The 113620-nt window shown below is 47.6% G+C and overlaps 2 protein-coding genes and 4 long non-coding RNA genes across 8 annotated transcripts; 2 read left to right on the top strand and 4 right to left on the bottom strand.

Moving 5' to 3' along the window:
* Positions 1-18760: 18760 nt before the first annotated feature.
* On the bottom strand, positions 18761-19461 carry LOC310661165. Its single transcript, XR_014503801.1, has 2 exons — positions 19012-19461; positions 18761-18862 (listed from the first exon to the last, which is right to left on the bottom strand). It is a non-coding gene; the product is annotated as an uncharacterized lncRNA (long non-coding RNA).
* Positions 19462-19467: 6 nt separating this feature from the next.
* On the bottom strand, positions 19468-62306 carry LOC310660992 (tumor necrosis factor receptor superfamily member 16-like). Its single transcript, XM_083406666.1, has 6 exons — positions 61414-62306; positions 39829-39961; positions 37952-38335; positions 29057-29279; positions 21760-21905; positions 19468-19853 (listed from the first exon to the last, which is right to left on the bottom strand). The coding sequence occupies exons 1-6, from the start codon at positions 61510-61512 to the stop codon at positions 19549-19551; spliced, it is 1290 nt and encodes a 429-aa protein (XP_083262792.1). The 5' UTR covers positions 61513-62306; the 3' UTR covers positions 19468-19548.
* On the top strand, positions 57866-81758 carry LOC310661129. Its single transcript, XR_014503753.1, has 2 exons — positions 57866-58078; positions 81627-81758. It is a non-coding gene; the product is annotated as an uncharacterized lncRNA (long non-coding RNA).
* LOC310661007 (D-serine dehydratase-like) lies at positions 81209-113326 on the bottom strand. Of its 3 annotated transcripts, none has more exons than XM_083406722.1 (8): positions 113238-113326; positions 110982-111130; positions 108310-108590; positions 105392-105569; positions 89148-89269; positions 87058-87247; positions 85501-85606; positions 81209-82591 (listed from the first exon to the last, which is right to left on the bottom strand). In XM_083406722.1, the coding sequence occupies exons 2-8, from the start codon at positions 111128-111130 to the stop codon at positions 82502-82504; spliced, it is 1116 nt and encodes a 371-aa protein (XP_083262848.1). In that variant the 5' UTR covers positions 113238-113326; the 3' UTR covers positions 81209-82501. The 3 variants fall into 3 exon arrangements, with proteins under 3 accessions (XP_083262848.1, XP_083262849.1, XP_083262850.1); XM_083406723.1 differs by having other exon boundaries at positions 110982-111160; positions 113239-113326; XM_083406724.1 differs by lacking the exon at positions 110982-111130.
* Positions 94638-95074, bottom strand: LOC310661109. Its single transcript, XR_014503723.1, has 2 exons — positions 94934-95074; positions 94638-94780 (listed from the first exon to the last, which is right to left on the bottom strand). It is a non-coding gene; the product is annotated as an uncharacterized lncRNA (long non-coding RNA).
* Positions 95487-97428, top strand: LOC310661091. The gene is made up of 2 exons (XR_014503694.1): positions 95487-95605; positions 96350-97428. It is a non-coding gene; the product is annotated as an uncharacterized lncRNA (long non-coding RNA).
* Positions 113327-113620: the final 294 nt, after the last annotated feature.

Genomic DNA, 113620 nt, shown 5'->3' with positions numbered 1-113620 from the left:
GGGTAAATCTTGTGTCTTCCAATACTTTGCGATAAGTATTCTTGCTGCTGTTGTGGGATACTAAAAGAAGTACAATTTCTTGGGCTGCCTCTGCACTCCTTCCTACCACCCCCCCCCCAAAAAAAATAAAACACACTCTGGAAACTTTCAGCTGCTTAAAATTGCTAGCCTCTTGCCCTGTGCTATTAAGTCGAATGAAAGGGAGAAGAGGCGGGGACACTTTCTAATAACTAACACTTGTAGCCAGAGCGACGCTTGAGAGCAAATGTTTTGGCCTCGGGCGAGCAGGAAAGGGGGGGGGGATTAATCCGTGTCTCCAGCCTTTATGAGTCAGAAAGCCATCTCCCCGAAATGCCTCGTTGGGCCAACGGATTACGAGGCCTTCTTTTGCCACGGTCCGAGACAGGATTTCGAGCCGCTCTGATCCTCCCCTCTTACGAAAGAGCTTGTGCCGGGGTATTAAAGGCGAGACTGAGAGCTTGAAGGAGTTTCGCACCAAATCTGGATCAGGGTTTTTCATCTCCTTGTCGCTTCTGCTACAGTGCTCCTTGAAAATAAGCGCAGCAACGTCTCCAAGCTGAGAATAAAAGATGTCATTCATCCAAGCCTTTCATAGAATCATAGAGTTGGAAGAGACAACAAGGGCCATCGAGTCCAACCCCCTGCCAAGCAGGAAACCCCATCAGAGCACTCCTGACATATGGTTGTCAAGCCTCTGCTTAAAGACCTCCAAAGAAGGAGACTCCACCACACTCCTTGGCAGCAAATTCCACTGTCAAACAGCTCTTACTGTCAGGAAGTTCTTCCTAATGTTGAGGTGGAATCTTCTTTCTTGTCGTTTGGATCCATTGCTCCGTGTCCGCTTCTCTGGAGCAGCAGAAAACAACCTTTCTCCCTCCTCTAGGTGACATCCTTTTATATATTTGAACATGGCTATCATATCACCCCTTCACCTCCTCTTCTCCAGGCTAAACATGCCCAGCTCCCTTAGCCGTTCCTCATAAGGCATCGTTTCCAGGCCTTTGACCCTTTATTGGTATCTTCTTTGGCGATCCCTCATAGCCGAGTAAGTTTGTCTTCCATAAACACTTTTTTAACAATGAATCCGTAAGTGACTGTGGAGGCCAATTCTGGATCCACACGTCCTTCCACAGTGGGGACACTGGTTTCCGGGCAGGAGTTGATCACGGTGAGGATTTGCCAAGCGTGCCTTCCTCTTAGCACGTTTCTCCCTTGCGTCCTGAGTTTGAGCATCTTCAGAGCCCATGACACCTTTGGTAAAGGCTGTTCTCGAACTGGAGCGCTCGTAGGCCAGTGTTTCCCAGCTGTCGGTGTTTATACTACATTTTTTTAGATTAGCCTTGAGACAGTCTTTAAACCTCTTTTGTTGACCACCAGCATTACGCTTTCCATTTTTAAGTTTGGAATAGAGTAGTTGCTTTGGAAGACAATCATCAGGCATCCAAAGAACATGACCAGTCCAACAAAGTTGATGTTGAAGAATCATCGCTTCAACACTGGTGATCTTTGCTTCTGCCAGTACACTGATATTAGTTCGCCTGTCTTCCCAAGTGATGTGTACAATTTTCCGAAGACACCGCCGATGGAATCTTTCGAGGAGTTGGAGATGGCGTTTATAAGTGGTCCACGTTTCACAAGCATACAATAAGGTTGATAGTACAATAGCTTTGTAAACAAGCCTTTTGGTTTCCCTGCAAATGTCCCGGTCCTCAAACATTGCACTTCAATCAGGAGAAAGCCGCACTCGCAGAGCTCAGGCGATGCTGGATTTCGGCATCAATGTCGGCCCTTGTGGAAAGACAACTGCCCAGGTAGGAGAAGCGATGAACATTTTCCAATGTTAGGGATGAGGGATTGAGGATTGGAGCTGTAAGGTAACTTTTGGCTGGGGAAGCCCAGCCAGATAGGCGGGGTATAAATAAATTATTATTATTATTATTATTATTATTATTATTATTATTATTATTATTATTAAATGTGTTTTTAAATAATCATCAGAATGAAAATAAGAGCTCCCTCTCACCCCAACTCCTGGATGTCCAGTCAGTGGCGTAGCGTGGGGGGTGCAGGGGGGGCCGGCCGCACCGGGCGCAACATCTGGGGGTTAGGGTTAGGGGGCACAAATCCACGGGTTAGGGGGCGCAAATTACTTGCCTTGCCCCGGGTGCTGACAACCCACGCTACGCCACTGTGTCCAGTGGTGCTGAATGTTGGGAAATTTGGGAAAGAGAAAAGAAAACCCTTTGTGCTGGGTTCGAATCCTGTGTGCATCTGGCTGGACAAGATGCTGGACTAGGGCAATGGCCTCATCCATCAGACTCTTCTTATGTAGCTGCATGGTTGGAGTCGGGTTGCGCCAGTGCATCTACCCCTCTGGCAAGCTCGAATCGTTCCCCTTCTGTTCTCGCAGGGGCCAAGCAGATACACATCATGGGGAATTCCCAAGCATGATCTGAGCACCGAAGCAACTTTCCTGCGGTTTCCAGCAACTGGAATTTGGGAGCGATGCTATATTTGCATTTTCGTTTGCACGCTTTTATCAACCTCTGTCCCATTCTCTGCTGCTGCTTGCCTGTAATGCTTGTGATGGGCAGCAGGTGGCACTGCAAGAATGAAATTCTTATTCCAAGGAAGGAGGAAGAAGAGTTCCCTCTCCTGATTTCTTCCCCTGCCCATTGCATTTCGGAGTGTGCGTGCGTGGCTCCTGCAGCCATGTGTCCATGCACATAGCATGCGCCTCTCCAGCCTGACGTGTTTGAAGCAGCATGCACCGATGAGCGAATCTGCGGCTGCTCTGTCCCGTTCAGGCCTGTCGTGGCAGCCATGCAACTGCATTAATAATAATAATAATAATAATAATAATAATAATTTTATTTATACCCCGCCCTTCCTGGCCAGAGCCGGGCTCAGGGGAGCTAACACCAGTAAGATTACAGTAAAAACATAATAGGAAAAGAAACCAATTTAAAATACAGGTTAAAATGCAGTTTAAAATGCAGCCTCATTTTAATACTAGCCCATAGATCAAAACCGTAAGGGGAGGGAACCATAAGGGTCAGACTGAGTCCAAGCCAAAGGCCAGGCGGAACAGCTCTGTCTTGCAGGCCCTGCGGAAAGATGTCAAGTCCCGCAGGGCCCTGGTCTCTTGTGACAGAGCGTTCCACCAAGTCGGGGCCAGTACTGAAAAGGCCCTGGCCCTAGTTGAGACCAAGCTAACCTCTTTGCGGCTTGGAACCTCCACGTGTTGTCATTTGTGGACCTTAAGGTCCTCTGCGGGGCATACCAGGAGAGGCGGTCCCATAGGTATATGGGTCCTAGGCCTTATAGGGCTTTAAAGATCAAAACCAGCACCTTAAACCTGACCCTGTACTCCACCGGGAGCCAGTGCAGTTGGTAAAGCACCGGGTGAATGTGATCCCGCGGAAAGGACCTCTTGAGGAGCCTCGCTGCAGCATTCTGAACCCGCTGGAGTTTCTGGGTCAGCTTCAAGGGCAGCCCCACATAGAGCGAGTTACAGTAATCAAGCCTGGAGGTGACGGTCACATGGATCACTGTGGCCAGATCAGGGCGAGAAAGGTAAGGGACCAACTGCTTAATACGGCGGAGATGGAAAAATGCAACCTTATACGCAAGAGAAGAGGCTGTTGAACTGGAGCACAGGCTCATTGAATGCCTCTCTGATGCGCAGACTATCAAGACTACATATTGTTGCCACCCTTGTGCCTTGAGAGACAACGGAGTGCGCCTCCAGGGGTGAAGTCTTGCTCCCGGTGGAGTACAGGATCAGGTTTAAGGTGCTGGTTTTGACCTTTAAAGCCCTATACGGCCTAGGACCCGCGTACCTACAGGACCGCCTCTCCTGGTATGTCCCACAGAGAAACCTACAGTCTGCAAATAAAAACATCCTGAAGGTCCCAGGCCACAGAGAAGTTAGGCTGGCCTCAACTAGAGCCAGGGCCTTTTTGGCCGTGGCCCCGATCTGGTGGAACGCTCTGCCACAAGAGAGTAGGGCCCTGCGGGACTTGACATCTTTCCACAGAGCCTGCAAGACAGAACTGTTCCACCAGGCCTTTGGCCAGGGCACAGCCTGACTCCCTCCCTCGGCAATCTTCGCGGAGCTCTGGCCCAATGGTTGCCAGTGGCTTGAATTAATTAATTTTATAATGAATGATTTTAGAGTGTTGTTTGTGCTGTACTTTTGTACTGTTTTATTGTTGTTAGCCGCCCTGAGCCCAGCTTCGGCTGGGGAGGGCGGGATATAAATAAATTTTATTATTATTATTATTAGTCTAACTGCTTTGTTATCAGCACCGACGTGAACTCCCCAGGGTGCAAGCCTGGGCAGTGTGTCTCGAGATCCTGGGCCCCTGGACGACAAGACCCCCCTCTCAGCCTCACTGATGGGGTCCAAAGGAAAGAAGAGCAAGACTTTTGGCACTAGTTTGGCTGCAGAAGTTGCCAGAAGGAGGTGTACAAGGCACCATCCAACCATCTTAGGCATGAGTAGGCAAACAATGGCCCGTGGGCCGGATCCGGCCCAAACGCCTTCTAAATCCGGCCTGCGGACGGTCCGGGAATCAGCGTGTTTTTACATGAGTAGAATGTGTCCTTTGATTTTAAATGCATGTCTGGGTTATTTGTGGGGCATAGGAATTCGTTCATGTTTTTCCCCCTTTCAAAATATAGTCCGGCCCCCCACAAGGTCTGAGGGGTGGGGATGGGGGAGAACCACAAGGGCCATCGAGTCCAACCCCCTGCCAAGCAGGAAACACCATCAGAGCACTCCTGACATATGGTTGTCAAGCCTCTGCTTAAAGACCTCCAAAGAAGGAGACTCCACCACACTCCTTGGCAGCAAATTCCACTGTCGTACAGCTCTTACTGTCAGGAAGTTCTTCCTAATGTTTAGGTGGAATCTTCTTTCTTGTAGTTTGGATCCATTGCTCCGTGTCCGCTTCTCTGGAGCAGCAGAAAACAACCTTTCTCCCTCCTCTAGGTGACATCCTTTTATATATTTGAACATGGCTATCATATCACCCCTTCACCTCCTCTTCTCCAGGCTAAACATGCCCAGCTCCCTTAGCCGTTCCTCATAAGGCATCATTTCCAGGCCTTTGACCATTTTGGTTGCCCTCCTCTGGACCCATTCCAGTTTGTCAGTGTCCTTCTTGAACTGTGGTGCCCAGAACTGGACACAGTACTCCAGGTGAGGTCTGACCAGAGCAGAATACAGTGGCACTATTACTTCCCTTGATCTAGATTTTACTTTAATGTGAAAACTGTTCATAAAACGTTTGCCTTGGACATTGGCAATTATTGTTCAGGAGAAAGGAAGGAAGGAAGGAAGGAAGGAAGGAAGGAAGGAAGGAAGGAAGGAAGGTAGGTATCATAGAATCACAGATTCACAGAATGTTAGAGTTGGAAGGGAACCTGTGGGTCATCTAGTCCAACCCCCAGCAAAGCAGAAAATTTTCACCCAACTTTGGACTTGAACCCAGGACCGTGAGGCTGAGAGTCTCGTGATCTACTGACGGAACTGTCCTGTGGGCGAGGGTTCTGTGTTCGTCGCGAGGAAAGAAGGGAAGCAAATTTGGGCAGGTGCTCAGAACAGAAAAAGAAAAACCTAAGAGCTCAGATTTCAGAATCGGGATGGAGGGAGATGAGGCTTAATAAATAAATTAATAATAATAATAATAATAATAATAATAATAATAATAATAATAATTTATACCCCACACTCCCCCAGTGGCGTAGCGTGGGTTGTCAGCACCCGGGGCAAGGCAAGTAATTTGCGCCCCCTAACCCGCATGCCTGGCACCCCCCCTCCACAGTGGGCGGCGACCCGGCGGCTCGGATCGGATTCGCACAGCCAGCACTGCAGTGAGAGAGAGTGAGTGAGCCAGGTAGGGGCAGAGAGCTGCGAGTGCGAGCGCGCCCCCCCCAGATGTTGCGCCCGGTGCGGCCGGCCCCCCCTGCCCCCCCCCACGCTATGCCACTGCACTCCCCAGCCAAGACTGGGCTCGGGGCAGCTAACACCAAATATAAAAACAATTGATTAGAATACAGCTTAAAAAACAAAATTAAAATACAACATTAAAATGTAGCCTCATTTCAGTGGAACTCAATCGAAAACTTTTGGGGGGATAAAAACGTCAAGTCTTCACCAAGGCCAACGATCCAGAGTGGCGGCTGCATTTGGCAAGTCTGGACCTTTTGCTCAGTAGAGTAGACCACCGGCTCCCTCCCAGCCCTCTGAGGGCTTCAGGAGGACTTTCATAATCCAGACATCACCCACAGGGGAGCAGGACAGCCCAAAACAGGTGTCAGGAGCCACAGGCAGAGGCAGGAGGCCGCCAGATTGACAGGGATGGGATCAGGTTGTCAGCGACTGTTGTTTCAAGCAAAGTAAGCCGTCAAAATCGTGACAGGCTAGGTGGGGGCGGGAAGAGGAGGCCTGCCTGGAGGAGCAGCAGCTGAAGCCTTAAGAAGGATGAGGGCATCCGTTCCCCTGCTTTTGTCCTGCAGGCAGAGCCTCCGAAAACGGGTGTCCCCGTCGCACATGGAACCGGAAATATAAGAGGAAAAAGCTTATCTCAGCACTTCAGTTACCCATCCAGAGCTTGCAACCAAGTTAACTTTGCTTTTCCCAGCGCAGTGATGGAAACTGACAGTGAGGTCCAGCTCCGAGGGCCTTCTGGCGGTTCCCTCCCTGCGAGAAGTGAGGTTACAGGGAACCGTGCAGAGGGCCTTCTTGGTGGTGGCACCTGCCCTGTGGAACACCCTCCCGTCAGATGTCAAGAAATGGGCACTTCTCTGCACATCCTGGAAGGAATAGCAAGGACATTTGGCCCGGGACTTTTAATAGCTTAAAGGTCCCAGGCCCTAAGGAAGTCAGATTATCCTCCACCAGGGCCAGGGCCTTTTCAGTGATGGCTCCGACCTGGTGGAATGCTCTGTCCCAGGAGACTAGGGCCCTGCAGGATTTAACCTCCTTCTGCAGGGCCTGTAAGACAGAGCTATTCCACCTGCCCTTTAATTTGAATTAGCCCAATCCTCTATTCCCTTTTCCCTTTCCTCTTCTATGAAGAAACCCTTTCTGGGACCCACATTTAAATTCTTCCATGGTCTTCTTGCTGGCCTTAGTAGGACCAGCTTGGCCAGTTAGCCCTGGTGATCATTTGAGGTCTACTGACCCCACCCCTCCAAAATGACCCCCGAATTTTTATTGACATTGATGCTGCATTTATGTTGTATCTTATGCTGTTTTTAAGTCACATTTTAATAAATGTTTTATATTTGCTGTTAGTCGGCCTGAGCCCGGTTTTTAAACTGGGAAGGGCGGGGTATAAATAATAAAAAAGTATTATTATACATGTTTGAAGGGTCGACTGGCGGACACGCCGACAGCCAGCCTGTTCCACAAAGAATTTTGGTGCGCTGTGCGTCGAGATGTGTGTCTGTGCGCAGAGACCCCCGCTTTGTCTCTCTCTACCCCCTCTCCTCCGGCTGGCATTGGTCTCCGCGCCACGGCCACCCGCTATCCGGTTTCCATGCCTGGCTCCCATTAGCAGCAGATGCTTCCTCTTCCAGCTGCTCCCCCTTCTCTGCCTTTGATCCTCAAGGCCCGGGCCCTGGAGATTTCAAAGCCAAGAGCAGGCCAAGAGCACATGTGTGCGCTTTGCAAGAGGAGCAGCCGCGAGGGGCCCTGTGGCGCCCGGTATGCGCACCCTTCCAATGCACATCCAGTTCCAGCATGTGGGGAAAAAACTGCCCTACATAGTGGAAACTGGAACTAGGTGCAATGAGACTGAGGGTGCTGTTGTTGTTTAGTCGTGTCCATCTCTTCGTGACCCCATGGACCAGAGCACGCCAGGCACTCCTGTCTTCCACTGCCTCCCGCAGTTTGGTCAAACTCATGCTGGTAGCTTCGAGAACACTGTCCAACCATCTCGTCCCCTACTGTCCCCTTCTCCTTGTGCCCCCCCATCTTTCCCAACATCAGGGTCTTTTCCAGGGAGTCTTCTCTTCTCATGAGGTGGCCAAAGTATCGGAGTCTCAGCTTCAGGATCTGTCCTCCCAGTGAGCACTCAGGGCTGATTTCCTTCAGAATGGAGAGGTTTGATCTTCTTGCAGTCCATGGGACTCTCCAGAGTCTCCTCCAGCACCATAATTCAAAAGCATCCATTCTTCGGCGATCAGCCTTCTTTATGGTCCAGCTCTCACTTCCATGCATCACTACTGGGAGACTGAGGGTCTCCCAGTATATGGTAGACCTGTAAAAGGGATTCCATCAATAAAAAAATATGGGTGCATGCATGTCTGCTGCTCACGATTCTATGCGATTCTGCAGAGTGCAGAGAGTTTGAGGACCGGGACATTCACAGGGAAACCAAAATGCTTGTTGACAAGCTATCGTACTACCAACTTTATTGTATGCTTGTGAAACGTGGACCACTTATAAAAGCCACCTCCAACTCCTCGAAAGATTCCACCAACGGCGTCTCCGAGAAAATTTACACATCACTTGGGAAGACAGGCGAACTAATACCAGTGTACTGGAAGAAGCAAATATCACCAGTGTTGAAGCAATGATTCTTCAACATCAGCTTCACTGGACTGGTCATGTTGTGCGGATGCCTGATGATTGTCTTCCAAAGCAACTACTCTATTCCGAACTTAAAAATGGAAAGTGTAATGCTGGTGGTCAACAAAAGAGGTTCAAAGACTGTCTCAAGGCAAATCTTAAAAAATGTAGTGTAAACACAGACAACTGGGAAACACTGGCCTGCGAGCGCTCCAGTTCGAGAACAGCCTTTACCAAAGGTGTCATGGGCTTTGAAGATGCTCAAACTCAGGACGCAAGGGAGAAAGGTGCTAAGAGGAAGGCACGCTTGGCAAATCCACACTGTGATCAACTCCCGCCCGGAAACCAATGTCCCCACTGTGGAAGGACGTGTGGATCCAGAATTGGCCTCCACAGTCACTTACGGACTTACTGTTAAGACCGTGTTCATGGAAAACAATCTTACTTGGCCACGAGGGATCGCCGAAGAAGAAAGACAGGGGAACCTCGGTTGTCAAACGCTTTGGATGTCGAAAGTTTCAGCTTTTAAACACCGACAGCCCGGAAGTGAATGCTTCCATTTTTGAACACGCCTTGGAAGTCGAATGGCTTCCGGGGTGTGTTTTTCACTTTTCTCCATTGAAATTTCTGACCAGCAATTGCGTCTCAGTTGTCAAACATTTCAGGTTTTCTGGAACAGATTATGTTCAACAAGCGAGGTTCCACTGTATTGGGAAATAATTCATAATGAATCGAAAAAAATGTTGAAAAGTACTTTTCCAAAAAAAGAGAAAACCCCAGAGTCCTTTTGGTTGGGGATAATTCAGACGGAAATTCCCAGGTGTCAAAAAAGGTTATTTATCTATGCCACTACTGCGGCCCGTGTTTTGTTAGCCCAAAAATGGAAAACGAGCAAGGTCCCAACCAAAGAAGAATGGCAACTTAAACTGATGGAACATGTGCAGATTGCGGACCTAACAGAATAAGAGAACACGAAGAACATACATTTAAAGAAGATTGGAAAATGTTTATTGAATATATGTGGGAAATCGTGTACACTTGAAAACGCTGGCAGCATAAAGATAAATTCAACAGTGCAAATAAGTTTTCATAGATGTAATAATGGAATATGGAATGGTTTAGTTTATGTAAAACATGCAGGGATTTATGTTGTGCAAAATGAACCATGGAAAGAGAAGGGAAATTGGTATTTTAAGGTTGTTTAAATGAATATTATAAAATGTAAAACAGAAAATTTAATAAACATTATAGGAAAAAAAGGAAAAAGAAACAGGAACGAGGGATCCCAAGATTATTTGATCTGCTGTGATGGGTAGATTTGATTTCACCCATGCTTCTTTTAAAAGGGGTGGCGCTGAGCTAAACAGGTAGCGCTACAACGATCTGCAGGATACCTGTACGCAGGGTTGTCACACGTCTGGGATTTCACTGGCAAAAATAGCGCCCGGGGTTTTGAGGTCGATTGCCTGGAAAAAGAAAGCTCAACAGTTGTTGTGTCCCAAATTTTACTTCTAGAAATATGGCAACTGTACCTGTTTTACATCGGGGCCAGTGGTTTGGGGGAGAAGAACGCAAATGACTAAGTTACCCTTTGCCAACCTGGTGCCCACCAGATATTTAGGATCCTAGCTCCCATCCCTCCAGCCAGCTCAGCCATGCTGGGCTGATAGGAATCTAGCCCCACAAATCTAGAAGGCACCCACTTGGTGAGGACTGGGTGGCACAGGGGAGTGGCACCCATGCTCTCAAACCCCCTGTGTTTGTCCTTCGCTTGATCTCTGTGGCAGCAGCCATAGGTGCCAGCTCCCTGGGTGCCCGAGCATCCACAAAATTTCCCATGAAAGGGTTGGACACCTAAAAATTTCGGTGCCAGGCACGCTGCATGCCATCCAGGGTGTGATGGCCTGGGATTTGGACTCGGAGGCTGAACCTGAGGAATCCCAGCCTGCACAGGAGTCGCCGCCTCCAGAACCAGCTGAGCCGGGGCTGGGGCTTGAGCCTGAAGGGTCCTCACCTGTGCTGGATCCTCAGGTGCAGGCACCAGCTGAGTCTGCTCTGGCTCCAGAGGTGATGGAGGACCCATTGCCTGCAGGTGCTCCACTCTCAGCCCTGTCAGGGGAAGCTGAGGTTGCCTCTGGGTCCGGTAACCCTCCAGCCTCTCCGGAGCTGCAGAGGCTCAGGGCAGAGAGGCGGAGGGAACTAAGTTCCTGCAGGAGGAGTGCTCACCTCCAGGCCAGGAGAGGCGAGTCACCTGAGGATCGGGGCTGCCCTATGCCTCGGGGCAGATAAAAGCCAGCCAGCCCAGGCCCAGGTTGCGGGAGCAACATTGTTGGTTGCTAGTTCCTGCCTGCACCCTGCCCTGCTGGAGCTCCTGACCTCGCCTGACTCCCTGCCTTGGACCCAGCTTCAGCTTTGACGGACGGCCTCAATACTGCACCCTCGACCTCGGACTGAACTTGGACCTCGCCTCACGGATAACCCATGGGACCAGCACACAGGCCCAGGGCACCCATGGTCGCAGGGCCAAGTTGGCACTCTGTCGGGCATTTCCACTGACGGCCAGGGTTTTTCCTCATTCGCTGGTGTGTTCAATATATGCATCAAAAGTCTCTCTGGATTTTCAAGAGATAGATCTCTGGCATAATAAATGCAGACTTTCTGCAAATGATTAAAGTGAACAAGCTCCAGAGCAATGGTGCTTGGATGTGAACTTTCTCTCTCTCTCTTTCTTCCCGTCTCAAATAAGTAAATTAAAAAATGCAACATCTGTTGGACATCTGGGAAATGTAAGGGTTGATGTGACCAGCCAGAGCCAGGGGCCCTGGTGGAACGTTGTCCGGCTCAGGCATTCTGTGCACTGCAATAAACCATCCTGGGCTTGCAGAAATTTGTTTTTCCCAGGCCTGTATTCCCCCCGCAATTTTGCACGGAGATGTCAGTGGCATAAAAGCACCCCCTCTGTGGAGTTGCGTGCATTCAATCCCAGCTTTCTTTTCTTTTCAAAGGGAGTTTCTAGTCCATATGATTTTGCGATGGTTTTAAATTAACCAAATGAAGTTTCTAGTTCTTACTGTGCAGAATGCGGTGTCATACCTCGGGTTACAGACGCTTCAGGTTGCGTTTTTTCAGGTTACAGACACTCCGAAACCTGGAAGTACCGGAACGGGTTACTTCCGGGTTTTGGAGGTTGCGCATGTGCAAAAGCGTGAAATCACTTTGCGCATGCACAAAATCACAACCTGTGCATGCGCAGACGCGCTGCTGTGGGTTGTGAATGTGCATCCCTCACGGATCACATTCGCAACCCGAGCGTTCACGGCATACAATTCAGCTTTCTGTGAATATCAAATTTCTTTCTTTTTAAAAGGGAAAAAACACACTGATGTTCCCAGACCTCGTGGCTGTGAAGATGTGCTTGAAAACTGTGCAAAAGCTTTTTTATTCTATCATATGTGGTGGGAGTGTAAGAAAGTAAAAAGCTTTTGGGAACTGATATATAATGAATTGAAAAAAAATCTTTAAATACACTTTTGTTAAGAAACCAGAAGTGCTCTTACTCGGTATTACAGGGAACGAGATAAATAAGAAAGACAGGAAGTTATTTTTATATGCAGTGACAGCAGCGAGAATATTGATGGCTCAGAAATGGAAGCAAGAAGAGTTACCTACATTGGAAGAATGGAGAATGAAGATGACGGACTTTGCAGAACTTGATAGACTGACGGGAAGGATTCGAAATCGACGAGATCAGAGATTTACAGAAGATTGGGAAAAGTTTACAGAGTATATGCATAATTTAAGTGAAAAACAAATAACGCTTGTAAGCTTTAATGAAGCTCTGTAAAAAGAAATGTTAGAATATGAGTAAAACAAGATTTAATTTACAAAAATAATAGATGGAGGGTTTTAGAAATGTGTAAGAAATTAAGAAGGGAAGGCGTATCAGTCAAGTTGAGGGAAGTCAAAAAAAGAGAACGGATGTAAAAAAGATGTATGAATTGTATTAACTTTTTATTGGAAAACTGAATAAAAATTATATATGAAAACTGTGCAAAAGAAGAAGCCAGAGAGGTGGCCGCGAAAATCCCAACCTGCCATCCCCACAAAAGCAAAGAATGCCTTTTAACCAAAATCGTGTTTAATGCATTTGTTTGGTATGGAGGAAAGTGACACTCTTCTTTCTGTGCAATAAAACATGGCAGAATTTGACAGCAACAGAGATCAACCAACCCCAGAAGTGAAAAAAATAAATGGTGAAATTAGTTACACACACAAATGTCGTGGGTGGAGAAAGACCCAAGCGAAAAACACATTCCTTACAAAACGTATATTACACATTTACAGGAGGAAAATGAGGTTGCAGCGCATTAACAGCGTCTATAAACATGAGCAGCAATGGAACTTCATTGAGCTGGTCAACCTGGGTTTGGGCTCGTACCACTCTCAACTACGGGGGGGAGCTTATGTGACTGAACGCTCTTCCATACCAAAATAAAATCCACACACAGAGAAAGTTAAGTCTAGAAACATATCTGGTTTCATTAGAGGAGGGTTGTTTTTCCACTGATTTGACAATAAATCACTCCCACCGATAGTCTAATAACGGACAGATTTCAGGAACAAGTTGTCCACCTCACTGAAGACTAGGATCATGGCAAGTCTTGATGGAGTCTGATTTTCCTGCGATGTCCGAGTCGGCCTGTTTAGGAAAGCGAAAGCTCAAAACTGAAGCCAGCCGAGTCTCTGCTGAACGCTTGCTGTGTGAACCAAGGCACATTAGAAATGAACAAATTTCTGCCCTTTGCATCAGAGCCAGCGACATGTTGTTTCACAACTCCTCTTCAACCGAGTTTGTGGTTCTGTATCTGTAAGAGGTTCAAGAAGTTACAAGCTCCCAGTCCCCAAAAAACGTCTGTTCCTTCTCCAACATCTATACTAGTTTTCCTTAACGTTGTGCCCTCCGGACTACAACTCCCATCAGTCCCTATAAGGTTTGCATCTAAATAATCTGGCGAGCGTCAGGTCTGAGAAACCCAATCTTTAGTCCTGCAAACAGGTCAGCAACGTAGAAATGGCCTGACAATCTTGGGGGTGTCAGTGCGAGACCAAAAATAGAATATTTTCCTAATTGTTGGATGGGACGCGGGTGGCGCTGCGGGTTAAACCACAGAGCCTAGGGCTTGCCGATCAGAAGGTTGGCGGTTCGAATCCCTGCGACAGGTTGAGCTCCCATTGCTCGGTCCCTGCTCCTGCCAACCTAGCAGTTCAAAAGCACGTCAAAGTGCAAGTAGATCAATAGGTACCGCTCTGGCGGGAAGGTAAACGGTGTTTCTGTGTGCTGCTCTGGTTCATCAGAAGCGGCTTAGTCATGCTGGCCACATGACCCGGAAGCTGTACGCCGGCTCCCTCGGCCAGTAAAGCGAGATGAGCGCCGCAACCCCAGAGTCGGCCACGACTGGACCTAATGGTCAGGGGTCCCTTTACCTTTAAGTGTTGGATATCTGGAAGCTGGTGGTGAGTTTTTTTATCCAGAGAGAGCAGGGCAGGAAATGCAACCTTAGATTTGTTCTGTAAAAGAAGCCCAAACCCCGAGGCGACACAAAGGAATCGTCCGATTTCTCTCGGCGCTGGGAAGGCTGGCGAAGAAGGCACATGTTCTCTGGACCCCATGAGGCAGACAAGGTTAAGCGCATGGCCAGAGGTGTTCTCAAGGCCCACCGGTGGAAAATGCTGCCAGGCCATCTCCCCAAGTTGGGCTGCTGCGGGCTTAGAGCAGTGCCACCCTCGCTCACACACATACTCCAAATCCGCAGAGAAGAACAGAAGCAGATGTTCTCAATATCCTCCGGCAGTGAGAATTGCAATAAGGCAAGAAGTTTTAAAAAAATGTGGAAAAAGAATTCTTACGCCCTTCGAAGAATTAGCAATAATAATAATTTATTATTTATACCCCGCCCAGCTGGCTGAGTCTCCCCAGCCACTCTGGGCGGCTCCCAATCGAGTGTTAAAAACAGTACAGCGTTAAATATTAAAAACTTCCCTGAACAGGGCTGCCTTCAGATGTCTTTTAAAGATAGGATAGCTGCGTATTTCCTTGACACCTGGTGGGAGGGTGTTCCACAGGGTGGGCACCACTACCGAGAAGGCCCTCTGCCTGGTTCCCTGCAGCCTCACTTCTCGGAATGTGGGAACTGCCAAAAGGCCCTCGGCGCTGGATCTCAGTGTCCGGGCTGAACGATGGGGGTGGAGACGCTCCTTCGGGTATACAGGACCGAGGCCGTTTGGGGCTTTCAAGGTCAGCACCAACACTTTGCACTGTGCTCGGAAACGTACTGGGAGACAACTCTCAGGACCGGAGTTATGTGGTCCCGGCGGCCACTCCCAGTCACCAGTCTAGCTGCCGCATTCTGGATTAATTGCAGTTTCCGGGACACCTTCAAAGGTAGTCCCTTCAAAAGGTAGTGAAAGGATATAGGACAGATTGGGCCGAAATAGCTTCAAAATTGTATAAGGTGTTATTAGACAAAGAGAAATCAGCAAAGGAAAGTTTGAAAGAATATTGGAATCTAGATATTCAGGAACAGATTTTAGATGGAAGATTGGGAAAGAATCTTTTGGCAACCACCCTTTGTTGCGACCTCTAGGATAATCCAGGAACGAGGGTTGTTGTTGTTGGTACAAAAATGGTATTATACACCTGTAAGGTTATATCATATTCCAAAATCTGGAAGTAAGAATTGTTGGAGGAAATTTGGAGTGATGGGAACATACAGTCATATGTGGTGGGACTGTCCATTAGTTAATGAATTCTGGAAACAGATAGGCATAGAAATATCGGGAATTGTGGGCAGGAAGGTGGAAATATCTAAATTAATGGTTCTTATTAGCCTGAGTAGCACAGAGTTAGAAACAAAAGAGTAAATGGGTAAAACTGATGGTAATTGCAGCCAGACAGGTTATAGCGAGTAATTGGAAAAATGAAGAGTTGGGGTGAACCAATGGAGCGGAAAACTGAATAATATTATAATCTTAGAATATCTAACTGGGAAGATACATAAAATGAAATGGTTTAAGGTCAGTGAGAAGGAGGAGGATTGGTTTGAGAATATACTGAATTATTTGGGCAGGTTTGAACAATTTGGGGCAATTAAAATGTTAAAAGTTAAATAAACCGAGGGGAGGGAGGAATGTTAAGATACCTCGGGTTACATACGCTTCAGGTTACAGACTCCGCTAACCCAGAAATAGTGCTTCAGGTTAAGAACTTTGCTTCAGGATGAGAACAGAAATTGTGTTCCGGCGGCGCGGCAGCAGCAGGAGGCCCCATTAGCTAAAGTGGTGCTTCAGGTTAAGAACAGTTTCAGCTTAAGAATGGACCTCTGGAACAAATTAAATACAGTGGTGCCTCGCAAGATGAAATTAATTCGTTCCGCGAGTCTCTTCGTCTAGCGGTTTTTTTCGTCTTGCGAAGCAACCCTATTAGCGGATTAGCGCTATTAGCGGTTTAGCGGCTATTAAAGGCTTAGCGGCTTAGCTGCTAAAAGTCTATTAGCGGTTTAGCGGCTTAGAAAAAGGGGGTGGGGAGCGAAAAAAAATCTCAAGACTTGCAAGACATTTTCGTCTTGCAAAGCAAGCCCATAGGGAAATTCGTCCTGCGAAGCGCATCAAAAAACGGAAAACCCTTTCGTCTAGCGGGTTTTCCGTCTTGCGAGGCATTCGTTTTGCGGGGCACCACTGTACTTAACATGAGGTACCACTGTATAGAATTGTACATATGGTTGATTTGAATATGTTATTATTGATTATGTATACCCAATGTATCAGCTGCCGGGGGGGGGGGTTCACTGTTTTGTTTTCACTCTTTGTGTTTTGGTGGTTGGTAAAAAAATAAAAATTTTAAAAAAGAGGGAAAAGAAGGCATCTCCACCTGTGGATAAAAATGGACTCTGGACACAGAAGGACCATGTGGACATAGAATCCTAGAGTTGGAAGAGACCACAAGGGCCATCGAGTCCAACCCCCTGCCAAGCAGGAAACATCATCAGAGCACTCCTGACATATGGTTGTCAAGCCTCTGCTTAAAGACCTCCAAAGAAGGAGACTCCACCACACTCCTTGGCAGCAAATTCCACTGTCGAACAGCTCTTACTGTCAGGAAGTTCTTCCTAATGTTTAGGTGGAATCTTCTTTCTTGTAGTTTGCATCCATTGCTCCGTGTCCGCTTCTCTGGAGCAGCAGAAAACAACCTTTCTCCCTCCTCTATGGGACATCCTTTTATATCTTTGAACATGGCTATCATATCACCCCTTAACCTCCTCTTCTCCAGGCTAAACATGCCCAGCTCCCTTAGCCGTTCCTCATAAGGCATCGTTTCCAGGCCTTTGACCATTTTGGTTGCCCTCCTCTGGACACGTTCCAGTTTGTCAGTGGGGGGGTCTTAACTGGGGTGGGGGCTGAAGTTGCAAGATGTCCCCTTGAAAGTGGGGGTTATTCCAGGTTGAAGTCTTAACTGCGCACTCCTGCAATGCTGTCCACTTTAGAGACACAACGATGGGTTCACACTGGGCATTTTTCACCCATCTAAGGACAGCCCCATAGGAGCCTTTTGAGAGCTGGTCGCCTCACGCCTTAGATACCATGGAAAGGACATTTTTCAAGGAGAAGCAGCCCCCCCCCCCCCCAATTATACCTCAATCCAAGCTGCTATTATGAGCAGTCACAAAATTAAAAGACGCCTGCTTCTTGGGAGAAAAGCAATGACAAACCTAGACAGCATCTTAAAAAGCAGAGACATCACCTTGCCAACAAAGGTCCGTACAGTTCAAGCTATGGTTTTCCCAGTAGTGATGTGTGGAAGTGAGAGCTGGACCATAAAGAAGGCTGAAATGATGCTTTTGAATTCTGGTGCTGGAGGAGACTCTTGAAAGTCCCATGGACTGCTAGAAGATCAAACCTGAAGGAAATCAGCCCTGAGTGCTCACTGGAAGGACAGATCCTGAAGCTGAGGCTCCAATCCTTTGGCCACCTCATGAGAAGAGAAGACTCCCTGGAAAAGACCCTGATGTTGGGAAAGATGGAGGGCACAAGGAGAAGGGGACGACGGAGGATGAGATGGTGGGACAGTGTTCTCGAAGCTACCAGCATGAGTTTGACCAAACTGCGGGAGGCAGTGGAAGACAGGAGGGCCTGGCGTGCTCTGGTCCAGGGGGTCACGAAGAGTCGGACACGACTAAACAACAACGAGAGCAAACGGCAAGCATTGTGACTCAGTGGCCTGCTTTGCATTCAGATCGCCACCATTTCCTAGTAAGACCGGGCGAGTCTCCTGCCTTGAACCCTGGCGAGCTGCTGTTGGTCAGAGTACACAACATTGACCTAGAAGGACCCATGATCTGGTCCTTGCATGTGTGGTATGTTCCTTCCTGCGTTATGCACCGTTCAATTCTGCAACCCGCTCTCATTGAGCCCCTTCGGAATCTGCTCAGCTGCCTGCTCAGTGCCAACCACCTTGTCTATGTCCCTCCAGCTGATTTGGGCTACCACTCTCGCCAGGTTAAAAGTGGATACGTTGAGGATCTATAATGAATTTAAAAAGATGCTTAAATATACATTCCCAAAAAAGCCTGAAGAGCTATTGCTAGGTTTGATAGGAGAGGATATTAAGAAGATGGGCAAATATTTGTATGCTACGACAGCTGCCAGAGTTTTGATAGCCCCAAAATGGAAAACACATGAGATACCAACTTTGAAGGATTGGCAGACAAAGTTGGTTGAGTACATGGAATTAGCAAAACTGACCCATAGGATTCGTAGTCAGGAGGAAACAAAGTACCAAAAAGAATAGAGTAAATTTATGGTCTATATAAGTGAGAACTGTAGAAATTTGAAGACGTTTAGCAGGACTGAAATAAATCTTATGTCATGGTTTAGTTATTATTAAGGAACTGTGGATTAGGGATTGGAATAAGAAGACCTGCGGAAGGGAAGTCAACCGCTCTACGGAGCGTAAAGTAAGACAGATGTAAAAGGATTTGAAATATTTGTGTATTTTGATGGTGGTGGTGTATTTGAAATGAAAACTTAATAAAAAGCATTTTAAAAAAGTGGGTACGGTGAGACTGCCCTCCTCCCGGAACTCTTCCCCATCCATCACGATTTAAAACATTTCATTGTTTATTATTAAGCACAATAAACCAAAACAACTGAAATAGTAAAAGTTTGGGGATTGTCATTATTATTTTAAAAAGGAGACGATTTCTGAGGACCGTCCCTCAGTGGCGTAGTGTGGGTTGTCAGCACCCGGGGAAAGGCAAGTAATTTGCGCCCCCTAACCCGTGGATTTGCGCCCCCTAACCCCCAGATGTTGCGCCCGGTGCGGCCGGCCCCCCCTGCACCCCCCACGCTACGCCACTGCCGTCCCTGCACTGTAAAAAAGCAACACCTGCAAGGTGGTCCTGGAGACGGGGTCCAGCTCACCTGAAACAGAAATACGTAGCAGGTGCAGAGAGTACGAAAACCCCTTTTGAGTCCAATATTTTGCTGAAAGGGAAAACCACACATGCCTGCCTCTCCCCCGGCACAAACACACCGTGTAGACATTGGAGGACCCCAAACAAGGAACCCATTCTATGAACAAAGTCATTTCCCCTCTTCCTTGTACCTGCAGGTCATCTGGGGCAACCCAGTCAGATGTGTGGGGTACCAATCGTAAAATTATTATCATTATCCATCGCTGTTCAGGCACCCCAAGGATGTCCACTGCCGTTTGCTCAAGTTCCCATGTGTTTTAAGAAATCCCTTTACAGTAACACCAACATCCAGAACCCTGACTTGCCCCTTCTTCTTCCCATCCCCTCCCACCCCCCCAATTTTAGTAAAAACCCAAACCCACAAACGTAACCCTAAGTCAGTCCACCTGCCGGGCCAGCAGGTCCGCTCCCCCATCACACCACGGAGCTGACCTCGGCGGGGGCACTCAAGTTCTCTGCCACGTCCGCCCTCTCGATGGCCGCCAGGGCCGTGTAAAGGGACTCCAGCGTGGCCCCTTCCTTGGCCGACCAATCGGAGAGCAGGGTGTGGGCGGGGGCTTCCCCCCGGCCGAAGGCGTCGATGGTCTCTTCCTCGTAGCCCAGGTAGCTGGCCAGGCAGCGCCAGTCTTTGCCGTGGGCGGGGGCTTCCAGAAGCTGCTCCACCTCTTCCTGCTTGTGGGGCGGCAGGTTTGCGTACAGCCGGGGTTCAATCCTGTGCCCTGTTTTGCGTGGAGAGAGAGGGGGGAAGGTCAGAGAGGATATCACGAATATACGCCCCCTTGCCCGCTTTGATCTGTGGAATGGGCACCATTACAGGCGCCACGTAATACCTGTTCCAAGATTGTGGCGGCACCTGAACTCTGGAACTCCCTGCCTATTGACATTCACTGTACCCTTTTGGGCACCTGCTAAAAACATGTTGGGACGCGGGTGGCGCTGTACGTCAAACCACAGAGCCTAGGACTTGCCGGTCAGAAGGTCGGCGGTTCGAATCCCCGCGACGGGGTGAGCTCCCGCTGCTCGGTCCCTGCTCCTGCCAACCTAGCCGTTCAAAAGCACGTCAAAGTGCAAGTAGATCAATAGGTACCACTCTGGCAGGAAGGTAAACGGTGTTTCCGTGCGCTGCTCTGGTTCGCCAGAAGAGGCTTAGTCATGCTGGCCACATGACCCGGCAGCTGTACACCGGCTCCCTCGGCCAGTAAAGCGAGATGAGCGCTGCAACCCCAGAGTCGGCCACGACTGGACCTAATGGTCAGGGGTCCCTTTATCTTTACCTTTGAAAACATGTTTATTTAAGCAAGCCAACCCAGGTGCTTGGAAACACTAATTTGCATTTTGATCTGCTTTCGGTTTATTGCCGGTTTTATGTTTTGAATGCTTTAAATAGCCGCTTTTAACTGTTTTCACCCCCCAAAAAATTATTGTTTCATTCTGAGGTCTGTTACAATCAAGAAGTATAAAAATTTCATGAAAGAAACAAAACTTATTGGACTTATTTGTGTCTTTAAAAAAAACAATCAGGATGCAAATGCAAAGTGACTTACAATTCAAACATTAAAATAAAAATAAAACAAAACAAACAATAAAAATATTAATCTAAAAACAACCAGTCTCAGCTTAGCTGTGCATCTCTTTGATGACAAATGCTGCTGTATGAAGAGGTTCATTTTGTACGTAGGTTTTATTTTATTTGTTTTTCATCTTATATTTTGGAAACGTACATCCAGTTTTTTCTCCTTTAATTTTTTTTGGGGCCCCCAAGAGAGTGGGGCCCGAAACTATAGCTTGTTTAGCTTCAACGTAAATCTGGCACTGGCCTGAGGGGTGACGTTCAGCGTGCCGCCTGCAACTCTGAAGCCTACCCCGAGCCATCGATGTGTGACAAAAAAAAATAATTCTGCACCGGGTACCACCTCACCTCGCTACGCCACTGCCTGCACCAGTTTGGGCAGGGTGCACCAGCCACAATTCACGCTGCCCCGTTTGTGCTTGGGAAAACCCTGGGGGCACAAGTCTTGCCTCGCCAGAGCGGTGCATGCTCTAGTTATCTCCCGCTTGGACTACTGCAATGCGCTCTACTTGGGTCTACCTTTGAAGGTGACCCGGAAACTACAACTAATCCAGAATGTGGCAGCTAGACGGGTGACTGGGAGCGGCCGCCGAGACCACATAACACCGGTCTTGAAAGACCTACATTGGCTCCCAGTACTTTTCCGAGCACAATTCAAAGTGTTGGTGCTGACCTTGAAAGCACTAAACGGCCTCGGTCCAGTATACCTGAAGGAGCATCTCCACCTCCATCGTTATGCCCGGACACTGAGGTCCAGCTCTGAGGGCCTTCTGGGGGTTCCCTCCCTGCGAGAAGCAAAGCTACAGGGAACCAGGCAGAGGGTCTTCTTGGTAGTGGCGCCCGCCCTGTGGAACGCCCTCCCATCAGATGTCAAAGAGATAAAACAACTAGCTGACATTCAGAAGACATCTTAAGGCAGCCCTGTTCAGGGAAGTTTTTAATGTGTGACATCTTAGTGTATTTTCTGTCCTTGTGGAAGCCGCCCAGAGTGGCTGGGGAAACCCAGCCAGATGGGCGGGGTACAAATAATAAATTATTATTATTATTATTGTTACCCTTCTTAGGAAGGTGCTGATCCTGCAGGCTGTGGGTGTCAAGGAAGACTCCGCTGTCGCTGTGAAGCTTCTCGCCCTCTGGGGATGTCACCAGTTCGCCTGCTCGGGCCTTGGCCAGCTGCTTCTTCTGCTTGCATGTGGTCCAGCTGCAATCGTGCCGAAAAGGATGGAGAGGGACACACGGATGTCAGCGAGGGGCGCAGAGCAGGGAGAGGTGAACCCCAGATCTCCCCCCAAACCCGCCCCCCCCTCACGAAAGCTGCCAATTGCTTCTGCCTCGCCCCGAAAACCCCAACCAGGAAAGCACTGTGGCTCAGTGGGGAGAGTCTGACTTGCGTGAAGACCAGGGTGGGTAAAAATAAAGACTGGAGTAAATTTAGGGACAAGGGACAAGGGTGGCGCTGTGGGTAAAAGCCTCAGCGCCTAGGGCTTGCCGATCGAAAGGTCGGCGGTTCGAATCCCCGTGGCGGGTGCGCTCCCGTTGCTCGGTCCCAGCGCCTGCCAACCTAGCAGTTCGAAAGCACTCCCAGGTGCAAGTAGATAAATAGGGACCGCTTACTGGCGGGAAGGTAAACGGCGTTTCCGTGTGCAGCTCTGGCTCGCCAGAGCAGCGATGTCACGCTGGCCACGTGACCCGGAAGTGTCTTCGGACAGCGCTGGCCCCCGGCCTCTTGAGTGAGATGGGCGCACAACCCTAGAGTCTGTCAAGACTGGCCCGTACAGGCAGGGGTACCTTTACCTTTACTTTAAATTTAGGGACTATTTGAAAAGCAATTGTGACGAACAAATGACGCTCGTTAGGTTTGCAAGAGGCGTATTGCAAAAAAAGATAAGGAGGAGAATTATTGGTTAAGGATAACGAAAGGTAATATGAAATTAAGAAATGGCACAAGAAGTGGTAAAGAACGGGAAATCGTCAGAGGTGTTGACGGAAATCCAAAAATATTGTATAAGATGAGAAGTTACGCTGTATGAATGTTGGAATTAATATGTTAAAAAACTAATTAAAATGTGTGTTTTTTAAAAAAATATCAATTATTTAAAAAATAAATAAATAAAATGAATTGATTGGTTTCATTTTATTTCAATCGGTTTTTTAAAATAAAATGCTTTTGGAGGAAAATTCTTTCTAAAGATAGTTTTTCTATTTAAGTTACATTCTAGTCCAAAGGCTATTCACCAGGAAATGAGGATTTAAGTTTTTCATGTGTGATCAAACTCAGCCTGTTGTTTTTTAAAAAAAACGTTTAAGAACATCAATTGACAAATATGGATACATATGCTATATTGTTACTGTTTTAGTGAAATAAATGGTTTAAATTGTTATTAAGGAAATGATTGTTTTTCTCCTTCCAATGAAGGACAGCAGAAAAGTTGCCCAAATATAAACAGTTAACTTATTAAACCTCTCAAGTCTTATTATTGGGGGGGGGGGCAGAATCCCCTTATTATGTGCATGGCCATAAATGGACATAGAGGATACTCCCCGCCTTCTATGAACCGTTGCAAAAGCACCCCAAATTACCTTGAGCTGAACTTCCCCTTTATGAGGAAGGGCTAAGGGAGCTGGGCATGTTTAGCCTGGAGAAGAGGAGGTTAAGGGGTGATATGATGGCCATGTCCAAATATATAAAAGGATGTCACCTAGAGGAGGGAGAAAGGTTGTTTTCTGCTGCTCCAGAGAAGCGGACACGGAGCAATGGATCCAAACTACAAGAAAGAAGATTCCACCTAAACATTAGGAAGAACTTCCTGACAGTAAGAGCTGTTCAACAGTGGAATTTGCTGCCCAGGAGTGTGGTGGAGTCTCCTTCTTTGGAGGTCTTTAAGCAGAGGCTTGACAACCATATGTCAGGAGTGCTCTGATGGTGTTTCCTGCTTGGCAGGGGGTTGGACTCAATGGCCCTTGTGGTCTCTTCCAGCTCTATGAGTCTATGATCTCCCTTTCCATCCTTCTGCACACCCAACAGCCGGTTTCCTCTCCCTCTCTCCTCCTTTGCTGCCAGTTCCCCCATCCCCTTCTCCTCCTCCTCCTCCCTGACCCAGCTGTTTTCCACTCTGCCGCCACAGAATTCCTCCTCGCAGCCCCTTCTCTTTCCGCCAGCATTTTCTGGGCCATCTGTCTTCAGATGCTAGCAGGGGAGAGAATTGATGCAGGCTTATTATCCCAGACTTGGAGGGCCTGTGGAGAGGAGGGCAAGCGTTTCTCGCGCCCCCCTCCCTGGCCACTGACACCAGCTCCGCTGGCAGATGAGCTTGCAGCCCCCACCCCGCCAGTTTAGACCATCCTCTGTCGTCGTCGTCTTCTTTGACGATCCCCACTTTCTATACAAATAGTCATCTGGGGTAAGAACCCCTTGCGTTATTCTCTCAATGCCAGAATCTGGGTTAGGGCAGCCTTTTCCCAGTACAGTGGTACCTCGAGTTCCATACGCTTCAGGTTACAGACTCCGCTAACCCAGAAATAGTACCTCGGGTTAAGAACTGTGCTTCAGGATAAGAACAGAAATCGTGCTCCGGCGGTGCGGCAGCAGCAGGAGGCCCCATTAGCTAAAGTGGTGCTTCAGGTTAAGAACAGTTTCAGGTTAAGAACAGAACTCCAGAACGAATTAAGTACTTAACCCAAGGTACCACTGTAGTGATGTATGGAAGTGAGAGCTGGACCATAAAGAAGGCTGATCGCCGAAGAATGGATGCTTTTGAATTCTGGTGCTGGAGGAGACTCTTGAGAGTCCCATGGACTGCAAGAAGATCAAACCTCTTCATTCTGAAGGAAATCAGCCCTGAGTGCTCACTGGAAGGACAGATCCTGAAGCTGAGGCTCCAAGACTTCGGCCATCTCAGGAGAAGAGAAGACTCCCTGGAAAAGACCCTGATGTTGGGAAAGATGGAGGGCACAAGGAGAAGGGGACAACAGAGGACGAGATGGTTGGATAGTGTTCTTGAAGCTACCAGCATGAGTTTGACCAAACTGCGGGAGGCAGTGGAAGACAGAAGTGCCTGGTGTGCTCTGGTCCAGGGGGTCACGAAGAGTCAGACACGACTAAACAACTAAACAACAACAACATCTGATCACTTGCCTGCATGGTGCTATTCCGTATGGATTTAATTAAAAAGCAAACTCTCTCTCTCTCTCTCTCCACACACACACACACACATATTGGGGAGGGAAGCCCACTAAGGTTGGAAAACATTCATGTTCTCGCTCTCAGTTTTACTTTTTCATTTAATCCTTTGTTTCTTCCTCTTTGTTCTTTCCTAGCATCTCTGTACAGTGGTACCTCAGGTTAAGTACTTAATTCGTTCCAGAGGTCTGTACTTAACCTGAAACTGTTCTTAACCTGAAGCACCACTTTAGCTAATGGGGCCTCCTGCCGCCGCCGCACCGCCGGAGCACAATTTCTGTTCTCATCCTGAAGCAAAGTTCTTAACCTGAAGCACTATTTCTGGGTTAGCGGAGTCTGTAACCGGAAGCATATGTAACCTGAAGTGTATGTAACCTGAGGTACCACTGTAATATTTTTGGGAATCTTACTTAAAACGGGGGGAAAGGGATGAGCAGGAAGGAATGGAGAACACAATCTTGGAAGAACGGAACAGAAGCTTAAAAATAATTCTTTTCTAAACTAGTCCCAAAAGAATGGGGCACCCGTAAGCAGGATTTGAGCGTAAGAGCCCTCTCTCCTTCTGCGGTTTCCGACCATGCTTCTGACTGCGGAGGCTGAGGTTAACCATCGTTAGCCCTCCATCAATTTGTCCAATCCTCTTTTCAAGTCAGATAGGTTGGTGGCCTGTGGCAGGGAGTTCCACAGGCTAACTCTACGCTGCGTGACGAAGGGTTTTCTTTTCTCTGCCCTACACCTTCCAACGTTCAGCTTCGTCCCACGAGTTCCACTGCCATACGAAAGTTTAGGAAAGCTTTTCTCTTATCAACTATCACCCAGGACACGCATAATCTCACGTCCCTCCTCTTCCTTCCCCTTTCTCTCAACGGTCCTTTCCCTCGCAACGGGATTCAATCCAGCCCCTTCATCTTTTCCCAACCTCTTCCAACTCCGCTTTGAGACGAGGCAACCAGAACTTGGGACGCGCAGTGTTCCAAACGCACCCCAGATTTTTAAAACTGATAACAGACCACTGAGCAAATTTATTGTCCTTTGGCCTTGGTGCTAGTACAGTCTAAAGTCATTGCTGGCTCTGGCCAGCACCTGGAAACCTCTACAGCTTTGCATGTAGGTAATACTTTTCTCCCTCTTTGCTTCCCATGGCCTTGGCCAGTGAGTTTTGCCAAATAATTGAACCCACCCTCCCCCCAAAAATCAAAATCTTCTTGGGTAATTTCCCTATGAAATTCCTCTAAGGGGAACTATTACTCATTTCTGATTTGTGTCACTTGCTTGATCATGTCAAACAGCGTTGCAGTGGATTTGACTTATTTTTTATACTACAGTGGTACCCCGCAAGACGAATGCCTCGGAAGACGAAAAACCCGCTAGACGAAAGGGTTTTTCATTTTCTGAGGTGCTTCACAAGACGGATTTTCCAAAGGGCTTGCTTCGCTAGACGAAACAGCCCTGCCTCTCCTGTCATGGCGATGGCCGCACGCTCGCTTCCCCGCTCCTCCGGCTCCCTCCCACCTTCCGGCCGATCTTCCGACCTTCCGGCTGCCTCACGCCGCTGCCCACCGCCCTCGCGCACTTCCCTCAGGAGCCGCTGCCACCAGCAGCCAGCGTTGCAGCCGGAGTCGCGCTCCTGAGCCCCGCCGCCCTCCAGCAGCCGCGTCGCGCGGTGTCCACAAGGCGCGGGTGAGTCCAAGGACCGGCTGCGGCAGCTGTCCTGCTTCTCCCCACCCCTCCCCGCCGTGGTGCTTCGCAAGACGAAAAAACTCGCTCTACGAAAAAACTCAAGGAACGAATTAATTTCGTCTTGCGAGGCACCACTGTATTTTCTTTTTTCAAAAAAATCCTAGGGCTGCTTCCTTCAGTTGCTGTCCGAAATACGCAAGAATGCTGGTGTGGTAGGTGGAGTTGCAGCTGGGATCTGTGCACTGGAGGTAGGTTGACTGATGGGATTTGTGCTGCTACTTCTACCATTCCACTATTGTGACCTGGTGGCCACGAATGATGATGCTCTCTGTACTTTAGCTTTTGTCCCCAATGATGAGATGTAACAGGGAGATGTTCTTGCTGGTTGTGGTTCCTAGTCATGTACCTGGCTTGAGAGCAGTACATGTGAAAAGGATCTAGGAGTCTTGGTTGACCACAAACTTGACATGAGCCAACAGTGTGACGCGGCAGCTAAAAAAGCCAATGCAGTTCTAGGCTGCATCAAGAGGAGTATAGCATCTAGATCAAGGGAAGTAATAGTGCCACTGTATTCTGCTCTGGTCAGACCTCACCCGGAGTACTGTGACCAGTTCTGGGCACCACAGTTCAAGAAGGACACTGACAAAGTGGAACGTGTCCAGAGGAGGGCAACCAAAATGGTCAAAGGCCTGGAAACGATGCCTTATGAGGAACGGCTAAGGGAGCTGGGCATGTTTAGCCTGGAGAAGAGGAGGTTAAGGGGTGATATGATAGCCATGTTCAAATATATAAAAGGATGTCACATAGAGGAGGGAGATAGGTTGTTTTCTGCTGCTCCAGAGAAGCGGACACGGAGCAATGGATCCAAATGACAAGAAAGACGATTCCACCTAAACATTAGGAAGAACTTCCTGACAGTAAGAGCTGTTTGACAGTGGAATTTGCTGCCAAGGAGTGTGGTGGAGTCTCCTTCTTTGGAGGTCTTTAAGCAGAGGCTTGACAACCAGATGTCAGGAGTGCTCTGATGGTGTTTCCTGCTTGGCAGGGGGTTGGACTCGATGGCCCTTGTGGTCTCTTCCAACTCTATTCTATGATTCTACCTGGTGACCACTTGATGATGAAAAGGTTACCACCATTATAATCCTGGCACCTTTTCTTGCTTGCATGCCACAGGATATTTGAAGCGTAGGCCTAAAGAGCCACCCATGGCTGTTCATTCTAGAACATGAAATGGCAAAGAGCCCTGAACAGAATGTTATTTCTTCACAGTTAGATATATAGTGATGTGAATAGTCCTGTAAGTTGCGAGAGGAGAAAGGAATAAGCAGTGCTAGGGTAGGGAGGAACATGTGTGCTGTTGGATTCTTAAAGACTTGAATTGTGTGTGTGTGTGTGTGTGTGCTTTTTGGGGGGGGTGGTCCAACAGGGCGATGCCAGGAAGCAGGGTGCAGAGGTGGCCGGAGGAAACGGCTCAGAAAATGACCGCTGCGTGGGAAAAGATTGGCTCCTCTCCTCCCCAAAGAGAGGGGGGCCGACGGCTCACACTAAATTTACGAGGGAAAATCAGAAGCGGGAGGCGGATTTGGGGAGCCAGGGGAGAGCAGTTGTGGGGCCGTCGGCCGCAGCCAAATCTATAGAGCCCCGAGCAGCAGGAGGGGCCTGGGCTTGGGGGTCCGACGGTGTGAGAGGAATGTATAAAGAGCGGGAGCCCCGCGAGGGGGTGAGGCAGAATAAATCCGCCCCAAAAGCCGGCACAAAGGAGGAGTTTTGCCCGTTCCCAAAAGAACAGCAAGTGGCTGGGCTTCTTTTCAGCCAAACCCCATTAATCTCAGCCTCCCCGGCTGGCGAGAGAAGAGACTGGCCTAATCTGGGCCAGAGCATCCCAGCACTGGGCTTAATCCTATTCAGGCGACAGGCCCCAGCGGCGAGACCCGGCCCAGCGGGGAGGACGGCTCTCCCCACATTTTCGGATAATGCTGTGTGTTTGTGTCTTTTTGCAACCCTACTGTGGCAAGTCGCTGCCTTGCCAGGACTCAACAGAGCACCTGGGCACAACTGAAAATGTTTAGGGAAGCTTTTAATGTTTGATGCTTTTAATATTTTGTTGGAAGCCGCCCGGAGTGGGTGGGGAAGCCCAGCCAGATGGGCGGCGTATAAATAATAAATTGCTGTTGTTGTTATTACAGTGGTACCTCGGGTTAAGTACTTAATTCATTCCAGAGGTCGCGCTGCCGGAGCACGATTTCTGTTCTCATCCTGAAGCACTATTTCTGGGTTAGTGGAGTCTGTAACCTGAAGCGTATGTAACCTGTGGTACCACTGTAGTAATAATAATATTAATAATAATAATAATTATAAAAAACTGTGCAAACACTCTTGCTTGCTCTGCACTCCAAGCGTGCTCCAACCACTAGCCTGCGCAGCCGCAAAGGCACATCGCTTGCCAAAATCCCCTACACACGCCCGCCCCACCCTGAGCGTCCCAGACGTACGATTTGAAAGCCACGTAGGCAAGGAGTCCCACCACCACGGCCGCCAGGATGGAGCAGTAGACGGGGATGATGTTCTTGCTGTTGTCCTGGGCCAAGGGCGGCACAAACTCTGAAGAGGACGCATTGGGGGCGAGGCTGCTTTCTGAATCCAGAAGCGGCGTCTTTTTCGGGAACTCCTTCCGGGCCTCGCCTTCTCTGCGTTTCAGGATCTGAAGCTCTTTATCTGGAAAAAGAAGGGCCAAAGTTATTAAGTTATTAAGAACTTTTTTTGCGTACGCCACAACAGCAGCAAGAATACTCATCGCAAAGTACTGGAAGACGCAAGAATTACCCACCCAGGAAGAATGGCAGATGAAGCTGATGGACTATATGGAAATGGCAGAAATGACTGGCAGAATCCGAAACCAGGGAGAAGAGTCGATGGAAGAAGATTGGAAAAAATTTAACGACGACACTGCCAGTCTGGTGCCATGTGCGCGCCAACCATGAACGGGATCCGTTCCAGAGCCCCGTTCGCATCCTGAAGCGAACGCAATCCGCGTCTGCGCATGTGTGGGTCATGATTCGCCACGTCTGCGAATGACGTCATTTTGATAGTCTGCGCATGCGCGAGCGGCGAAACCCGGCAGCAACGCATTCCGTTACTTCCGCAACCCAAAAACTCTCAACCTGAAGCAACTTCAACCCGAAGTATGGCTGTAGATAGATAGATGGCACGTGCCATAGACTGAGGGAAGCGATGGACAGATAGAGGCCATAATCTTGCGAAGGGAGCCTGTCTAGGAGAAGGAAATATCTGACCCTCAACCTCCGCTAACTTGCAGGATATCATCGGGAGAAGGAGAGGCTAAGAAGCGAAGCCTACACAAACCTAGACTGGGGTCCCTAAGGCAGTTGGATGGCGCCTTGTACGCCTCCTTCCGGCAGCCAACAGGCGCCCAATGTCTTGCTCTGTTTTTCTCAGTGAAGCTGAGAGGGGGGTCTTGTCGTCTGGGCAGGCCAGGACGTCCTCACTCACTGCCCAGACTTGCACCCCTTGGAGGTCGCTTGGCTGCCGCTATCACAGCCGTTTGACTCAACCCCTGGAAGCGCACTAATGTCTCTATGTTTTCTCCAATAGGGATTTCTTGTGCGATCCTGATCTAAACCTGTCGAAAAATAGCTTTGCAGGGAGCCTAGCGGTAGGGCCAGCTCTGCCATTATCCCAAAATCAGGACGATGATGGAAGTTGTAGTCCAGAGACGCCCGGGACAAGGGGCACAGGTTCCTCAGCCCTGCTTTGAGTGTGGCCGTTATTCTGTATATCCATAGCTGTCAACTTACAGATTTGAAAATAAGGGACCAGCAGCCTCGAAAATAAGGGATCAGCAGCCAAAATAAGGGATTTTCAGGGCACAGGTATGTTCAACTTCTGAGCCCCTCCCAGCCAAAGGCAGAAAGCCCAGCCAGCAGCCTAACGAAGCCTCAAGCGGTGGTTCCCACAGCGCAGCAACCCGGCAAAGGGGATGCAGCAAGGAAAACCACCGTCACCTCTCCGCTGGGAAGCGCTGAGCAAAGGCGAGTCCCCAGGCAACGTGGCCGATTTGATTGGCCCAAGGCATGCAAGCTCCACCCCCCAGTCATTCTTTGACTCCTTATTGGGTGAGCAACGCAGCCAAGCAACACAGTTGGAGCCTCCCTCCTCCCTGGCCGGCAGGGAGGGAGGGAGAGGAGCTGCTTCCTTTGAAACCTGGAAAATTTATGGGACATCATCAATAAGGGACAGCAGCGGGACACAGCGCTGGGATAAGGGAGTTTCCCGCCAAATAAGGGACGCTTGACAGCTATGCGTATATTCCAAAATCCACAGTATGAAAGGCAATAGTCCGGCATTCATGAAGGCCATGTCCAGACCTCTACCCAAAGCCATTTGGCCTCGTTTCTTCTGCCTCTGTGCCCTAGCGCACTTTGCTTGCGACGTTCACAGCCAAAGGAGACGATCTGACGGTTGTCTCTGCCAAAGCGAAGAAAGGGAATCTGTTCTCTCTTGCAGAGAAACGAAGAAAATGAAAGCATTTTGGGGGACCGGGGGGGGGGGGGATTGCTGTAAAGCTCAGGCTATTTTCTCAAAATAAAAGAAACTCTCTTTATAGTAGCTTTCAGAAATTTTCTTCTCATTCTGAGCGAGAGCTTGATGTCAGCTTGCCAAAACGTAGCAGGCGAGTTTATTTTTTTTCTTTGCAAGAATAAGCAAGATTTGTCGTCTAAAGCAAGCGACGGCGAGGTTACACCAATGTGGTTAGGGAGCTGGGAGACCTGGGTTCAAATCTCCGCTCAAGCTCACCGCGTGACCTTGAGCCGATCGATCTTCTCTACCTCGCAGGGTTGTTAATAATAAATTTTTATTTATATCCCGCCCTCCCCAGCCAAAGCCGGGCTCAGGGCGGCTAACAACAATAAAGTAATACAACATTCTAAAATCATTTCATTATAAAATTAATTCAAATCAAATTAATGGCAACCATTGGGCTAGAGTTCTGTGAAGATTGCCAAAGGAAGGAGACAGGCTGTGCCCTGTCCAAAGGACTGGTGGAACAGCTCTGTCTTGCAGGCCCCGCAGAAAGATATCAAGTCCCGCAGGGCCCTAGTCTCTTGGGACAGAGCGTTCCACCAGATCGGGGCCACAGCTGAAAAGGCCCTGGCTCTGGTTGAGTCCAGCCTAACCTCCCTGTGGCCTGGGACCTCCAAGATGTTTTTGTTTGAAGACCGTAAGTTCCTCTGTGGGACATACCAGGAGAGGCGGTCCCGTTTTAAGAATAAAATGCAGAAGGGGAGAAAGTATACCGGGAAAGTGCAAAGACGCCCTGAGAAATGTTTGGAAGGCAGAGGGCATTGCCAGCCTTGCCTGCAGAGGCCAGGGATTGAATTTGGGGTGTTCTGCAGGCAAGGATGTGCTGCTCTGCAACTGACCTAAGGCCCTCACCCCCCAAAAAATGATTCACTGGCCCTGCCAGCTGACGTTCTTCTACCTAAGAGATGCAAAGTTTTGAAACCTGGACATTCTACATGCAAGGCAGCTGCCCTTCCACTGAGCAACTGGTATCAGAGCCCATCGCTAGTTTGTATATCCTCATAGCGAGAGGAAGATATTTCGCTCTTCCAGAATCAGAGCGTCTCTGCAAATGTAGTAAACAGGAACCTGACACTTTGGAGCATATTTTCTTTTCTTGTGGTTTTGGCATTTACGCAAGGAGAAAATTATTAGAGGCCTTACAACTTAATAGGCAGAGTTCTATGCTACCAACGGTTCAAGACCTGCTTTCAGACAAGAATGATCAAATGACTTTAATAGTGGCTGGAGTTTTGAGTGCTGTCCATGTAGAAAGACTGAGCCATTATAAAGGGAATTAGTGGTTCTTAATTGACTGGGGATTCGGTAGTGCTGTATTGTATTATTTATGCAAATTGATTTTCTCTGGAGTTGAAGATATGACTGGGACAAACCTTGTTATGTTGAGTTCGTATTTTGCACAATTTGTATACGGTGTCTGTTTGATAATGTGTGGCTTGCTATGCCTAATAAAGGATCTAACCCAAAAAATATCCTCACAGCAGCCCCAAGCAAGACAGCTTAAAAGTAACTTAAACCCTTAGTCTATCCAAACCCAGTTTGGCCTGCAGTAACTGGGAGTGCCAAAGGCCCAGGCTTTCAGACTGCGAAGCTTTCCCAGCTGTTAGGGAGACATCCTAGACAGCATCTTAAAAAGCAGAGACATCACCTTGCCAACAAAGGTCCGTATAGTTCAAGCCATGGTTTTCCCAGTAGTGATGTATGGAAGTGAGAGCTGGACCATAAAGAAGGCTGATCGCCGAAGAATTGATGCTTTTGAATTCTGGTGCTGGAGGAGACTCTTGAGAGTCCCATGGACTGCAAGAAGATCAAACCTCTCCATTCTGAAGGAAATCAGCCCTGAGTGCTCACTGGAAGGACAGATCCTGAAGCTGAGGCTCCAAGACTTTGGCCACCTCATGAGAAGAGAAGACTCCCTGGAAAAGGCCCTGATGTTGGGAAAGATGGAGGGCACAAGGAGAAGGGGATGACAGAGGACGAGATGGTTGGACAGTGTTCTCGAAGCTACGAACATGAGTTTGACCAAACTGCGGGAGGCAGTGGAAGACAGGAGTGCCTGGCGTGCTCTGGTCCAGGGGGTCACGAAGAGTCGGACACGACTAAACGACTAAACAACAACAACAACAGGGAGACACCCGGGGCTTAGCCTGGGGCCTTCTGCATTCAACGCAGCTGCTCTGGGAATTTGGGTTGTGTCCCTGAAACACTGGATTCCAGCTTGGTTGCAAAGCCTCTTTCAATGCCGTTAATAAATTTCAAGTTTAGGGGAGTGAGAAAACCAGGGCTGAGTTGGAGAGGGCAGAAAATCCGGGGAGGGGGTTTGCAGAGACGCTGTTGAAAAACTGAATATATATCGGGGTGGGGGAACGACAGGGATAATTCCTACAATATTGTCGATAGGAGACTCGTTCCCCCTGCTGTTCTTTTCTGTCCTCCCCGCAAATCCCCACAAGGGTCCTGTCTCATTCTGGGACTCGTTCACAGCCCCATTTCTTCCCCCCTCCTCCCCACCAAACCACACACACAACCGCCCCCAGCCCCACGGCTAGGAGTGAGAGATGCCGTTCCAAAAGGCGGCGAACGTTAAGGAGCGAAAGATTGAACGAACACGCAGAGGGAGGGGGGGTCGGCCGTGGAAACCTCTGCGGTCTCGCCACGGAGGCCCCCACCCCACCAAAACTCTCCCATCCGCACACTGCGAGGGATCGCAGCCTTCTCAGGACAGCAGGGTGCTCAGGGAGGTTGAACTGAGCAAGGAAGATGTGAGAGAGAGACAGCCAGAGTAGGATTAGGGGCAAAAGCCGCGGACAAAAGGTGGATTAGCCGCAACCCAGGGAGACTCTGTTCTCGCAGACAAAAAACCGCAACTGTAGCTCCGAAACAAAGCTTGAAAGGCCTTGCGGGAGAGCGAGAGCAGCGAAGTTCACGGCGGCAGCAGCGGACAGAAGCGCTCCTCCCTCGGGGGAAAGTTTTCCTACAGTAGCAGCAAGATGGATGCCCAAATCAGCAAAGTCACCATCACCATCATCGATTATTTCTTCACCACACATCTGGCTGTTTTCCCCAGACACTCTGGGCAGCTCCCAACACAATATTAAAAACACAATAAAACATCAAACATTAAAAACTTCCCTAAAGAAGGCTGCCTTCAAATGTCTTCTAAAAGTCAGACAGTTGTTTACAGTGGTACCTCGGGTTACAGACGCTTCAGGTTACAGGCGTTTCAGGTTACAGACTCTGCTAGCACAGTGAAAGCAGCAATCCCTCTTGCTGTTCTGGCTTCTGGGATAGCTGAGCAGCCTGCATTCGCTCCATAAGACGCACACACGTTTCCCCTTATTTTTAGGAGGGAAAAAGTGAGTCTTATAGAGCAAAAAATATTTAAAACTTAACCCGAGGTACCACTGTATTTTCTTGACATCTGACAGAAGGGCGTTCCACAGGGCAGGTGCCACCACCGAGAAGGCCCTCTGCCTGGTTCCCTGTAACCTCGCTTCTCGCAGGGAGGGAACAGCCAGAAGGCCCTCAGAGCTGGACCTGTGTCCGGGCTGAATGATGGGGGTGGAGACGCTCCTTCAGGGATACAGGACCGATGTCGTTTAGGGCTTTGAAGATCAGCACCAACAGAAACTCAGAAACGTACTTGGAGCCAATGTAGGTCTTTCAGGACCTGTGTTATGTGGTCTCCGTGGCTGCTCCCAGTCACCAGTCTAGCTGCCGTATTCTGGATTAGTTGCAGTTTCCGGGTCACCTTCAAAGGTAGCCCCACATAGAGCACATTGCAGTAGTCCAAGCGGGAGATAACTAGAGCATGCACCACTCTGGCAAGACAGTCTGTGGGCAGGGAGGGTCTCATCCTGAGTACCAGATGGACCTGGTAGATAGCTGCCCTGGACACAGAACTGACCTGTACCTCCATGGACAGCTGTGAGTCCAAAATGACTCCCAGGCTGCGCACCTGGTCCTTCAGGGGCACCGTTACCCCATTCAGGACCAGGGAGTCCTCCACACCCGCCCGCCCCCTGTCCCCCCAAAACAGTACAAGTCGTCTTCGGGGAGCTTTCCCCAATTCAGCGCCCTCCAGCTGTTTGGGACGATGGCCGGCTGATGGCAGTTGTAGCCCCAAACAAGGATTTAAATAAGAAATTCGTGGAAGAGAGGGCTATCGAAAGCTACTGGCCAGGATGGCAATTTTCTGCCTCCAAGGTCGGAAGAAGCAATGCTTCTGGGTGCGAGTTGCTGGAAACCACAGAACGCGAAAGGGGTTCTGTGTTCGAATCCTGTTTTTCAGAATCCTGCTTGGCCCCTGTCAGAACAGGATGGGACACCGGCCTGATCCACGAGGGGAGAAGGGAAGTCCACGGGAAATCATGGAATTCTTTTTGTTTCGGGTTGCTTGATGATTGTTTGTAAATTTGAAAATTAAATAAATTTATATAAATATAAAAGAAAAAGGCGCTTTTTGTGTTCTTGTTCCGGCTGAATGATAATGTTCCTGGCAAACCTTCAACATCATTAACTGAGCGTACAGGATCATTTAAAAAATATTTAGGAATGAAGGAATATGTAAAAACGGAATGTTAACAGGCGAAAATTCAAAGGTATAATATATTAAGATCAAGATAAGGATAAAATAAAGAGGGAAAGGATTTGCTGAATAAACAAATAGAATTGGAATACAAAGAGGGGAGGTGTGGGGAGGTCCGGGAAACAAGCAAATGCAAGATATGTTATGAAAAATTGAATTGTTTTTAATTGTTTTTCTTTATTAATTTTGTATTTTTCTTTTTTCTTTTTGTGAAGATATGGAAAATCTTAATAAAATATTAATAAAAATAAAAAAAGAAAAAATATTTAGGCATTCCGAACATTTTACAATGTTTTCAAAGTTTCAATTTGCCTTTAAAAAAAAACCCCAAACCTGTATGGTTTTGCTGTCTGCAGCCCTAGGCTCCTTTGGAGAGGGAGTAGGAAAGACCTTTAATAAACAGGTATACAGAAATGACAATACTCGGAATAAGAACCTCATTTTGGGGGAGCAAGTTTGGCTTATAAAAGTGCAATCTTCTCTATAAAATAATCTTTAATGTACCGTATTTTTCGCTCCATTGGACGCAGTTTTTCCCCTCCAAAAATTGAGGGGCAGGGAGAGGCTGCACGGGGCTATGGCTTCTTTAGCCCCGTGCAGCTTCTCCCGGCAGTAGGGGTTGCGCGGGACTAAAGAGGAAGCCAAAGCAGGGAGCGGGATCCATCCCGCTCGCCGCCTTGGCTTGTGCCATAGCCGCGCACAACTCCTCCAGCAGGGAGAGGTTGTGCGCAGCTTGTATGCTGCTCTTTGGGGCTGGGGGGGGGGAGATTTTTTAAATTGATTTCCCCGTCTAAAAACTAGGTGCGCCCTATGGTGCGAAAAATACGGTATGTGCATTCGGGGGCAGGGGGTGTGTGCGTGTGTGTGGAGATTGTTCTACTAGCTGGAATAACAGTAATACCCAGATCCTCAGCTTTTGTTTCTTAAAAGTTATAAGCATCTGTAGAACCTGAGATGTGAGCCAAAATGTGCAGGCGCCATTCTAAGTTTCTGCGTGTGAGAGAAGCTGCCTTGCTCCCCAGTTTTCGTGCAAAGGAGGCTTTTGCACGGCCACTGTGCAAAAGATGGGATGGGGGTGAGCAGTGGTAGAAATCCCCCAGGAACCAGGTGCATTTTGTGGCTGGCGAGGGTCCAATTGCGACCCACGTGGAGATCTCTGGGTGCCAGATTGCCGACTGACATCTCCATCCACCTGGCTGGTCCCTCCAGCTTTCTTAAGCAGGTCCATTCAGCACTGATGCCTCTCTGTTAGTTAAAAGGACCCCTGACCATTAGGTCCAGTCGTGGCCGACTCTGGGGTTGCAGCACTCATCTTGCTTTACTGGCCAAAGGAGATGGCGTATAGCTTCCAGGTCATGTGACCAGCATGACTAAGTCGCTTCTAGCGAACCAGAGCAGCGCACGGAAACACCGTTTATCTTCCCGCCGGAGTGGTAACTATTTATCTACTTGCACTGGTGTGCTTTTGAACTGCTAGGTTGGCAGGAGCAGGGACTGAGCAACGGGAGCTCACCCCGTCGCGGGGATTCGAACAGCTGACCTTCTGATCGGCAAGCCCTAGACTCTGTGGTTTAACCCACAGCGCCACCCACGTCCGGGAGGGCAGGGAGCACCCTAAATAAAATAAAACCAGCTTGACCTTTCTTCCGTCGTGCCCATAGCTGTCAACTTACAGATTTGAAAATAAGGGACCAGCAGCCTCGAAAATAAGGGATCAGCAGCCAAAATAAGGGATTTTCAGAGCACAGGTATGTTCGACTTCTGAGCCCCTCCGAGCCAAAGGCAGAAAGCCCAGCCAGCAGCCAAACAAAGCCTCAAGCGGTGGTTCCCACAGCGCAGCAACCCGGCAAAGGGGATGCAGCAAGGAAAACCACCGTCACCTCTCCGCTGGGAAGCGCTGAGCAAAGGCGAGTCCCCAGGCAACGCGGCCAATTTGATCGGCACAAGGCATGCAAGCTTCACCCCCCAGTCGTTCTTAGACTCCTTATTGGGTGAGCAACGCAGCCAAGCAACGCAGTAGGAGCCTCCCTCCTCCCTGGCCGGCAGGGAGGGAGGGAGAGGAGCTGCTTCCTTTGAAAACCGGGAAATTTAAGGGACATCATCAATAAGGGACAGCAGCGGGACACGGCGCTGGGATAAGGGGGTTTCCCACCAAATAAGGGACGGTTGATAGCTATGGCCGCGCCTATGTACCTACCCATGCACAGCGTGTCGGAGAGAGGGGTGCATGCCTGGATCATGACCTCGTTTTTGCCGCACGCTTGCCGGCAGGGCTGGCAGGCTTCCAGCGAGCTCTTCGACTCCGAGTAATAGCCGTCCGGGCACCTCTGGCACACGGCGTCGCTGCTGGGGCCGCAGGGCTTTGTGGCTCCATAGCCTTCGGGGCAAACTTGACAAGGGAGGCACTGCCCAATGCCCTGGGTCCCGTTTCCAGCAGGGAGGTAATGCCCCCGGGGGCAGCTGGCGGCGCAGACCGTGTCGTGGGCAGGGTTGCAGGCATCCAGCAAGAGCGCTTGGCTCGGACACACCGAGCAAGGCTGGCAAGGCTCCGTGGCGCTGGCGACGGAGGAGAACGTCACACCTGTGGCGGAGAGAGGAAGGCTAACGTTAAATAAGTAGGAGTTCTTGTTATTACCGTATTTTTTGCTCTATAAGACTCACTTTTTCCCTCCTAAAAAGTAAGGGGAAATGTGTGTGTGTCTTATGAAGAAGAAGAAGAGTTTGGATTTGATATCCCGCCTTTCACTTCCTTTAAGGAGTCTCAAAGCGGCTAACATTCTCCTTTCCCTTCCTCCCCCACAACAAACACTCTGTGGGGTGAGTGGGGCTCAGAGACTTCAGAGAAGTGTGACTGGCCCAAGGTCACCCAGCAGCTGCATGTGGAGGAGCAGGGAAGCGAACCCGGTTCACCAGATTACGAGTCTACCGCTCTTAACCACTATACCACGCTGGCTCTTATGGAGCGAATGCAGGCTGCGCAGCTATCCCAGAAGCCAGAACAGCAAGAGGGATTGCTGCTTTCACTGCGCAGCGATCCCTCTTGCTGTTCTGGCTTCTGAGATTCAGAATATTTTTTTTTCTTGTTTTCCTCCTCCAAAAACTAGGTGCGTCTTGTGGTCTGGTGCGTCTTATAGAGCGAAAAATATGGTGAATGTACCAAGAAGAAAGCACACCAAGTAATCAGGCCAATGTAAGTTTCAGTAGTGGGAGTGGTCCCTACTCACAAATCAATAGTCAATCGTAACAAAAACTAACCCATTCAAAAGTATGTATTCTGACAAGGATTACAAACTCAAATAAAGATTACAGATCCTAACAGAGATTACAAACCTGGCTTCTAATCCATAACTGACTCCTGCTCTAGGATTGAAACTGAGTCTCCATTTGCAGGCTGATAAGTTATAAGGATCAACACTATTGTCGAGTGAAAAAGAGAAAATATTTGTAGTAAATTATTGTGTTATACATATCTTTATGAGTTTGTAATCTCTGCTTGTAAAATATTAAGATTATACCAGCAAGAAAGAGTCTTTCTGCAAAAAATAAATAAAAATGATTTAAATCGAGTCTTACTGTCTAGTGATTTAAATTGTGCTTTAAATCAATTTGATTTAAATCAAATCCACCCTGTTTACAACACATTAAAACATCAGATAAAACAGAATCAAGCGTCAGGTCCTTCTCTAAGGGACATTTTGCTTTCCCCATATTGATTTGCCTACGTAATTTGTCTAGTTGGCCCATAGCACAAGGCTTTGCTCTCTCAGACACTGAGGTCCAGCTCCAAGGGTCTTCTGGCGATTCCCTCCTTGCGAGAAGTGAGGTTACAGGGAACCAAGCACAGGGCGTTCTTGCTGGTGGCACCCTCCCATCAGATGTCAAGGAAATAAACAACTCTCTGACTTTTAGAAGACATCTGAAGGCAGCCCTGTTTAGGGAAGCTTTTAATATTTGATGAATATTTTAATATTTTGCTGGAAGCCGCCCAGAGTGGCTGGGGAAATAAATAATAATAATAATAATAATAATAATAATAATAATAATAATAATAATAAAAATTCCTCTGCCACTTACTTTCTTGACATGGCTCGCACTTGGTGTTGGCGCTCCCGCAAGGAGCAGCCACCCCAAAACCTGGGGGGCAAAGGTCGCAGCAATCTCCGGCGGAGGTGAAGCGCCCGTTTTCGCAGCGCTGGCGGGCCCAAACCTGGAGAGGGTAGAAAGCGAGATGTGCGGACGTGATGAGTCGGGCCAACGGAACGGGATAGAGTCCCACGCCTGCGGCCAGTATCTCCATGGCACAAAGCCATAGCCCCCGCAATCATCCCAGGAAAACTGGGACACCCCATTTTTTTCTCACGAGAGAACGGTGGCCATTTTTGGGCGCCACAATTTTGCACTGCGATTTTCCACCGGAAATACCGTATTTTTCGCTCCATAAGACGCACCTAGTTTTTAGAGGAAAAAAATATTCTGAACGAAACAATGGATGTATGATTTTTGTGGTTCATGCTGTGGCCACAGACATGTGATCTGCTGGTGAATTTGGGGTGACCCGATGCAAAAATCCTGAGGATCCATGTGGATCCGTGCTTTGTAACCACGTTTTTGCGCCATTGCGGCCCCATGAAACAGTGGGTGCGTGATTTTTTTGGTGCAGGCTGTAGCCATGGACATGCTATGTGATCTGATGGTGAATTTGGGGTGACCCAATGTAAAAATAATGAGGATCCATTGGCTTTTACCTCCCCCTCCCAGGCAGCCTCCTTTATCTCTAGCATCCCTTATCTCTCTCCTGATACCACCGATCAGCTGCTTCCTTTCAATACTCCCTTCCCTCACCCCGTCACGGGGATTCGAACCACCGACTTTCCGATCGGCAAGTCCTAGGCTCCGTGGTTTAACCCACAGCGCCACCCGCGTCCCTATTGTGTTAGCTGACTCCTAAAAGGTAGAATTGTAGAACTAGAAGCGATCACATCGGTCAAACCCACTGCAACCCAGAAATCTCTTTGCCCAATTTGAGGCTTGAACCCACAATTTCGAGATTAAGAGTCTCATGGTCATCTAGTTTATTATTCTCCATGTGTTTCTATGGCCCTTTTTAAAAAAACCTTTCCAGTTGTGACCACAGTACAGCGGTACCTCGGGTTACAGACGCTTCAGGTTACAGACTCCGCTAACCCAGAAATAGTACCTCGGGTTAAGAACTTTGCTTCGGGATGAGAACAGAAATTGCACGCGGACTATGCAGAACTAGATAAACTAACAGGAAGGATTCAGAACCGGCGGGACCAGAAATTCACGGAAGACTGGAGTAAATATACGGACTATTTGAAAAGTATTTGTGAAGATCCGACAACATTTGTAGGTTTGCAAGAAGTTTTGTGAGGAGTATTACTGGAATTATTGCAAAAATGGAAAAGGAGAAGGATGATTTGTTAAGAGATTTAAAGGCAATACAAAGTTAAGAAATGCATAAGAAGTGGTTAAAACGTTGGATCGTCAGAGGTGCTGATGGAAGTCTAAAAAGATTGTATAAGTGATAGGTTTTGTGGTACATTTTATAATTTATATGTTAAAATCAATAAAAAATTATATATATATAAAAAGAGAACAGAAATTGCACGGCGGCAGCAGGAGGCCCTATTAGCTAAAGTGGTGCTTCAGGTTAAGAACAGTTTCAGGTTAAGAACAGACCTCCGGAATGAATTAAGTTCTTAACCCGAGGCACCACTGCACACCTCTTGCAGATAACACAGTTTAACTATATCCGGTGTGCAAAAAAAGTTGCAGGGAAATAACCTCCAAACCCAACTTTTTTTTTTTTAGCAAGACCTTGGTTTCCTGGGATCCAGGAATTTGCTGATTCCTCGATCTGCTGGGAGGATTAACCGATCTCGCCGCGTACCCTTTGGCCTGCTGGGAGAGCCCGGCTCCAACCCCTGAACTTTGGAGACTGTGGGGCAATTCTTCTTCCCAGCTCTCCCCCCCACCCCCCGGAGGGTCTCTATTAATAAACTTTGGAATGCAGGCATGTTACAAACCGACACACCTCTCTCAGACCAAAACTGGGCGGTTGCAAATGCGAAGGCTCACAGCTGGCAGACGCCAAACTTTTTTCCATCCCAAAGAGAGAGAGAGAGAGAGTGGAACAAAAACGTCCGTGTTCTTTGCTCTGCGGAAGCATCCTACCCCCATACTGACACTCCCCGCCTGCTTTGGAATCCAAAAAAATAAAAATATAAAATATAAGCCTGTTCCAATTAAGCCTAAACCTGCCCTGTCACTCCCCTCTGTTTTCGGAGTTAGACGAATCACGTTACAAGGAATCATCGGATCCATACTTTTTTTGCACAGCGCAGATTTGGGGGGGGGGAGGAGTGTGTGGGTGGAGAGACCCCCCCCCAGTCTCCTCTCTCTCGAACAGCAAGAGAATATCTCCTAGAATATCTCCTCCCCTCTGCCCCCGAGCCAAGAACAAAGAAAATTAATTGGCTGGCCTTGCATCTGGAGATACTTAATTATTGCAAGGCCCTCTCTTAAAGGCAGAGCAGAAAATTGCAAGGAGGCAGGGGGGGCGAGAATCCTGTTCTCCAGCATGTTTTGTGTGTGTGTGATTGTGAGGTGGTTTGGGGGGGGGGTCTGCTCCCTCTCCTAACAGCTTGCATGTTTCGGAGGAGTCTGCAAAACAGAAGGCGGCCCTGTTCCAAGCAGATTAGCTCCAGACAGGTCTCTGCAAATTCCCACCTCTCTGCAACCAGGTGTTCAGACTTTGGCGGTTAACCTTTGGCTTGCTGGCTCCCGGTTCTTTCTTTTTTCCTTCTGGCAGGCTGGTAAAGTTTGAGGAAGCACAAGACGGTGACCTTGAGCTAACCCAGGATAAAGCAACTGGGCTAGGGAGCCTTAAAGAGATATGAGCCTTAAGACCACCCTCCAGGTCTTTGTAAACGCCAAGCACACCACGTTGCAATCAGGGTTAGAAATTCGCCGGTTAATTGCATTAATCTCCCACCTTTTTCTCCAAGGGGTGAATGGTTCATGTTAATCCCTATAATGATCCTATGAAGTGAGAAACCCAGATATACAGTGGTACTTTGGTTTAAGAACGGCTTAGTTTATGAACAACTTGGATTAAGAACGCTGCAAAGCCGAAGTAGGTGTTTTGGTTCGTGAACTTTGCCTTGGAAGCGGAACGTGTTGAGTGTGTTCTATTTGTAAATTGAGTCCCCCGCTGCTATGGGAAAGCACGCCTTGGTTTAAGAAAATCTTTGGTTTAAGAACGGACTTCCGGAATGGATTAAGTTCATAAACCAAGGTACCACTGTATAAGCTAGGCGCCAAACGACTCCTTTGATGGCAGAAAGTGAGGAGGAATTAAAGAACCTTTTAATGAGGGTGAAAGAGGAGAGTGCAAAATATGGTCTGAAGCTTAACATCAAAAAAGCAAAGATCATGGCCACTGGGCCCATCACCTCCTGGCAAATAGAAGGGGAAGAAATGGAGCCAGTGAGAGATTTTACTTTCTTGGGCTCCATAATCACTGCAGATGGTGACAGCAGCGACGAAATTAAAAGACGCCTGCTTCTTGGGAGAAAAGCAATGACAAACCTAGACAGCATCTTCAAAAGCAGAGACATCACCTTGCCAACAAAGGTCCGTATAGTTAAAGCTCTGGTTTTCCCAGTAGTGATGCATGGAAGTGAGAGCTGGACCACAAAGAAGGCTGATCGCCGAAGAATGGGTGCTTTTGAATTATGGTGCTGGAGGAGACTCTTGAGAGGCCCATGGACTGCAAGAAGATCAAACCTCTCCATTCTGAAGGATATCAGCCCTGAGTGCTCACTGGAAGGACAGATCCTGAAGCTGAGGCTCCAAGACTTTGGCCACCTCATGAGAAGAGAAGACTCCCTGGAAAAGACCCTGATGTTGGGAAAGATGGAGGGCACAAGGAGAAGGGGACGACAGAGGACGAGATGGTGGGACAGTGTTCTCGAAGCTACCAGCATGAGTTTGACCAAACTGCGGGAGGCAGTGGAAGACAGGAGTGCCTGGCGTGCTCTGGTCCAGGGGGTCACAAAGAGTCGGACACAACTACACGACTAAACAACAACAACAAACAGCTCCTTTAAACCAAGGTTACAGTCGCCAAAACGGAATGTATGGTGCCATTTTGGGGCAAGACTAAAGCCTACTTTTTCAAAGGATGAGTGACTGTGATTGATTGTTAAACATCAGGCTAGTTCAGATGACAGGTAAAAGGTAAAGGTAGCCTGGAGAAGAGGAGGTTAAGGGGTGATATGATAGCCATGTTCAAATATATAAAAGGATGGAGGGAGGGAGGGTTGTTTTCTGCTTCTTCTGCATAGAGGAGGGAGAAAGGTTGTTTTCTGCTGCTCCAGAGAAGCGGACACGGAGCAATGGATCCAAACGACAAGAAAGAAGATTCCACCCAAACATTAGGAAGAACTTCCTGACAGTAAGAGCTGTTTGACAGTGGAATTTGCTGCCAAGGAGTGTGGTGGAGTCTCCTTCTTTGGAGGTCTTTAAGCAGAGGCTTGACAGCCATATGTCAGGAGTGCTCTGATGGTGTTTCCTGCTTGGCAGGGGGTTGGACTCGATGGCCCTTGTGGTCTCTTCCAACTCTGTGATTCTATGATTCTAAAGGACCCCTGGATGGTTAAGTCCAGTGAAGGGCGACTATGGGGTTGCGGCGCTCATCTCGCTTTCAGGACAAGGGAGCCAGCATTTGTCCACAGACAGCTTTCTGGGTCCTGTGGCCAGCAGGACTAAACCGCTTCTGCCGTAATGGGACACTGCGATGGAAACCAGAGTGCACAGAAACGCCGTTTACCTTCCCACCACAGTGGTACCTATTTATCTACTTGCACTGGCGTGCTTTCGAACTGCTAGGTTGGCAGGAGCTGGGACAGAGCAACGGGAGCTCACCCCATTGCGGGGATTCGAACCGCCAACCTTCCTATCAGCAAGCCCAAGAGGACCAGTGGCTTAGACCATGGCGCCACCCGCGTCCTTTTAGATGACAACCTTGAGCTAGGTTGAGAACTTTGAGAACTTGAGAAGAAAATTCGCCTGACCCAGGGACAGTCTGCAAATATATTGACCTGTTCCGACCTCTTTTTCTTAATGGTGACACAGACCATTCATAACGTAAGACAATTCTTCACAACTGTGAGCAGGGCAGTAGGGTGCAAAGACAAGTGACAACAATTAGCTATAACATCGCTCCCTGTTTAGGCCGCACAGAAAAAGCGTTTTGGTTCCGGAAATTCATTCCGATTGTGCATATAAAATAGAACTGACAGAATTCTACAGGCTGTAGTATTAGTGTGTGAAAACAGTACAGATCCACAGATCCTCAGATTGTAGAAATGTCTGGTGCAATCCTGGCATCTTCACTTGATCACAAGTATTGCAAGATTGTCACGTGAGCTCTTAGACTAAAATTGCCAAGCGAAAGCTTTACTTTTCTGGTTTATCACCACCACAGTTCCTAACACTGGGCTTCAGGAAAGCAAATAGTTTAATTAAGCAGCACCTATATGATATCAAGCAGGAGGAGAGAGGGAAGGAGAGATATTTTTCCCCTTCCTCCAGCTGTTCCTCAAAGACAACAACTGGCTGGATCCAGCTGCTTCTCAGAGGCTCTGAAAACCACCTGTGACTGTCTCTTCTTTTGGAAGTTTTGCTGCGAGAAGCCAAGTTACAGGGAACCAGGCAGAGGGCCTTCTCGGTGGTGGCGCCCCCCGTGGATAAGGCGAATAGTGTTTAATAGGTTATTGTATTTTAGTATTTTGTTGGAAGCCGCCCAGCGTGGCTGGTATAAATAATAAATTATTATTATTATTATTATTATTTTGGTAGGAAGTGGGGGGAGGAGAGAGAGGTGGGAAAATATTGTTAAAAGGGTGCCGTCATAGGTATATCAGTGCATTTAAATCTGAATTGTCAAATTGTGTTATTATTGTTACTATGGTTTTTGTTGTAGTGTCTTTTGCGGTTGTTTGTATCGAAAAAATGATTGAATTTTATTTTATTTTTAAGTCTGGTTTGGGGGGAAAGAAGGGAGAGGAGCCACAATCGAAATGAGTACCTTCAAAGTTTTTCCAAAGTACGACTTTCCCAGCTCCCAACTTTACGAAGCAATCTCAGGCAGCGGAGATGCTAAGCTTAGTCATTCATCCTTGCAAAACACTAGGGAGACGGTCACATTTTTATTTTTATTTTAAGACTCCATTTTTGTTAACAACTTGAGGTGGGGCTTTACAACTCAGGAGGGGATCTCGCCCATTTTGCAGCCCGCGAAAACGGTTTGCAAAGAGGCTGCACCCTCCTCTTCTGCGTGGGACAGCAGTGCTTCCAGCTGACTCACCCTTATAAACCCGGGTGCAAGAGATGCTGTGGGGTGGCCATTGCTCCCTGAGGAGAAAGAAGAGGCTGGAATAAGATTGCTCTTGTCTCCATTTGCCCGGGTTCCGTCAGTCTATTCAACAATTTGCAGCCTCGCCTAAGCAGAAAGGGGCAAGTCTCTGCCCCGAGGGGGCTCCAGTCTAAATTGAGAAAGGTGAAGGAAAGGGTAACTCCATGGGCGGGCAAACTAAGGCCCGGGGGCCGGATCCAGCCCAATCGCCTTCTCAATCCAGCCCGTGGACGGTCCAGAAATCAGCGTGTTTTTACATGAGTAGAATGTGTCCTTTTATTTAAAATGCATCTCTGGGTTATTTGTGGGGCCTGCCTGGTGTTTTCACATGAGTAGAATGTGTGCTTTCATTAAAAATGCATCTCTGGATTATTTGTGGGGCACAAATAAAAATGTACACATCACCTGGGAAGACAGGCGAACTAGTGTCAGTGTACTGGTAGAAGCAAAGATCCCCAGTGTGGAAGCAATGATTCTTCATCATCAACTTCGTTGGACTGGTCATGCTGATTATTGTCTTCCAAAAAAACTAGTCATACCTCTTGTTAGGTTTGGTTCAGGTTACGTTCTTTCAGGATACGTCCCGCGGCAACCCAGAAGTAACGGAACGGGTTACTTCTGGGCTTCGCCGCTCGCGCATGCGCTCAAAATGACGTCACATGCATGTGCAGAAGTTCTGCTCATGTTGCGAACAGGGCTCCGGAACTCTATTCCAAACTTTAAAATGGAATGCGTAATGCTGGTGGTCAAAAAACAAGGTTTAAAGACTGTCTCAAGGCCATGTTTAAAAAATGTAATATGCAGTGGTACCTTGGCTTAAGAACTTAATTCATTCTGGAGGTCCGTTCTTAACTTGAAACTGTTCTTAACCTGAAGCACTACTTAATGCTAATGGGGCCTCCCGCTACTAGTACCGGAGCACAATTTCTGTTCTCATCCTGAAGCAAAGTTCTTAACCCGAGGTACTATTTCTGGGTTAGCAGAGTCTGTAACCTGAAGCGTCTGTAACCCGAGGTACCACTGTACTCTCATTTATTTTATAGTACAGTACAGTGATTATTCTCACCCTATAGAGCAAGATGAGCGCTGCAACCCCTGAGTCGTCCGCGACTGGACCTAATGGTCAGGGGTACCTTTACCTTTACAGTGATTATTGCTTTCATTTTATGGATCAATGGTCTTGTTAGAGAGTAAAATCCATGTGAAATTGCTGTTTCAGAGCTTGTTTTTAAAAGTCTGGAACGAATTAATTCATTTTGCATTACTTTCTACGGGAAAGCGCACCTTGGCTTTGGAACGCTTTGGTTTTGGAACGGACTTCTGGAACGGATGAAGTTTGAGAACCAAGGTACCACTGTAGTTGGTCATGGGAGCTGAGGACCCAAAAAGGTTGAAAACCTCTGGTCCAGTGGTGTCCAGTGAGCCAGATTCTGCTCCAGATGTTTCATCTGGCTGACGGGATTTGGGAGCCCAAAACCTCTGCAAGGAAGGCAATTTAAGGAACAGTTGTTGCAAAACGGAGTCTCGACAAGCAAACAAAGGGTTGCATTTTCAACCCAGAGGTTTCTCCCTTGTTCTCCTCCTCCTCCTCCCTCCTGGGTTCCTGATTTCCAGAGAGCTCAAATCACTCTTTGCTATCCCCTGGGGGTAAGGCAGGGCGCCTGGGAGATGAATGAACTCTCAGAGGTTGGATGAATGGCAGGGAAGCCCCGGCCCCTAGCAGCCTGGAGGGATGGAGTGGGAGCAACAAGGCTCACCTGGAATGCAGCAAAAAAAAAGGGGGGGGAATATTTCTGCAAAACACCTTCAGCTCTGTGTGGACATGCCCAGAGAAAGGGGAAGAGAGAAAAGAGGTGGGAGCGATTCAGATGGGCAGCAAGGAAGATTGGCACTAGTCAATAGCGCTAGCCATGTATTTGTACAATCTTCTTTTAAAGGCAGCTAGGTTGGTGGATGGACGCGGGTGGCGCTGTGGGTTAAACCACAGAGCCTAAGGCTTGCCGATCAGAAGGTCGGCGGTTCGAATCCCCGTGACGGGGTGAGCTCCCGTTGCTCGGTCCCTGCTCCTGCCAACCTAGCAGTTCGAAAGCACGTCAAAGTGCAAGTAGATAAATAGGTACCACTCCAGCGGGAAGGTAAACGGCGTTTCCGTGCGCTGCTCTGGTTCGCCAGAAGTGGCTTAGTCATGCTGGCCACATGACCCAGAAGCTGTACGCCGGCTCCCTCGGGCCAGTAAAGCGAGATGAGCGCCGCAACTCCAGAGTCGTCCGCAACTGGACCTAATGGTCAGGGGTAACTTTGGTCCATGGGGTCACAAAGAGTCGGACATGACTAAACAACTAAACAACAACAACCTTTACCTTTACATTTACCTAGGTTGGTGGACAGCAGTCACAAAATTAAAAGACACCTGCTTCTTGGGAGAAAAGCAATGACAAACCTAGACAGCATCTTAAAAAGCAGAGACATCACCTTGCCAACAAAGGTCCGTATAGTTGAAGCTATGGTTTTCCCAGTAGTGATGTATGGAAGTGAGAACTGGACCATAAAGAAGGCTGATCGCCAAAGAATGAATGCTTTTGAATTATGGTGCTGGAGGAGACTCTGGAGAGTCCCATGGACTGCAAGATCAAACCTCTCCATTCTGAAGGAAATCAGCCCTGAGTGCTCACTGGAAGGACAGATCCTGAAGCTGAGAAGATCCTGAAGCTGAGACTCCAGTACTTTGGCCACCTCAGGAGAAGAGAAGACTCCCTAGAAAAGACCCTGATGCTGGGAAAGATGGAGGGCACAAGAAGAAGGGGACGACAGAGGACGAGATGGTGGGACAGTGTTCTCGAAGCTACCAGCATGAGTTTGACCAAACTGCGGGAGGCAGTGGAAGACAGGAGTGCCTGGCGTGCTCTGGTCCAGGGGTCACAAAGAGTTGGACACGACTAAACGACTAAACAACTAAACAACAAAGTTGGTGGACATTGCCGCCTCCTGTGGCAGGCAGTTCCGCAGTCTAACTACATGCTGTGTAAATAAGGACTTCCTTTTCTCTGTCCTGTAACTTCCGACATTTTTCTTTCTTGGATGTCCACAAATATGAGAGAGAGATAAAAAAAACCTTTTCTCTGTCCGCTGTGGCTGTTCAGTTTATCAACAGGCCCTTGAATCTTAAGCTGCGGAGAGGCTATTACAAGTTAAATGAATAGGGTCATTGGGAAAGACCCCTCAAAGACATATAATGGTTTTTTGGGGTGGGGTGGGGGTGGGGGTTGTGGAAACAAAATTTGGAGAACAGGGGTGTTTACAGGAACACAGGAATGCCCATGAATTGCAGAAGGGTATTTAAGACAATAGGGACGCGGGTGGCGCTGTGGGTTAAACCAAAAGAGTCTAGGAATTGCTGATCAGAAGGTCGGTGGTTCGAATCCCCACGACGGGGTGAGCTCCCGTTGCTCGGTCCCTGCTGCTGCCAACCTAGCAGTTCGAAGTGCAAGTAGATAAATAGGTACCACTCCAGCGGGAAGGTAAACGATGTTTCTGTGCGCTGCTCTGGTTTGCTAGAAGCGGCTTAGTCATGCTGGCCACATGACCCAGAAGCTGTACGCCGGCTCCCTCGGCCAGTAAAGCGAGATGAGCGCCGCAACCCCAGAGTCGGCCACGACTGGACCTAATGGTCAGGGGTCCCTTTACCTTTATTTAAGACAATGTCCTTCTCACTCTCTTCAAACAATCTAGGAAGCCCAAAACTCCTACAAAGTTAATTTCACCCTGAAGCATTTGGGGTTGAAACAAAGAACCCAAATCAGCTTTCCTCCAACCCCCACCCCCCCACTCCTGCATTCGTTACGTTTTTTGCCATCCCATCTAAAAAAATTCTAAATAACGCCCCCGGCCTGAGCGCCACCACCCCAAAGTTGCAACTTAATAAGACTAGAGAATATTAAGCTGTGCAACATTAATTAGCTTCCCCAGGAAGTAGAAGGGATAAAAGCAGCTTTTATAGGGTCTGACCGCGTAATTACAGGGGCTGCCTGGGAAAAAATGTTAATTCCAAACCAGGGGAAATGTGTTTCACATTAACCCACGACGTGAAATTTGCTGGAAATAGTGAATGGAGGGACGCACGGATTTGGTTGCCTCTCTTCTGACGTGAGAACGATCGTCGGTGCTTAATTTGATCCAGGCCTCAGCCTCAGAACTGCACAAATCAGAGTCAGACCATTGGTCCAGCGTCCTCAATATTGTCTACACTGGCTGGCAGCAGCTGGCAGGGGGTTCAGGCAGGGGTTTCACCCAGCCGTACCTGAAGGTGCCAGGTATGTCACTGAGTCACGACTTGCGCTATGATCTCTTTCATCGGGTCAACCGGAAGTTTAGGGAGAGCGAAAGCTTTTGAGAGAATCTTGGCTGAGATGCAGGGATGTTACTGTGGCCGTCAGCATCTAAGAAGATGGAGGAGACGACAGTGTATGTGAATAGGGGTCTTGGTGGACCGCAAGCGGAACATGAGCCCACAGTGTGATGCAGCAGCGAAAAAGGCTGATGCTATTCTAGGCTGCATCAACAGAAATCTAGCTTCCAGGTCATGGGTAGGCAAACTAAGGCCCGGGGGCCAGATCCGGCCCAATCACCTTCTAAATCCAGCCCGTGGACGATCTGGGAATCAGCGTGCTTTTACATGAGTAGAATGTGTCCTTTTATTTAAAATGCATCTCTGGGTTATTTGTGGGGCCTGTTTGGTGTTTTTACATGTGTAGAATGTGTCCTTTTATTTAAAATGCATCTCTGGGTTATTTGTGGGGCATAGGAATTCGTTCATCCCCCCCCCCCCAATATAGTCCGGCCCCCAACAAGGTCTGAGGGACAGTGGACCGGCCCCCTGCTGAAAAAGTTTGCTGACCCCTGTTCCAGGTCAAGGAAGTGAAGTCAGAGTACCACTCTATTCTACCTTGGTGAAGACCCACCTGGAATACTGGGTACCACAATTTAAGAAGGATGTTGACAAGCTGGAAGCAAGCCTGATGAGGAACAGTTGAAGGAGCTGGGTATGTTTAGCCTGGCAAAAGAGGAGAGTGAGAGGAGATACATGAGAGAGCCATCTTTAAATATCTCAAGGAGATATTTGTCTCCTGTCGCACTTTAGAGGGAACAAGCTTGTTTTCTCCTACTCCAGAGAGTTGAGGACTTGAACGGCCGGTGGCTGGAGCCAGCTGGAGGCCGGCCAAATGCCCCCGTCTCCCCGGACGCATCCCAACAGCACCATGGGCATCATGATAGGAGCTCCACAGGGTTGGGCCAGCTGCTAGTCAACAACGCTGGTGAGTGGGAGGCGCCGAGATGCGCTCCTGAGCGCGTGCAGAGTACGTTCCTCCTCCCGGTCCGGAGGCAGCTGTGGGACCGGCTTGCAGGGTACAGTCACACCTCTTGTTACGTTCGATTCAGGCTGCGTCTTTTCAGGTTGCGTCCCGTAGCGACCCAGAAGCACCAGAAAGGGTTACTTCCAGGTTTCGCCGCTCGCGAGCAAAATGCCACCACGCGCCAGCACAAAGAGGCAAATCGTGACCCGCGCGTGCACATACGCAGGTTGCGTTCCTTTCAGGTTGCAAACAGGGCTCCAGAACGGATCCCATTCGCAACCAGAGGTACCACTGTATTTATATTTTTCAAAATATAGTCCGCCCCCCCCCCCCACAAGGTCTGAGAGACAGTGGACTGGCCCCCTGATGAAAAAGTTTGCTGACCCCGCTCTAGTCCTCAGTGAGGCTGACTCGCCCACAGATTCCAAACTGTACATGGCGACTCCTCATAATCTCTCTCTTAACTCAAGAGTTGTTTTTTAAGCATAAAGCAGCTGCAGCAATTGCAATCTGGATCACTAGAACTGCTTATCTCTTGCCCTTTGGGCCTAAGAACCCCCACCATAATTGCCCCTTCCATGATCTCCTCTTTATCTTGGTATCTTGTTCCCCGTGGGGCCATCTTGATAAGGAAAAATGGCTCCTAAGGAAAAGGCTCATTTCCCTGTTCAGACCTCAGATTCCAAAGCAGTGATAAAACCCACAAAAGACATAGCCCAGTCTCATAATACGTCGTTTTATCCCAGTTCAGACTATTTGTCCATCAGCGCTGCCTGCGCTGAATGGAGATAGCTCAGTCATCAGATCTTGAGATGCTTAACCTCAGAGTGGTGAATTCGAGTCCTACGTTGGGCAAAAGATTCCTGCTTTACAGGGGGTTGGACTAGATGACCCCCCAGGGTCCCTTCCAACTCTACGATGACTGGCAGCTGCCCTTCAGGGTCTCGGGCACATAGCACACTTACTGATCCTTTTTTTCCAAACTTGGAAACACTGGTTCCGGAAAAAGGGACGCTTTGCGTGTGAAAGCAGGTTTTCTGCCACTGAGCTTAGCCCACAATGCGTGGAAAATACTTCTCCAACTGAAGAAGTACCGGCATCCTGTGTGAGTTCTGGAGGCGGTTGGATGGCGGCTAACAGATTGAGGTTGAATCCTGACAAGACAGAAGTACTGTTTTGGGGGGACAAGAGGCGGGCGGGTGTGGAGGACTCCCTGGTCCTGAATGGGGTAACTGTGCCCCTGAAGGACCAGGTGCGCAGCCTAGGAGTCATTCTAGACTCACAGCTGTCCATGGAGGTGCAGGTCATTTCTGTGTCCAGGGCAGCTGTCTGCCAGCTCCATCTGGTACGCAGGATGAGACCCTCCCTTCCTGCGGACTATCTCGCCAGAGAGGTACATGCCCGGGTTATCTCCCGCTTGGACTACTGCAATGCGCTCTATGTGGGGCTACCTTTTAAAGGTGACCCAGAAACTACAACTAATCCAGAACACGGCAGCTAGACTGGTGACTGGGAGCTGCCGCTGGGACCATATACTGTAAGACCAGTCCTGAAAGACCTACATTGGCTCCCAATACGTTTCCGAGCACAATTCAAAGTGTTGGTGCTGACCTTTAAAGCCCTAAACGGCCTCGGCTCAGTACACCTGAAGGAGCGTCTCCACCCCCATTGTTCTGCCCGGACACTGAGGTCCAGCTCTGAGGGCCTTCTGGCGGTTCCCTCCCTGCGAGAAGCCAAGTTACAGAGAACCAGGCAGAGGGCCTTCTCGGTGGTGGCGCCCGCCCTGTGGAACGCCCTCCCACCAGATGTCAAAGAGAACAACAACTACCAGACTTTTAGAAGACATCTGAAGGCAGCCCTGTTTAGGGAAGCTTTCAACGTTTAAGAGACCACTGTATTTTAATATTTTGTTGGAAGCTGCCCAGAGTGGCTGGGGAAACCCAGCCAGATGGGCGGGGTATAAATAAATTATTATTATTATCATTATTATTAAGAAGCGTCCCATGCAAAAGGCTAATAAATTCATTATGGTGGAGAGCAGCCCATTTCACCTAATGCAGGACATGCTAGCCTTATACAGACGCTAAGAACTAGCCCTCTGGTGCATCTTCAATACTTTCTTGGGATTGCTACTTGAAAGGGACCCAAAGGTCATTTAGCCCAACCCCCTGCAATCGCAGCTCAGGTTGACCTGGCGCAGACGGCAAAACCTCCAGCATGCCTGACCATCTATCAGACACATAGAAGTCAACTCTCTTTACTGCTCAGCAATACGGCCAGCTCTGCCATTAGGCAAAGTGAGGCAACAGCTTCAGGCAGTGCCCTAAATTAGAACTACAATTCCCAGCGCCTTTAAACTACAGTTCCCGGGGGAGAGAAGTTTCTGCTTTAATTGTACGGTGTGTACCCAACCCAAGAGTCTTTCGTATTCTCTGTGTGCAAAAGACCTGCCTAATGTGGCCTCTTGTGTATTCCACATTTTAAAAATGAAAGACGACAACGGAAAAATCTGAAGTGACTGCATTGTGGTTGTTTTATTATTTCTTTGTCCTTTGCATAATTATTTCTGCCTTTAGTAGCCATGGCAAAGAATTATGCAGGATTCTGGACTCCTGCCCACAAAGGCTCATGAATTCCTGGTGCATGGAATAATCACAAACAGGCATAGAAGTTGGTTCTGGTAAGGAAATATCTCTCTGCGCATGCTCAGAGGCAGTTTCTCCTCCGGCCAACCTGCATGCATGCAAAAAGATTATTCCATGCATTGCATGAGACAGGCTGCAGTCCTACACGGGATAGTTACCTAGGAGTAAGCCCCATTGAACCCACGGGGGCTTACTTCTGAGTAGACGGAGGATTGGATTGCGTTGCCTGCCACGCCATATTGGCACTTCAGAAAATCATAAACGCAACCTATTCTGTCAATTTGATTCCCTCCCCCTTTCTTTTTTCCTTTCTCCTCCTGTGATGAGGCTGCATTTTAATGTTTCAATGTTTTAATGTTGTATTTTAATCTTGTTTTTAAGTTGTATCCATTCAACTTGTTTTTATTATTGCTTGTTAGCTGCCCTGAGCCCGGCCTTGGCTGGGGAGGGCGGGATATAAATAAATTATTATTATTATTATTATTATTATTATTATTATTATTATTATTATTATCTAGGCATGACATTATCCTAGTTTAAGAACATTGCACGGGTGGCGCTGTGGGTTAAACCACAGAGCCTAGGGCTTGCCAATCAGAAGGTCGGCGGTTTGAATCCCCGCGACGGGGTGAGCTCCCATTGCTCGGTCCCAGCTCCTGCCAACCTAGCAGTTCGAAAGCACGTCAAAGTGCAAGTAGATAAATAGGTACCACTCTGGCAGGAAGGTAAACGGCGTTTCCGTGCTCTGCTCTGGTTCGCCAGAAGCGGCTTAGTCCTGCTGGCCACATGACCCGGAAGCTGTACGCCGGCTCCCTTGGCCAATAAAGCGAGATGAGCACCGCAACCCCAGAGTCGGCCATGACTGGACCTAACGGTCAGGGGTCCCTTTACCTTAAGCATGAAATTATCCTAGTTTAAGTACATTGCAAGAGATGAAGATGGCATCCTAGATTATTTCACATCTGTTCCAGGTTCAAAACGCCACGTTTTTACAATCTAAACAGCAGTATGGGAAATCTGGGACCTGCTCTTTGTTACTTCTGAGAAAAGTCAGCCACACAACCCAGACACGCCTGTCTTCAAGCCTTGATTGACCACAGATTTTCACATGAATAATACTTAGAAAGAAAACCCCCCACAATTTTAGGGAAAACAGATTTGTACTTGCTGGAGTTAACCCCCTAGAGTCACAAATGCTATTGGGGGAACAAGTCCCATTCACATGAATAGGATTATTCTCGTCTAGCATAGCCCCCATTCACTTCAATGGGACTTTTGTAACGGAACTCGCCTTTCGATTGTGCCCTAAGTTGATGTTTAATAGCCTTTTAAAATCTATTTTCTCAGGGACCCTCCTTCACAAAGTACAGACACAAGCCCAACAAGCAAAATACAGTTTAATGCTTTAAATGTTGTGCGTTTGCCTGTAAATTAACATCAATGGGAGGCAATGTTTGGTTTTCCTTAAATTGTGGGTATTCCCCCCCCCCCATCATCTTCCGCTAAAATTCACATTCCCCCGTCTTTTGTACTGCTTAATAAGCGCTTGAGGGGAGATTTAGATCACATCGCCCTCAAAAATTCCAAATATCTTTCCAGAGCCATTTAAGGGAAAACACCCTGAGGCAAAGTCCACAGTCCTATACATCACAGAGGCATGTAGCCCTGAGCAAAAGCAGAGTCAGTTAGCCAGCCTCAAAGAAACACCAGCAGACTTGGCTCCACACATTCAAGGTTTTGTATCTGCGGCCTGACACAGCTCTCTGTGTATGCAAAAACCTGGCGCTACTAAATGAACCCCTGTCAAAGCTGGAAGATCTTCAGAGAGATCAAGTGGAGTTAATAAAATAACCTCACCCAACTTTGCTACAGTGGTACCTTGGTTCTCAAGCTTAATCCGTTCCAAAACCAAAGCGTTCCAAAACCAAGGTGCGCTATCCCATAGGAAGTAATGCAAAGTGGATTAATCCGCTCCAGACTTTTAAAAAGCACCCCTAAAACAGCAAATTTCACATGGATTTTACTACCTAACGAGACCACTGATCCATAAAACGGAAGCAAGAATCAATGTACTGTACTATAAAATAAATAAGACAGTATTGTAGATGATAAAAATAAAAATTTATATTTTTTCGTACCTGCACTGATAATAGTCATTGTTTGGATGGGGTTTTTTTTAATCCATTCCCGAAGTTACACAATCAATCAGTCGGTAGCTGAACTGGGTTCCACACCATCACAAAAACAAATTAACCGAAAAATCCTCAAAAACAAAAGGGCAAAATAAATAGCAAAAACAAAAGCGCCCAATTTAAACCATTCCGAAAGTCCATTTGACTTCCGAAATGTTCGAAAACCAAGGCATGGCTTCTGATTGGTGCAGGCGTCCCAGAAACAATAGCTGACAGCCACATCGGATGTTCAGTTTCCAAAAAATGTTCGAAAATCGGAACACTTAATTACTGGGTTTTCGGCGTTTGAGAACCAAGGCGTTTGAGAACCAAGGTACCACTGTACTTCTAACAGAAATCCCTCCTTCGTCACTCCTGTTCATCCATTACCGTTTACACTGTAAGCTCCTAGGAAGCAGGGACTTGTGTGTCTTTTACCTAACTAGGGCACCAAACACATGGGATAAAGAACGGTCATAACTGCATCATTCTTCCCTCATCTCCCTTCTCATTTCCTGGCGGATCAGGCCAGCGCTTCACGTAATCCTGCACTGTGTTCGAAATTTGCCAGGCGCCTTTTGTACCTGGCTCTCGGTCAAGTCAAGAGGCCCCGGAGACAGGATGGCGCCTGACGTCTCCACCATCTGGGGATCCCTGGATGTTTTCACACCCTAATCCCACATCCTGTAGAATTCTATCGGTTGTATTTGATCTGCACAATCGGAACGGATTTCAGGAACCAAAATCCTTTTTCTGTGCAGCCTGAGCAGGAGCAGGGAATAAGCTTATAGTTAATCGTTTCTACCCAAATGCAATTCTGGTTTTAAACACAGTACAGTGGTACCTCGGGTTAAGTACTTAATTCGTTCCGGAGGTCCGTACTTAACCTGAAACTGTTCTTAACCTGAAGCATCACTTTAGCTAATGGGGCCTCCTGCTGCCGCCGCACCGCCGGAGCACGATTTCTGTTCTCATCCTGAAGCAAAGTTCTTAACCTGAAGCACTATTTCTGGGTTAGCGGAGTCTGTAACCTGAAGCGTATGTAACCCGAAGCGTATGTAACCCGAGGTACCACTGTATTTTAAAATGGGGTTTCAGAGTTTTTAGGGGTTTTTGAATGTCTTATGTCGATTTTTCAATTTCATTGTTCTGTATGGGACAATGACAATAAAGATATTGTACCGTATCGTATCATATCGTTGCTGCTTGTCTTCCCCACCCTATTGCCCTGCTCACAGTTGTGAAGAATATTCTTCGTTATGAATGGTCCGTGTCACCATTAAGAAAAAGAGGTCGGAAAAGGCCAATATATAGCTGGACTGACTCTGGATCAAGCGATTTTTCTTCTTTAAGTTCTCAAAGCTCTTAACCGAGCTCAAGTTAGCAATCTGAACTGAGCAGATGTTTAACTGAGAATCAATCACCGTCAGTCCATCCTTTGAAAAAGAAGAGCTGAGAGCTGTCTTCCCCAAAATGGCAACTGGACCTTCCATTTTGGCGACTGCAAACCTTGGTTTAAGGGGCCATTTGGCACCTAGCTTATATATATGAGTTTGTAACACTGCTGTCAAGAGCCATTACTGCGTGAAATACCGTATTTTTTGCTCCATAAGACGCACTTTTTCCCTCCTAAAAAGTAAGGGTAAATGTCTGTGCGTCTTATGGAGTAAATGCGTGGTCCCTGGAGCCAAATTGCCCAGGGGCGAAAAGCAGATTGTGCTTTTTATTTTTAGAAAGAGGGAAGGGGGTGTTGAAACAATGCCACTTAGCAGCTGATCAGCAAGCGATCGGGAGGGGAGATAAGGGACTCTAGCGATAAAGGAGGCTGCCATAGCGTGAACCACAAAAATCAAACATCCACTGTTTTGTTCAGAATATGTTTTTCCTTGTTTCCTCCTCTAAAAACTAGGTGTGTCTTATGGTCAGGTGCGTCTTATGGAGCAAAAAATACAGTACTATAACCCAGCGATGTCCAACCGGTCGACAGGTAGATTCCCTGGAGATTGCGGTCGATCGCAGGATACTTTTTGAACTCATGATTAAAGAAGATGTAGAATAAATTTATCTGCCCTCCACCCCCCTCTAAAAAAAGCTCGTCACTGCCATTTTTTTAATACAAATTTATATAGATCACAGTCTCCCCATTGTTTTGCCCGGACACTGAGGTCCAGGTCCGAGGGCCTTTTGGCGGTTCCCTCCCTGCGAGAAGTGCGGTTACAGGGAACCAGGCAGAGGGTCTTCTCGGTGGTGGCGCCCTCCCATCAGATGTCAAGGAAATAAACAACTCTCTGGCTTTTAGAAGACATCTGAAGGCAGCCCTGTTTAGGGAAGTTTTTAAAAGTTTGATGTTTTATTGTATTTTTAATCTTTGTTGGGAGCCACCCAGAGTGGCTGGGGAAACCCAGCCAAATGGGTGGGGTACAAATAATAAATAATAATCATGTGAGTTGGATGTGCCTGCTATAACCAATTAACCAATAAGTAAGACAAAGGAGAGTCGAAGATACTGGGCAGCTGAAAAGACTGCAGGCTCTTTCCCCAAGATTCCTTGGTCCTCATACGCTTGTACAGACCGATTTAAATCACATATACAGACCAGAAACGACAGAACTTGCTCCCAAAAAGGATGCTTAGGACTTTAACATGCTATTTAATCCGTAGCACAACCCCCTAAATACCACTGCAGAACTAAAGCCACACGAATGGGGTTTACGGCCAGGTTAAGCGCAAATAAAATTGCAGCCTCGAGTCTCACAATAACCCTGTGATGTAGGCCACTGCTGTTCACATTTCACAAGAGGCAAACCAAGTCTGAGCTGCAGCGAGCTGGAAGTCCAAGGTGAAGTTGGGAATTCGAACTCTTGATCTTGTTTCCCTCTAGCCCTTCCCCCTTTTTACTGGGGAATCGTAGAACTGCACAGAATCGTATTAAGTGCAGAGTTTTGTGCAATTGTAGACCTTTCTGCCAAGGGCCGAAATTTAGGCTCCTTGCGTTTGCTGTCACTAAAAAGCACCAGGAGCAATCATACCTAGAAATGCATTAACCACATTGCATACAAAATATCATTATTATTATCCATTAAATTTGCATGGCACCCTTTGTCTGCGTCAGGGAGGTTCACGAAGCAAAATCACAACATAAAAACTGCAAAATGCACAGCGAAAACACCCCTCCTTTTTCAACCAGAGGTGAATCTCGGTTCCTTCTCGAACACAGATCCCCGCGCAATGCATGCGAAACAGCCTCATCCATGCAAAAGTGGGGACAGAGAAAAGGAAGGGCCCGCCGCCCTCTTTTACTTGCCATCACCCCAAAAGCAAAGCTGACTGGGTAATGTAAAGGGCAACTATTTTATATTTTGAGATCTCAAGTAGAGAGTCTTGATTTTCCCAGGAAAACACCCTCTCACCACTGGTGGGTGTGTTTTTAGTACTCTTAACGCTGGCAAGAGGGCCTGTTTCCTCTCCTTCTCAGTCTCTTCCACCTGGTGACAAGTCCTTTAGAAGCCAGCAGTTCTAAAGAATTCAAGCAGTTCTGGAGAACTGAGACCTTATCACCCTTTTTCCAGAGCTGGGAGGAGGGTGTGGGGCAGTGAAATAAATTGCCCAAGCTTCAGAGCCAGCTGCAGCCTGGCCTACCTCACAGGCAGTTGTACTTTGCCCTTGTTTTTGTTTTTTAAATCTTGTGATATCTTTTGAAGAAGGGTGGTATATATATCTACAGTGTAGAATATATATCTATATCCAGCACCACAATTCAAAAGCCTTCTTTATGGTCCAGCTCTCACTTCCATACATCACTACAGTGGTACCTTGGGTTAAGTACTTAATTCGTTCCGGAGGTCTGTTCTTAACCTGAAACTGTTCTTAACCTGAAGCACCACTTTAGCTAATGGGGCCTCCCGCTGCCGCCGCGCCTCCGGAGCACGATTTCTGTTCTCATCCTGAAGCAAAGTTCTTAACCTGAAGCACTATTTCTGGGCTAGCGGAGTCTGTAACCTGAAGCGTATGTAACCTGAAGCATATGTAACCCGAGGTACCACTGTAATAAATAATACTAAAACAATACAAAACAACTTTGTGGATGGCAAAAACAAAATTTGCACATTAAGTGCTAGGGAAATCAATGCCACCAGTCAGAATTTGTTTTGTTTTCTCATCTGTTTTTAGTCTATTGTTATCCTTTAGCTTTAAATCACTGTTGCTGCTTTTTCTTTTTGGGTTTTATCTTTTTCTTTTTTTTGTAAACAGCTTTGAGATTATTTTTTCAACAATCAAGCAGTACATAAATTTTATGCCATTAGAGAGATTAATCAGTACTCTCGCATTTAAGCACCCAGCCCCAGTTATGGGGGTCAGCAGGCGAGGCGTTTGCTGCGCGCTACTCCAGGCTGAGAGCAACGCGCTCTTATTTATGCTCAGAGGCACTCTTTTCAGGCCATCCGAAAGAAGCTCCAAGCCTCTTAAATCCAAGTTTGCGCGTGTGCTCGGAAACTAGCGCGCTCCTACTGCTCCTAAAAACTATTTCTCCAAACTCGTGCACTTTAAACAAACGCCCACACACACACAAAAAAAATATATTTTAAAAAACCACGGACCAACTGCATCAGCCAAATTCAAACTCATCGTCAAGTCCCTATCCGGACACAACCCAGCCACGCCCTTTCTTGAAGACTGAGATCCTCTGCAAGAGCGCGATTTACTCCCGAGAAAGCGCGCAAGTCCCCGTTCATTTCCTTTGGAGAGATCGACGCGCAACTTTCAAATCCAAGCGGTGCTTGTTTTCCAAGGAGCGAACGGCGCGCAAAGATCTTCGCTCCCAAATATGGCCCAAATATCTAAGTTTCCTGGGTCGAAACGGCACGGAATTAGTTGGGGGTGGGGTGGGGAATAAGCTCCGAGGAGGAGAAGACGACAGGATCCTAGAATTGCGAAGCGGCAAAAGGGCACCCAAGGAGATCATCCAGCCGAACCCCCCGCTTGCAACAACGCAGGAACCGCGTGGAAGACGAAAGCTGCGTTAGGAATAGGAAGACAAAAGCAAGACTCACCTGAGCAGGGAGGGATTGGAGCAGCAGCAGAAGGCAGGTAAAGGCGGCTCTGGTCCCTTTCACGTCCGTTTCACCAGAGATTCTTCCTTGGAAATGCATTTTGCACGCGCCTCAATTAAATATAATTTTCTTTTTAGAAAAAAATGCAAGCTAGGAATGCTTCGATCCGAATGCAAAACCTCTCTTTTCTTAATGGTTTTTTTCTTGGGGGGGGGGGGGGTAAATAAATAAATAAATACAGAGCCCCCCCTCCCGCCCACTGCTTAACAGTTACCAACCACCAAACGCTTCCCGCGGTCCAAAAATTTGGGTAGAGCGCGCGCTCTGCAATCCCAGGGAAACTGGGCACAATTTTCTCCCCAAAGAGGAGTGCAGATTTGTCCCTTCCTCTTTCTTTCTTTCCTTCCTTCTTTCTTTCTCTCTCTCTCCCGATTAAAAAAAAAAAAGGCAACCCAACTGCTAAAACGAAGCGGCCTCTGGGGAGAGCGAGCGCGGAGCTGCGTTTGGCATCTGGGGGGCCCGCAAAGTCGCTCCAGATGTTGCTCCAGAGGCGTCGGCGCGCGCAGGAGGAGCCGAGCCTCTTTCTTCCCCGAGGAGGAAGGTTTGCAGTTTTGCAAAAAAACGAGGAGAGAGAAAAGTGGAGAGGAGAACCAAAAGGGCGCAGAGCCGCTCGCTGGATCTCTCGCTGGGCGTTGCGCAGTTTTTTCCCCCTTCCCGGATCTCTCTGGCACCGTAGCAAAAGTTCGCCCGGGGCTGGCGAGGCTGCGAGCGGGTTCCTTTCTGATTCCTTCCCGGCTCCTGCTTTCTCTTCTTCTCCGCCTCCTCCTCGCAAGCCCCGCGAAGGAGCAGCTGCTGCAACGGCCGGGGACGCGCCTCTTCGCCAACACGCGCTCCCTGGCGGCTGACTCGCCCGTCTCCTCCCAGAGGTGGGCGCGCCCGGCCTCGCCTCCTTCTCCTCCCTCTCTTCCCCCTCCAGCCTCTCTCTTCCTCCGTCTTTCTCTCCCATCTCCCTAAATTATTTTATTTTTTTAAACCCCAGGGAACACAAGGACAGCGCTTCAGGATCAGGGCAACTGCGCTTCTAGGCCAGCATCTTTCAAGAACGTAGGGATGCAGGTAGACTGACCCTAAACGGGAGGTTCCATCAATTTGTGTGCGAAAGCAGCAGTGCCGTATTTACTATAAGCTAAACAAGCTATAGCTTAGGGCCCCACTCTCTTGGGGGCCCTCAAAAAAATTAAAGGGGGGGATGACGACCTGGATGCACATTTCCAAAATATAACATAAAAAAACAAATATATTAAAACCTACATACAGCAAGAGTGTTTTGTGTTGTGTATGGAACTGTTAGGTCCATAAATTGTTGTTGTTTAGTCGTGTCCGATTCTTCGTGAAAAAACCATGGCTTTAACTATACGGACCTTTGTCGGCAAGGTGATGTCTCTGCTTTTTAAGATGCTGTCTAGGTTTGTCATTGCTTTTCTCCCAAGAAGCAGGCGTCTTTTAATTTCGTGACTGCTGTCACCGTCTGCAGTGATCATGGAGCCCAAGAAAGTAAAATCTCTCACTGCCTCCATTTCTTCCCCTTCTATTTGCCAGGAGGTGATGGGACCAGTGGCCATGATCTTCAGGGTTTTTTGATGTTTTGCTTCAAGCCATATTTTGCACTCTCCTCTTTCACCCGCAGAATTGCAGAGTTGGAAGGGATTTTTTCTTAAAAAATGTTTAGGGCAGGCATCCCTAAACTCGGCCCTTCAGATGTTTTGGGACTACAATTCCCATCATCCCTGACCACTGGTCCTGTTAGCTAGGGATGATGGGAGTTGTAGTCCCAAAACAGCTAGAGGGCTGAGTTTGGGGATGCCTGGTTTAGGGGTACTCTCATTTTCCTACTCATGTTGAAATACTTCCCCTCAATGAGGCCAAACTTAGATTCACAAAATGTTTTGGGGTATGCGTACCCCCAGAAAAAAGCACTTCTTTTGCCCAACGTGGGGCTCAAACTCACAACCCTGAGATTAAGAGCACTTTACATTAACCCAGTAATGCCTTCGCTGCTGCTACAATTGCCTCGCATGGTGACGAACACATTTCTACATTAATAAATTTAAATAAAATCCTACTGGGGGCCACCCTACTCCTAATAGATGGACAGGGAACCCACATCAGTCCGAGGGCTGCATTTTTCTTCTGGGGTCCAGAAGTAAAACTGGGAACAGCAACAAATGTGCTCACCTATGTACAGTGGGCTGGTTTCTCCGCACCTCCCTGTTTCCTTCGTCCAGGTACACAAGAGGTGCTATCAGAGTTCAAGGACATATTCAGACAAGGAAAAACACCCAAGGAGGTTGTGCGAAGGACGACTGGCAAGGGAGGTGGCCTGGCGAGAGTCCCAAGGGCCACTGAGATAGTTATGGAGGGCCACCTGGGGTTAGCCTCCCTGAGGCCGGTCTTGGCTGGGGAGGGCGGGGTATAAATAAATTTTATTATTATTATTATTATTATTATTAGTCCAGCTGTCCTTTGTCGACAACAAATTTTCACTGTTTTTTGTTGAATATATGCTATATGGTCATTTATGGACCTAACAGGTCCATACACAACAAAAAACACTGTTGCTGTATGTAGGTTTTATTTCATTTTTTTTAAATCTTATATTTTGGAAATGTATATCCAGGTTTTGTTCCCCTTTAATTCTTTTGAGGGCCCCCAAGCGAGTGGGGCCCTAAGCTATAGCTTGTTGAGCTGATACGTAAATATGACACTGCTGCTTTCACACACAAATTGATGGAACCTCCTGTTTAGGGTCAGTCTACCTGCATCCCTAAACCACAGAGCCTAGGATTTGCCAATCAGAAGGCAGTCTTGGGAGAAAAGCAATGACAAACCTAGACAGCATCTTAAAAAGCAGAGACATCACCTTGCCAACAAAGGTCCGTATAGTTAAAGCTATGGTTTTCCCAGTACAGTGGTACCTCAGCTTACATACGCTTCAGGTTACATACGCTTCAGGTTACATACGCTTCAGTTTACAGACTCTGCTAACCTAGAAATAGTACCTCGGGTTAAGAACATTTGCTTCAGGATGGGAACAGAAATCGTGCTCCGGCGGCACAGCAGCAGCGGGAGGCCCCATTAGCTAAAGTGGTGCTTCTGGTTAAGAACAGTTTCAGGTTAAGAATGGACCTCCGGAACGAATTAAGTACTTAACCCGAGGTACCACTGTAGTGATGTATGGAAGTGAGAGCTGGACCATAAAGAAGGCTGATCGCCGAAGAATTGATGCTTTTGAATTCTGGTGCTGGAGGAGACTCTTGAGAGTCCCATGGACTGCAAGAAGATCAAACCCATCCATTCTTAAGGAAATCAGCCCTGAGTGCTCACTGGAAGGACAGATCCTGAAGCTGAGGCTCCAATACTTTGGCCACCTCCTGAGAAGAGAAGACTCCCTGGAAAAGACCCTGATGTTGGGAAAGATGGAGGGCACAAGGAGAAGGGGACGACAGAGGACGAGATGGTGGGACAGTGTTCTCAAAGCTACCAGCATGAGTTTGACCCAACTGCGGGAGGCAGTGGAAGACAGGAGTGCCTGGCGTGCTCTGGTCCAGGGGGGCACGAAGAGGCAGATACGACTAAACAACAATAACAAAGAAAGCCAAAAACACCAGGAGCCGAATTTGCCTCTCCTCTGCTAGATTTATGATTCTGTTTTTTAAATCTCTTTGAAGATGCCACAGTTATTAAGAGGTGTTAACAAATTAGGGCAATGGCTGCGTTCCAGAGTGTGTGTGTGTGTGTTTGTGTGTGCGCCACTCACAGCACAATCTGCCTACTCCTAAGTAAACCTCACCAAGCTCTATGGCAGAGCTCAGCAAACATTTTCAGCAGGGGCCGGTCAACTGTCCCTCAGACCTTGTGGGGGGCCGGACTATATTTTTTGGGGGGGAAATGAATGAATTCCTATGCCCCACAAATAACCCAGAGATGCTTTTTAAATAAAAGGACACATTCTACTCATGTAAAAACACGCTGATTCCCGGACCATCTGAGGGCAGGATTGAGAAGGGGTGTAAGATAAAAAGGGAAAAAATATTTATTTTCATTATTACTATTATTATTATTATTTTTGCGTGTGTGCATGTGTGTGCTTTGTATGGAATGTTTGGGAGGAAATAAGATGGTAAATAACAAATAACAAACAAAATATTGATGTATGTAATTTTTATTTCTCAATTATATTTTGTGGTAGTACAGTGGTACCTCAGGTTAAGTACTTAATTTGTTCCGGAGGTCCGTTCTTAACCTGAAACTGTTCTTAACCTGAAGCACCCCTTTAGCTAATGGGGCCTCTCGCTGCTGCTGCACCGCCAAAGCACGATTTCTGTTCTCATCCTGAAGCAAAGCTCTTAACCTGAAGCACTATTTCTGGGTTAGCGGAGTCTGTAACCTGAAGCATTTGTAACCTGAAGTGTATGTAACCCGAGGTACCACTGTATGGTTGTAATGTTTTTTTGTAACATAAAAGCATTCAATAAAAATTATTTTTTTTAAAAAAAAGACAGAAGGCGATTGGGCCGGATCTGGACCCCAGGCCTTAGGTTGCTTACCCCTGCTCTATGGGGCCTGATTCTCAGGACAGGCCTAGGCAAGCCTACTCAGAAGCAAGCTCCCTTGAGAAGGGGTAAGTTTGCAGCCTTTCCATGTCATCCGATAATGGTCTACTCAGAAGTATATCGGACTGAGTTCAATGGGGCTTGCTCCTAAGTAAGTCAGTATCGGAGTGCAGCCTTACAGTGCAATGAAATCATAGAAATGTAGGGATGGAAGGGGTACCCCACGATCATCTATTCCACCCCCCTGTGATGGAGAAACAAGTGAGTAAGTCCTATTGAATATAGAGGGACTTAACTCCCAGATAAGTGGGGTTTTTCAAGAGCAGGCATTTCAAGCCTGCAACCCAATATACCTGCTTTCCTGGGAGTAAGGCCCTCTGAATCAGTGAGACCGACTTCTGAATGTTGTAGACAGTTCGGCGCCTCTAGGGCACCTTCCATTTTCCCAACCAGGGAGATTTTAATCGCAGCTGGTATTTGTATTGGCTTTGAAATTGCTGCTTGCTTTTATTGCTGATGTGCGTGCTTTTAATTTTCGTCGTGTTTTTTTTTTAAATTGCTAATCGCTTCGAGGCATCTCCGTGGGAAAGCGATTCATCACTTAAGCAAGCCAATAAGGAGAATCGACGACGGCGCTTTGTTTTCTCGCTCAGTGCTTGGCCACGAAGACGGTCTCTTTAAAAACATAAATAATAATCTTGCTCCTCTTTCCCTGGAGGCGCACAAAACAGCTTGCGAAATTAAAACGCAGCAGCGCTGAATAATCTCTGAAACCGTGGCGGGTTTGAGACCACAGCAAGAGAGCAAAACGCAAAGAGCAGGTTTTATTAGGGACAGGATAAAATCACAAGCTTGACACTGCTCTGTGGCAGAAATAAAAGTTTTCAATGGATGTCTTGAAATTTAAAGGGGAGTATTTTTGTTCCATGCTCCCTCTATAGAGCTCAGAGTGAGGCCCATGTATTCCTGAATTTATCTCCCAACTGTTCGTCCAAGGAGTATGTGGTTCACCCCCCCCCCAGTTAATAATAATAATAATAATAATAATAATAATAATAATAGTAATTTTGTTATGTACTGAAGTTCTCACCCTGGGCCAGCAGGGGGATACTGTAGATAGTTATGCAAATAAGGGATCGAAAGTGACGTTCAGTGATTGGTTAGTTTTAGAAAATTGTTACAGTTGCGTTGCACCGGAGCTCTATATAAGCAGGCTGGCTGAACCCTTCAGTTCTGTTCTGGCCTGTGAATAAACAAGAGCTGTTTGAAGAATCGCTGTGTCGTCTGATATGTTCACCCACAACTTAACACATTTTATTTATACCCTGCCCTTCCCGGTTCAAAAACTGGGCTCAGGCTGGCTAACAACAAATTTTAAACACTTAATTGTAAAAGCAGCATAAAATACAGTATAAAAACATGAATAACAATAAAAATAAATAATAATCTCTACAACGAACCTGCGAGGGAGGTTAAGAGGCTGTCAGTGGCTCCAAGCTTACCCAGGGAGCTTCAGGACCCAGTGGGAATTTGAACCCTGATCTGCCGGGTCCTAGTATGACACTAACCACTACACCACACTTCCCTCCTAGAGTCCTTCTGTGATGGGGCAGCTCTGTAAATTAAGTATGTGAATAAATAAATGTCACCTGGAATATTTTCCTTGAAGCTTGAAATTTGTTTCTGGGTGGTTTTATGTGATGTTTTAATGTGCTGTAAACCTCTTTTAGTCCCGTCCCTCCCTTTAAATTATAAAGTGGTACAGAAATGAAATTGACAGCAACAACTCTCACTGGGGGAAAATGGCACGTTAGACACCTCGTTGCGGTGATCGTAACGATACAATACGATAATCTTTATTGCCATTGTCCCATACAGAACAACGAAGCTGAAAAAATTCTACATCAGACATTCAAAAACCAACAAGCTTGCTATCCCAGCTATCCCAGCCTTGTTATCAGCCTAAAAAACTCTGATGTTGTTGTTTAGTCGTTTAGTTGTGTCCGACTCTTCACGACCCCATGGACCAGAGCACGCCAGGCACTCCTGTCTTCCACTGCCTCCCGCAGTTTGGCCAAACTCATGCTGGTAGCTTCGAGAACACTGTCCCACCATCTCCTCCTCTGTCGTCCCCTTCTCCTTGCGCCCTCCATCTTTCCCAGCATCAGGGTCTTTTCCAGGGAGTCTTCTCTTCTCATGAGGTGGCCAAAGTATTGGAGCCTCAGCTTCACGATCTGTCCTTCCAGTGAGCACTCAGGGCTGATTTCCTTCAGAATGGAGAGGTTTGATCTTCTTGCAGTCCATGGGACTCTCAAGAGTCTCCTCCAGCACCAGAATTCAAAAGCATCCATTCTTCGGCGATCAGCCTTCTTTATGGTCCAGCTCTCACTTCCATACATCACTACTGGGGAAACCAGAGCTTTCACTATACGGACCTTTGTCGGCAAGGTGATGTCTCTGCTTTTTGCTTTTTTTCTGATACCCCATAATTCTGATACCCCATAATTAAATACAATATATTATCAAATACAATATACTCCCATAGAGAGTATACACCTAGGTTTAAGGTGCCGTTTGGCAATGAACTTGTATATATTCGAGTTTTTAACACTGCTGGGAATCACAAGTGTGGAGGGTGGGCTCAGGTTCAGGAAACTCCAAAAATAAATGCGTTAACCTTGGCTCATGGCGGATAGCTCAGTCGGAAGAACATGAGACTCTTAATCCCAGGGTTGTGGGTTCAAGCTCCATGTTGGGCAAAAGATTCCTGCATTGCAGCGGGTTGGGCTAGATGACCTTGGGGAACCCCTTCCAATTTTACAGTTCTATAATTCTACATTGTTGTGTTCAGGTCCTGCTTTCAGGTTTCCCATAAGGGGCATCTAGTTGGCCGCTGCAAGAGCTCTCCTTGCGTATTGATGCCAATCCTTCCTGGAATTGTGTAGTTAAGGCACCCAGCGACATGAATATTTCTTCTTCTTCTTCTTCTTCGTCTTCTTCGTCTTCTTCATTTTTCTTCTTTGGCGATCCCTCATAGCCAAGTAAGATTGTGTTCCATAAACACGGTTTTAACAATGAGTCCGTAAGTGACTGTGGAGGCCAATTCTGGATCCACACGTCCTTCCACAGTGGGGACATTGGTTTCCAGGTGGGAGTTGATCACGGTGTGGATTTGCCAAGCATGCCTTCCTCCTAGCACGTTTCTCCCTTGCGTCCTGAGTTCGAGTGTCTTCAAAGCCCATGACACCTTTGGTAAAGGCTGTTCTCCAACTGGAGCGCTCGCAAGCCAGTGTTTCCCAGTTGTCGGTGTTTATACTACATTTTAAAAGATTTGCCTCGAGACAGTCTTTACACCTCTTTTGCTGACCACCAGCATTACGCTTTCCATTTTTAAGTTCGGAATAGAGTAGTTGCTTCGGAAGACGATCATCAGGCATCCGCACAACATGACCAGTCTAACGAAGTTGATGTTGAAGAATCTTTGCTTCGACACTGATGATCTTTGCTTCTTCCAGTACACTGGTACAGTCATACCTCAGGTTACAGACGCTTCAGGTTGCGTTTCAGGTTACGGACCCGCCGAAATCCAGAAGTACTGGAACGGGTTACTTCCGGGTTCCAGGGGTTGCACATGCGCAAAGTACTAAATCATGCTTTGCGCAGAAGCGCCAAATTGCAACCCGTGTGGGCGCAGATGCACCGCTGCGGGTTGCGAACGCTGTGAGTTGCGAACGTGCATCCCGCACGGATCACGTTCGCAACCCAATGGTTCACTGTATTAGTTTGCCTGTCTTCCCAGGTAAAGGTAAAGGGACCCCTGCCCATTAGGTCCAGTCGTGGCCGACTCTGGTGTTGCAGTGCTCATCTCGCTTTATTGGCCGAGGGAGCAGATGTACAGCTTCCGGGTCATGAGGCCAGCATGACTAAGCCGCTTCTGGCAAACCAGAGCAGTGCACAGAAACGCCGTTTACCTTCCCACCGGAGTGGTACCTATTTATCTACTTGCACTTTGATGTGCTTTCGAACTGCTAGGTGGGCAGGAGCAGGGACCGGGCAACAGGAGCTCACCCCGTCATGGGATTTGAACCGCCGACCTTCTGATTTGCAATCCTAGGCTCTGTGGTTTAACCCACAGTGCCACCCGCATCTTCCCAAGCGATGTGTAAAAATTTCTGGAGACACCATTGATGAAATCTATCGAGGAGGTGGAGATGGCGTTTATAAGTGGTCCACGTTTCACAAGCACACAGGAAGGTTGGTATAGTACAATAGCTTCGTCAACAAGCATTTTGGTTTCCCTGCAAATGTCCCGGTCCTCAAACACTCACCTAAGAAGGGAGACAGGATTGCCGACCTCTCGCTCTGCCTAACACCCCTATCCCAGTTGTCATTGATTTCGGAGAGGCTAACTTTGATCGAGGCTGAGAAGCCCAGAGCCCGCAGTTTAAAACCATTAAAACCAGAAAGGAGATTGGGACACCCCCACTGCTTGGGTTTATTGCAAGGAGGGGAATGGAGGAGAAGGGGGAGGAAAAAGACGGGAGAGAGGAGGACATAAACTTGCCCTGGCCCCAGGGGTCTGACCTAACAGGTCTTTCTTTTCCATCCCTTGATCTCTGGAATCCCCCGGCCCCTCCCCCCAGTCCAGGAAGGGCCTTGTCTACATACATCCCTCCTGACAAAAGAAGCAGCGGGATGCAGAGTCAATAACCATTTCTACAAGCTGACTGTGAATGTAGAGATAATGTTGAAAGGGGTGGGGTGGGGTTTGGGGTGGGAAGGTGGCATTGGCAACAGAAAAAGAGGGGGTTTGGGGGGGGGAGACGTCCGCCAAAATTGTATATGGCGTGCTATCGGGTTTTTCTGGGAAATAATAATAATAATAATAATAATAATAATAATGAAGTTTTTAATGTTTGATGTTTTTAATATTCTGTTGGGTGCCGCCCAGGGTGGCTGGGGAAACCCAGCCAGGTGGGCAGGGTATGAATAATAAATTATGATTATGATTATGATCTTGTGAGTTGGATGTGCCTGCTATAACCAATTAACCAATACGTAAGACAGCCACGAAATCAAAAGCCGCCTGCTTCTTGGGAGAAAAGCAATGACACACCTAGACAGCATCTTAAAAAGCAGAGACATCACCTTGCCAACAAAGGTCCGTATAGTAAAAGCTATGGTTTTCCCAGTAGTGATGTATGGAAGTGAGAGCTGGACCATAAAGAAGGCTGATTGCCAAAGAATGGATGCTTTTGAATTATGGTGCTGGAGGAAACTCTTGAGAGTCCCACGGACTGCAAGAAGATCAAACTGATCCATTCTGAAGGAAATCAGCCCTGAGAGCTCACTGGAAGGACAGATCCTGAAGCTGAGGCTCCAGTACTTTGGCCACCTCATGAGAAGAGAAGACTCCCTGGAAAAGACCCTGATGTTGGGAAAGATGGAGGGCACAAGGAGAAGGGGACGACAAGAGGACGAGATGGTCGGACAGTGTTCTCGAAGCTACCAGCATGAGTTTGACCAAACTGCGGGAGGCAGTGGAAGACAGGAGTGTCTGACATGCTCTGGTCAAGGGGGTCACGAAGAGTCGGACACGACTAAACGACTAAACAACAAAAAGACGAAGGTGAGCCGAAGATACTGGGCAGCTGAAAAGACTGCAGGCTCTTTCCCCAAGATTCCTTGATGCTCGTACACTTGAACAAACCAATTGCAATCACATATACAGAGCAGAAATGACAGGACTTATTCCCAAAAAGAATGCTTAGGACTTATTATTATTATTATTATTATTATTATTATTATTATTATTATTTACAGTGATTCCAATTTTTCATTTCCGGGTGACCTTTTTCCACAACTGAGAAGAATCAGTCCCTTTTTCAGTGTTTCTAAGCAAAGGTTCATCCCCTTATGATGCAGGAAATTGTGCTATTTTCAAGAAGAAGAAAGTTTTAATATTAATAATAATAATTTGTTATTTATACCCCGCCTATCTGGCTGGGTTTCCTCAGCCAATCTGGGCGGCTTCCAACAAAGTATTAAAATACAGTAGTCTGTTAAACATTAAAAGCTTCCCTAAAGAGGATGGCCTTCAGATGTCTTCTAAAAGTTGTATTGTTCTTTATCTCTTTGAGATCTGGTGGGTGGGCGTTCCACAGGGCGGGCGCCACTACCGAGAAGGCCCTCTGCCTGGTTCCCTGTAACTTGGCTTCTCGCAGCGAGGGAACTGCCAGAAGGCCCTCAGATCTGGACCTCAGTGTCCAGGCTGGACGATGGGGTGGAGACGCTTCTTCAGGTATACTAGACCGAGGCCGTTTAGGGCTTTCAAGGTCAGCACCAACCGCTTTTCACAAGTGCCATTGAAATGAATGGAGCTGCGCTGAGCCACTGCTGCCCTCCCATTCTTCGCAAAGGGCAAGGAGAGATCCCTGTGGATCTCAGCCATCAGTTCCCCCCACTTTGCGGTGAGGTCCTTCATCTGCCTGTTTTTAACCTGGCTTGCCGAAACGCAACATTTCTCCAATGGGAATTGGGACAGTCTATACTATAATCATAGGATGCGGGTGGCGCTGTGGGTTAAACCACAGAGCCTAGGACTTGCTGTTCAAACCCCCGTGACGGGGTGAGCTCCCATTGCGCGGTCCCTGTTCCTGCCAACCTAGCAGTTTGAAAGCATGTCAAAGTGCAAGTAGATAAATAGGTACCGCTCCAGCGGGAAGGCAAACGGCGAACCAGAGCAGCACACGGAAACGCTGTTTACCTTCCCGCCGGAGCAGTAACTATTTATCTACTTGCACTTTGACGTGCTTTTGAACTGCTAGGTTGGCAGGAACAGGGACCGAGCAACGGGAGCCTACCTCATTGCGGGGATTTGAACTGCCGATCTTCTGATCGGCAAGTCCTAGGCTCTATGGTTTAACCCACAGCACCACCCACGTCCCTAAATGAGGGTGGGGGGGAGGGAAAACAAGGTAAGCCACCTTTTTGCTCCATGGAGGCTGGATACAAAAGCAACAAACACTTAATAATAATGTTTGTTTAAATCATGCGAAGGCAAACTAAGGCCCGGGGACTGGATCCAGCCCATTCTCCTTCTAAATCTGGTCCGCAGATTGACCTGGAATCAGCATGTTTTTACATGAGTAGAATGTGTCCTTTTATTTAAAATGCATCTCTGGGTCATTTGTGGGGCCTGCCTGGTGTTTTCACATGAGTAGAATGTGTCCTTTTATTTAAAATGCACCTCTGGGTTATTTGTGGGGCCTGCCTGGTGTTTTTACATGAGTAGAATGTGTGCTTTTATTTAAAGCACATCTCTGAGTTATTTGTGGGGCATAGAAATTCGTTCAGGTTTTTCCCCTTCAAAATATAGTCCGGCCCCCCACAAGGTCTGAGGGACAGTGAACCGGCCCCCTGCAGAAAAAGTTTGCTGACCCCCTGGTTTAAATGATTCCTGTTGTTTAAATGGGACGGTAAACTCTTGTCGGAATGGTGGTCTTGGGAGTGTTGGAAAACCCAAAACCTGTTCCCAGGCAGGATGGCTTTGGGGGTGGGGGTTGAACAGACCAGGATAGTGTGTTTCGGGATAGCCGGGGCTTGCAAAGGGTATAATTTTGGGGCACCCCACAAGCTGTTTGCTGAGCGGGCCTGTTATCTAAATACCAGTCATTTAGATAAAAGGGGGCTTGTTCATTCTTCCTCTTCCTTTGGAAAGGGCGATGTGTGCCTCTGATCTCTCCCTCCCACTCTTTGGAATCTGCCAGGCTAAGAGGGTCTATTAACCCTGCCAGATGAACAGTAGCAGAGGCTGCTGCCTTTGATCTTGCTGGTACCCCAGCTGGGTTTTAAAGAGCAGGAAACAGGCAGAACAGCCCCCCCCCCTTCACCCCCAGGCAATGTTGCTCAGAGAGCTCAGAGATGCCCAGGCCACTTGCAGTTCTTCAGTGAGGACGTCCCCCTTGCTGATTAATCCTTTCCGACCGCCTAGGTTGCTCCTCTGAATTTTGCAAGGCAGACTTGTCCGACCGGAACACATCCATTGCGGGGAAAGTAGGCAAAAATATGGGGAAACAGCGAGAAAGAACATCCGACATGCAAAGTACAGTGGTAAAGGTAAAGGTAAAGGTACCCCTGCCTGTATGGGCCAGTCTTGACAGACTCTAGGGTTGTGCGCCCATCTCACTCAAGAGGCCGGGGGCCAGTGCCGTCCGAAGACACTTCCGGGTCACGTGGCCAGCGTGACATCGCTGCTCTGGCGAGCCAGAGCCGCACACGGAAACACCGTTTACCTTCCCGCTAGTAAGCGGTCCCTATTTATCTACTTGCACCCGGGGGTGCTTTCGAACTGCTAGGTTGGCAGGCGCTGGGACCGAAAAACGGGAGCGCACTCCGCTGCGGGGATTCGAACTGCCGACCTTTCGATTGGCAAGCCCAGGCGCTGAGGCTTTTACCCACAGCGCCACCCACGTACAGTGGTACCTCGGGTTAAGAACTTACCGTATTTTTTGCACTATAACACTCACTTTTTTTCCTCCTAGAAAGTAAGGGGAAATGTCTGTGCGTGTTATGGAGCGAATGCCTACGGATGGCGGGGGGATCTGCTGCAGTCGTGAGCAGAGGATCCATGGTTCCCCTTCCTTCCCTCCTCCGTGGCTTGCTTTGAAACAGCAAAGTGGGAGAAGAGCCGCTGAGTGGGGAGGAGAAAGGGACAGAGAGCCTGCTTGCCTTAAAGGAGCAAAGCGGGAGAGGAGCCTTCTCCTCTTATACCCCTCTTCTGCATTATTAACAGCATCCTTCTCCACCCATCCCACGCGTGTTCCTTGTCCCTTGAGTGCTTTTCCTTCCCTCCCCACTTAAAACGTGGTTACAAAGCACGGATCCACATGGATCCCCAGGATTTTTGCACTGGGTCACCCCAAATTCACCATCAGATCACATAGCATGTCCATGGCTACAGCTTGCACCAAAAAAATCACGCACCCACTGTTGCCTGGAGCCGCAGTGGTGCAAAAACGTGATTACAAAGCATGGATCCACATGGATCCTCAGGATTTTTGCATTGGGCTACCCCAAACTCACCGTCAGATCACATGTCTGTGGCCACAGCATGAACCACAAAAATCATACATCCGCTGTTTCGTTTAGAATATATTTTTTTCTTGTTTTCCTCCTCTAAAAACTATGTGTGTGTTATGGTCAGGTGCGTGTTATAGAGCGAAAAATACGGTAATTCGTTCTGGAGGTTTGTTCTTAACCTGAAACTGTTCTTAACCTGAAGCACCACTTTAGCTAATGGGGCCTCCTGCTGCCACCGCGCGATTTCTGTTGTCATTCTGAAGCAAAGTTCTTAACCCGAGGTAATATTTCTGGGTTGGCGGAGTCTGTAAACCTGAAGTGTCTGTAACCTGAGGTACCGCTGTATATTTAGTCACACACAAATGTGTTTATTGTTAGGATCGTCCTACTCTCGTGTAGGACCCTGGCAGAGAAATCCACACTAGATGAATTTTCACAAGGGCTTAAAAAAATTAACTGGGGAGAACTAATTTTGGGGAGAAACCAAGGAGCTGGACAATCGATTCCAACCCTACAGTTATTTGATTCTATGAGATTTCCTGTCCAATAATAATAATAATATATTTTATTTATACCCCGCCCACTGGGCAGCTTCCAACAAAAGATTTAAAATACATTAAAACATCAGTCATTAAAAACTTCCCTAAACAGGGCTGCCTGCAGATGTCTTCTAAACGTCAGATAGTTGTTTATTTCTTTGACATCTAGTGGGAGGGCATTCCACAGGGCGGGTGCCACTACCGAGAAGGCCCTTTGCCTGGTTCCCTATAAACCTCACTTCTCGCAGGGAGGGAACTGCCAGAAGGCCCTCAGGCCTGGATCTCAGTGTCCGGGCTGAACAATGGGGGTGGAGACGCTCCTTCAGGTATACTGGGCCGAGGCCGTTTAGGGCTTTAAAGGTCAACACCAACACTTTGAATTGTGCTTGGAAACGTACTAGGAGCCAATGTAGGTATTTCAAGACCAGTGTTATACGGTCTTGGTGGCTGCTCCCAGTCTCCAGTCTGGCTGCCGCATTCTGGATTAGTTGCATTTTCCGGCTCACCTTCAAAGGTAGCCCCACGTACAGCGCATTGCAGTAGTCCAAGCAGGAGATAACCAGAGCATGCACCACTCTGGCGAGGCAGTCCGTGGGCAGGGAGGGTCTCATCCTGCGTGCCAGATGTAGCTGGTAGACAGCCGCCCTGGACACAGAACTGACCAGCGCCTCCATGGACAGGTGTGAGTCCAGAATGACTCCCAGGCTGCGCACCTGGTCCTTCAGGGGCACAGTCACCCCATTGGGGACCAGGGAGTCCCCCACACCTGCATGCTCCCTGTCCCTGAACAACAGTACTTCCGTCTTATCAGGATTCAACCTCAAGTCCCAGGAAGACAGCGTTAAGGACCCTGGTGTGTGCCTCATGTCTTCCACGTTACTTGGCTGGTTCACCCCAATCTCAAAATATCTGATACTCCTGTTTTGCAGACCTGCTCTGATTTTGCAGGGGCCGCCAGCTGGGTGTGTGTATTTGCGTGTTTGCACTCTGAACGTGGCTTCAGCCCCCAAAAAGTTCCCAGGTGATGGGGAACCTGCTTAAAAGCCTAAAGAACCGGTTGCCTCCCGGGGTCACCACAACTGGCAGTGGAAGACAGGAATGCCTGCGGTGCTCTGGTCCAGGGGGTCAAAAAGAGTCAGACACGACTAAACGACTAAACAACAACAACAAACAATTCTGTGACATGCAGAGAATAACAAATGCTGAAAAATCAGAGAGAGGACCTGAGGGAAGTCTGGGGTGTGTGTGTGGAAGGGTGGGGTTTTTCTTTTGGGGGGGGGGAGAGGGAAAAATGGGGAGGGGGGGGAAATGAACAAGGATTATGTATTTTTGACCATTTGTTATGTTGAAATTCTTAATAAAAAATATTCCCAAAAAAATTTACAGTGGTACCTCAGGTTACATACGCTTCAGGTTACATACGCTTCAGGTTACAGACTCCGCTAACCCAGAAATAGTGCTTCAGGTTAAGAACTTTGCTTCAGGATAAGAACAGAAATCGGGCTCCAGCGGCGCGGCGGCAGCGGGAGGCCCCATTAGCTAAAGCGGTGCTTCAGGTTAAGATCAGTTTCAGGTTAAATATGGACCTCCAGAACGAATTAAGTACTTAACCTGAGGTACCACTGTAGTACCAAGCAAGGTGGGCTTCTTGTTTCCTCGCAGACCCTCTTTTCCAACGCCCCCCCCCAAGTGTTTCCCAGGTACCTGCCCAGCCGCCCCCAATTCTAACCTGCAGGATTAACAAATGGTATATATTTTTCCGCTGGTGGGAAGAATAGGCAGAGGTTGTTGAGGCACTTCAAAGGAGGGTCATTGAGAAAGATCAGAGGCGGGCAGCTGTGTGGTCAGCCCCCCCCCCCCACTGGGAAGGAGAGGGCCCTAGAATTTTATGATCCCCTGGCTGGATCCCTTTAAAGTCCTGGGATCTTTGTGTTATGACCCTCGCACAGCCAGCGCTCTCCCTTGCTCTTAATCTTTCCGAATCTGCCTGTTCAGAAGGGGTGGGTGTGTTTTGGGGAGACGGGGTGAGTGCGTAGGGCTCCCAGCCCCCCAAGTCCACAAAGCCAAAGAAATTGTCAAGATGTCAGTCTATTTAACAACCACCCCCTGGGTCTGACTGCCACACATTTGCTCAGTGAGGAAGGTAAAACAGGAATAACACAGTTATAGGTAGGTAGCCGTGTTGGTCTGCCATAGTCGAAACAAAACAAAAAAATTCCTTCCAGTAGCACCTAGTTATTGTTGAGTTATTTAGTCGCGTCCGACTCTTCATGACCCCATGGACCAGAGCAGGCCAGGCACTCCTGCCTTCAACTGCCTCCCGCAGTTTGGTCAAACTCATGCTGGTAGCTTCGAGGACACTGTCCCACCATCTCGTCCTCTGTCGTCACCTTCTCCTTGTGCCCTCCATCTTTCCCAACATCAGGGTCTTTTCCAGGGAGTCTTCTCTTCTCCTGAGGTGGCCAAAGTATTGGAGCCTCAGCTTCAGGATCTGTCCTTCCAGTGAGCACTCAGGGCTGATTTCCGTAAGAATGGAGAGGTTTGATCTTCTTGCAGTCCATGGGACTCTCAAGAGTCTCCTCCAGCACCAAAATTCAAAAGCATCCATTCTTTGGCGATCAGCCTTCTTTATGGTCCAGCTCTCACTTCCATACATCATTACTGGGAAAACCATAGCTTTAACCTTAGAGACCAACTAAGTTTGTTATTGGTACGGGCTTTAATGTGCATGCACACTTCTTCAGATAACTTCAGGTTTGCCTTGGGGAAAAAGGTGCGTAATAAATTGTAGTCGTAATAATAAGAATATTTAATCTCAGGTTAGGAGCTGATAAGCATCAAAAAAGATAGTTGTGGCACTCTGGTTTTTACAAAAGCCCTCTAATACCAACTAAAACTTTTTAAACCTCTCAGTTCCCAGTGCTGAATCTTTGTATTATCTTTTACGAGTGGCTAAGGGCTCCTTCCAGAAGAACCTGTTTATTAAGCACTCATCCTGACTAGCACACACAAAGCTCACACAGATGTTAGATTATAGCCGCTCTTTATTGATCATTTGTTCTGATCCGTTTACAGGAGTGGTTATGTTCATCTCATATATTCGTTTAACAAAATCTGAATCTTGCCTGTTTGTAATCAAACCTCTAAGCGGTTCACTACATTAAAACCATCCGTTAAAAATAGTCTAAAACAAGGCATTAAAAACATTTTCAAAAATCATTACAGTTAACAGCAGGCTGAAAGGAGATTAAAACCTGTCACCATTTACGCATCTGGGCAGGTTTGCCTAACAAAAAAATGTTTTAAGCAGGGCGAAACTATGCTTCGAAGGTTTCAATAGGCAGGGAGTTCCACAGTGTAGCTGCTCACAGACTTAAGAAATGTTTCTGGCTGCCCAGCTCACAGGGTGGATAAAAATCATAGAATCATAGAATAGAATCATAGAATCATAGAGTTGGAAGAGACCACAAGGGCCATCGAGTCCAACCCCCTGCCAAGCAGGAAACACCATCAGAGCACTCCTGACATATGGCTGTCAAGCCTCTGCTTAAAGACCCCCAAAGGAGGAGACTCCACCACACTCCTTGGCAGCAAATTCCACTGTCGAACAGCTCTTACTGTCAGGAAGTTCTTCCTCATGTTTAGGTGGAATCTTCTTTCTTGTAGTTTGGATCCATTGCTCCGTGTCCGCTTCTCTGGAGCAGCAGAAAACAACCTTTCTCCCTCCTCTATGTGACATCCTTTTATATATTTGAACATGGCTATCATATCACCCCTTAACCTCCTCTTTCTTCTCCAGGCTAAACATGCCCAGCTCCCTTAGCCGTTCCTCATAAGGCATCGTTTCCAGGCCTTTGACCATTTTGGTTGCCCTCCTCTGGACACGTTCCAGTTTGTCAGTGTCCTTCTTGAACTGTGGTGCCCAGAACTGGACACAGTACTCCAGGTGAGGTCTGACCAGAGCAGAATACAGTGGCACTATTACTTCCCTTGATCTAGATGCTATACTCCTATTGAATCAATAGTTTTGTTTTTTAAAAAACAAAACAACCCAAAATCTAGATTTTTTAAATTTTAAATTGGATTTTTTTTTATTTGAATCAGATTTTTAAAATAAAATGCTTCTGGGGGTAATATCTTTCTAAAGATAGTTTTCTGCTGAAGTTACAATATAGTCCAAAGGCTATTCATCAGGAAATAAGGATTTGTTTAGAGTTTTTCATGTGTGCTAAAACCCAGTCCAAGTGTGTGGTTTTTAAAATTGTTTAACCACATCAGTTAGCAAACATGGATACACATGCTATAATGTTACTGTCTTAGTTAAATAAATTGTTTGAATTGTTATTAAGGAAATGATTGTTTTTCTCCTTCCAATAAAGTACAGCAGCAAAGTTGTCCAAATATAAACAGTTAAACCTCACCATAATGTCATAATTATCGGCCTATGTATTTCTAATAGTATACCCAAATCAGTAATTTTTGACATAACTGTGAAAAATACTCTGAAACTTTTATTATTCCAAAAGTGAAACCTTAATCTGGTTGTCAATATTAGGACGATACCAGCAAGAATGAGTCTGAGTTCTGAGTTAAAAAAAGAGAGATTTGAATCAAGTCTTACTGACTAGTGATTTAAAATTGTGATTTAAATCGATTCGATTTAAATCAAATCCACCCTGCTAGCTCACCCCCATTCATTCATGTCAGGGGTTCAGGAGCAGAGTCACAGGAGAGGGAGGAAGTGGAGAGCGAGGGGGAGGAGTCCGAAGGAAATGTCAGCGAAGACAGCAGTCCGAGGTCTCTGAGTCTCTCCAGTGACTCGGAAGATTCACAGAAAGGGGCCCCCATAGTCAGGGCAAGGGGAGTGCCCAGGGGGGCACCTCGGGAAGAAGGGGCCAGAGGGGACTCAGAGAGTAGCAGCTGGAAATCCGGACCAGCGTCCCCCCCCAGAGCGCAGTAGGGGGGAGGAGTCCCAGGCATCGGGATCAGGGGGCGCGCGGGCAGCGGGAGAACGTGAGGCAGGAGGGACCACACCCTCGTCAGGGAGCGAGGAAACGGTCATCAGGAAAGTTAAACGCGCGCGCGCGCCAAGTTCAAATGTACAGGAGGGCGGCAAGGTGGGCAGCCCGGGTAGGGAGCCAGGTCCTAAAGCCCGCCGAAGAGAGGGGGAGGAGTCAGAGGGGTCAACGTCTGCCTCAGAAGAGTCCAGGAGGGAGGAGACCCCGGGGGGTAGTAGGACCCAGAGGAAGAGAGAGAGAAGGAAGAGGTGGAGTAAGATTAGAGTCTTAAACTGGTGCGCAGGGGGCGGGGACTCAGACGGAGCTTCGCCGGTCTAGAGTCCAGATGTAGGGCTGGGACGCTGAGGCTTTGAAATGGAATCTATTCTTCAATAAAGACTTTGATACTTTACTACCGGCTAGCGTTGGTCCTGGGTGAGCTGGGACCCGGAGCCAGCCCTGACAATTCACATATATTCATTTGAAATAAGATGGGGTATGTACTCTTTTTCATTACTGTTTGTATCACAGTTTATAATTTTTGTAAAGTGATGTGTCATGCAGGTCATCGTCTGTAAAACTTTATTTTCAGTTTATGAAACAATTCTATATTCTCCCACCACACTGACGAAGAACTATGAAACAGCAGTTAAAATCTGGGATCTCTGTTCAGTGTCGGACATTATATTTGCTGAATACACAAAGCTTCACAGCTTATCTTTCATCGTACTAAGTTTGGTACCTCTCTTCATTTAAAGGCTTTCAGAGACTCCTGAATCTAAGATTTCATTTTGAACTTGTTATTGTTTGAAGGAATTCTACAAAGATTGTCTATTACGTACCGTATTTTTCGCTCCATAAGACGCACTTTTTTCTTCCTAAAAAGTAAGGGGAAATATCTGTGTGTCTTATGGAGCAAATGCGTGGTCCCTGGAGCCAAATTGCCCAGGGGCAAAAAGCAGGTCATGCTTTTTTTTTGAAAGGGGGAAGGGGGTGTTGAAAGGAAGCAGCTGATCGTTTGCCGATCAGGGAGAAAGATAAGGGATGCTAGAGATAAAGGAGGCTGTCTGGGAGGGGGGAAATAAAGACAGTGAACTTGCAAAGGTGGGAAACAGGGAGACTAAAGCAATAAGGAGAGAAATTAGAAGAAAAGGAGGAGCAAGAAACTGCTCCAGCTAAGGAAAAGACACTAAGGCAAACAAGAGGGATGGGAGTGTTGAAAGGAAGTAGCTGATCGGTGCTATCAGGAGAGAGATAAGGGATGCTAGAGATAAAGGAGGCTGCCTGGGAGGGGGGGAGGTAAAAGCCCATGGATCCTCAGGATTTTTACATTGGGTCACCCCAAATTCACCATCAGATCACATAGCATGTCCATGGCTACAGCCTGCACCCAAAAAATCACACATCCACTGTTGCATGGGGCTGCAATGGCGCAAAAATGTGGTTACAAATCACGGATCCACATGGATCCTCAGGATTTTTGCATTGGGCTACCCCAAACTCACCATCCAATCACATGTCTGTGGCCACAGCATGAACCACAATAATCATACATCCACTGTTTCATTCAGAATATTCTTTTTCTTGTTTTCCTCCTCTAAAAACTAGGTGCGTCTTATGGTTGGGTGCGTCTTATGGAGTGAAAAATACGGTATGTATATTGCCTAAATATTGTGGACAAAGCTCACCTCCAACTGCTGCAGATTTTTCTTGAGGAATGCAGAAAAAAGCTTCATAGTTTTACTGAACTCGTCCCGTGAGGCCCGAGTTCGAAAGGCGCTTTGCACACCTTCCGGATCATAAAGGCAGTTCCCATCTCTCTTCCGGCTCGGGAGTCTTTGCTCGCCTCCTCGTCTTCCTACCAGCCTCTGACTGGTTTCCAGGTAGCGACCACACGCCCCTCACTGTGGACGTAGTAGACAGGATGCATGGCAGCCGTGGCGCAGGCCTGTCGGGGGCACAAGAGATGTGTGCATGTTAAAAAGCCAGAAGCTGAAGAAAATGTTTAAAAGGACATTTGTAAAAAAAAAAAAAATGGTCTGAAGCTCAACATCAAAAAAACGAAGATCATGGCCACTGGGCCCATCACCTCCTGGCAAATAGAAGGGGAAGAAATGGAGGCAGTGAGAGATTTTACTTTCTTGGGCTCCATGATCACTGCAGATGGTGACAGCAGCCACAAAATTAAAAGACACCTGCTTCTTGGGAGAAAGGCGATGGCAAACCTAGACAGCATCTTAAAAAGCAGAGACATCACCTTGCCAACAAAGGTCCGTATAGTTAAAGCCATGGTTTTCCCAGTAGTGATGTATAGAAGTGAGAGCTGGACCACAAAGAAGGCTGATCGCCGAAGAATGGATGCTTTTGAATTCTGGTGCTGGAGGAGACTCTTGAGAGTCCCATGGACTACAAGAAGATCAAACCTCTCCATTCTGAAGGAAATCAGCCCTGAGTGTTAACTGGAAGGACGGATCCTGAAGCTGAGGCTCCAAGACTTTGGCCACCTCATGAGAAGACTCCCTGGAAAAGACCCTGATGTTGGGAAAGATGGAGGGCACAAGGAGAAGGGGACAGCAGAGGACGAGATGGTTGGATAGTGTTCTCGAAGCTACCAGCATGAGTTTGGCCAAACTGTGGGAGGCAGTGGAAGACAGGAGTGCCTGGCGTGCTCTGGTCGAGGGGGTCACGAAGAGTCGGGCACGACTAAACGACTAAACAACAGCAACGAAACCAGAAGCATTTCTGTTAGGGATTGTAGGACACGACATGCCAAGAAAAAGCAAAGAACCTACCGTATTTATGTACACTACAACAGCGGCAAGAGTCTTGATAGCACAAGGATGGAAGAACGAGGAAACCCCGACGAAAGAACAGTGGCAAGAAAAATGGATGAACTATGCGGAACTGGCGAAATTGACATACGAAGTGTGAGATAAAGACAACTTTGACTTCAAAGAAGAATGGGAGCTTTTTACAAATTACTTAAAAAGACAACAGAATGAATTGGACTCCTTGGCAGGTTTTGAATAAACATACACAGATTTATGGAGCGTTAACACAGTAGACAGATAATATAAGGATTTATACAGTTTTACAGTATGCAGAGAATATGTGGTGTGAAATCAGAGAGAGACGCTGAGGGAAGTCTGGGGGGGGGAGGGTTTGATCCGGAGGTGGGGAGAAAAGGGGGGAAAATAGCAAATATGATATGTTTTGATATTTTGTTATGTTGAAATTGTTAATAAAAAACCTTTTTTAAAAAAAACCCAGAAGCTATTTTGTTAGGCATTACAGGTCAAGACTTGCCAAAAGAACAGAAGTTACAGTGGTGCCTCGCAAGACGGAAAACCCGCTAGACGAAAGGATTTTCCGTTTTGGAGGTGCTTCACAAAACGAATTGGCTATGGGCTTGCTTCGCAAGACGAAAATGTCTTGCGATTCCTGGGGTTTTTTTTCCCTCCCCCCCCTTTTCCCCAAGCCCCTAAGCCGCTTAACAGCTGTTTGCTAAGCCGCTTAACAGCTGATCACTAAGCCGCTTAACAGCTGATCTAAGCCGCTTATCAGCTGATCTAAGCCGCTAATAGCCTTTTAGCAGCTAATCCGCTAATCCCTTAAACCTTTAATAGCCTTTAATAGCCTTTTAGCAGCTAATCCGCTAATCCCTTAAGCCTTTAATAGCCGCTAATAGCCTTTTAGCAGCTAATCCGCTAATCCCTTAAACCTTTAATAGCCGCTAAACCGCTAATAGCGCTAATCCACTAATGGGCTTGCTTCGCAAGACGAAAAAAACCGCAAGACGAAGAGACTCGCGGAACGGATTCTTTTCGTCTTGCGAGGCACCACTGTATTTATGTGTGCGACAACAGCAGCTAGGATTTTACTAGCCCCCCGAAAATGGAAAGATGACAAGACTCCAATGCTGAAATGGCGAAGCTAAGAGCAAAACGTAGAGATAAGGACAGCGGTAGGCAACCTAAGGCCTGGGGGACGGATCCGGCCCGAATCGCCTTCTAAATCCGGCCCCCAGATGGTCTGGGAATTGGTTTGTTTTTCATGAGTAGAATGTGTCCTTTTATTTAAAATGCATCTCTGGGTTATTTATGGGGCCTGCCTGGTGTTTTTACATGAGTAGAATGTGTGCTTTTATTTAAAATGCATCTCTGGGTTATTTGTAGGGCATAGGAATTTGTTCATTTCCCCCCAAAAAATATAGCCCGGCCCACCACATGGTTTGAGGGACAGTGTACCGGCACACAGCTGGAAAAGGTTGCCGAACCCTGAATAAGGACAATAGAGATTTTAAAAAAGACTGGGAACCATTTATGTTGTACCTACAGACAAACCGTAAAGGGTTTGAGTAAACACTACCAATTGACAACGTAGAAATTAAGATGTAAAAATGGGAAAGTAATAAAGCGCAAGAGGAAATGTGAAAGTAAGTAGGGTATAAAAATGTGAAGAATGTAATAATATTTAAGTTAAAGACTGCATATTAAAGTAAAATAAAAGAAGCAGGGATAAGCAAACGTTCAAAGAACCAGAAAAGGAAGTTGAGGGTTTTTTGGGAGGGGAATTTATATCCTATTTTGTTTTTGAGATAATGTTGATTGTAATGATGATAAAATCTGTAAAACTCAATAATTATTCACCCCCCAAAAAGAGTTGTGTGTGTATGTGTGCAAGAGAGAGAGGATCAAGAGGGAAGACCACACACACACACACACACACACACACACACAGAGGGACAGAGGGAAAGGCACTCTGAACATGGGCAGAGACGCTCTTCCCTCCAGCAAAGCCGAAGGCACACCAGCGTCTCAGCGCGCAAATGCTCTCCGGTGCGCAAGCTGTACTTACGTGATAAGGGATCAGCGCAAGGAGGCTGCCCAGGGGGAACTGGGCAAAATCCAGCTTGCCTGCCACGGGCTCGATTCTGCCGTGTTCCTGGGTCATTCCTACCAACCTGCAGAGGGAAAAGAGAGATATGTAAGCCCGCTTTGATTTGCTTCGGAGTCTCTGGTCCCCCCGACCCTGCCTCAGGTTGCCTATTGACGTCAGGCCAGCGCCGCAAAGAGAATAGGGAAGACGCCTGCCTGAAGTCAAGTGGCAGGGAGTTCCGGGGGGTAGGTGCTGCCACACGGAAATAGCCATCTCATGGGTGTGAGGCAGACATGGTACCGTAAGGTGGCAGCCGCATTTGGGAGGACGGTGTACATTCTGGCCGCCTCACCTCAAAGAGGAGATGGTTAAGTTGGGAAAAGGTTCAGAAACGGGCGCCAAAATTATTGAGGGGTTTTAGAGACTCCCCGGTGCAGTGTTTCGGGCTTTTCGTTTAGAGAAAAGGCGAGTAAAAGGCAAAATGGGAGACATTTGCAGTGGTACCTCGGGTTACAGACGCTTCAGGTTACAGACACTTCAGGTTACAGACTCCGCTAACCCAGAAATAGTACCTCAGGTTAAGAACTTTGCTTCGGGATGAGAACAGAAATCGCACAGCGGCAGCAGGAGGCCCCATTAGCTAAAGTGGTGCTTCAGGTTAAGAACAGTTTCAGGTTAAGTACAGACCTCCGGAACGAATTAAGTTCTTAACCCAAGGTACCACTGTATAAAAAAAATATTCCCTGGAAAACCTACGATTTACTGCCAAATCGGAACAAACGTTTTCTGCGGTTTGACGCTTGTTATGATTCAGGAGCAAATTTGCGGGTTTTCGTACGGAAAAGGCAAGACAAAAGGAAGGCATTTCCAAACTGTGCCCAGAAATTGTGGGACAAACGGAAAAATTTGTGGGATGCCAAGAGGATAATTATTATGATTATGATGATGATGATGATGATGATGATTATTTATACCCCGCCCTCTCCGGCCAGAGCTGGGCTCAGGGCGGCTAACACCAGTAAAATAACAGTAAAAACATAATGGGGGGGACCAATTTAAAATACAGGTTAAAAATACAATTTAAAATGCAGCCTCATTTTAAAAGTAGCCCATAGATCAAAACCATAATGGGAGGGCAACATAAGGGTCAGACTGAGTCCAAACCAAAGGCCAGGCGGAACAGCTCTGTCTTGCAGGCCCTGCGGAAAGATGTCAAGTCCCGCAGGGCCCTGGTCTCCTGTGACAGAGCGTTCCACCAAGTCGGGGCCAGTACTGAAAAGGCCCTGGCCCTAGTTGAGAGCAATCTAACCACCTTGCGACTTGGGACCTCCAAAATGTTGTCAGATAAGCCCTGAGACGGTATGCTGGGGAGACATATGACAGCAGTAGGCTATTGCCTGTATTCTGGGCTTCCCGAATGTCTAGATGGGCCTTTGGGCAGATCCTGCAAGGCCCTTTGTAGGAAAGCCAAATTTTGGAGGCTGTTCCTTTTAGGATGTTGACAAGGCCACGATCAACAGCACCAACTCCATTTACTTGAGGTTGGGATGGCCTTCCACCAGGGCGTAGCCTGTCGGCAGCTGCCCCAGGCTGTGGAGACTCAGGCCGGTCCAGCCGCAGTCCACCAGCATCTGGTTTCGGTGTGGGTAGTGGCCAATCACCCTGGTCAAGACCCGCACGGCGATGTCCTCCAGCTGGCAGGAGCCAATCATCATCTGCTGGGCATCTGGAAGGGAGAGAGGGACAGGGGGAGTTTCTCATATAAATGAATTCAAATGAAATTGTTCCGGGGGCCACCACAGAAAAGGCCCTGCTGCTGGGAGACGGAGGGCCTGAGGGCTGCATTCCATCCTGGGCAAGATTCAGGGTCATAAGCCAGTGGCGGACGGGGCCGTAGGTAATAGAGACCACCGAGATCTCTGTGAAAAGAGGTAAAGGTAAAGGGACCCCTGACCATTAGGTCCAATCGTGGACGACTCTGGGGTTGCGGCGCTCATCTTTATTGGCCGAGGAAGCCGGCGTACAGCTTCCAGGTCATGTGGCCAGAACCAGGTCATGTGGCGAACCAGAGCAGCGCAGGGAAACGTCGTTGACCTTCCCGCCGGAGTGGTACCTATTTATCTACTTGCACATGACGTGCTTTCGAACTGCTAGGCTGGCAGGAGCAGGGACTGAGCAAGGGGAGCTCACCCCGTCACGGGGATTCGAACCGCCGATCTTCTGATCGGCAAGTCCTAGGCTCTGTGGTTTAACCCACAGCACCACCCTCGTCCCTCCCTGGACCCCTGGGGACCCCTCTCAGACACTGTGCCGCTCTTGTGACACTGTGCCAAATGTCGCCAGCTCAAGGGGCCTCCCGGATCGCTCGGGCTGATTTATTCTTTCCCCGCAGGGGGACAGATTTCCTCGCCACCCCTCTCCGCCAGGATAGCTTTGGAATGAGCTCTGTGGGGGAAGAGAAACACATGGAAAGTGTTACTGGAAACGGAGGAGTAAATCTACATAAATTATGTGCGGGGGGGGGGGGGGGAGAAACTTCCATTTCTGGTGAATCTTTCCAGCAAAAAAAGCCAAAACAGGTGGGGCTGACATGCCATTCTTAACTTTTTCCATCTGCCTTTTTCAATGGGAGCCTTTCTGCATGCAGAGCACAGTGGCAGAGTCGTTTCCAGTTAGAAAAACAGATCTCAGGAACTTCCACAGAGCAGCCCTCTCAGCCAGAGAGGACTTGGAAGGCTGCTGCAAGCCAGAGCCTGGCTAGCTTGCTGTTCTTTGCGGAGCTGGTGCTACCATAATGGCTTCTATTCCTCGCACGGAGCTGCCTGAGTTCAGTCCTGCTGCCCCCCTCCCTGGCATGATAGGTGAGCAGGGCCTTCTCGGTGGTGGCTCCTCCCAGGAAACTTTGGAACTCCCTGCCTAGGGAAGTGAGACTGGCTCTCTCCTCGATGTCTTTGTTATTATTTATACCCCGCCCATCTGGCTGGGCTTCCCCGGCCACTCTGGGCGGCTTCCAACAAAATATTAAAATACAGTGGTACCTCAGGTTAAGTACTTAATTCATTCCAGAGGTCTGTACTTAACCTGAAGCACCACTTTAGCTAATGGGGCCTCCCACTGCTGCCGTGCTGCCGGAGCACAATTTCTGTTCTTATTCCGAAGCACTATTTCTGGGTTAGCGGAGTCTGTAACCTGAAGCGTATGTAACCTGAAGCATATGTAACCTGAGGTACCACTGTACCATAATACATCAAACATTAAAAGCTTCCCTAAAGAGGGCTGCCTTCAGATGTCTTCTAAAAGTCTGGTAGTTGTTGTTGTTCTCTTTGACATCTGATGGCGTTCCACAGGGCGGGTGCCACCACCGAGAAGGCCCTCTGCCTGGTTCCCTGTAACCTCACTTATTGCAGTGAGGGAACCGTCAGAAGGCCCTCAGCGCTGGACCTTAGTGTCCGGGCTGAACGATGGGAGTTCCTTCAGGTATACAGGACAGAGGCCGTTTAGGGCTTTAAAGGTCAACACCAACACTTTGAACTGTGCTCGGAAACGTACTGGAAGGTACAGGATGTGTCCCCCATCCAGAGCTACTGCCCCGTCCCCAAATACTCCATTTATCCCATGAAGCTTACCATAAAAGAGAAAGTTCCCAGGGTGGACTTCGCTGAGTTGGGCCATCTCAGGCACCGGGTGGCTGCAGGAGGGAGTGGAACCGATACTGCAGATGGAACAGGCCACCCCGGCTTCTTTCAGCCTGGAAGAGATGGGGAAAGGTTAAATTATGGTTACCAGACGTCCCCGTTTCCCGGGGACAGTCCCTGGATTTACAAATCTGTCCCCAGGCAAAATCCGTCCCCGGATTTCATTGAAGGTCCCTGGATTTATATTTTTAGTGTTGTTGATTTATTAGTAGGGAGTGAATGTTGTGTGATTGGTTCAACGGTCAAAAACACATCATATGGGGACTTCTGGCGAGGCAAAATGGCGGGCGCTACGGCAGTGAGCAGCTCCTGAAGACAGCCAGAGCCAAATGCGCTACCTAATAATAATAATAATAATAATAATAATAATAATAATAATTTATTATTTATACCCTGCCCATCTGGCTGAGTTTCCCCAGCCACCCTGGGCGGCTTCCAACAAAGTACAGTCATACCTCGGGTTAAATACGCTCCAGGATAAGTATTTTCGTGTTGCGCTCTGCGTTGATGAAAAGATTTAAGGATGTTAATGTTCAATTTAAATTTTATAAGAACTGTGATTTGGAAAACCGTTAAAAGGATATGCATTGAAATTCAACCAAGGGGAAGAGAGGAAGTCACTTAACTTTACGTGCAGCAATTGCATGTTGATTGCCCTCCTAAAAGACAAAGTCCAGCAACTGGAGGAACGTGTAGCTACGCTCCAAAGAATTAGAGAGCTGGAGCTCTTCTTGGAAGCAACAGAGCACACCGTCTCCACCAAGGAGGAGACAAGGGACTCCCCTGAGAAGGAGGCTAGTTCACCAACACAGGAGCCCGATATGTGGAGAAACGTGACTCAAAGAAGTAGGAGGCCCAGGGTTCGCTCTGATTGTCTAGAAATACACAATCGCTTTGAGGTCCTCTCCCCTAGCATGGAAGACGAAGAGCAGACTCCATTTGAGGATCTCTCCCTCATTACAGTCGATCACGTATATGAAGATGAGCAGCAAAGTCAGTCCTCAGGGAATGTGCAGGCGACCTTGGAACGGACCGCTCACGGAAGAACCCTGACCAAACCTAAGAGAAGGCGTGTAGTGGTGATAGGGGATTCCCTACTGAGGGGAACAGAAGCAGTGATCTGTGGGCCTGACAAGATGTCTCGGGAAGTGTGCTGTCTCCCCGGGGCTAAGATCCAAGATGTAACTGAACGACTGCAAGGAATCATAAAACCCACTGACAAATACCCCTTCCTCTTGGTTCATGTGGGAACCAATGACACTGCAAGCAATAGCCTCCAGAAGATCAAAAGAGACTACGAGGCTCTGGGCAGGAAATTGAAGCAATTAAATGCACAAATCGTCATCTCATCTGTCCTCCCAGTTGAACGACGTGGCCCAGGGAGAGAGAGGAAAATAGTGGAAGTAAACAGCTGGCTTCGCAAATGGTGTAAACAGGAACGGTTTGGATTCTTAGATCACGGACTGCAGTTTCTTGAGGATGGACTTCTGGCAAGCGATGGGCTGCACCTCACAACGGTTGGGAGGAATGTTTTTGCCAAAAAACTAAGAAACCTCATCAGGAGGGCTTTAAACTGACTAATGTGGGGGAGGGAGACAGTGCTCCTGAAGGTAGGAGTCTATTAATTGATGAAGATGATCATCCAAATGTCATAGACCAAATGGAGCAAACAGCAAGCAGACCTAGTGGTGGGAGGAAAAAATCCTTAAATAAGAGACACGGGGGAATGACTAATGGACTTCAATGTCTGTACACTAATGCACAAAGCATGGGAAATAAACAAGATGAGCTTGAGCTCTTGGTACAGCAAACTAAATATAACATAATAGGCATCACTGAAACATGGTGGGATAAGTCCCACGATTGGAATGTAAAAATGGAGGGATACAATCTATTTCAGAGAAACAGACCAGACAAGAAAGGAGGAGGAGTGGCTTTATGTCAGGGATGTGTATACCTGTGAAGAGATCCAAGATTTAGAACCTCAAAGCCAAAGCGAGAGCATTTGGGTCAAAATTAAGGGAGAGAAGAATAACAGTGACCTCATTGTGGGAGTTTACTATAGATCCCCAAGCCAAACGGAGGACATAGATGATGCCTTCCTGGAACAGATGGCCAAGCATGCAAAAGGAAGGGAGATAGTAGTAATGGGGGACTTCAATTACCCAGATATTTGTTGGATTTCAAACTCAGCCAAGAGCATAAGGTCAAACAGATTCCTCACTGGCCTTGCAGACAACTTCATTGTCCAGAAAGTGGGAGAAGCAACAAGAGGAACAGCCATTTTAGATCTGGTCCTAACCAATGTCGATGACCTGGTTAATGGGGTAGAAGTGGAAGGATCATTAGGCGCAAGTGATCATGCTCTTCTGAAGTTTACTATACAACGGAAAGGAGCAGCCAAGCATACTAGGACTCAATTTCTTGACTTTAAGAAAGCCGACTTCATAAAACTTAGGGAAGTGCTGGGTGAGATCCCATGGACAGTAATACTAAAAGGAAAGGGAGTTCATGATGGCTGGGAGTTTGTTAAGAGGGAGATAGTAAAAGCACAACTTCAGGCAATACCAATGAGACGGAAACATGGAAGGTGCCTAAAGAAGCCAGGGTGGCTATCTAAAGAACTTTTAACTGAGTTAAGATTAAAAAAGGATGTGTACAAAAAATGGAAAAGGGGGGAAACCACCAAAGAGGAATTCAAACAAATAGCCAGCACGTGTAGACACAAAGTCAGAAAAGCTAAAGCACAGAATGAACTCAGGCTTGCTAGAGAGGTTAAAAGCAACAAAAAAGGCTTTTATGGGTATGTTCGTAGCAAAAGGAAGAACAAAGAAACAGTGGGGTCACTCAGAGGAGAAGATGGTGAAATGCAAACAGGGGACACAGAAAGGGCTGAACTCCTCAATGCCTTCTTTGCCTCAGTCTTCTCCGATAAAGAAAACAATGCCCGACCTGAAGAATTTGGAGGTAATGATTCAGCAGAGGAAACACAGCCCAGAATAACTAAGGAGATAGTACAAGAATACTTGGCTAGTTTAGATGTATTCAAGTCTCCAGGGCCAGATGAACTGCATCCAAGAGTATTAAAAGAACTGGCAGATGTGATCTCAGAACCACTGGCAGTCATCTTTGAGAATTCCTGGAGAACAGGCAAAGTCCCGGCAGACTGGAGGAGGGCAAATGTTGTCCCTATTTTCAAAAAGGGGAAAAGAGAGGACCCAAATAATTACCGCCCAGTCAGTCTAACATCAATACCAGGGAAGATTCTGGAGCAGATCATTAAGCAAACAATCTGTGAGCACCTAGAAAGGAATGCTGTGATCACCAATAGTCAGCATGGATTTCTGAAAAATAAGTCATGTCAGACTAACCTGATCTCATTTTTTGACAGAATTACAAGCCTGGTAGATGAAGGGAACGCAGTGGATGTAGTCTACCTTGATTTCAGCAAGGCATTTGACAAGGTGCCCCATGATATTCTTGTAAAGAAGCTGGTAAAATGCGGTCTTGACTATGCTACCACTCAGTGGATTTGTAACTGGCTGACTGACCGGACCCAAAGGGTGCTCATCAATGGTTCCTCTTCATCCTGGAGAAGAGTGACTAGTGGGGTGCCACAGGGTTCTGTCTTGGGCCCGGTCTTATTCAACATCTTTATCAACGACTTGGATGATGGACTCAAGGGCATCCTGATCAAATTTGCAGATGACACCAAACTGGGAGGGGTGGCTAACACCCCAGAAGACAGGATCACACTTCAAAACGACCTTGACAGATTAGAGAACTGGGCCAAAACAAACAAGATGAATTTTAACAGGGAGAAATGTAAAGTATTGCACTTGGGCAAAAAAAATGAGAGGCACAAATACAAGATGGGTGACACCTGGCTTGAGAGCAGTACATGCGAAAAGGATCTAGGAGTCTTGGTTGACCACAAACTTGACATGAGCCAACAGTGTGACGCGGCAGCTAAAAAAGCCAATGCAATTCTGGGCTGCATCAATAGGAGTATAGCATCTAGATCAAGGGAAGTTATAGTGCCACTGTATTCTGCTCTGGTCAGACCTCACCTGGAGTACTGTGTCCAGTTCTGGGCACCACAGTTCAAGAAGGACACTGACAAACTAGAACGTGTACAGAGGAGGGCAACCAAAATGGTCAAAGGCCTGGAAACAATGCCTTATGAGGATCGGCTAAGGGAGCTGGGCATGTTTAGCCTGGAGAAGAGGAGATTAAGGGGTGATATGATAGCCATGTTCAAATATATAAAAGGATGTCACATAGAGGAGGGAGAAAGGTTGTTTTCTGCTGCTCCAGAGAAGCGGACACGGAGCAATGGATACAAACTACAAGAAAGAAGATTCCACCTAAACATTAGGAAGAACTTCCTGACAGTAAGAGCTGTTCGACAGTGGAATTTGCTGCCAAGGAGTGTGGTGGAGTCTCCTTCTTTGGAGGTCTTTAAGCAGAGGCTTGACAACCATATGTCAGGAGTGCTCTGATGGTGTTTCCTGCTTGGCAGGGGGTTGGACTCGATGACCCTTGTGGTCTCTTCCAACTCTATGATTCTATGATTAACAATGTTAATAAGTATATTTTTTAATAAGGTTATGATTTTTGTTTGTTTTTGTTCTAATTTTGTGAAAATCAATAAAATAAATTGGGGGAAAAAATAAATGTACAATGCAGAAGGATCTCAGAAGAGTGAGGGAAGATAATGTTGCAAAGCTATAAGGCTGGCGGTGGGGTGGAGTTGAAGAAAAACCATCTCTCCTTCCCCTTGACCCCTCCTTAAGTTTGCAAATGGATGTGAAATTCGAACTCGGGTCTTTGTGGCTCACATAAGCCTCTGCAGTGCACGGGGCAGGGGCTCCTTCTTCTAAAAGCAGGCAGTGTTTAAACCCTCTGAAAACCCTTCTAAGTAGTATGGAGGCAAAACCAGTTGTTATTTTATTTTATTGGCAGCTGCGTAGGCGAGATGAGCCCAAGAGCCCAGAGGGGGCAAATGTTGCCAACTCGTTTCTGTGTCCCCGGATGGCCCTGCCTGCCCCCAAACTCCCAGGGCTGCTCCCCCCTGAAACTGCCTCTTTCCCCTCATTCGCCATGTCTGTTTGTGACATCACAGGAAGTTGGTAGATGTCTATGACATCACAGGGAGCCCGTAGCCAATGGCCACAGCTGGGGAAACATCTGCACAGCCCTCGCTGGCCTCCCAATGGGGGTACACCTCAGCAGTCATTTATTAAAAATGAGGTGTGTGTCCCCCATTGTGAGGCCTGGGAGGGCTGTGCAGATGTTTCCCCAGCTGTGGCCATTGGCTACCAACTCCCTGCGATGTCACAAGGGGCTGCAGCCCCCTCTTCCTGTGACATCACTACTTAGAAATTTCCCATATAATAAAAACATGGTACAAAACAGGGATTTCTTTTCAGAAAATGTTTATTTTGTAAAAAATTAGAAAGGCGTTTATTTAGAAAACAGGAGCTGTGTGGCTTAAGTCCTGTGGTTCTCTTCATGATTTTCACGGCTGGTCTTGGGGAAAACCTTGCTGGCTCCGGCCGTTCCTGAAAGGCAATTTGTGGGGTCAGTTAAGGAGAAGATCTTCTCCATTGCATACTCCATGGTCAGCGCTATCAAAACCCCAGAGATATTTTTGGAAAAGATGTTGGCACCGCTAAAAGGACAGAACCCAGAAGTGAAAATAGGTTGGCTATTACCTGACTGAGATGCTTGTCACATATAAAACAGCCTTATTGGAATTCATTAATTTGAGTTATTGTAAATAGTTGCTTGTTTCTGGGTCTTTCTTAATAGGTTTTATTGGATTCGCTGCTTCTGGAACTGGACCTTTAATGGCTTTTAGTCAAATACAATAAATGATTTTTTGATGAAAAGGTGATTTTTTCCTGAGATGATAACTTTCTCCCTGCATGTCACTGCTTGAAAAGATTCCTGTGCATAGATGAGACTCACTTTCATTGTTCTGTTCGTTTGTGTGTTTGACCAGTGTTGTGTGGAGGGAAACGCAACCACTGGGCTGAAATATGCCCTCCTGGGTTTCTGGTGTGGCCTTCACAGATACTGGCACAAATTGGGGAGGGGGGTGTTATATATCTCCTTGGTCAAAAGCCAAGGAGCCAATGGCTGCTGAGCTGCGCCCCTCATTGTGAGGTCATAGGGATGATGGGGATGCCTCCCCAGATGCTGCCATTGTGATGCCACAAAAACATTGGGCAGCTGAGAGGGTATAAATGTTGGCCAAGTCAAAGGCCGAGGCAGTTGCCTCAGTGGAGGCACTCAGCTCGGGTGGTCCACCGCCCCGTGGCGGCAAGCTGGCCGGAGGACAGAGGTGATCGGCTGGTGCTGGGATGCTGTGGAGCAAGGAGAAGGCAAGTTGTGGTTTACTTGCTGGTGGGATCGCACTTGAAGGTGGATGAAATTCAGGTCTGAAGCAGGGGGAGGTCTGGCAATGGACCTGGCGCGGCTGTTGGTGGTGGACGGATTGCCGGAAGGTTTGCATTCAGTGCCCTGGTTGATGCCGCAAGGCTACAAGACTGGCCGAGGGGATGCAAACGGGTTTGGAAGCCTAGTTTGTTTATTAACAGGCGGACAAACCGAGGAGGGAAGCTGCCCCTTTGGCAGCGGGTGAGTGTCCCTAGGCGGATTCTGTGGTGAGGGAGAGTTGCCCATCGGCTTCTAGTGGTGGCGCCTAGGTGAAGCCAGGTTCACATTTGGGGATGTCAGTGGAGCCCGAGAGGCCCGTGAAGCTGGCCGATCCATTTGTGAACGCTATCTGGTGACACCCACCTTTGTCTTTGGCCCTCAACCTAATGTCAACAGACCTACCTTTTGAGAATGTCAGCTTGCTGACATTCGTAGAGCTCTTGACCTTACGTCGACGGCCAAAGCGAGGAGGGAAACTACCCGGCACAGCCCTAGAGGTGGAACCCAGGGAAACCAGTGTAGTCCACTTGTGGATCTACCGCTTCAAACTGGTGGCCCTCCACTTCTGCAACCTGCCTTGACGGGGCAGGCCAGTCAGGGATGAAGTTGTCAGACCAAAGCCTGTGGATGAGTCTGGGTGGACGCTGTGATAGTGCCATCCCATCAACGTGTTTGCCTTTGCCTTTCAGGGACATCCAATGCCGGCGAGGTTTTCCCCAAGACCAGACAGTGGTGGCAAGCTAGCAAGCGGAAGGAGGCGATCGTCTGGCTTTGGGATGCTGTGGAGCAAGGAGAAGGCAAGTTCCAGTTGACTTGCTAGTGGGATCGCTACCTGAAGGCGGCCGATATTCAGCTCTGAAGCTGGCTTACGTCTGGCGATGGACCTGGCCAGGCTGTTGGTGGTGGATGGATGCCGGAAGAGTTTGCATTCCGGCTAGCGGATGCCGTGAGGCTACGCCTGTCGAAATGGGTGCAAACTCTGGTTTGGAAGCCTAGTTTGTTTATTAACAGGCTGCCAAACCGAGGAGGGAAGCTGCCGCTAGGGCAGCGGGTGAATGCCCCTAGGCGGAAACCAGTTGTGATTTGCATTTGCATTTAAATGATGTCAGTGGAGGCCCTAAGCTGAAGCTGGCTGATATTTGCAGGTGTGGACCAGCTGGTAGTGAGGAGGGAAAGTTGCCCGTTCGGCAGCTCGTGGTGGCGTCTAGGTGAAGCCAGTGTTCACAAATAGACGCCAAGGGAGGCCGCAAGGCTGATGAAGCTGGCTGCTATTTGTGGACATGGCTGGCATTCACCCATGTCTTTGGTCCCTCCATTTAATGACAAAAGGCCTAGGCCTCTTGACATTAAACGGATGGCCAAATTGAGGAGGGAAGATGCCCGGCACAGCCATGGAGGTGCTCAACTGGAGCCAGCGGACTTCACAAATAGACGCCAGCGGAGGCCGCAAGGCTGATGAAGCTGGCTGCTATCTGTGAACGGAAACTGGTTTTCCTTCATCTCCGGGAGCCTGCCCATTGCGCAGGCCTGCCAGGGGTGAAGTTGCCAGGCGGAAGCCAGGGGAGTCTGGGTTGACGCTGTCGGATGGTGGTCACCCCACTCATCTGTTTGCCTTTGCTTTTCAGGAATGGCCGGAGCCAGCAAGGTTTCCTCCGAGACCAGCTGTGAAAGTCATGAAGAGAATCGCAGGACTTAAGCCAGACAGCTCCTGTTTTCTAAATAAACGGCTTTCTATTTTTTTACAAAATAAACGTTTTCTGAAAAGAAATCCCTGTTTTGTGCCATGTTTTTGTTATATGGGAAATTTCTAAGTAGTGATGTCATAGGAAGAGGGGGCTGCACCCCCTTGTGACATCACAGGGAGTTGGTAACCAATGGCCACAGCTGGGAAACATCTGCACAGCCCTCCCAGGCCTCACAATGAGGGAGGACACACTGAGGTGAGGACATGCTGAGGTGCCCTCCCATTGTGAGGCCAGCGAGGGCTGTGCAGATGTTTCCCCAGCTGTGGCCATTGGCTACGGGCTCCCTGTGATGTCATAGACACCTACCAACTTCCTGTGATGTCACAAACAGACATGGCGAATGAAGGCAGTTTCAGGGGGGAGCAGCCCTGGGAGTTTGGGGGCAGGCAGGGCCATCCAGGGACACAGAAACGAGTTGCCAACATTTGCGCCCTTTGGGCTCATTTCGTCTACGCAGAGGCCAATAAAATAAAAAGAAATCACAACTGCTTTTGTCACCCCACCACTTATTGGTGGCTGGAGATAAGGGGCGTGAATTCAGAGGGAAATGTAATGTAAAAGGACCCCACAGTGAAAGCAGACCCTCCAAGTGCTCCTATTTTCTAGGGACAGTTGCCCAACCACAGGACTTAAGCTAGCCACCTTCATTTTTCTAAATGAATAAATAAATGCCTTTCTAATTTATGTTTTTTAAATAAAGGTCTTTTTGAATACCAATATTTTGTGCCATGTTCATTGTATGGAAATCAAGGTCCTGAGTAAGATAAAGGGGGGAAATAATAATACCTCAGCTCCAAAAACTAATGGTCTTGGAGCACTCCAAAAACTAACAAGTTTAGGGGATAGCTCGTAGTCCAGTAAGATTGTCTTCCATAAACACGGTTTTAACAGTGAGTCCGTAAGTGACTGCAGAGGCCAATTCTAGATCCACACGTCCTTCCACAGTGGGGACATTGGTTTCCGGGCGGGAGTTGATCACGGTGTGGATTTGCCAAGTGTGCCTTCCTCTTAGCACGTTTCTCCCTTGCGTCCTGAGTTCGAGTGTCTTCAAAGCCCATGACACCTTTGGTAAAGGCTGTTCTCCAACTGGAGCGCTCGCAGGCCAGTGTTTCCCAGTTGTCGGTGTTTATACTACATCTTTTAAGATTTGCCTTGAGACAGTCTTTAAACCTCTTTTGTTGACCACCAGCATTACGCTTTCCATTTTTAATGGAAGTAGAATAGTTGCTTTGGAAGACGATCATCTGCCATCCGCACAACATGACCAGTCCAACGAAGTTGATGTTGAAGAATCATCTCTTTGACACTGGTGATCTTTGCTTCTTCCAGTACACTGGTATTAGTTCGCCTGTCTTCCCAAGTGATGTGTAAAAATTTTCGGAGACACCGTTGATGGAATCTTTCAAGGAGTTGGAGGTGGCGTTTATAAGTGGACCATGTTTCACAAGTACACAGTAATTGTTGGTAGTACAATGACTTTGTAAACAAGCATTTTGGTTTCCCTGCGAATGTCCCAGTCCTCAAACACTCTGCAGAATTGGATAGAATCGTGAGCAATAGGCATGCATGCACACGTAATTTTTTATTTGTATCCTGGCCTTTCCGCAGTTCAGACCGTGATCAAGGTGGCTTATGACATGGAAAAAGCGCATAATTACAGCGTCACAAAAGTAGTCATGGAATTGCAGAGTTGGAAGGGACCCCCCGGTCATCTAGTCCAACCCCCTGCAATGCAGGAATCTTTTGCCCAATGTGTGACTCGAATCCACAACCCCAAAATGAAAAGTCTCATTCTCCACCATCTGAGCTAAATAAAACATTTTTTTAAAAAAATTGCACAACCAAACGGAACCATTTCGACACAGATCACAACAAGAGCTAGAACAAAGATACAAAAAAGCCGACAGCAAGAACCCTCCAAATATAACCGCAGCCCAAGAGTCTGTTCAACAGTCTCAGCTTTTGTAGCTGGAGTCAGTCCACGCCGAGCCTGCCCAGGCCAGGTGGGAAAAGGCTTGTAAGGCAGGGAGCCAGCCTTCCTGGACTCCCAGGAAGATGGTTTCTGAATATATGACACCCGGCGCAGAATACCTGCTTTTTAGCAAACCAAGAATCCTTTCCTCAACGAAGGCGAATATTGGAAGATTCAGAACGGATAAAAGAAAGCAATTTTTCTTTTCTTTTTTTTATTGATTTCCCCAAAAATTTAAACATACATACATACAGTGGTACCTCGCAAGACGAATGCCTTGGAAGACGAAAAACTCCCAAGACGAAAGAGTTTTTCGTTTTCTGAGTTGCTTCGCAAGCCGGATTTCCCTATGGGCTTGCTTCGCAAGACGAAATGTCTTGCGCCTTTTTTTTAAAACCGCCAATGCATTCCTATGGGAAACCATCAATACGCATTGGTGCTTCGCAAGACGAAAAAACTCGTAGAACGAAAAAACTCGCAGAACGAATTAATTTCATCTTGCGAGGCACCACTGTACATCTTAATTATACTTAATCCAATCTTAGTAACATTATTCAGTGACTTCCTCAAATCCCCCTGGCTGAATTTCAGTGTATATCATTGTAATGTTGGGGGGTATGATTCCCCCAATGCAAAAAATTACTCCACCCTCCCCACATTCACAGCCATACGCTAAACCTCCCCAGCTATTCCCTCCAGGGTGTGAACCGAGATCTGGCTTTGTGTGGGTGTGTTTGCAAGTTGTGTTGGCAAACATCAGCCACAACTTTCCCGCGGCCTTTGAAGAGGCAGCTTCAAAGGCCCTCACCTGAATTCAAAGGCCCTCACCTGAAACTAAGGGAGGAGGAAGAAGAGGAGGGACACAGCATAATTTTAGCTGGGTGCATCGTAAAAGCAAGCCAGAGAGCTTGCATTTATGGCCTTTTTAACTGGTGGAGGACATCAAGGGCAGCTGGCTTGTGTGCAGGAGTGCTTTGACCCATAAGCAGGTGGGGGGGGGGAGAGGGAGATGCCACCGAGATGCCACCAGGATGGGAGGCTAGCGTTGGGCAGTACAAGGATTAACCCGTAGGACTCGCTGCCACAAGACACAGAGATGACCACGGGGAGACGACGATCGATGGCCACTAGCCATTGTGTAAACAAAACCTGTCCTTTTTCCCTTACAGGGTATCCAAGAGCCCATATAGAGTCCTAACATAGGTTCCTTATTGGTAGGAGAAAATAACAGAGGCCAACCAGAGAATATTGAGAAGCAAAGCAGCTAGTAAGCCTGATCTTGTATTGATCTGTTGCAACAGGGTCCTCACTCACCACACGCAGGAGGGAGGAGGAACCCAGAACAATGTCGCGCAAGACTTTTGAAATTGCCACTCTGTAGATCAAGACCACCCCCAGGAACATCATACATACATCACAGAAGGGGTGTAGCTCAAGACCCCCCCCCCAGATACATCATACCTTGTTGTTGTTGTTTAGTCGTTTAGTCGTGTCCGACTCTTCGTGACCCCCTGGACCAGAGCATGCCAGACACTCCTGTCTTCCACTGCCTCCCGCAGTTGGGTCAAACTCATGCTGGTAGCTTCAAGAACACGGTCCAACCATCTCGTCCTCTGTCGTCCCCTTCTCCTTGTGCCCTCAATCTTTCCCAATATTAGGGTTTTTTTGCAGGGAGTCTTCTCTTCTTATGAGGTGGCCAAAGTATTGGAGCCTCAGCTTCAGGATCTGTCCTTCCAGTGAGCACTCAGGGCTGATTTCCTTCAGAAAGGAGAGGTTTGATCTTCTTGCAGTCCATGGGACTCTCCAGAGTCTCCTCCAGCACCATAATTCAAAAGCATCCATTCTTCGGCGATCAGCCTTCTTTATGGTCCAGCTCTCACTTCCATACATCACTACTGGGAAAACCAGAGGTTTAACTATACGGACCTTTGTTGGCAAGGTGATGTCTCTGCTTTTTAAGATGCTGTCTAGGTTTGTCATTGCTTTTCTCCCAAGAAGCAGGCGTCTTTTAATTTCGTGACTGCTGTCACCATCTGCAGTGATCATGGAGCCCAAGAAAGTAAAATCTCTCACTGCCTCCATTTCTTCCCTTCTATTTGCCAGGAGGTGATGGGCGCAGTGGCCATTATCTTCGTTTTTGTGATGTTGAGCTTCAGACCATATTTTGCGCTCTCCTCTTTCACCCTCATTAAAAGGTTCTTTAATTCCTCCTCACTTTCTGCCATCAAGGTTGTGTCATCTGCATATCTGAGGTTGTTGCTATTTCTTCCGGCAATCTTAATTCCGGCTCGGGATTCATCCAGCCCAGCCTTTCGCGTGATGAATTCTGCATATAAGTTAAATAAGCAGGGAGACAATATACAGCCTTGTTGTACTCCTTTCCCCATTTTGAATCAATCCCCTTCATGGATCACTGCCTTGCTGTGGCGAAGGGGCTTGAAGAACTCAGAGAAGCTATGAACTATGCCATGCAGGGCCACTCAAGATGGACAGGTCATAGTGGAGAGTTTTGACCAAACGTGATCCACCTGGAGCAGGAACCGGCAAGCCACTCCAGTATCCCTGCCAAGAAAACTCCATGAATAAAGACAACAGGCACTTTTCCTTAGGACGTCCCTATTTTCACTGGAGAAAAGTTGGAGGGTATGGAGTTATCCGACCCCCGAGCCATCTGAAGGCAATCCTGTATGGGGAAGTTTTGGGTTTTTTAACGTTTAATTTTTTTAAATTTTTTTTTTTTTTTAAGGCAGCCCTGTATCGGGTAGGTTTTAATGTCTGACATTTTATTATGTTTTTATACATACTGGAAGCCGCCCAGGGTAGCTTTTTATATATGTTGGAAGCTTCCCAAAGTGGCTGGGGCAACCCAGTAATATGTGTGGGGTATAAGTAGCAAAAATTATCATGACAGAACGGGACGTCCCTGTTTTCATCAGAGAAATGTTGGAGGGTATGGTAGGCTGCCCCTATTTTCAACGGAGAAATTTTGGAGGGTATGGAGTTATCTGACCCCTGAGCCATCTGAAGGCAATCCTGTATGGGGAAGTTTTGCATTTTTTTAACATTTAATTATGTCTTTTATATATGTTGGAAGCTGCCCAGAGCGGCTGGGGCAACCCAGTAAGATGTCTGGGGTATAAACAGCAAAAATTATCATTTTGGAACGGGACGTCCCTGTTTTCACCGGAGAAATGTTGGAGGGCACGCTGTCCCACCTGATTGCTCTGAATTCCCATCACATCAAAGTTCACATCAAAGGCTCTGAACTTCCAAAGGCTGGGAAAGGAGGTGCGTTTTGGAGGCCGGTGGTCTCTGCTGCAAATCCCCCTCTTTCCCGTCTGCTTTGCATGTGGGTGATTTAAAGGCCGGGCCTGGAAAGTATTGTGTCTGCACCCCCCTTGCTTTATTCTCCTCTCTCCCCCCCCCTCTCCGCCATCCCTCCTCCTACCCCTAAACTGTGTTCCACTTCCTGCCTGCAACTAATCTGAACCTCCACGGAAACATCTGAGAGGAATTTGCCCCAATAAAACAGGAAACTTTCTCATACACTCGCAAAGAGAGGGAGAGAGAGAGGGAGAGAACATTGGAAGACGTTCCGGCGATAGAGGAGTGGAATTTAAAACTACGGGACTTGTATGGAGACGGCAAAATGGACGGCAAAAATAAGAGACCCAAAAGACAAAAACATTCGTGGAAGAGCGGAGAACCTTTTGGGATTATCTGGGAAAATATTACAGCCAAAGGAAATGGCAAAGAATAAAAGAACATAATGTAGGATATATGTTAATAAGTATTATGTTTAAGATAAAGGATCTGAACAGAAACATCATGGAAGTTAAGAATGGGGAGTCAAAATGCTAAGTGAATATTGTATGGAAACAACAATATTTGTTAAGCTGTATTATTATTTGTTAAATTTGTATACCAACCTATACCTCCAGATCTCAGCGCGGTTGACAGCATAAAATACAATATAAAAAGCACAAAATACGTGATGAAAACCAAAACAGACTTAGTTGTTTCCGCTATGGACCATAAGGGACCTTTGATGCTGACAACCCACTGCCTCCTAGTGGCCACATGGAGGAAGCACACAAAATGCACGTCTTTTATAAAAAAATAAAACGACTGTACACAGAATTCTACGGGGTCATGTAGCCCAACCCCCTGCAATGCAGGAATCTCCTTGCCCAACACGGGTTCAAGCACGCGACCCTGAGATTAAGAGCCTCGTGCTCTACCAACTCAGCTATTTGTAGTCACACTTGTGTTAAGAAATGCAACCAAAGAGCGTTAATATGTAGAATCCTAAGGTTGGGATTGCTAACTCTACAGTTCTATGATTCTATAGGATCACAGGATCCTGCTGCCTTGTCATGCCCGCTAGCCTGTATCCTGGGCCCCATTGTTTGCCTGCTCCAGATCTGGCCAGCTGCCTCCCCTTGCTCTGTGAAACTAGGGCAAGATGGAGTTTGGGTTTGAATCCTCCTTCAGTGCTGAAGCTCACTGGGTGACCTTGGTAATCCAAGCGAGAGATACAGTGGTACCTTGGGTTACATACGTTTCAAGTTACAGACTCCGCTAACCCAGAAATAGTTGGTGTTTGTCCTTTGATGCTATGGCCTGTCGGCTACGCAAATAAAGTCTACTACTACTGACTCCCAGAAACAGAATTACACTTTCTGAATTTTCTAATGCTAGCTTAGTTTTAGGTAATTGTATTTAGAATCAGACATCCAAGACACATACGGTATCTGTAAGTATGTTTAGGGAAGCTTTTAATGTTTAATAGACTGCAGTGGTACCTCGGGTTACATACGCTTCAGGTTAAAGACTCCGCTAACCCAGAAATAGTGCTTCAGGTTAAGAACTTTGCTTCAGGATGAGAACAAATATCGTGCGGCAGCAGCAGGAGGCCCCATTAGCTAAAGTGGTGCTTCAGGTTAAGAACAGTTTCAGGTTAAGAACAGGCCTCCAGAACGAATTAAGTACTTAACCTGAGGTACCACTGTACTGCAATGCGCTCTACGTGGGGCTACCTTTGAAGGTGACCCGGAAACTGCAACTAATACAGAATGCAGCAGCTAGACTGGTGACTGGGAGTGGCTGCTGAGACCACATAACACCGGTCCTGAAAGACCTACATTGGCTCCCAGTACGTTTCCGAGCACAATTCAAAGTGTTAGTGCTGACCTTTAAAGCCCTAAACGGCCTCGGTCCAGTATATCTGAAGGAGCGTCTCCACCCCCATCGTCCAGCCTGGACACTGAGGTCCAGCGCTGAGGGCCTTCTGGCCGTTCCCTCTCTGCAAGAAGCGAGGATGCAGGGAACCAGGCAGAGGGCCTTCTCAGTAGTGGCACCCGCCCTGTGGAACGCCCTCCCACCAGATGTCAAAGAGAAGAAGAACTACCAGACTTTTAGAAAACATCTGAAGGCAGCCCTCTTTAGGGAAGCTTTTAATGTTTAACAGACCACTGTATTTTAATACTTTGTTGGAAGCTGCCCAGAGTGGCTGGGGAGACCCAGCCAGATGGGCAGGGTATAAATAATAAATTATTATTATTACAGTGGTACCTTGGGATGAGAACGGGATCCGTTCTGGAGCCCCGTTCGCATCCTGAACGCAACGTAAGCCGCGACGGCGCGTCTGTGCAGGTCACGTTTTGCCACTACTGCGCATGCGCGTGACGTCATTTTGAGCGTCTGCACATGTGCGAGCAGCGAAACCTGGAAGTAACGTGCTCTGTTACTTGCAGGTTGCCGCGGAGCGCAACTCGAACGCGTTCAACCCGAAGCACATTCAACCCGAGGTAAGACTGTATTATTATTATTATTATTATTATTATTAGGCCAGCCGCTGCGTCTCAGTTTGACCTACCTCATAGGGTTGTTGTGGGGACTAAATAAACAGTGTACCGCCGCCTTGAGCTCATTGGATGGGAAAAGGTGGGCTATTTAAAGCAGCAAATCAATAAATAGATCCTGCAAGAGAATGAAGGCTTAAAAGCACTCACTGCTCCATGAACTTCAGGGTCAACGCCGTGGTGGTGCGAGCCACGGCCTGGATTTCGGACGCTCCGTGGCAGCTGTAGGAATTGCCGCAGTGTGCGTATATCCCCGCCAGTTCGGTGGCCCCTTCTGAGATGGCTTTGGCGAGCTCAAGGGCAGCAGGATCCGAATACCTCAGGCCGGCTAGAATTAAAGCGGAGAAAAAGGGATGGGAGAGGTAAGGCACACAAGTTTTCTGGCTGGTGCCCGTTGGGACTTGATAGGGTGGAAAGCAAACTATGGCAAGTTCTTAAAGAAATGGGAGTGCCTGATCACCTCATCTGTCTCCTGAGAAATCTCTATGTGGGACAAGAAGCTGCAGTTAGAACTGGATATGGAACAACTGATTGGTTCAAACTTGGGAAAGGAGTACGACAAGGCTGTATTTTGTCTGCTTGCTTATTTAACTTATATGCAGAATTCATATAAGGGGTTGGATGAATCTCAAGCCGGAATTAAGATTGCCAGAAGAAATATCAACAACCTCAGATATGCAGATGACACAACATTGAAGGCAGAAAGTGAGGAGGAACTAAAGAACCTTTTAATGCGGGTGAAAGAGGAGAGCGCAAAATATGGTCTGAAGCTCAACATCAAAAAAGCGAAGATCATGGCCACTGGGCCCATCACCTCCTGGCAAATATAAGGGGAAGAAATGGAGGCAGTGAGAGATTTTACTTTCTTGGGCTCCATGATCACTGCAGATGGTGACAGCAGCGACGAAATTAAGAGACGCCTGCTTCTTGGGAGGAAAGCAATGACAAACCTAGACAGCATCTTAAAAAGCAGAGACATCACCTTGCCAACAAAGGTCCGTATAGTTAAAGCTCTGGTTTTCCCAGTAGTGATGTATGGAAGTGAGAGCTGGACCATAAAGAAGGCTGATCGCCGAAGAACGGATGCTTTTGAATTCTGGTGCTGGAGGAGACTCCTGAGAGTCCCATGGACTGCAAGAAGATCAAACCTATCCATTCTGAAGGAAATCAGCCCTGAGTGCTCACTGGAAGGACAGATCCTGAAGCTGAGGCTCCAATACTTTGGCCACCTCATGAGAAGAGAAGACTCCCTGGAAAAGACCCTGATGTTGGGAAAGATGGAGGGCACAAGGAGAAGGGGACAACAGAGGATGAGATGGTGGGACAGTGTTCTCGAAGCTACCAGCATGAGTTTGACCAAACTGCGGGAGGCAGTGGAAGACAGGAGTGCCTGGCGTACTCTGGTTCAGGGGGTCACGAAAAGGCGGACACGACTAAACGACTAAACAGCAACAACAAGGGGGCGCCTCAGAGCCAACGATTGCAGGAGTTGCTGCCAATGGAGGCAAGTCTCCCCATTTTGCTTCCATCCTCCTCCCAGCTGAGTACCACAAGCAGCAGCAAGGAGGAGGAAGCTGTGGCTCCGCCCCTTGTCTCCAAGCCCCACCCCAAACCCCAGGCTCCGCCTTGCATGGGGAGTCCATAGAATCGTAGAGTTGGAAGGAAGAATCATCTAATCCCTTCCCCCAGCAATGCAAGGATGTTTCGCCCAACATGGGGCTCAAAACCACACAACCCTGAGATTAAGAAACTCCTGCAAACTTTTCCAGCAGGGGGCCAGTCCACTGTCTCAGACCTTGTGGGGGGCCGGACTATATTTTGGAGGGGGGGGGAATGAACAAATTCCTATACCCCACAAATAACCCAGAGATGCATTTTAAATAAAAGGACACATTCTACTCATGTAAAAACACCCTGATTCCCGGACCGTCTGCAGGCTGGATTGAGAAGGCAATTGGGACGGATCCGGCCCTTGAGCCTTAGTTTGCCTACCCATGGCACTGAGCTACGTAGCTGCATGAAAGGGATGCTGAATTGTTCAACTTCCAACTTCCAAAAATGAGAGGGGTGCTAAAAAGTTGCAACTGACCGGAGAATTCAAAAGATATTTTGGTTTCGTTAATATGGTCATGGGGAAAAGAAAACACACCCTCTTTGAATTCTGTGGTTGTGCAGACCAGAACATGATTAACAGCCACCTGTTCCTTAGCAGATCTTAAAATTAGGTAAATGCAACCCCAGATGAGCAACAACACAGGACATATTACTCCGTGCCATGATTTATTTAACGGAAATAAAGCCGAAATGGGAAAAACCATGTGTGAAAAACTAAGCACAGCCTTACTGCTTTCACAGTAATTAAGCCCTCGCTTTATTGGCCAAGGGAGTCGGCGTACAGATTCCGGGTCATGTGGCCAGCAGGACTAAGCCGCTTCTGGCGAACCAGAGCAGCGAATGGAAACGCCAGAGCAGTACCTATTTATCTACTTGCACTTTGACGTGCTTTTGAACTGCTAGGTGGGCAGGAGCAGGGACCAAGTAACGGGAGCTCACCCCGTCGCGGGATTCGAACTGCCGACCTTCTGATCAGCAAGTCCTAGGCTCTGGGGTTTAACCCACAGCGCCACCCGCGTCCCTTTACCTTTTTACCTTACTGCAAATAGAGCCACAAGACGAGTCTTCCAACCACTTCTGGGTCAAATGCTGGTAGACTTAGAGTGTCTTCTCTGCTTGTAGAACAACCACAAATAATATCCTTTCCCTTCTGTTCTCCAGGGAGTAATGCCGTTCACCTTCCCGCTGGAGTGGTACCTATTTATCTACTTGCACTTTTTGACGTGCTTTCGAACTGCTAGGTTGGCAGGAGCAGGGACCGAGCAACGGGAACTCACCCCGTTGCGGGATTCGAACCGCCGACCTTCTGATCAGCAAGTCCTAGGCTCTGTGGTTTAACCCACAGCGCCACCCGCATCCCTAGTATTAAGTTCCGCGCCCCAAAATGAGATGCCCTGCGCCAGCCAGCCTGGCAGAGCGGGTGCTGGCCCTTCCCCGGCAAGAGCCCACGGTACCTCGGTGGTTCTCGCAATCGATCTTCAGCCACACTTTCCAACGTTTCCCGTGGCTCAGGGGCCTCTTCTTCAGGAGGGACAGCGCCTCGTGGCTGTCCACGAGGACATGGAAGGCATCCAGCCTCTGGGCCAAGGCTGCGCACTCTTCCACCTTGTCAAAAGGCAGAGGGTAGGCGTAGAGGATGTCGTCAAAGCCGCCATCGGCGAAGAATCGGCCCTCGGCCAACGTGGATACCACAATCTTCCTCAGGTTGCCTCCGGTCATGAGACTTCCACCCTCCCTGAGGGAAGAATGCAATTACGATTATTATATATATTCATTTCCCCCCCTATAATTTTTATAATTTAAAGCACACTGGTTCCTTGGTTCTCAAATGCCTTGGTACTCAAAACAACTTGGAAGCCAAATACTGCAAACCCGGAAGTAAGTGTTCCGGTTTGCGAACGTTTTTCGGAAGCCGAACGTGCTCCGTTTTGAGTGTTACGCTGAGGTCTATCTGTTTTTCCTCTTTATTTTGCGTTGTTTTTTGTGTGGCTCTTTTTTTGTTTTGTTTTTGTGACTGTGTGGAGCCCAGTTCAGCTACTGATGGATTGATTGTGTGACTCCAGTACATTGTTTATTGCTTTCATTTTATGGATCAATGGTCTTGTTAGATAATAATAATAATAATAATAATAATAATAATAATAATAATAATAATTTATTATTTGTACCCCACCCATCTGGCTGGGTTTCCCCAGCCACTCTGGGCGGCTTCCAACAAAGATGAAAAATACACTAAAATGTCACATATTAAAAACTTCCCTGAACAGGGCTGCCTTCAGATGTCTTCTGAATGTCAGGTAGTTGTTTATCGCTTTGACATCTGATGGGAGGTCGTTCCACAGGGCGGGTGCCACTACCGAGAAGGCCCTCTGCCTGGTTTCCTGTATCTTGGCCTCTCGCAGTGAGGGAACCACCAGAAGGCCCTCGGAGCTGGACCTCAGTGTCTGGGCAGATTGTAAAATCCATGTTAAATTTCTGTTTCAGGGGTTGTTTTTAAAAATCTGGAACGGATTAATCCGTTTTGCATTACAGTGCGCCTTGGTTTTGGAACGCTTTGGTTTTCGAACAGACTTCCAGAACAGATTAAGTTTGAGAACTAAGGTACTCGCTTTTACATCCTTAAGGTATCAGTGACTTCCCTTCTACTCTTTCCATGCATACTCCACACACACTCCCAAGCAGCCCCGGGCCCTGGCAACCCACGTCACACTACTGCCATAAACTGGATCTGCAAAACCATAAAGGCTTTTCTCTGTCGAAATTGACCGGGAAGATTAGACACCAAGAGGACAGTTGTTTTTTTTAGAAATGAATGGATTAACTTTACAGAATATATGGAGGGGCATTGCAAACATTTAAAAACGTTAGTAGGATTAGATTAGCACTTGTAATGTAATTTGATAAAGGGTACTGGAAAAGGAGACTTAATAGATTGGATAAAAGGATAGAAATGCAATAAATCCTTGGGAATTTCCTTCTGGGGCTTCTCAGGCGGCAGCACAACGCGGAACCTATCCTTTCTCCTACACATGAGAGACCAATTACCGAGTCAGTTCGGGAAACCCAGACAAGGAGTCCACAGACTGCTCAGTCTCCCAGCAGATTAGCAAAATGTGGAAGAGATCTGGCAAGCTCAATATACAAAATTCCTGCAAAAAAGCAAGGGGCAGGGTAGCGGTGGCCTTTGGGCTATAAAAGGATGATTATAAACAAATGATAGGGTAATATGCGAAGATTGAGGGGAAAGCTTTGCAAAGTTTGGAGCAGATTTCAAGCCGTCGGTGCGGGATTTCGATATCCGGTTCCTTTTTCAGGATTCGGAATTCGATTTGCAGTGGTACGTTGGTTCTCAAGCTTAATTCATTCCGGAAGTCCGTTCCAAAACCAAAGCGTTCCAAAACCAAGGTGCGCTGTAATGCGAAACGGATTAATCCGTTCCAGATTTTTAAAAAGAACCCCTAAAACAGAATTTTAACATGGATTTTACAATCTAACGAGACCATTGATCCATAAAATGAAAGCAATAAACAATGTATTGCAGTCACACAATCAATCAGTAGCTGAACTGAGTTTAACACAGACACAAAAACAAAACGAAAAAGGAGCAAAAACAAAAACACAAAATACATAGCAAAAACAGACAGACCTCAGCGTAACACTCAAATCGGAGCACGTTCGGCTTCCGAAAAAAGTTTGCAAACTGGAACACTTATTTCCAGGTTTGCAGTGTTTGGGTTCCGAGTTGTTTGAGTACCAAGTCGTTTGAGAACCAAGGTGCCACAGAAATGGAAGCAAGAAGAGGTGGATTGTGAGTTAAGATAATTAAAGGCAATAGGAATTTAAGAAATGCAGAAGAAATGATAAAAATGGTGGCTCATCAGAGGTGCTGATGGAAGTCCAAAAAGATTGTATAAGATGTGAAGTTCTGTGGAATGTATAATAATTGGTATGTTGAAATTAATAAAAATTATATATATATATATATATATATATATATATATATATATAAAAGAGAAACAAGGTACCACTGTACTTGACCTGCCAAATTGCAAGCGAGATGGTAATACGATCTCTCTCTCCGCCCCTCCTGTAATTTATTATTACAATCCAATATGGCGCCACTCACAGCGTTTTGTGGGTTTTCATGTGGGGCCTCAAGACCACGCCCAGGGCCTTGCAGCGGTCCCTCATTTTCTCGGCATTCCTCTTCGCCGTGTCCAGGTCCACGGTGAACGCCGGGCTTGGCAGCTCTTCTACGGGTCTCCCAGTCCACATCTGTCAGGAGGAGAAACTTGGCAGAAGACCCACGCAAATGGCACCAAGGATGCTTAAAGGTAAAGGGACCCCTGACCATTAGGTCCAGTCGTGGCTGACTCTGGGGTTGCGGCGCTCATCTCGCTTTGTTGGCCGAGGGATCCGGCGTACAGCTTCTGGGTCATGTGGCCAGCAGGACTAAGCCGCTTCTGGCGAACCAGAGCAGCGCACGGAAACGCCGTTTACCTTCCCGCCGGAATGGTACCTATTTATCTACTTTGACGTGCTTTCGAACTGCTAGGTTGGCAGGAGCAGGGACCGAGCAAAGGGAGCTCACCCCGACGCGGGGATTCGAACCGCCGACCTTCTGATCGGCAAGCCCTAGGCTCTGTAGTTTAACCCACAGCGCAGCACCCAAGTGGAAAGCTCAGCTGGTGCTATCAGAGCGTGGTGCCAATAACCCCAAGGTTGCAGCTATCACCAGATCCTGGTTTAACGACTGACCTGTCTGCCGATGGCCAGAGCCTCCTTCCTGACATGCAAGGTCTAAACCCGAAGCAGGGAACCGTCGGCCCTCCAGGTGATGCGGAACTACAACTCCCATCAGCCCTAGCAGGCATGGCTAGTGGTCAGGGATGATGGGAGTTGTAGTTCAGCAGAATCAGCCTGCATAGCTTGGAGTGTGCTGCTGATAACAACAAGGTTGCAGGTTTGATCCCATTTGGGACAGCTGCATATTCCTGCATTATAGAGGGTTGGGCTAGATCAGGCATAGGCAAACTCGCCCCCCCTCCCGATGGTTTGGGACTACAACTCCCATCACCCCTAGCTAACAGGACCAGTGGTCAGGGATGGGAGGAGTTGTGGTTCAGAAGAATCAGCCTGCATAGCTCAGTCGGTTAGAGCGTGGTGCCAATAATGACAAGGTTGCAGGTTCAATCCCCATTTGGGAGAGATGCATATTCCTGCCTTACAGGGGGTTGGACTAGATGATAATAATAAGAAGAAGAAGAATAAGAATAACATAATTATCTTATTATTTTTATTTTTCAAAAACCGGGCTCAGGACGGCTAACAACAAATTTAAAACTCTTTAAAACACTCTTTAAAAGCAGCATAAAATAACTCTTTAAAAGCAGCATAAAATTTGGCTGTATAATTTGGAACTAATGTGATTTGAATAATGTGATGTGATTGGCCTGCTAATAAAAAATTATTTTTTTTTTTTTAAAAAAAGATTGGGGGTGCCTGATCTAATGCAACCCTGAGCCAGTGCAGGAATCTTTTGCCCAACGTAGCCTATTAGCCACTGGGCAACCCAGCCAGATGGGCGGGCTATAAATAATAAAATTATAGTTATGTTGGGTGCCCACCAACTCGTCTCTTCCTCCTTGGGAGATGCATCCGTATCATCTCGTGTCACTGAGCTTTGAGAAGACACAAAAATCTTATCGGAAAACTCTCCTGCTTATCTTGTTCTCTGAACCCCAGTGCAAAGGCGAAGAAGGGCACGAAAGAACAGTGGCAAGAAAAATTGATGACTTATGCAGAACTCCCTAAATTGCGAGACAAGGACAACTGGGACTTTTAAGGAAGAATGGGCACTTTTTACAAATTATCTAAAAAGACAACAAAACGAACTGGGCCCCCTGGCAGGCTGTGAATAAACACACACAAATTTATTGGTTGATAACATGATAGATAGATAATGTAAGGATATGTACAAGTTTATAACATGCAGAGAATAATATGTGCTATGAAATCATAGAAAGGATCTGAGGAAAGTCTGGGGGGAGGGTCTGATGGGGGGAAAGAGAGGGGGAATAATGAATATGGTATATTTTGAGATTTTTGTTCTGCTGAAATTGTTAATAAACATTATTTATAACAAAAACAAAGGACAGGAAGGGATCTTGAAAGCACAGAGGCCAAGAAAGCAGTCAGGCAACACAATAGTATTCTTGGCTACTTCAGGGGAACAGACAATTTTGCATTTGAGGCTCAATGAAAGGGGAGGGAAATTTATCCGTCTGCAACAAGAAATGGAAGGTTTTCTTTTTGCCTGCCGGCCTGTCTTGAGACACTTAAGGAACGGAATGAAATCTTAATTTGGAAAGAATAAGTGTACCTCTTAGCAGAGTTGCTTTCGCTCAGATCCAGCTGCTCTTAAGTTGGAGTAAAGTCCACTTTTGCAGCACAGAGACAGCTGGCGGCTGAGGTCATATGACATGGGGGCGGGACATTGGGGGGGTGTTGGCTGAGCCGGGAGCCCCATTGGCTTAGCCAAAGGGGTGCAAGACCCACCTCTGCTTCCTATTGAATTAACCGCTTGCCACTCCAAAAACAAAACACAAAACCCGACATAAGTTCATGCAAAAAAGCAGCTCTAACGCTTGCATGTCTGTGCAAGACATTTTGCAAAACCCAAGAAAGAAAAAGGACTTTGTTTTTTTAAATGAGGAAATATTTAATGCATACTTTGCAAGCTTTGTGTATAGGTTTTTACATTAG

Source organism: Podarcis tiliguerta, assembly GCF_965153285.1.
Source record: "Podarcis tiliguerta genome assembly, chromosome: 12".
Lineage (NCBI taxonomy): Eukaryota > Metazoa > Chordata > Lepidosauria > Squamata > Lacertidae > Podarcis > Podarcis tiliguerta.
The sequence above is the reverse complement of the archived record's forward strand: the minus strand, read 5'-3'. Positions and strand labels throughout refer to the sequence as shown.

Bases quoted from the DNA above. Each gene is read 5' to 3' on its own strand.
- LOC310660992 (XM_083406666.1), bottom strand. From the start codon at position 61,512: ATGCATTTCCAAGGAAGAATCTCTGGTGAAACGGACGTGAAAGGGACC. The intron at 39,962-61,413 runs GTGAGTCTTGCT...TACCCTCTCCAG, and splicing joins TCCAATCCCTCCCTGCTCAG to GTTTGGGCCCGCCAGCGCTG. The intron at 38,336-39,828 runs GTAAGTGGCAGA...TCTCCGCCACAG, and splicing joins GTGCGAGCCATGTCAAGAAA to GTGTGACGTTCTCCTCCGTC.
- LOC310661007 (XM_083406722.1), bottom strand. From the start codon at position 111,130: ATGTGGACTGGGAGACCCGTAGAAGAGCTGCCAAGCCCGGCGTTCACC. The intron at 108,591-110,981 runs GTGAGTGGCGCC...TTCTTCCCTCAG, and splicing joins ATGAAAACCCACAAAACGCT to GGAGGGTGGAAGTCTCATGA. The intron at 87,248-89,147 runs GTAAGCTTCATG...TCTCCCTTCCAG, and splicing joins TGGGAACTTTCTCTTTTATG to ATGCCCAGCAGATGATGATT.